Raw genomic sequence first — 120,060 nt, forward strand, 5'->3', positions numbered from 1 at the left:
GACATTCCCTGCCTGCCTACGTTCCTCCAGTGGCTAACATCTGCCGCGGCATGCCTTTTCACAGAGCTACAGTCCATACATAAATGTCTGACACAGGCAGAGACTCTCCATTACCCAGACGTTAAGCCACGGTGAAGCACACTATTGCACCTCCAAACTGTGACACCAGACACCTCATGGGTGATGGAGCAACCTGATCCTGGTGTGCAGGCAGCCAATAAAACCCATCAGTTGCCCTTCCCCAGGCTCCTGGTGCACAGCCTTTACTCATGGCAAGTAGTCCCAGTGCTCCTTTTAACCACAGCCCCCAGGATCCCAGCTGCTTTCCCCCAGACCAGGGTGGACAGAGGAACACCATCTCTGAGCCAAGTGCTCTGGAGTCTTATTCCAGCCTGGAGCACTATCCATCACACAGAGCTGGATGACAGCATGACCCTGGCCCAGGGTCTGTGGCACCTCAGAAAGTGCCGAGTGTAAGGCATTGCCATGAAGGATAGCACAGCTCAGGACTAATCCTGAGTCCATCAGAACAGAGACCTCAGTCAGGATCTGGTCTGTTCTGGGTTGTTTTTTTTCCTTGATTCCTGCTCATTTTTGTCAAATCTTCCTGAAGACAGAACAATATCCATCCAGAAAGGAGAGAGGGCTGGTTTGGTCCCTACCACATTCAACACAAAATTCACCCACCCACAAATAGCTGTCCCCTCTGTACTCAACACATCAACACTGCAAGGGAGAGAGGAACAAACATTCCCTTGTAAGTGGATTTCATTTTGGTATGAGCCATTTCGAGATTATATCCATTTCAATTTGGGCAGGGATCCAAGGTTAACATCTCTGTTCTTGTTAACAGAGCTTTGCTTGCAAAAGCCCATCAGCTCAGTTTTACATCTTATTTGGAAAAGTCAGTGCACTAGGACAAGGGGAGAGGAAAGGCAGATCTTGGTGGGGCTCTGCAACTGCTGTAGCTAAGAGTAGTTTCCCTCAGACTCCTGCACACATATCACTGGTCTCCTCTGTCACTCATGAACACAGACATCTCAGACTATTATTGTACAGCTCTAGAAGGTTCAGCCCCAGGGAAAACTTCAGAGACTTTCCATTGTCTCCATATGGTCAAGGAAGGAAGATCTCTGCCAAGAAGGCACAACATACAGCACGAGGGTGGCACCCTCCATCCAGGATAGCAGCAGCATTCAAAGCCACACATTCCTTCAAAATCCACATTTATGCAAACTGTGGTTTCCCAGTTCCTGGAAGTCACATCCACTTCTTGGTGGATGTGACTCCAGCAGGGTCATGTTGCTAGCCAAGTTCCCGAGGTCCCTCTGGGTCCTCCAGTAGATTGGCCAGCCAAGTCCAGCCTGTGTATGCTTTCCTGCCTTGCAACCCCCCCGGGAAATCACAGACTGTGCCTACATTCTACGATGTGCCAGAGCAGCAACTGCTGAGTCGACCAAGAGACCATCCTGTTGCAGAAGTATTTCCAACCCCAGCATCTCCGGAACAGCAGGCACAAGGTCCATCTGCAAGTTATGAACTATGGTAAAAGCTGGTCTTTAACAGTATGGGTCTCCAGCCACGTTGAGACACCCCAGAAAGCAGGAGAATGGGACCATGCTCTGGGTGACAAGGAACACAGTCTTGGCTGCCATAATTGCCAGCCTGGAAAGGATTTGGCAGCACACCAGCAGCCACCTTGCCGCCAGGAGACTGCCTTTACTGCATAACCCCTGCACCTGAGCAGGAAGACAGCTTCTTCACCCAGGGCAAATGTACTAATGGCTTTCACTGAGGCGTTCTCAGATTAGCTCCCAACAGTCAATACTGCCAGCATGAATTATTAATCAGCGTGTCATTCAGCCTCAGAAGCTGATATATCCACACCACACAGGAAAAAAGCTTTTAGCAACACACCCATGTCAGCAAGCCCAAGGCGAGCTTGCCAGGCGCTTTCTCGCACCTCCCCGCCGAGCTGCTGAGAGGCGGCAGGAGGGGACCTGTGGTGGTCTGCTTGTGGCTGTCTCCAGCAAAGAGCCGTGCTGGCCCCACGCGCCTCCGCTCCCAGAACCAGCTCCGTGCGCGGCTGCATTAGCTCAGCACATCCACCTGTCATGCAAGCCACTCGCTTGGAAAATTATTCTGCTGGAGCATCACTGAGGACACCTTGCCAGTGAAATATCAGACAACATCAGGCAGTGTTTACTTGCTCCAGTGCAGATACTACACATTTATTATTTACACTTTGCAGCATATTTTTAGAGTTATGTCAATAAGACTGAGACTTATCAAGTGATCTGTTTGCAGTCAGTCAAAAACTGCCATGATTCCCAGTTCACCCGAGGAATTTTAGGAGAGGGATTTACCAGTTCCCAAGGGCCTAACCCACAACACAAGAGACTGGGAATCTGAGAGACATTTGTTTGGATTTGCAGGACCTCAAACCGAGTTTGCTTACCTCCTCTGCTTCCTGCATGAGGGTGTTCCAAGGGGAACCAGCCCCAGGGGGAAAGAAGGGCTCCTGAAATGGTGTAATAACAAAGCATAGATGATCTCCCTTGATCCCAAGCACTTGAAGAGATGGTCGGGTTGATTTTTATAGACTGTTCCAACTGTACTAAAAACAAGACAGAAGTGGAAAAAGAATTAGGTCAAGCTGAACATGTTGTCCTACTCCCTGGTTCCATTTGGAGACTGATCAAAATTGAGGCACTGGATACTAGGCTTAACTGAAAAGATCCTGATCATTGCTCATTTGTGGTGAACAAAAGGAAAGATCTCGGTTTTGTATTTCCCAGGTGGCACCTCTTGCACTGCAAGGACTTCGTGCTTCTCCTGAGTACAGGAGTTCCTTCATGTGATGATACCAGCTGCATCCTGCTGAGCCAGAGCCATCCAGGCACCATGGCTGCCCACATCCCTGCCGGAGCTGGAGGTCAGCTCTCCTACACAGCACCCCAGCAGGAGAATGCAGCCCATCCAGCCTGGAAGAACTTGGGAAAGACCAGGCCAGCACAGCCGGTGACTCCCCATGCATGGGGAACATGGATGGGTCAGGAGAGTGTGTGTCACGGCTGTCCATTCTGCAGATGTCAGCTCCTGTCCTAGCCAGTATTTCCTCCCTTCTTTTCTACTGTCTTTTGTCAGAGGCAGGGAAAACAATGAGCAATTTCCAACCCAGTCATGTCATAAACTCATTATTCCCCTTGTTAAGAGCTGCTTAACGGTAAAACTAGCAAATATCCTCCCTGAGACCTGAGCGCATTTTAAATTTCTTCTTTTGAACTGCCTTTTGAAATAAAATTTGTATATCTAGAGCTAGAGGAAACAACTTAAGAGAAGTCCACTGGGTGGTATGCACTCTAGCACTTTCACCAGTAACACAGCCACTATTTCCCTCTTCCGAATCCAGACATGATGGACCATTGAGTGCCAAAGAGCAGTAGTTATCCCAAAGAGTTTAAGACATTGTTCAAGAGCTCAAATGAATAGGCAGGCTCCAGGTGGCAAGGCATGCATCATCTCTAGCAGCAGCTCTCTGATGTAGAAAGATTAGCTAAGGTCCTCTCCCCATTCTCATTTTTGATTACTAGAAGTGCCTTCACAGTTCTGACTGAAAGGCCAAAGCATCCAGCCATACATCTGTACAAAGAGACCAGGTATTTTAGCAGCCATGCCCTGCTGCAAGTCCCACTTCCACAATGGGAAAGGTTTAAGATCTGGTTGCTGAAAAGCCCCTTTTCATCAGGCCTTGGGCAGGTTCTGGTATCCAACCCAGCTCTGCAGTTCGGTGGCAGAGATCTGAATTCTTGGCCCAGTAATGAGTGCCAAGGCAGTTGTTTTATCTTATTCAGTCAACAAGAACATGGAAATCAATTTTTCCCAATCTCAGTTATGGCTAGAAATCCATTCCTTTTAGGCCAGCTACAGGATTAATCTATTGAATGGTTTGCAGGCATTTTGCTGACATACAAACATTTGAAGAATACATTATGCTTCCCCCCTCCCAGTATAGCATTAGTGCTTTTTTTTTTTTTTTTCCTGTAAACATCTTTGTTCGGGAATCCATGAGACAGGATGTGGAAATGCATCTCTGTCTTGCAAACAAGTTTTGCACTGCACTTAAATCACCGGTGCTTGGTGACTTCACAAAGAGCAAAGACACCTAGTGATGCATAAGACATGCCAGCAACACACACAGTGTAATGAACTGCCTTTAGGTAGCCAATACTGAACAAAGCATTAGCAAATATAAATGAAATAAATTATATAAATTCCAACTTCAGTGGAAACCTTGACCTAAAGACTGGCCAGTCTCCTCTGCTGGCTTCACAACATCAGGCCATGCATGTTAAAAGCCACCTCACATCTATTATGATAGTAGTCTAGTGCAATTCTGTCACCAATGAGAAGGGGGTAGTTGACCATAGTTCATACTCTTCTCATAGAAAAAGGAGGATCTCATTATTTGTGGGCCTTACTTTGGTCTCCAGAAAGTTACTTGCCCTCTTCTCAGGAGGACTGCAAGATGCTTCTTCCAGAAAGTTTGTGAGTGTGTTACATTTAATGAGATAGCTGAATTTTAACTTTTTTTCCTGTTTTTACAGGCATGGAAATAGAGGCAATTTTTCCTCTTTCACCAGCATAAGCAGGCCTTCCTGAAAACACTATACTTTCAATACTAGAACCTTTTCAACTCCCAAGGAGTTGTTTCCCACCCAACTCTGGGGATACTTCGGCCTCAGTTCCAGTTATCTGTGCTTACACATCAGAAACAGGATCTAAATTTCCATTTGTCCAATATCACAGCTTTTCCACACTCAGTCTCCAAATGTCAGGATTGTTTGTAAAACTTTCCACAGGTGATATATTTCAGGCCAAAGGCTAAGATTTGTTTTAAAATGTTCTTCACAAAATTTGATCTAGGCAGCAGTATTGAAATGGTTTTGAAAGAACAGAGAACAATAAAGCAATTATATCCCATGCAGCAGGACAGCAAAAAGTGAGTGCATCCATCTCACCACAGCTGTCCTTTCTTCCTCCAGCTACTTGAATCCAACAGACTGTGCAGATCTATTTCCCGCCACTGTGGAGGGCACTACAGGTATTTCTGATTCAGAAAATAGTCTCTACGCTGTAATGTGTTATCCTGGCTGGAAGGGACATATCTAGTTATAAAGATGTGGTAGACCTGTTTGCTTACCTACAAAAAGACTCTACCCTCCAGGGCCACAGGGAGAACACAGAGCTGCTCCGGAGCTGTCCCCACACCTGGACACCCTGCCCGATGCAGACAGCAGGAGACCTCAGCATGTGTACAGGAAAGTTATCCTTTTCTTGCCTCAAAATGCCACGTATGGATGCAACGTAGAAAGGAGAGCAGAACAACGGCACCACTCACGCAGTAGCCATTCCTATTAGCAGCTGATCCCTGCTCCAAAATAGTCAGCTGTGGACACCAACCTCAATACTTATATGGTGCTACATTCACCTGGAGTGTCACATTGTCCACTAGACCTCCTCTTAAGAGCTCTCAGGCTGCCCATGAAATACATCTTCAGGCCTATCCTCATCATGGTGCCCTCCTTCCCCCAACTGATCTTTCCAAATTATTGCCCTTCTGCTTCTGTATCATTCACCTGTTGGGCTGAGGCTACAACAATACACTACACTTCCTTTTCACCTAGGAGCTAATGTCCAGAAGCAGATTTCTCTCACACAACTCCCAGCACTTGCAGCAATGCCCTTCCTCATAAGCCCTCTGGATGGTCTCCAGCTGCCATCAGCAAGACCTAGTCAACAGTTGAGTCCCTCCACACAGCATGGCTGTAGGCTGAAATAGGTTGTTTCTGGCTATCCCTTACAAGTCTGTTGCCTGTACTAGGATATAGTCACCAGTCATAAAGCACGAAGACACCTACGCCATTCTGGGAAGAAAGTCCCCTTGTAGGGAGAGCAACGTGCAACGTGCCCATGCTGTGCACTGTCTGGAGGGGAGCGGGGGATGCTCAAGGACTCCTTTGTACTACCATATAGCATCACTGGAGAGCTTCCATCAGGTTCTCTCATCTTGCCAGGACATCCAAGACAGATCCACAGTAACTGAATAATCAATTAATCCTCCTGTAGAGCTCCATTTACATAATGAAAACGCAGCCTCCCAATATACCACTATTTTTCAGTTGTCTAGACTAATATATCTGTCCTGTAGTTGGAGGGGGGGGAGACCTAACACGGCTTCTATTACGGGTGGCAGAGTTCCAGCTGAAATCACGTGGTGGCAATAAAACTTCTATTGATTTCATGTAAGCATTTAACCCTAGCAGAGCACGTATTCCTCCAACAGCCCACAATGGACTCTGCGTCCAGCAACCCAGACTGAATTACAGTTGCACCTCACATGGAGCCTGGGGAATCTCTTCTCTTTCTCTCTAGCTCTGAAAGAAGTCAGACAAGCAGAAATCAGACAGGCTTCACTGCACATTTTGAAATATGGCAACAAGTTTGGATTTTTCAGTTCAATACCTGCAACTTATCTCAGACCACAGAGGTAGGTCTTGCCCTATAGACCTCAATGAAAAACAAAACAGCTATAATTCTAGATCCAACTCATTTAGCAAGCGAGGGTCTGGGGTTGGGGTCCATCCTCAGAAGTCTTCTCTCAGACTGAAGACTAGGACCAGTGGTGCTGAAACAACCCTCCTACACTCTACATATCACTGGCAAAGCACAGGTCAGTAGACAGCAGAGACTGTGGAGCTGAATTAAAGCCCTTACTCTTCCTTCAACTTTTGCCTCTGTAAATAGGATATGAAGAGCAAACAATCAGTAGCTCACAGCAGGGCCCATTTGCAGGCCCTGGCTCCCAGCCAAACTAGACTGGCTGCAGATGGGCGATCAGCAGAGAAGGCTGAGGTTCAGCCGCAGTGCTTGGTCCCACCACAGACTTCTGTGGATCAACAACTTCTCTCCAAGCCCACAAAGTCAGTGCAAGGCTCCCCATTAATCCCAGCCACTGGAAGGGGGACCAAATGTCCGGCCTGCACCACCAACAGCACAGTTGGGCCACTGAAGATAGAGAGACAAAGCTTTGTCAGACCTTCTCCTGGGCAGGACGGTCTCTGTGTGCAGTATGACAAGCCCTCAACCAGTGTGCAAGGCTCCCATTGCTTCAGTAACAGCACTGTATTTATGCATTTCCATAAGAGCGTGGTTTAAGTGAGCATACTCTGCCCTCCTCTGCTTGCCACAGGTTGTCTCCTCAGCCTGCAGAAGTCTAGGCAAACTCATACATCTTGCCTGAGGGATCACACTGTGCTTTGTTGATGACACAGCCACCTAACACAGACCCAATGGCTTCTGGTCATCCCCATGACCAGGGCACACACACAAATCACCTACTAATTGCAGCAGCCCAACACTGCAGCTGGGAATAGGGACACTGATGCCACACCACAGGGTTCCTCACAACCAGCTGACAGCAATGCTGAGCACAACTTGTCCCCATCTGAACAAGCAACTGTTCTGCCAGCAAGGGCAGCTCCCCCAAGGCATTGTCCTGACCCAGCGCCATTGTCAGAGGAGACAAGGTCTTTGGAGCACACACACAAAGCACCAAGAGCATTTCACACATAAGCCAAGGGCGCGACATGCTGAGAGCCATGAACTGCCACACTTAGGGACGCATGGGTTGGCCACAGGGTCTCTGTGGGCATGGGACAGCCACCATGCCAAGTGAGTGTCAGGGACATGTCCTTATAGTCTCCCATCTCCTCCCACTCAACCAAACACAAGGTCAGGATATTTTGCTTCCTGTGTAAGCAAGTACCAAGATTTGCCTTGACAGTTGTAGGTCACTGGAATCAAAAGGTTTTGGAAAGGGAGACTTCAAAATCCTTGAAAGCTCAGCTCTTGACAGCACACCTCAGTCTCAAGCTGCCATGTTTCCTCTGGCCTTTCCATGTCCCCCACAACATCCTTCTCCCTTTTGTCATGGCACTGAGCTTCCCACCTAATAGCCCTCTCTCCCCATGGGGTGAGGGAAACCAATTGCACCAGCACCAAAATCTCTGGTTCTTCTGACCTTCCAAACAGAGACCAGGTGGTGCTTCCATGAAACAAACTGAAGTGAACCCATCCCTGCTCTGGCCCAAGTGAGCTCTAGGCCCATTTATTCTCTAAAGCTACTTCAAAGGTCCTTTGAAGAGCCCTGGCCTGCTTGACTTTCACCACCCTTCTTACTCCCCAAAATGCAAATTCCAATTTTCGCAATCAAAGGTCCCTCCAGCTCCCCTATGAGCTCCTAGGGAGGATCAAAGTGGAGAGTAAATAAGATTTCCAGGGCTAACTCCTCTAAATTTCTTGCAGAAGGACACCCATGGGTGGCACATCCAGGGACATGTATCAGGGTGTGTGTCTGATGGGTTTTGTGCATTTGTTTTGCCAAGTTCTCCCCAGGCAACAGTTAAGCATAGAGGAGACCACTAGAAGCCATACCACAGTACTAACAGAAGAGCAGGGCCTCCCTGCTTCCAGGGCATCCCAAAGCTTCAATCATGAGGAGACCTCTGGGCTACTGTGATCTTGTTCTCCTTACACAGGAGGACTAAGGCCCAAAGTCTTCCATTTGTCAGGTGTTTCTCTGCATAGTGCTGCCCAAGGATGACAAAGAGCAAGCCATTTAGTCTTGGCAGCCCAGTACATTGCAGGCATAAGTTTTGGCACAGACTCCAAAGCCTGGGATGCTAATATCTTCCTAGATAGCAGTTATGCATCTCTGTGCTTCTTCTGTCAAGGCTTTCCCTGCTTTGCCCCCTCATGTCCTACATCCTCCCTGGGGACTGTGGCAAGCACAAAGACAGCTCCTCTTTTCCACAGCTCCGAACGGCTGCCTCGCACAACAACTTTCTCTGCAGGTCTGGAGCTCTTGAGAACAGCCTACATCTGGTATGACACTGTGTTTGGAGTCATCCCGGCTCCCAAAGGACAGTCTGAGCCAAGCTTATGTTACCAGCACCAGAAGCATGTTCCCCACTTCCTAAACATTGCATCAGAGCACACAGTGTCAGAAGCATTTGAAAATGCATTGAAGCTGCCTCTGCATATGTGTGTCAGAGGACACGCACGCATCCCGTCTGGAAGCTAGAAGAAAGGCCATCTGCCTTTCATCGGGAACTGGTGACGGTCGCAGATTCTCCCCGTCGCTTTGGCTACTGCACGCTGAGCTGTGCCCAGCTCCACAGCGTGCTCCAGAGCCACCTCCTGGCTGAAAGGATAACAGTCCTGGAGAAAAGCAAGAAAAGAAAAAAAACCCTAACAAACCCAAACACCAACCCCCAAATCCCAGTCATTTGATTTATAGCTGCGATGCTACTCCGCATCAGGTTTCAGCATCGCTTTACTCCAGACAGACACTAGCCTGCTCCCATTCCTAACCATGGCCCCAAATCCAGGACAGTGCAGGGATCCTACCTTTGGAGACAGTTCTGCCTGCAGCGCTGCCTGCCTTGCCGCCCTGGCTCCAGTGCAGGCATGTCTGGGGTACATGTGTTCACCCCTGACTTTCATCCAGGTGCCCCAAGTGACAGACAGACAGCTGGACACAGACGCTGCAGTGCGTGCCCAGCACACCATGCAGAGGCAGGGAAGGGTAGCTGGCACCAGGCAAGGTAAAACACCGAGCCAGAAGCTGAACCTTTGTACTCAGACATGCAAAGTCCAGCACTCTCCTTCCCCCACTGCTTCCTCCCTTTGTCTCCCACTTGCACTTGGCTCATGGGTGGCAGAGACCCACCCTACTGCCCCAACCTAAAATATTCTTCTGTTTCAGCCACTTCTGCATCTGTTTACACCAGGGCTCTTCCTTCTCTAAGATCTGTGCCATTCCTTTATCGAGGTCTGCTCAGCTCAAGTCACACTGGGACAGCCAGGACCTGCTCCCTTCCAGGCCAGAAGAAAGGACAGGAGACACATTTATCCCAAAGAAAGGTCCTTGGTTCATCAACACAGAACAGGAAAAATTTCTCTCAGTCCACATGCCCAGACCCTGCTATTTGATTAGGCTTGTTTTCCAGCAAGGCTGTGCAAACATCCAGGCGATTGAGTTGCCTTGAGGAGAGCAAGACAGTTTACAGGGTGAAGTGCCCTTCCTGATCCTACCAAAGGCAGGTGAAGAGTTTACCACCAGGATCCTTCTCTCTGATGACCAGGTAACATCTTTCAGACTTGATGCTACTTTGCACAAAGTGTACATTACCCAACTCTGGAAGCACAAGATGTAGACAGAGGCCAATTAAAGCACAGATTTAACTCTAAGCCAAGGTTATGCACACACAAAAAAACCCCACTGATAAAACATCATATTGAACACTTATAATAGGTTTTTCCCACTGTAAAGGTGCTAATATCAGGTAAAGGAAGGGTTACAGCAATTTATAGTGATCTCTAGCCTGGATTTTTTTCCTCTCAACCTTCTTTCTTCCAAGATGCCCCTGCCACGACCAGCTCATCCTGCCCAATAAACTCAAGCATCCTACGTGATCCCCAACAGGAGACCAGACTGAGGAGGCAACCACAGACCTCAAAAGGTCTGGCGAGAAGAAACAACGTAGAGCTATAACCCCACTTCAGGGAAACCCAAAGGCAGACAGAAATACACCCACCACGTACCCTTCAAACAGGTAGAAATGCGCCAGATGAGCAGCGTAGCCAAGAGTGACACTGGAGTCCTTATGATGTAAAAATCTCTTCCCATGTTGCAGCATGTTGACCTGACAACATGCCATCAGAATTTTAAATTATTTATCTGAAAACCCTTCTCCCTGTCAGCGAGCGTTTGAACCTGAAGCGAAGCCGGCAGCGGAGAAGAGCAGACAGGAGAGGTAATTACCTGCGGTCTCCTCCAAGAGCTGACAGAAAGCAGGCCCCGTGCTGGAGATCCTGGCCTCATTACGGGCTCTCCTGGAGGCTGCAGCTGCTCCTCTCTGTGGTCAGACGTGAGTCACAGCGTTTCAGAGGAGAGAGGAGTGCTCCCATGAGCTCATTAATGGCTGCGTGGTCCATCAGCCATAGCACAACCACAGCCACACTGGTGCTTGAAGCCAACGTTGTGCTCAAACTTCAGAGACCGAGCAAAAACCAGCCACGAAGTTGGTTTGCTCATTGCTGTGGCATTTCTAATATGGGAAGGGGCTTTCTCCTGAGTCAGTGCGTGGTTTAGAGCTAACAAAGTGATGGAGCAAACTCTCACCCCTTCCTCATTAATGGCAGCAAGACAAAAACTGTAAGATTCCACATAGTAGGTGGGGAACAGCTTTAGAAGCTGTGCCAACTTCTGAAGCAGTGGTACTACCCAGGTAAAAAGACACTTTGTTCCAAGAGAGCTGCCACTTCCAAAAATCAGGGTCTCCCTGCAGCCACACATGCTCCTCAGACCTTGCCTACATGGGGCAGGGTCTCCCTGTGCCCTACAGAGCCTCCTCCCATGGGGCAGGACAGCCCCTTGCCATGCAGCTATCAAAGAAAGCAACTTGCAGCAGCACAAAGACAGAAAGGTCCACTCAGTAAGTCAACTTGGCTGGCGTGGCACAGCCCCTACTGTGCCTTGGGACTAATAAAGTGCAGCTTTTAACTGGCAGACAAACCTCTGCCCAAGGACATGTGTATTATATGCCAGCCTCGGGGCAGGATTTGGCCCACAGTGACCTGTTATCACTCCAACTAGAGGAGGAGCAGGTCCCCAGCTCAGTCCCTGGCCAGAGGGTGGCTGCTGCCCTCAGGACAAATGTTGGATCATCTTGCTAGTACTACTAAGTCCTGCAGCTCTGGCATCAGCATGGAACCAGCACTCCTGCTTGTGTCCTGTGCACAGCCCACAGGTCAAAAAAAGGTGTATTGCACCTCTTTCCTTCCCACCACCATGCTCACAGCCCAGGCTTGCCCTTCCCAATTTTGCACTGGATATCTTCAACATGTTTCCAGTGACAACCCTTAATGCATTTCAGGCGTCCAAATTTTAGCAAGGTAAACACGAGTGCACAGCAGTACCCCGTCTGTCTGCAACCAAAGGACTTGCAGCATCAGTGATTTGAGCTCTGTCTCCATCCACCCATCAGCCCTGGCTGGGGTCTCCTCCACATGCTTCTCTAATGGCCTCTCCTGGCAGCAACCTTTGCCGACCTGCTGATCCCAGGGGACAGGAAGGTAATTCCAGCTCCATTCTCCCAAGCTGCTGCTGCTCATCTCCCCAGCCGTGCCTGCACAGAGAGGCTGTGAAACCCCCGTGATGGATTGCTGTCCAAGGGGGGCTGAGCCACTGCGCCTGTTAGACAGAGAAACTGCCAGCTGGACATGAACTACAGACCCAGACAGCAAAAGGTGATCTGTTCCAGCCACACCAGCCCCTTCCTAGCAAGGGCCTGGCCCAGGGAAATAAATGTCCTGAATAGCAAAGGAGCAGGGAGACATGCATAAATGGCCAAGTTCTGCACAGGTGTAAAAAAAGCCTTGTGCCCATTTACTCCAGGGGAAAAGACATGAAACATGTGAAGTCACTGGAACACCAGAACGGAGGTGCAGTGGAGAACTTGCAATACATAAATTTCCCTCAGTGCTACCTGCCCTTCTGGCTGGCGGCCCAGGCTGAGCCCCAGTGGAGCAACCAGCCAGGGGATGGAGCATACCCCTCTTGGTGAAACAATGCTGCAAGGTTGCAGCAAGTCTAGTTCTTCCCACAAAGCCAGGAATGAGCATCTTCACCTCCAAAAGGTCCATTAATAACTAGCAGCTTCCTTTGGGAAAACACAGAGCTCACAAAAACAAAACCTGCGGCATCGGTTGCTGCCTCCCTAGCACAGCAAGCAAACCTCGACCCGCAGTGCTGGCACGGCTGGCCCTTGGATCCGGGGAGCGCAGGGCAAAGCGAGACAGAGGAAAGATGTGTCAGGCTGTTCACAGGAAGAGGACAGGAGAGGAATGTGTATGCATTAAAAGGGTAATGTTGGCATATTATAGGCAGTGAGTTTAATGACACCTAATCATAATGCTACAGAATTTTGGAAGGGACATAAACCCTTGGGCTTCAAATGACCTTTGAAAGACAGAGAAGAATGGGAATAACTCACCCCCACAGCCGCCTGCTCTACAATTTCCTGTACCTTCCACTAAAACACCCAGTGCCGGAGCCATCACGAACACCAGACAGTCAAATGGATCTTGGTGCAACTCATGCCATCCCTTCATGCCTAAGTAACTGAGATGGCAAATGATTTCGTTTCTAACAGGCCTTTTCTCAGTCGAGAGCTGTTTTCTGCCGCCTCCTCAATTCTTTATCTCAGCCATTTTTTCAATACAAGTCAAATCAGTTTGGCAGGTTGGGGTCCAAGCACCAACACACAGGTACATACGCCAAGCCGCACAGTCCCCCCCGCACCCTCCAGCTCTCATCACACTCGAGTCTGCACTACACGTGCTAGCAGATTTCCCACCGAGCCCAAGGGAGCGAGATCAGACTTCAAATGCCTCCAAGAAAGCCTCATATTTCTCTCCACTGCATGTCCCATGAGGATCTGTTAACACAGGCAGTTTCTGCTGCCATCCTGGTCAGGGTTGTGCTCGAGGAGTATTAAAATGGAGCATAAACTCCTGCCTCCTCCTCTGGAAGTACACATCCTCCTAGAGGGATCGGTGGGAAATTTCACACAGGGTTAGTTTTAATGCTTTGAATATTCTGTGAGGTTTGTGTTCAATTTCTCATCATAAAGTTTTAATGGGAACTCTTTGAAATTGCCAGCTTTTCTGCTACATCTTCAGACAGAAACTGTCTGTCTATGCAAAACTTGGTGAGGTGCATCCTGATTATATCTGGGGCACTGTCTACCGTTTTTAGTCTAAAAAAGAAGGCACATCAGATATGCAAGTTTTAGTAACATTTTTAACCACGACACGCCAACATTTGTCCCACACTTGCAAGCCTGATAGCCTAAATCCTTGGTTGTGGGATTATATATATTTGATAAAAGTGATTTTGTAGCTGTCTCCTGCAACGGGAGGCGGGGAACTGAGGACATACAGGGCTCAGCTCAGAGCTGCCACAGGCTAAAACCCACTCCCCCACAGATCACTCAGCCCCCCCTCTCTCTGCCATAAACGCCACTGCAAAACTCTTGGAAACATCAGGGAATAAAAATCTTTGTTGAACAAGCTCCCAAAAGTAAATCCATGTCTTCTCCCAGAGACCTAAGCATTGCCAGCATGAGCAGAACCATGGAGAAAGGATTGCAAAAAGGCGCTGGGTGGCTTTTCTTAACGTATTGTTATTTTTCAGGGCTGGATCTGCACACAAAATCTAGTCCTAAACAGTCAGGGTCTTTAGATAAAAGCAGAGCTAAGAAAGGGATTTTTAAAAAGAAAAAAAAAAAAAGGAAAACAGGGAGGGGGAGAAAAAGAACCAGAAACTTAATTTGGTCAGGGAGAAAAAGTAACCTTGGTTTTTCAACACATCAGCTCAGCACAAGTGTCAAATGTAGAGAACATGCAAAAGAAGTTATTTATGACAGGATGAATTTTGTAAAATAGAAACAGAAGCGATGATTCCTGCTCTGAGATGGGATTTCTGACCCCTTGCACATTATTTCCTGGATTTGGCCCTTCCTCTTGCATATTAAAGGCCAGCACATCTGCTCTACCCATTTGCCCTGCACAGGATACCTTTTCCACCAGCCCATGCCCCAGTCAAGAGCCCTCAGCAGGGATTGCTGAGCTGTAGAGATGTGCCACAAGAAGTCATCTACACGGCCCTTCCTTGGCAGCAGTGACACAGGCTCATGAGGGTGCAGCGCCTTATTCCTACACCTTGCCCCCACTGGCACAGCATCAGCCTCAGCTAGGGAGGGGGATTTTCTAATCTCTACCTGTATCCACTGACCCTGCTCAGTGCTGATCCCCCCCCAGAATTAACCAGCCTGGGCAGCAGATGGGGGTGCATTTCACCGTGCATCCTCAGACCACCCCTGATGCAGGCAGTGGGGGATGCCTTCCCAGAGCAGCGCTGCATTTAAGAGAAGCTGGGTTTCTCTCCGCTTCTTCCATCTCTTTACCAGAAACACTTTATGCAAATCAAATCTCTCTTTCGCTGGCTCCCGCTGTGCTGCAGAGGGTTGGTGGAGGGGAGGAGAGGGGAAGGGGTGGGAAGGAGGGGGGAAGAGGATGGAGCCTTGTTCGCTATCAGCTGCTCAGAAGAGCAGAGCAGAGACAAGATTGATGATGCTCTCTGGATATAAGATCTCCTCCTTGTGAAAGGCTGCTTATGAGGCCTGATAGACTTGTCATCTCTTAATAAACATCGCTGATATGTCGGTGAGGAGAAAGCAGGAGTGAGGGGAGGACACACAGAAAGGCGGCTGACAATTTACTCAGAATGACGCTCTTCTCTCGCCTTGGCCCTCACATGCAATTCAGATGGCCTCTGCCCAGGGAGGAACATCCCCAGCTCAGCCTCACCAGTACCTGCCATCCCAGCAGAGCCCAGGGGCAGGCTGAACCCAGCGTCTGGGCACTTCCAGTGAAACAGCCCCTTTCCCTACAAGCCTGGGGCCACCAGCCCTTTGCACGTACCTGGTCCTAAGCCACAAAGCCAGTAGGATTTTCAAACTTCCAAGGTGGCTAATGGGAGCAGATCCCATTGGGAACAGAGTGCAAGGGAGGCATTTCATGAGCCCCTTGCAGAGTCCAAAGCTGTTTCATTGCTGCTGTTCTCCTTCTATAAATTGCTCTCCAAGTGTAAGTGGCTCTGCTCTTGCCCACACGGCTGTAAATCAGAAGGACTTGCCTGTGATCAGGAAACACATCCCTTGCTTTTGTTTAATCTCTGTAAAGCAGCAAGGAAATTTTTAATGCCTGGAGGGAACATTTGCCCTACCCAGTTCCAACAATGACAATCACAGGTAGCTTGCTTGGATACAAAACACCCACTTATGGTCACCCACATCTAACTACAAGCATGCAGATTTTGTGTGACTACAGCCACATTTTCCTTGCATATGTGGCTCAGTTTGTATTTAATCAAGCTATGCATAGTTAAAAATCCTCCAGAGCATTAGCAGGTGCTTAGTGGTGCTGTGTAAGTGCAGAGCTAAGGAATAAAGTGCTGTAAGCACAGCTAACATAAGTGTTCATAGCTCCCTGTGGGGTTAAGAATGACTGCAAACCAGCTTCTCCACCCCAGGCTTACATATGCAAAGAGAAGTTCCTACAGAGACCACAGAGGGAAGCAGCCTGGCTGGAAGGCAGGTCCTCTCCATGTCATAGATGCTCCCTTGTGAGGCACAGACCAGCCCACAGCTACAGGGACACTTCTCCAGCACTATGGGAGGACATCAGGCTTCCCTGCACACTAGGGCCAGCCCAGGGCACAAGGATGATCAGGCAGCCCTGCTCCCAGCGGCAGCCCAGCTGGGCTGGCTTCTTCTGCTAATGCTTCTGGCCACCTCCAAGGTTTCTTCCTTGCCTACTCCCCTCACACACTGTCCTCCTCGAAACCTGCCCCAGGACACTGATGCTTTACAATACACTTCATCTTACACTATTTCTCTGTAAAATAACACCATGCAGTGATTTTTCCCTGTCTTACACCAATTCCATCATCACTTTACTCTAATACAACTTTATCAGTAAGTCCCAAGACAAACATTGAGTTACAAGGGCTCATTACAGCTGCAACACCAATACTCAGACACTTAGCAAACCAAGTCCTTTCAGGGTTTGGATTAATATTTCTGAGAACTCACCATATTTTCACCATAGTGTCTGTTTGCAGGAACCTAAACCCATACACAACTCTTTCCAAAGAGTTAACACAGAACAGACTTCCAAGGGCTAGATTCACCATCAATAAACACACGTGCTAAATGAGCACAGGAGTGCTTACACACCAAATGACTGCCTGGAAGAAGAAACAAATATTTTTCTCCCTGTTTTGCACACCACCTTTCCACCATATCTCTCAGGAAAGCAATGTCAGGTCTCCCTCCTCCCCGAAACTAGTGACCCATATGGAATATGTTTCTCAAGGCTGGAGCCCGCAGCTCAGAGTAGACCTGGACGGCCTCAATGTGATTAGAAAGGAAAACAACCTGGACTCTGAAAGGTGAAAGTGCAGCCCCGGCATTTCCTGCCCTCAGCAGTCCATAATGAACCAGTGTCCCCAGCATCACCTTCTCAATCAAACAGGCACTTCAACACTTGAAACCCGCCTCCTCTGCCCAAAGGAAATCAGAGGGATTTTTGGCAACCTCCAGTTGCAAGGTTGGCATTCAGGCATTAAACTGAGCTCACGCTCACTAACTGGCACGTCCACGCCTGCCTTCAGTTCCCCAGCTCTGCAGGAACATTAGATCACGTTCAGCTCATCTGACTGCAGGTTCCCCTACTTACAAGATTTTTCTTAGATAATCAACACACCATACCCCACATCTAAGCATATGGTGTGACTCTGTAGCCCATACTTCAGTAGAAAACAGCTTGCTTTGCAGTTAGTCCATGTATACAAATGTCTGAGCCCTCTTACTCACCTGGCACCCCAGGCCAAATACATGAAATAGCAGCAGTTCCCCAGCACTTCCAAACAGATAAAAGTTCAGGTGTCTAATGCAATATTTCTAAATCCTCATGATTTCCTTGTCTTAGAATATTTTAGGAGATTTTTCCAAGCTTCAGCTGCTGGTGTCAAGTGATCACATGAGAATCATAATTGTGCTGAAGTATAATTACAAGTTTCTAACCTCTGTGGCTGTGAAGTCCTTGAAACCAGCAGACAAACAAATGGCAAGTCTCAAAAGGCATTTTCCTTAAATTTCACTCCCCCACATAACCCCCAATGGCCTCCTCACCTTAGGACTTAGAGTCATGACTTGGAGCTCAGCTGGAGTTTCAGATTCATTTACAGATGCTTGCTTCATTGGGATTTTTCATTGCACTGGGAAAATGATTTTTAGATCAAAATCCCTACAAAAAGATCATGCATTTCATAGACTTTTTTTGCCTTTTCCCTACAAAAAAGATAACACTAAAAGTAGTGGATAAGAGGTTTTCACAAACAGAAAGTAAAAAAAAAATAGCTTTGCTGAGGCTATAGACAATAAAGAACCAATTAACCACCTCATCCAAGAAACTGAATTGGTTGTCATTAAGAAAAAAAAGATAGTGCCAATCTAAACTCTGCCATTGTGATTAGAAACTTAAGGTACAGTATATACATTTTGTCCTTCGCACTTAAACTAATGGTTATAATGAGGATATCTAAGTGACTGAGGATATTATTTGGTCAGAGGGTCACCACAGCAAAAGACAGATATAGCATAACTAGAAAACATGAGTGTATTTTCACATCACATTTACAAGTTGTCTTCCAATGCAAATAGAGGCACATAAGAAAAAAAAGACCTTGCTACACCATGTAGAAATTCTTCCCATTAATAGAAATTAAAATAGACAGCAAAAACACAATGAGAAAAAACAGCATTCATGAGTGATGAAGAGATCAAGGAGGAGTATGAAAACCGTATTTTGGGAGTTGGTTTTTTGGGGTTTTTTTTAAGTAAACTGAACATAATCAAGCTAGAAAAAGAAACCACAAAGGGGACGAGGAATTATTCACACTCAGGAACTGTTTGCAATCTTTCACTGCTTAATTCCCTTCCAGTGCCATCCCATCTATGCATCCCCACCGTTTCGTGCACAGAGCAAACACAGAGATTTCCTTCCAGGAGCACTGCTGTGGCTTTCAGCAGGCTGTTTCAGGGAGTGGGAGGCATACAACTGGAAGATCATGGGGCATGAGAGAGAAAGAAAGAAGTTTTAAAAAAAAAAAAAAAAGAATATTTGGAGAAAAAGAGACTTGCGGTCTAAGGACAGCTGGGGGGGAGTGGTGTATTTCTCCAGCACAACCCTACTTGAACAGCAAAACTCTCATCAGAAATACAGGACTGGAGCCCTTTGAAAACTCTGCCTACAGCATGCAGCATCAAAGATTAAAACCCCAGCAGTTCCCATCCATAACTCTCCCCTGTTTGGCAGGGAGCATCACGCAACTGAAAACGTAGAGACAAACGGAAGGTGTCAAGTTAGTAATTTCCTAGCTCTACAGTGAGCAGCATGGAAAATACGTGAACCTGTATTTCATCCTCCAAATCATATTAATACTCAAATCTCAAGCAAGAGATAATACAAGGGTAACTAAAGCTGTCCTAGCCAATATTTTGAAACACGGGGATAGAAATAATGCAAGTAGTGTTTTAGAATATATATTAAAATACCAAGTGGAGGGTGGAACAAAGCTAATGAACTTAAAAGATGACATCTGAACAAGTAGTCCATTACCCGGGAAAAATTCCAGCACGCTCAAAAATCATGTATCATTTGCTTTCACATAAATGTCCATTATCTCTGGTTTTGGGGTTTTTTTATGTAGCAAGACATTATCCTTCCTAAGATCCCCTGACAAAGATTTAATGCTGCCATTTTGTATCCACATCTCCTCCATCATCTTACCAAAAAATCTCTCCCCCCTCCCCTGCTGACACAGTGTAATTCTCCAAAACTGCAGTTTTAACAGAAAGTGAATCTGATTTTGACTCAGACTCCAGATGGGTATAGCTGTAAAGATATTGTCATGTGAAAGATTAGGCGCTAACTTGGACAAAGAACTGTTCATCTGCAAGCTTAATAGCCTCTGAAACAGCAACTGCCACGAAAGAGTTACCAGGTACTGATATTGCTATCCGTAATAACAACAGTATTGCAACAGAAGATGGAAGTGCTGGAAACTCCCAGTGGTATTCAGTGCTCTGCACAGAGAGCTGGTAACACCTGCAAACAGCACGGGACTCTTGCAGGTTGTCCTTGTCCACACATTATAGCTGTGACAGTCAGTGTGCAGGTTCCTGTGGGATATGGAGGGTGAGATGCAGTGGAGAGACCACACAGTGCAGGTGATCTGCCAGCCCTTCAGGCCTGGGGATCTGTTCCGCAGTTATTTACCATTCTTTCACCTGGCAAAGATAATGCATGGAAACCACCCGAGTAGGGTTAATCCCACCCATCCAACCCACTGACCACCCACAATCCATTCAGTGATCTCCTCACAATTCTGTCACCCTTACACAAGTCTTGGCACCTATAGTCTACATGGCCCAAGAAAAATTAGGGGGCATAAGTGAAGAAGAGATGGAAAATCAGCAATTGCAGCACCAGGCCTGGAATGAAATTGCCACTTCCTGCCCCAGAAGTCTCAGAACAGGTCCTGGCTTGGTATCAGGGAAGAATCACATCCCATCCTAGATCCACTCCTATGTGCACACTGAATTGACCTCCTGGCCTCTGCAGCTCCAAGTAATCACACGGGCCATTCTTCCACATAACACTCTGCCTACCCAGACATTACCTCACCATCCAAATTAGTGGAGGCCAGTTACATCCAAGTCTACTGCCCTGAGAGCCTAACTCTGCATTCACCTCAACCAGCATGAGTTTCATCATCATCTTCAAAAAAAGCAGGTATTACTATCACTCAGAAGAGTTGGTGTCAGTGTCAAGCAGTAGAGACCAAGGCCAACATGGCAGACCATGCTATCAGCACAAACACAGTTGGGATCTACTCACTTCCTTCTGAGGTTCTCCATACTCCAAAGGCTGTTACTCCTTGGATGAAGTCATCTTCTCCCAGAGATAGCAGAGACATGTCTCAACAAGGCATACAGACAGACTTGTAGATGAGCCAGCTGTGCCATGCCCGTAGCACACAGCAGATCAGCAGCAGGCATGAGCTATTTCCAACTGTGGGAAGATAAGAAAACGAGACAGGTGGTACGACATGGAAGCCACAACACACATCTGCCCTGGACACAACATAGGCAAGCAGCCAGCCAGTCACCAACTCAGCCACTGGAAACACAAGAGCATTATGTTAATGTTACAAACACTAAGTTTGAAAGCAAGTCCCTCCTCCCACCTAGTGAAGACACAAACCTAAATCCTTGGGAGCCATGGTGGATTGACACAGTGGGTCCACCTGAAGAGATTCTGCTAGAGAAAAGAGAAACACGAGTCAAAATGCCCTCTGATAGCCTCCCAAAAGCTGGAGTCCATCAGTGCAGCTGCATACCCGCATGACAGGAAGGCCGCTGGCTCTTCCGTGCAGAGCTTGCTGGCTGTCCCTGCTGCTGTCACCCAGACAGACACTGTCACTAGATGGCTCGGGACCTCTAAATGGTCTTGGACTATATCTGTGGAAAATTAACAACCCACAGGACTCTAAACACCAAAGGGGCTGGGATGGATAAGCAGAAATAGCCAGGCAGCCAGAACACTGCATGAGGTGTGATGTTTGTCAGATAGGTGCCAGAAGTACCTGACAAAGCTTGTCAGGGTTATCCTATAGCCACAAATCCAGCAGTTCACACAGAAGGCATGCTGAGCCCCACTTTCAGAAATCCCAACCTCCCACCAATAGTTCTCTACTAAAAAAACTGCCTCCTGTTGAAGAAATAATGCAAAGGGACAAACTCCTCTGCTACTTGCAAAGGGTCCTCCAAGGAGAATGAGCATCCTCAGAGATCAAGTAGGGCCTTTGCATGACAAGCAAAACACAGCAAAGCTGTGTGTATCTGCAAGATACAGGGAAGGCTGCACCTACTGCTGGAGAGAGCTCAAGGGAGACGCCTTAACATCCCTTCCACTCGGTCCTAGAAACTCCTGTTGTCTGGTGCTCCTCCTGCTTCCCCAATGCTCCAAAAATGTCACACTGGGAGCTAAGAGACAGGTTTCCAAGGTGCATGAGGCATGCCGTCCATCACTAGAAAGACACATTCCTTAGGTGCACAGTTGAAACACAGATGTGACCCGTGATTCCCACATCGCTATAATTCACCCAGCCTTAACAACATCCCCTTACCCAGCACACTTCCCCCTTTGTTTCACATAAAGTGTCACTGGCCAGCCCGACAGAAAGCAGAGGGAGGGCGATGTTAAGGAGCCTCCTTTTTTTATCTCAGATTAATTAATCTATTCTGCTTGTTCAAGTAGCTGCTTTGCTGAGCTGTGAGGAGCAAGCCATACACAACACATGGCATGCTGGAGTTCAGCAATATCCCCTGGCACAGCCATGCCAGGTAGGGCTGGGGAACCACTAAATTAACATTGGCAACCATTTGCACTATGCAAACACCATGACTCTGGAAAACAGGAAAGCAACATTTTTAGGAAGTGATAGAGTAGGGCAGAGCTGGCATCAGTCTTATAATGAAGACTGTTTTCCCTGTTACCCATCTTGCCTCACGTCAAAGAACCCTGAAAGGATCAGGCTAATTCAGGCTATTTTTTTTCTGATGAATCATGCAAATAGAGCATTACTATTGATTTACACAATTCCAGCATGTACACAAGTGTAGCTGAATGATTTTTACCTAGATATCAGGAGGAAAGTTTAGCTTCCCTAAGTTAACTCTAGGAAACCAGACCATAGATCTGATTTGTGTGCGTCAGGCTCCTGCCTGATGAAATGTAGGCTAAACTTTGTGCAAGAAGGAAGAGTTATAATAGATGATGAATAGATAATGGGGTGTAAGGGCTCTGAAGAGGTCACCTGCACCATCTCCTTGCCCTAAAACAGGAGCCATAAACCATCTTCACACTTCCCCATGCGCACACTTTTATATTTGTGGAGCACCCAGCACAAAAGAGCCCCATGCTGATGGACACTTTGATGATTTAAGTGTTAAATAACAGATAGGTGCTATTTATGTGGAAATTATTCCTGTTGGGACAGAGACACGAAAGCAACATTTTCTCCTGTGCCGCTGCCTGCCTCACCTGCACTCTCGCTGCTCATCCATCTCCCAGGATTGCTTGGAACATTGCACATGTAGGAGCATTTTCAAACAGCTCACATTTTCTTTAAAAAGTCAACCTGTTCAGTAATGGCTCATCCTGCTCCTCCCACCCCCTGCTACGCGCTCCCTTGGGGCCAAGAGGGGAAAAGATTCAGCCTGCACTGGAAAACAGCTTTATGTACATTAAAATATCACCACTTGCAAGTCTGATGCTATTGCAACCTACAAAGCCAGAAATAGCAGCTTTGTCCCAGTGGAATAGAAAAGGACAAATTTCCAGCCTCCCAGAAGGGCTCAAGGTATGCAGGTGCACTTAGTCCTGCAGTAACAGAATATGTAACAGCAAAAATATTACAGGAAGGATGGAACAATATTGTTTCAGGTCATTATATTTTATATAATGCCCCTGTATACCTGTACAATGAAACTCCAGCTCAGTGATTAAAATAAAAGCATTTTACAGACATGAAAGTAATAATCCTACATCTATAATTTTCCAAAGCACTAAAAGAACTTTATGAAGCATTTGGGGATGTCAAGGACCTCTACAGGGTACACAGGTAGGAAACAAAGAAATACTTCTCTGTAACCAGCCATCACCTCAAAATGACAAAGATCAAAAAAATTTTTTACGTAATCTTCTTACCCATGTTAAGCAAAATAAATATTTCCATTTTCAAACAAAAACATTTGTACTGTCCATCAGGCTGCAGGATTCCTGGCTCTGCCACAATCATCCCCTACAACTCAATCAAACCATTCCAGCCTAGGTGTGCAGAGGCTTAGACATTTCCAAAAGGTATGCAAAGAACAGGGGGAACCAGGCAACTACATGTCTTCAAAAGCACTTTGGTGTCTTGTAGAATTAGAAGATGAAGACAGGAGTGCAACCCATCCTCCTGCAGCTGTGTTTAGAGAGGACAGCGAGTTATCAGAGAGCAGACTATCAAGAGGGCTGATGGCAGTGGGAACAAGGACAAGAAATACAAGGATAAGGCTTGCCCCAGCTTTTCCTCCCCACGCTGGAGGAATTGTGTGTGGACAGGGAATATGCACAGCTCCACGTGTAGAGTCCTCCTGCGTTTACAGAATCATAGCCCAAAAAACTAGCGAGCAGGAAAGGGAGGGAGCAGAGCTGCTTAAGGCAGCAAGGTGAGCCATAGCATCCAGGACACAAGCAGCAGTTCGCACTCTCTTCCCTCAGGGGCCATGATGGGGTAAAAGCCAGCAAAATTATTGTCTGTTCCCACTGAGGAGGGATGCTTCAGGAGGTCACTGGTCATCTTCAGCCACCTGGACATACAAATGTTTTGGAGGGCAAGTCAAAGCAAGTCCTCAGTTTACCCCCTTCTCTGTTCTCTTCAGTTTATGTGGGCCCCCAGGAAAGCACTTGCAGACCAGCAGCCGCGCTGTGACAGGAGACAGATCAGGACTGCCAAGTTCTTCATACACCAAGCTTTTGAGATTATTTTGAGATCTACACAGCTATAGGAGCATCAGCCAGGCCCACAGAGTTGTGTCATGTGACTATATCACCTTGTAGGAAGCTTTTACTGTTATTTGCCCCAGGAAAACCCGAGGGGTCAAGGCTCCCCCAACACCACAGCAACTGAGATAAAGCAAAGAGACAGATTTCAGGCAGAAAGAAGCCAAAAGAGCCCCAGGAGTTAAAACCAAGAGTTTCTAACTCCAGATATCATCTGCCTCTTGGTGCCATCACAGCAGCAAATGATTTTGCATTTTGCTGGCAAGATGAGAGTCTTAGAGAAGCCAAGCAGAAAGAAAAGTATCTCACCAAGTAGAAACCACTCTTGGATGGCTTTCAGTGACCTTCCCATTCCTCCCAGAGATACACAGGTGTGTACACACAGATGCACACACCATCACTCTGCCGCAGCTGGGTTTGCTGTTTTGGCAGCCCCCGGAGCTGAGCTGATCGAAAATGCACTGGATGCAAGAGGACCGTGCACAGCGGCACTCCTGCAAAACACGAGCTCAATGCAGTGGCGGCAGCAGCAAGAGCCGAATTCCCATTTAAATAAAATGCCAAAAGGCAGTCAGCGAAAGTGACATTTATGGTGTTACTACAAATGCATTCAGTGGGAAGCTGAGTAGCAGAAGCAGGTTGGGGGGAAAAAAACAAGCTGTAGTGAAAACTGCCATCTGTATATTGTGCCCCATTTTTAATATTCTGTATTCTCATAAAAAGTGTTGTTTCTGTCACTATTCAATCTCCCAAACTCACATGGAACACTGTTAAAAGTCAGCAGTGTGTGAAATGGTATTTTAAAATAAATGAAACCCGCTCGCAAAGCTGCGGAGGAATATTGCAATGCCAGGGTGCTGACAGACAGGCATTGAAAAGTAACAACCGTTATCATCTTAAAGCAAAGCGGATTAAATAAAAACCCACAGCTAGTGGTGCATTACCAAGTCTGATATTGACACAGCTGCCGTGGTGGTTATTTTTCATTGTCTCATCAAGACAAAGCATCATGGGATATCAATCTTCCCTCTGTCAGGCCATGCCTGGTGTAAAGTTTTTCGTTTACATTTTCATTATATCCCTTTTATCTCAGCTGCCAGCAAAAAAAAAAAAAAAATATATGTATTTTATATATATACACACACATACATATACATATATATGTATATCTTTAAGTACGCATGCATGTATATACTTTTGGGAATGCTGAGACTGGTTGACCTTCAGTGCGTTGCCAAGCCACAGCCTCTGGCCACGAGGATCCCCATCCTCCCCAGACAAAGCCAACCCCTACTTGTCCATGTTAGAGGTGGCAGGTGGGTGGGCTGCAAGGACTGGTTTAGGTCCCCTCCAACAGGGGATGGGCTTAGGGGTGAGCTGGTAAAAGTATGGTCCCTTGGCTATAAAGCCAAGAAATGCAATGCACACAGCTGCCAATGCTTTCTAAGCAGGCCCCTTCCTGTAACTGGATTTCACTGGATAGACCAGCCAAGTCTGTTCCACTATCTAGCTCAGCTTGGTACACAGAGAGGAGGAAGAAAACAAAGCAGAAATCGTAATTCTCCATGGAGGGCACTGGCTGTCTCATCAATACTAGTAGCTGTTACATTTCCTCCTTTGTAGCTCTGCAGGTTGATCTCTGCATCCGATCATTCCACACATTTCTGTCCTTGATTCATCTTTAACTTTTCCAGCCTTGCCGGTATTAGCAAAGCACTGCTCCTGTTTTTAGGAGGCTTACAGGCAAGTACTGCTAGGGCAAAAACCTCTTCCCAAGTACGCCGAGAGCCTCACAGTGCTCACTCACAAACACAGCCTCGGTAACTCAGTGCGGGCTTACACCCCCACTAACAACTCTGCTGTTCCGAGGCCTGAGACAGAACCAGCTCTTTGCAGCTGGCCGCAGACTAACCCAGAGCAGCAAGGGCTGCAGCAGAAAGAAAGGGTTCCTTCCTTTATTCTTAAGAGAGCCTCATCTTCCAAACCTGTTGCAAATGTCTGCTATGGCTGCTCTGCAGTGCTTATTATTAAGTGCAGCCTCACTTCCAACATTTCTCGTTCTTTTTATGTCTCAACTGAGGCAGCTCAGCACTGCCCATTACAGCACTTCAGTCCTTTAAGAGCAGGAACTCTGGGAAACGTAGTTCCCAGTGGAAAAATAGGGCTAAAGCAGCCACAGAGGGCAGGCGGTGCTCTGGGAGGGCTACAGAAGGGGCAGTAAAAATAGCGAAGGAAGGGGCTGCAAAGGAGCAAGCGTCTAAGGGACCAGCCACCAAAACTCCCTGCCTCGCTCCTAGCAGCCCCTCTGATGGCTGACAGTGCAGAATCAGTGCTTCCTTCCCTTTCCTCAACTTCCAGGTCAGGTAACTGCCCAAATCCTGGGCAACACTGGACACACGCAGGTTTACATCAGTTGACGTGTGCTCTGTTTATAGCACACCACGCTGAGTAGCAGGAATAAAACATTGATTACACCTTTCCTAAGCCAGGAAAGGGCTCTCTGCAGTGGCCCAGAGTGTTTTCCCCATGCAAGAGGGTATTACCTCCAGTATGCTCATCAGCTTCACTGGCACTTGTCTTGAGGTCAAGCCTTTGCTGCTGCTCTGCAGCCCAGCTGCCCCAGGAGCAGGGCTGACCGATTCCAACACACAGCATTTCATCATCTCCCTGTGCTCCACTCAGACCCTGAGGATATTTACATACATGGGAGGGTAAAACATTCCCTATGGCAAAGCAGGTGCTCCCTAAACACACACAAAAAAATCCCTGCATGAAAAAACACAGTGTGATGTAAACCAACTCACCCTCCCACCTCTTTTCCCTGCCTCAGTTTCCCCAGCACTGTAGGCAATGTCCTTGAGCGCTCCACAAGCCCCCTCCTGCTGCATCTCCCAGGCTGGCCCCACCGCTGTCCCCACTCGCCCACTGTAAATCCAAATCCCCCGGCCAGAAACTTCCATCCCACTGAAGGGTCTCTACAACCTTGGGATGTGTGTCCTTTATCCTGCTGCTAGGGACATTCCCTCTCTGTCCCCCAAAATGTTCCCTTCTTCCAAACAACAGCCCATCTTCCCAAGGTGTTTCCACTTAAAGAGAGGACCATTAGCCCCTGCAAAAGGCAAACAACTGGGAATCCATGGCAGTTCAGTGATGCTCCAGCCCTCACTTCATCCCTCTGAGGTCATCTGCGTTCATGCTCACTTGCATCCAGCCTGAATTCAACCCCTAGGTCCTGCCTCACCAGCCTGCAGCCTCAGATCAACAGCAGTTACACCGTCTCCACAGCGCTCAGCATAGCAAAGGGTTACACCAGCTCTTCCAGCAGCGTTTCCTCTCTCTCCCTCTCTGCAAGCAGCAGCAATTGCCATTCTGCATCCTTAATAGCAGCGTAATCAAAAGTTATGATGCATTTTTCAGTAATCACAAGAAATGATCCCCACTTAGCGTTAAGTAAAGCAAATTTGCCACTGGAAGGATGAAAAAAAAAAAAAGAAGAAAAAGAAGAAGTCAAAAGCATTTCAATTTTCATTTGAAACGAATGAGTCAGAGTCAATTTGGTAAAGCAGTTAACAGCAGCTGTGCTCCCCTTCCTAGCCCCTTAACAGGTACAATTTGCTTTTAACAAACAACCTCACGGAGGTCTCTGGCACTGTGTTAACATAGTGGCATTCAACCCCTCTTGCTGTTGTGTATTTAAATTGGGTAATAGAGTCAGGCAGAGGAGATCCACCATGAATCTTAAGAAGTGCAATTTGACAGCATCTTTTTAAAAAAGTGGGGAGGAGCCTTTATAAAAAATAATAAATTAGTTTGAGAGCAGGTTTTGCCAGGTTATTTCAAAGCAGCATATTAAAAACAACAAAAGTCCTAGAAAGCCCCAGCATGGTAGCAAGACCCCAGCAAGCTTGGAGCCATGAGCAAGCAAGGCCCCTTCACAAAGCTCTGCAAAGCAAGCCAAGACATTTGACAGCCAGAGCACCCTCAGCCTGGGTGCATTCAGGATACTTCACCCCACATCAAAACCAGTAGTGGAAGGCTGTACATCAGGAAAAAACAAAACAAAACACCAAACAGCCTTGCACACTCATGCTAAGGTTGCCCCAACCCTTCAGGGCGTCCCACACCATCCCATAGCTTCAGCAGTCGCTTAGAGGGCTACCCCTGGGCTGGGAGGAAAAGCAAAGATGTGTGATGAGCCTCCAGCCACCACTTCTTATCCCTCCTGACCCTAGAGCATCTCTGTCCTTTCCTCATCCCAAAGGCAGGCCCTTGACAATGCCCTCATCTCACCGGGCTTTTGGTTCAGGCAGTCATCTTCTCTCATTCATTTGTTCTTTGAAGAAATCTCATTTCATTACCTTCCAGGCTCCTCAGCTTTGTGGGGAATTACAGGAGGTCAATGAAAAATTCATGTTCTCAGTCAGTAATTGGCATTTTGTTTCCTTTTTTTAGAGGAAGGAAAGTAAAGAAAAGGATGTGAATGGGGCAGACAGCAGGGTGAGTGGGTATCTTCTGCCGGTTATTAAGATAAAGTGTCTCATATTGCTCCTGTCCAGTGTACTCTCATACTTACTACAAGCAAGCCCTGTAATCCTGCATATTGAAATTTGAAAGCATTCCTGGTACTTTCATTAGAGGGACAAGTAATGAAAGCAGACTGGACATACGCAATTATTACAGTGTAATCCACTGAAGTCAATCCAATCACCCAGCGTTCTGCTTTCTTCTCATTTTTAAGACTTCAAGTAAGTGCTTCCAAAATTCCAGCTGAAGTTATTGTTACAATCAATAGCGCAAGGGCTCTCAACGTAAGACTCAATTAATCTGATGCTAGCAAGTGCTCCCCTATTGATCTCAGGCTGGTCTGAAACACCAGCCAGCAGTGGCACCAACCACTAGCACTTGCAAGGAAGACAAATGCAACATAAGGGGCTGCCAGCAAGCTAAAAGGAGCAGCAGATCTCTTTTTCAAGGATACCCAAGAAAAAGAGAAACCCCTGTCCTGAACGCATGGGAAGTTCTCCAAAAACCAAAGTATGCCGGGCTGTGATCTGCTCCTGTCGGCACATTTGCCATCCATGAGCATGAGACCAGGATTTCACCCACCCAACACGTGAAAAGAATCTCCATTCAGCCACCTTCAAGGTCCTGCCCCGCGGAGCTGTGGACAGGCGATGCTTCTTCCTCTGCCTCTCCCTCCTGCTAGCAGCGAACACGCTGTCAGCCAGGAAACAGATTGCTACATACAGCACGACCAAGGCTTGCGATGATTAGATCTATTAATACAGTGCATCTGATTCACCTCCAAGGCCCTGACGCTCAGTGACAAATAGGGATGGGCTTCCCTGCTTTGCTGAGCCTGGCCCTGTGATAACGACCTCCTTGCCAGTGGCTACCTGGAGCCTGGAGGGGCAGGACCAGCAGAGACCAGGAGAGCAGCATCCCCCATGTGCTGGTGGATGCCCTGGGAAGAGCCCCAGCAAGGATAGAAGACTGACAGTGCAGGGAGATGCCAATCACAGGTGGTGGTCCCTAAGTTTATATCCTGGCAGGTCCTTCTCACTTTGAAAACGTAAAAGGGTCTTTTTTTCCTCTCCTTCCTGCATTCTCCTCCAACCAGGATTGTTCCCCGTACCACCAGAGAGATGGCTTTGGTGGCCCAGTCCCTGCCGCCTGATGCCAAAGGCCCTTGCAAGTCCATGCGTCCCCACTGACTGCCACATGGGATCTGCGTTTCCCCAGTCAGAGGAGGACCTGTTCCTCTGGGCTTCTCACCTTCTCCAGGATCACTTCTCCCCACCCACATCCCCCAGCAAGAACAGCCACCCACTGCAGCACAGCAGGGCAGGTGGGATGGGCAATTCCCTGGGACACAGTCTTCCCTGGAGCTTCTCTGACCCCACGCCTAGGCCCAGGTACCTCCTGAATCACAGAATCATCTAGGTTGGAAAAGACCTTGAAGATCATCCAGTCCAACCACTAACCTAGCATTCATAGTTCTCAACTACACCATATCCCTCAGTGCTATGTCAAGCGCTGGTACCACAGCGTGCCCCACAGCTGTCTTCTCAGAGCAGGGCAAGCATCACCCTATGCTCCTCTACTCAACAGCCTCTTGTACTTCCTAACTATCTCCCTCTAGCTGTCCTTTGTCCATCACCTCACATGTTTAAAACTGGAAAGATCACAGTTTTAGCACCTCCACCACAGATGTGAAGTTTTTCATGACAAAGTGAAACCCTACACATTCCCCATCACAACCTGCTGCGTGACTTTCAGAAATCAGACAGGCCCCACTGCCTCGAGGGCTGATTTACATAGGATGAGGCTTTCATGCCTTAACCTGCTTCCCCCACCAGGCACCTCGCCCTGCAGAGCTTGTGCTCTCCCCCCGCCATGCCCGTGACAGGGAGAGAAAAGCCAGAGAGCTATCGCTCCAGCAGGCCTGACATCATCTGCTTATCAGGCAGGGTGACGTCTCCTCGTCAGCAGCTGCAGCCCAGGGTCTGCCTCTGTGGGGAGGCACGCAGGCAAGTTAAAGGTGGACACTTAGCGCATTTATTACCTGCTTATTAGATACCAGGCTCCTGTTATGATGAATTGGCCGGGTGACGGCTCCCGCCAGCTCCCCATGCTCAGCAAGGCTTTCTAATTCCATTTTGCAAAGGCTGGGCCAAGGCAAAATTGTTTCTGAGAGGAGGGAAGGAGCAGTTGTTTTTCTCCTGCCTCCAAAACAATCTGACCCTTTACCCAGCCTCAGCAGCACCTTTTCTTGATGCGCTCTGTCTTTTCTCCTGACCATGCGAGTGCAAAGGAGATAGCTGGGAACCGGCAGCCCGGGGGGCTGCATGGGTCGGGCATCACTGGTGCTCCCACAAAGGGAAGCATCACATTAGAGGACCATGTCACTTGTTACACCTCCTGCACACACCATCATTGCTGTACCACCGCAGCAACAGGGCTCCTCACTAGCCCTTGCTCAAGGCGAGAGCAAACAGCTGGTTGATCTCCAGAGAAAGAACACCCCAGCATAGGGCAGGATTTGAAGCATAACTTTGCCATCTCTTGAAGGTTTCACAGAGCCCACACAGTAGTTTTCCCCTGCACAAAAGGGCTCACACCTATCTCTGCAGTACAGCACCATATCCACAAGCCTCTCAGCAGAAAAACAGCACGTAGGGACAGGCATCGTGAGGTTAAAAAGTCAGTAGATGGTGCAAAGACTTTTCTGGGAATGGAGACAGGCTTGAAAGACATGCCAGAAAACTGGAACCCATGAAGGAGAAATTTTTGCAATGCAAAATGATCAGGTGATCAGGAAATTCAGCATTGTTTCACAGGACCACTGTTCAGCTCTTCTAAAGGCTGGAGTGAAAGCCACAGCCAAGAGGTTTTGGGTGCCTCTCCCAAAGGCACAGAGTGCTGTCATTCTTTCTGTAATGAATTCTTCCTTATTCCTCAGTTCTGCAGAAACCTGTCCTGTTATCCTTTATCCCTCCCGCAGGCCAGATACAAAACTGCATGAAGGGGCAGAGAGTTCAAAGGATGGTGAAGCTACATTCTCACCAAGTCACTCCCAGACTTTAGTGATTTTCACATTCTTGTGCTTTTCTTCCTCTCCCCCCCCCCCCCCCTCTCATTTTGATCAGTGAAGGCAAGCCTTGGAGACTGAGCTCAGCAGAAATGATCATGCTTTGCTAGAGGTGCTTCATCACCCGTTCACCTCTGTTGGCAGGAAAGACACTCCCATGCTGTCTTTTCACAAGTGGCACCAACTAGGGGAAGGCAGCAATGCCACACTGCAATTGCTCTGAACAACAGAGCAACTCCTTGGTTGAGGAAAACAGGTTGTGAAGGTAGTTTGGAGACCTTTGAGGTGGCCAAGCTGTCTGCCAACCAAGCAGCCAGCTCTCCAGTAGAGACAAATGGTCCTGCAATGCCAGAGAGAACAGCTCGTGGGCTTTCATCTCCCTCTATCTTTACCTGCCAAGATCCTGCTGACTCTCTTCTGTCTGCTCCCCACCACATCCTTGCAAAGGAATAGTCATGCATGGAGACAGACGGGATAAGGAACCTCGGTCACACAGAGCTGAGCAGCAGAGGGGCTTGCTGTGGAGTTACCCCGCTCTGGATGCTGATCCCTCAGCTGGGCAGGAGGTGAACAGCTGCCCCACTTAGGGATGGACTCCACGCTCAAAGTTTTCCTCCTCTTCCGCTGCTGGAGGGCCCTCAGCCCCAGCCTGGGGGAGGGCTGCACATTATACATATCCCCACTGAATTGTTACACATTTCTGCTGTGTTCCTTAGACAGAGGACTTTGCTACCAGCGAGCGGGAGAGAAACTGCCATCTGGGACCGCATGTGCTTTCCAGACAGATGGCTGACTATTCTAGTCGTGTTTTATTTCTAGCAATGGTTCATACAGCAACAGCGCTAGTGTGAAAATGGGATGTGACAAGATGTGTATTGCTTACACCTTCTGTAAAGTTCAGATAAAACCAAGACGTACAGAATGTAAAAATCAATATAATTAGGTAATTAAGAGAAGTGAAAACCCCTGATTTAATGCTGCATTGTGTTCATGTATATTACAGATTGTGTATATATGTGTGATATGGAACATACATATGTATGTTTCCACATTTATGTATGTACACAATGCAAAATGAATGAAAAATAATGAATACATACATTTATCCATTAAAATAAACATAGCTACCTGTTTCAGCAGGTGTTTCAGACACAATTTTTGACAACCACCCACTATTTCACCCTTTAGACCAAAGCTCCGCAGGGCAGAAAGTTCCCTCTGTCGTGCTCGAGCAGGACACACAGAAGGTCCTGGTGCTGCCCATGCTCCTTGGGCATTATATCCTGCATTCTGTAACGCTGAACAACTACCTCTAGAAAGGGTAGCGATAAGAAAAGCAACATCACGCACAAGCTCTTACTTCATAAGCAGGACAAGTGGTTAAGTTAAGATCATTGCACTGCTTTCTGCAAGAGCAAGAATTCAGCCTTGTTGCCCTAAACAGCATAAAGAACCACATCCACAGAGCGCTCAATACGTGTCATTGTATGTAGAAATGGTGAAACTTGGCTATAAAACCCATTTCCAAGTTGCTCTGCAGTTCAGGTTGGAAAGGCAGCCTGCACTGAATGTGTTAAAGGCCCCTGGTCACACATTTGGAGCTAGCTAAAAGTGGGCTTCCCTTGTACATGGAGTCACTGTGCAGCTTAAGACAAGAACTCTCATCTCCCCCACACTACCCACAGGTCTTCAGACTCAAAAGAAAGGAAAAGATTGCAGGAAAAGCATTCAGAACAAAAGTACCTGTTCCCTGAGCCAGTGCAGATGCAACAAGGTTGTGAAGAGGTGGCTACTAGGCTCAGGCATGTCTGAGGCTGCTCCTTCCATCACGTCCTGCTCCCTCAGTCTTGAGAGCAGCAGGGGTCCATCTCATTTTGCACCAGGTGAGACAATGTGGGACCAGAAAGAGGAGGAGCAAATGGGAAGAAAGGAATTACTCGATCCATACCTCAACACACAGAGCCCACCCAGCAAAGTCCTGTGCTCACGGGCTCACAACCCACCTCCTAAGAGGCTCAAGACAAGCAGAGATGTCTTCTGAAATAGCAATGAGGATCTGCTCCTATAATCAAATGTTTGTTATAATGGGCTAATGCAGAGCAGTAGTGGTAAAAGACTCAAATACAGTGTAGCATTAAGGGGCTATCAGGGACAAAATCCCCCTCCCTGCAAGGTTATCATGCAGGCAAGAGAAAGTATGCAACTGTCCTAACATTAAGCTGCAGGACTGTGGCTCAGTAAGCATTGGGTGGCAGCTAACACAGGACACTCATGCACACAAGGCCCAGGGTCCCATGCAGAGATAGAAAATCATACTCGTAGATAAGCTTGGGAATGCAGAACAAGGAAAATTCATCTCAGAAGCAAGAGATGAGCCAAACCATGGTTAAACCATTCACTACAGGCAGGGATCCAAGCCTGGTCAGACAGACAAGTGAGAAACCGCCACTTCTAGACCCCCCATGCCTCTAAGTCTGACTCAGCAAATGATTTTTCACACTTTCAGGCCCCAAAGTAGAGTGCAAAAGACATTAGATAGAAACCAGAGCATGTTTGGGGAGTTTTGGCAATGGCTAACTCTTGTCTTTTTGTCACTTTGCAGCTCCCCAGGTGTCACTCAAACTGGAAATCTTCTATCCAGTTCCCGTTAGGTGTAGATGTGTTTTCACACTTCTGCCTAGCCAGGTACTTTTTGTACTGCTGATGGTTAATTACTTGAGGATGAATCACACTGCTCAGCAGGGAGGTGGGGCAAACAGTGTTATCTGAGCAAGTCATGGAGTAGGGTGGCAGGGAAGAAAACATCTCTGCATCAGACGGGTGGGCACACACGTACTGGATTCGTGAGGAATAAATTCAGAGAGGAATATCAATAAATCTCCCAGCCTGGCCACTGGGGTGGGAATTTTTTCCCTCCTCCCTGCAACAGGGAAATTCTGCTCTTTCCATGGGGGGTGGGAAGTGGCACAGGGCTGCATTGAAATGTAAATTCACTCAAATTATTAAGCACAAGAGAGCAGCTCCTGCCAGCCCTTTGTTCCGCAGTCAGAATGTGTAATCTAGAAGAATAAATATAGTCAGATATCAGCTAAACAAAGAGACCCGGGGCCATGCATATTCAGCGACCCTCTCCCCCAGGACATCCCTTCCCCCTTTATCAGGGAGGCTCTTTCTGCAGTCAACAATTGTAGATCAAAATGCCCTCATTAACCAGGGCTGAGATGAAAACCTCTTGCTGTTTCATACTGAGGGTGGGGTCTTTATTTCTCTCCAGCAGCAGAGATCTCCCAACCCCCCAGGTTTCTCCTCTGCCTCTTTTCCATCCTGGGAGGACAGGGCAGGGGTGCCCCTGAAGCCCACTGGTGCTAAGCTCCTGTCAGACAGACAGGTCAGGCAGCTGCAGCCCAAAGTCCCAGGGTCTCGTAGCTACTGTGACTCCAAGAACTGCCATACATTTTGCCACCACGTCCACCTCTGTGCTAGCAAGGGGAATACCCCTGGGAGAGGGCAGGCAGACTACGGGTCTATGCAGGCTGCCTTAAAGAGGGCAGAAACTACCAAATATACCCCCTCTGCCACTTCATAGAAAGTATTACCTGGACTGAGCCTGACAATCAGTGGAGACTCCCACAGATGCTTAGATAAAAAGACCACCCAGAGCAACTGTTTCATATGTTTCTTCCCACAAGCTACTCATCTCCCACAGCAAGGTGAGCTGAAGCCACTGCAGGGGCTCCAGGTCCAACAGCCTTTGCAGAGCTGCAAGTTCACATGCTGTGATAACCAAGGATGTCTACTACCTCTGCTCTCCAGTCATACGAGAGCAGATGATCACACTGGCAGGAAGCTGTGCTGATAGCTAGGTGGAAAAGATGGGCCCAGCTTCTCAAGGCCATTCCAGCAGCAGTGGAGACCAGAATATCAAGCAGGCAGCTAAGGACTGCTTCTGCCCCAAGCCACAGGGAGAGGTGGTTGGAGGCAAAGCAAGCATCAGGCAAGGAGGGGGTGCTCTCCCCACCCACGGCTGGGGTCATTACCTAAGCACAGCTTCTCTGTCTCAAGTGCTGTCAGTCTCACACCTGTCACTACCACTAAACCTGCTGCAAGATTTAAAGATGAGGTGGAGAAGGAGGAAAAAAAAAAAAATCAATTTGGCTGTTTTTGAGTTATATGAATATAATAAACCCTGAGTGTCCTGCTTTTGGATGCAGTTTGCGCTTCCAATAACTCAGCAACATATTCATTAAACAAAGAGAGGTAAAAGCAGCAAGCCATTAAAAATAAAGCACCAGGAGAGGGAAGGCCATGCAGGTTGTAAATATCTTTGACTCTTTTTCAACCTCCATTTTCTTATCCCTGCTCATTCACTAATTGACCTCAGAATCCTGCTACTCAGAACTGTTTCCATCACTGCACTTTGTCCTTCAATTACAGCTTGCAACAAAGGATCTCAAGACAGTCTATAAATGCAGAATAAACTCATATTGTAGACCTCCAAAGCAGGAGAAAGGGTCCATCTCGCTCATTACCCTAGTGCTGTGATGCAACACTCCCTGCACAGGGCTAGAAAAACCACAGGATCAAAGATCAGGTGTTCCAGGTGAAAAAATACTCCCAGTTTTAATCTGTTTATGCACTGTGCACAGACCCTCTACACATACATAAGAAATGCCTACTTTCTGGTATTTCAGCTTCATTGCATGAAGTCTACCCATAGCTACAGAGACAGCCTTCTTTCTCACCCAGATGGAGGCATTCCAGCCACAGGGGACTGCTCCCAATCCTGACCCGGGCGGGACGTAACTCCGGGTGGCACACACCAGAGCCTCACATGCTGATCTGTACCGAGGACCCACACACATTAGCACTGAGCCATCTGGAAAGGAGGGTGACAGCCCATGGATTTCAGGACTCTGCAAGTCCTGAAAAGGTTAAGCCTATCACGTGTATGCCCTCCAAGCCTAACTCCAGGATCACCAGCTTTCCAATGTGGCTGCCAGCAGGTTGTCTCTGACCCAGCATCTGAAATATGTCTTATCTTGTCCAGTCTGAAGGGCCATCTCTAGTATTGGGTGTTTTAACTCCCAAATTAAGTATTGCCTTCCATCACACGCCACAACAGATATTCAGAAGACAGCACCTGGCTGGCTCATCACCCTGCAAAAATCTCTCTAAAAGCTGAGATAGATCTCATGCTGATATGGAGGGAAGTGGTTACTCAGCAGGAGGCTCAACTCCATCTCTGCAGCATCTGGATCTTCTTTGGAGCTCATCCTCTACATGGTCTTGTTTCATTCACAAGTTTCAAAAGCATCTCTGAGCATCACCCAGTAAGACAAAACAGCAAGTGAGACTTCCCTCACATTTCCTCTGATTAGGAAAAATGCTTGCTGAAGGAGGCAGTTTTAAGTTTGGTAACAGCATAAGTTTTCTTCTGCCCCAAAACAGAAGTGATGAGATTCCTCTATTTCTTGCCTGCAGGCACTCAAAATGCCACATTTCCTCCTTTCCATGGGATTTAAAAGAGCAGCCTTCTCATGTTCTTAATCCCTCCCAAAGCTCACAGCATATGGCAGTTTTGAAGGAAATTGGGTTAAGAGCATAAAGGCTATTAGAGGAGTTTTGTTAAGTACTGGCTCCGCAAGAGAAGCTACATGAGAGGGACAGCCTGGGGATGTTACAGACCTTACTGGGCCTTGGAGAGCAGAAAGCAGGGCCAGGAGCTCCTTATCATCTGCCCCTTTGACAAGTCATCTGCACCCAGTCCCTGCTAATGCTGAGCAGCCGAACAAAGAAGTCAGACAAGTCATCTCCCTGTTTTCTCTGAGAAAAAGGCATGTTCAGTGCAAGGAGGAAGGATGGTGCATCCCTGGAGGTTCTCATCTCCCACGTGGCCCAGGGTTGATGAGGAACTGTTCCTGCAACCTCTGGCCTCAGGCATAGCACAGGACATTAGTCAGCTCCGCCCAGCCCAGCCTGAGGGAGAAAAACCTTAAAAGCAGAGATGTCCAAAAGCCATTCTCACAGGTGTCAAGGAACTGCTCTCAGCCAGCCAACACCCATCCGTGTATCAGACAGGTGACCGACACAATGATTCTTTGGGCTAAACACACAGTTTGAGTAGCCACTTCTGACTATCAGTACGCTAGACAGAAGTGGGACTTGCCACAGCCAGCAGCTTTCACTCAGCAAGCCTGTTTTTAACTAAAATCAGTTAAAGTGCCACCTTTTTTCCCCTAATAGCCACAGCTTTTCTCTCACTGTGATTTCACAGTGGCGCAAGCTCAAGCGGGTATGAATCAGAAAGAGCAGAATCCAGCCTCAGCTACTTATATTTTGCCCCCTAAACAGAGACATACTTGATCAGGAATCTTCTTTTCCATCTACTCATTCACTGGTACTAGGAGATATTTTCAGAACAGCACAGTACTTGAGCAGCTTCACACAGAATTCTTGCACTATATTTTCCAAAATAGCCTAGAAGTTAATCAAATGCTACTTATCCCCAGGAGACCCTCTGATCCATACACAGGTATATGAACTCACCCACAGATTTGACACAAAACCATTAGAGAGGAAAAAAAAATAATCAAGGCCTCTCAGTTTGGCTCATCAGTGAATATTAATTTCTGTTGTCATGCAGTTGACTTGTAAATCAACTGGATCATTAACTCAGACCTTTTGTGCAGTAACATTACAGGATGTTGCAAGTTATTTAGACACTGCAATGTTTCCTACACTCCCACTGCTTTGAATGGAGACTTCTGCTCCCAAGGAAAGAGGAGCACAACTCAAGTCCACCCAAATACAGATAATGCTCAGTGTGACAGCTGCACTCCTGTGACTGTACTGGCCAGCTGCATGGCATTTGCCAAAATAACCACCACATTGTGCTCATCTTCCTAGCCAAATAGTGCCTTCTGCTGGATAGCTTATTCCCCACATGTACTGGAATATCAGGATTAATGAAAGACCCATTTCTGCCAAGACAAAGGTATCCACAATAAGTTTACAGGTCTAGGCAAAAGAGTGAAGTTTTAACTAAGGATTTGTGGCTCTGCTGAGAATAGACTGTAGTAGAACAGATCTATATTGATTTACAACATCAAAAGGCTCAGATCTTGTCTGTTTCATATCTATTAATAATAAGTATTGACTATAATAAACCAGTTGAGAACATACTGCTGGATCTCAGTCTGCTGTGGACACTGAATTAATGGAGTCCTGTGAAGCACAGTTTGTTTGCTTCCCAGGCTGTTGCTGCCATGGATGTCCCATCTTGTCAAGCCCGGGCATTCCTGACCATTCTCCTGAAGAAAGGCAGAAGTGTCCATTGTCTCTGCTGGAAGCTCCCATTCACTTTTTCTCTAGAGAGAAGCAGTGAAGTTAAAAGCCAATGTGTTTTCAAGCAGTAAGGAACACTGACGTAAGATGCTAATTCACCTGTACAACTTACAGCAAATTGTGACCTATGGGATTTTATGGAGATTCATAAAAGGAGCTGAGCATTTTCAGCCTGCTCTCCTTGGCTGGGAATGGACTTGGTGCAGACCTGCTCACAGCCAGGTCAGTATTAGCTTGGTGCTATGGGGGCGCAGCTCTATGCCTCCTGCCAGAGGCCTGCCCAGGAGAGGATGATACCCCCGTAGAGGAGCACCCTTCTGTGTAGTAGCAGTACTTTGACCTCCAGTACAGGCCAAAGGGGCTCAATGGAGCTTCAGAATGGGTTTCCCTGCAGTGCTGCTACTCAGAACAAGTTTTAACCAGGACCTACATGACCACCACTTGCCCACATAAGGCACACCTGACATGCTGCTGTTCTGGCAGAGTGTGGCTGAGATGGACGCACCTGCAGAGCCTGTATGCAGCGAGGTTTGAGCCTCACCAAACCTCCTGCTTATGCACAGTTCAGTTCAACTGTGTAATGAAGGGCCATGGCATACAGCCTCCCATACCCCACTGTTAGAAAATACTATATGGCCCACCTAAACACAAACTCTGAGCATTGCTCCTGTATGTGCTCCCCTCCTATAGCATCCCACTTTCAGGATAGCCACGTTACCCAAAGGTATGTCTGGTTCTGACCAGTCTCATTCCTCCAGACTTGCACCATCACTGTCACACTCCTTTGGCTGCTACTCTGCTGCTCAACACTACACACACTTCTCCTTTCCTAGGCAGCCAGCAGGGCTAAAAAGAGATGCCAGCTATGAACAAGGCTATGCCCGGGACCAGGCAGGAATGAAACAGAGGAGCTGCAAATTATGACTGAGGGGTATTCACAGGACATGTTGGTAGGTGTGTGGGGCAGGAGTGAACAGCAGAGAAACAGCCACACTGTCCTACCTTCTCCTCTAGCTACATCTATTCAGTCCCTCATTTGCAGAAGCCTAGTGGTGTGCTTTTGAGACAACAGTCTTTTTGTGAGGGAAAAGAAGCCCGAGGTATTACAGAGCAGGTCAAGAGCTGGACACAATAGAGAGAAGGTGACTCTGGAGAAGCGAGGAGGTCTCTATTTCCAGTTAAACAGCGACCTCTGGTCTCAGCAGACTGAAACGCACACGGCTCTCATCGGCTCGGTTTAGGGACACCTTAAGACAGATCATTTTGGTTTGTTTTATCTATGGGGAATAAGGACACATCTTTCACATGTGGGCAACCACCGTGACCTTCAAATCCCATCAGATGAAGCCGAGGGCTTCACAGCCCGAGCAGTTGTTAAAGCATCCTAGGATTTACCTTCTCCTCCTTGGTTGATATTTAACCAGATGCCAAGAGAGACAAGGACACCTGGTTTCTAAATGGATTGTTTTCAGCATACCCCAAGAGGGAATATAGATATATATGCACTCACACAAGACTCACACAGAAACTGTTAGACAGAGCGACCTAACCAAGACAAACAAAAAGAATGGTGTAGCTACTAACACACCAACTGGCCCTTGAAGGCTGGGGGAATTAACAAGAGTGGTATGAGAGCTGCAGTACTGTGATGCAGCACTCCAGTACCACATACAGCAAGTCAGTTTGCACTGTCCAGCCTGCAGAACCATTCCCCGACGTACTAAGGCTGAAAGATCCGTGTCAGCTCCGAAATGCAGGGCTCCCTTAGTCCTCTCTCCTCTGCTGGTCTCAACTCACATTCCCACATCACAAGCTATAGGGTGTCTAGGACTCTTCTGATAGCCCACAGAACATCAAGCCAGATCACAACTCTCAGCTACTAGAGTTCCCCACTTACAGCAGCTGAGAGGGGATAATCCCACGGGAAATCCCACCTACGTCACACCAGGGGTCCAGCATCAAGATCCCCTGCAGAGCTGCAGCAACCAGTGATGCAGTTCTCACTCTAGCAACTCACTTGAAGACACATGGTCCTTAGCCTGGCATGCTGCAGAATCCTTTCCCTGCATCCTGCATGGGAATGATCCACAGGAACTGGGATTCAAGAATAATGCGGTTTCTTGCCTCATCCATGAGGATCTGTTTTGGGCTAAACTAAGACAGCAAAGTGAGAATCTCACACCTTGCAAGCTCCAGAAATGTTTTTAAGCTCCCAAAAATATTAATAATAAGCTAAATATCTTACATCAAACAGCTTTTAGGACTGCACGTGACAGCTCCACTCCGCTCTTTCTTTCTCTGTGCACACTCACACAACTGTACTTTTAAGTCATTGTGACCATTCCTAGAAAAAGTAGCAAAGAAAATGAAGGTCAGTTTAAAATATCTGCTGAGCTATAGATTAAAAAAAAAAAAATCAAGCCAACATTAACTGTTTTGAGCAAGACAGAAGATCTGTTAAGCAACTTTAAAATTGCTGCAGCCAAGACAAAAAGCTTGGACAGAAGTTGGCAAAAAACAAGAGAACAGGTCTCTGAAGTTCCTGAGAATTGTATGTGCTCTCCTCAGATATAGTTTAAAAAAGTTTACAAACATTGCCTTACCAATACAAAACAAGTTTATGCAGTGTTTCTAGGAAGTAGTCATATCAACTTTAACAACTATGTTGCAGAAAGTTTGTCTCATACTTTTACAACTTTGTATGTCTTAAATTACTGCTCTGTTTACATTCACAATATTATATCAGTTGTGTTCATAGGACTATACCTCCGTCAACACCCCATTCATACAGAGCTCCAGACAAACATAGGGTCCAGAGACCAAACAAGGGCAGGTGTCCAACACATGAATCTGCAGTTCAACCGAAAATACTTATGCACATACTTCTGCATGTTTATATGTTACTGTCTAAAGATCTTACCTAAACCAAGTCCTTACAGGTGGATACATCAGTAAAAATGAGGATATTAACCCTTCTTTCCTGTTTTATCTAAGAGATGGTTTGTCAGGTTTACCACTGTATTCCTAGATAAAACATTTCTAACTGCAGCCATACAAACAGCATGCAGCACTGCTAAGTACCTCTGTGCTCAGCAAAAACTTCTCGACTGCAGCCTCTGCAATTGCTTCTTGGGTAAAACCTGCACATCATCAGCCCATCAATCCTTCTGCTTGCCTCTGTGCCCAAACACTAGTGACGTGACCCTGGTGGGTGCCTGCCCTCTACAGCAATGGACAGCCACCAAACGGGAACAGCCCAGACTTGGCCTCTGACCGCAGGCCTAGAAGTACAAGGCTCGGTATCACTTTAGTCCTTCAGAGCTCCACAGCCAAGGTAACATGTTGTGTTCCACTAAAACCAAGAGCTTCCTGAGGTAGTCGTGCCCTTGTCTCAACAGCCCTCACAATCTCTAATGGGAACAAGTTTAGGTGCATTAGCATCCATTCAATTTTCAGCACTTAGACTTCATAACTCTTCCCATTTTGTCACTCTTAATATTTATAAGACATCTAGCAAATGATTGATTTTCCTTCGGACCCCTTGTCATTCACAGTTGCTTATCTCCTGCATGTAGGGGGCAATCAACAGATTTATAGCAGCCCATAAAAGTTGTTACCAAAAGTACAGTTTCTTTTTGTGTGTGATAATTTCTAATAACTCTTATGCATGATAGCAATTACTGACAAAAGTCAGCCTCTGTTAATAGAGTTTATCTCAGTTCATCATATATCCTTTGTCAGTGGAAGCATTTTGACAAGCCTGGGGTTAATTAAAACCAAGAAGACAATAAAATACACCTAATCAAACATTACAGGTACAGAAATCAATTAGCAGATTTATGGCACTTTGGAGCCCTCTATAACGTGCAAAATTCAAAGAAACTGTCAGTTCCATCCCCCCAAGACAGTATAATTGAATTTCTAATTGAAACTATTTTTCAATAGGTAACACAATCCACAAAGTTTGATTTGCATTAAAGTGGCATCTGCAGAGGACAGAGAAATCTAAAAAAAAAATAAATCCCATGCTGCTCCCATTATTACCAGCAATAATTATTATTATTTGCATATTTAAAATTTTGCAAAAGCCCTTTAGAATCAGTGGAATAGCCAGTTCTTTGCCAAGACAGCTCTAGACACTAAGATTCCTGTAGAAAGAGTTCATTGAGATCAAAAGGGGAAAAAACAAAATCAAAAAGAAAATTCAGGGTGGGCAGAAAACTGACTGGGCCTGGAGATCAGCAGGACAAAGTCCAACTGATTGTCTGTTACCGGTGGCATCCCTAAGGGATGGATACTGGGACCAATATTGGTTAATGAGGCCATGAAACACCTCCTTGATGAGACAGAGTGGTCTCAGCAGGTGGGCAGACAGCAAAAACAGCCTGGGCAGGCTCCTGCACTGGAAGACAAGGTTGTTTTTCAGAGAGAGTCCAGCGAGTTGACAGGAACCTCACGACATTCAGAAGCAAATACCTTCACTAAGCTGTTTAGTTTTTGACTTTCAGTACAAAGCTTCACACAAGCAATGCAGCTATTGCCAATTTGGACACAATAGCCATACAGATCTTCATAGAAGCGCAGAGTAGGGCAGGTTGGAAGGGACCTTAAGGAGATCATCCAGCTCCAAACTAGATATTGTTAAAGAATAGCAAAAGAGATTTTAAATGGCCACAGTATAAAACGCCTCAGCTTGTTGTTACACAGCGTTTCTCTCTGAAATGCAATGAGACAGAGAGCACATACATGCACAGCTATATAGTCCAATTACATACAGTACTGTTCAGTATATATTACCTATATTTTACATTGCTTCATTTCTTCTGCTGCTCATAAGATATAGCTAGGAGCTATCTCTCAGTAATTTACTGGGAAAGACTAGAAATGAAAAGTCAGAAGAAATGAGGATACAAGGCCAGCAAGAAGCTTTCCAGTACTTGCATCTCTTTCAGTGTAGTGAGCCAGATTATTCTGACTTCTGATTTTAGCACTCACATCTAGAATCTGATAGACACAATAGTATCAGTTACTTAAAATGAAATAGTAACTATTCATTTAATATTTATTTAAAAATTCATTAAATTTTTAGTGGTATATAATGAAACAAAATAACATGACAATTGTTATTCAAATACTGCTCTGATGCTAGCAAGTCCAAACTCCACCTAGCTGGGTCCTGCTTCACGAGAACCTGACCAGAAATAAAAGTAGAAGTTCAATTTTTTTTTTACCAAGAATTTTTTTAAAACATAACCACAACAAGTAAAGAATGAACAGAGAGCAAAATGGGGCTTTCTAGTGATTTTTATCCTATTTTAAGGAAACCACAGACAAATGGACAAGGTCCTCAAATTCACACGGTTTTCCAGAGAGCACAGAACCAGCCACACGCCTCCCTGGGTCCACACACCTCTCTTATACCAGGTTAACCCCCTATTTGTTTACTAATACCTCAGCAGCATCTCATCTGGAAGACAAGCACATACAGAACACGCATGTACAGTAGCTTCACAAAGCACTAAACCTTATTTGAGAGAGAAAAGGCATTCCCAGGCAGCCGTCTTTGTAGGATCCATCAACAGGTGAGGCACAAGGGGCAGGGATCTTCTCCCTGTGAGAATGGCCATCCTGTAATAGAGATCTACTCTACAGAAGGAGAGATTCCCTGTATTACCAGAGACAGCTTTTCATCTGGATATCACTCAGTGTGAAATTAAATCCTGACGCATTTGGGAAATGGTCCATGGAGAGGTGATTAATTCTATTAGAGGATCTGGAGGGAACTCACTCTTATTTCCTTTGTTAAGGAACAGAAAAGGAGTCCAGAATTCAGACTGTAGCAGTTTCTTCCGGAGCTGATCCTTGAAACTGTCACTTTCATTGACAGGATTACTATTATGTGGCTGTGCTTATAAGAAGCACACTTCAAACTCTGCATTTCCTAACATTTTGGAAGTTTGAGAGCTTTGGTCTGGCTGTTCCTTCCCCTCCCATAGTGGGTCCATGGAGCTATACCTGGACATTTCCTGTACCACAGCATTCACCTCCCTTATTTCAGTAGGATAAAACAAAGGACTGTCCTGTTTTAGCAACTTACACTGCCCCTCATTAAAAGCTTTCTAGTGGTCCCAGTATGCCCTTCATAAGAGAACCAATCTGAGATGCCAGTGAAGCACCATCTTGCCATCAACTGTAGGAAAGCAGCTGTTTTCTGTTTTGATTTGGCTTATGTTTGCAGTTGTTCTGTTTGTGGGTTGTTTTTTGATTTCCCTTCCTCAACTTTCATTCCCTTCCCCTATGAGCACATCTTTTTGCTTACTCTGTTCCTTGTACATTTACACACACTGCTTGTTCCAGAAGGACTGGAGGATTTCTGGCACTGAGAAGTGAAACCTTTCCCTTTGTCATCACTAGAAGCAGCTTTCTGTACCAACACCCACTGGAATTTGCTGACAAAAGTAGAATGAAACAAGTAGCAGGGCACAGGAGCTGAGTGAAGATGAGGAAGAGGTATCTACCCACACAGGCTGTAAGGAACACGGGGCAACCACAGGGTAGGAGAAAGCTCAGTTTTGCCGAGTGTAGAATAGAAGCAGGTGGAGTTGGGCAACCAAAGGACACATCCAGTGGGTTCAAGGGTTTTTTTCTGGCAGGCTGATATGTAAGCATTTAAGCTTATGGTTAAGGTTGCCCTGGTATTAGCTTAATTCTCCCTTGCTGCAAGCAAAGTTCTTCTCCCTCTATAAGATTTGTCATTACTCATCCCACAGGTCATGATTTCCCTGTTTTTCCCATTTTTGGCTTCTGAAATGCAGCATGCAAAGCCGGATACATTTTGCCAGCCTAGACTTCACAAAGTAACACAGAGTAGTCCTATCTCTCCTCTGACCCTACAACTTGTACATGACACTCCTATCAGTACTTCCAGGAACAAGATTTCTTTTTAAAGGAGCATCACTTTGACTCACATAGCTGTGACTCCCTATGAACTCAAATCCTTTCCTGCAGTACTGCTTTCCTAGGCAGTTGTTTCTCATTTTTTTAATCAGATGTTTCCTCCCTAAAGGTAGCATAGCTTTTTCTCATGAAATTCATCTTATTGATTTCTAACCATTCCTTCAGTCTTGATCATTTTGAACTCAAAGCCTGCTCTACAGACTGCTTGTAAACTTGCCCCCAATGGCATCCTCCCCGGGCATTGTAAGATATCCTTTCCTGTACAAGCCAATGTATTCATGGAGGAGAACTGTACCACCCAGTGCAGAGAGCTTGCATGACTAGAAGAAAAAAAAAAAGAAAGAAAAAAATTACTCTGACAGTAAGCCAAGGGCAACTGTTCTTTGAGAAAGGTTCTTCCAGTAAGTGTGATCCTACTTTCTAAATTCAGTTTGTACCGCTTTTACAGAGGCGTCCTCAAGGTTAACACCAACAACTGCAGTCAACAGGCACTGCACTGACTACCCCATCACTCACCCACCCAGCGGCTATCCAGCCCGGCAGGAAGATTCCCCTTGGATGATCCACACTCAGGAAACAGGCTCAGAGTGCTTCTTTTCCCATCCAAATCACCATAGCTTGATCCGTCCTATCTCGCAGTTCAGAAGCCTTCAGAATCCCAGTGGCATAGACCTTTCCACACCCAAAGCACCACATACCAACCCAAACAAAACTCTGCTTTTTTTTTATTTCAAAACCATCTGATAGCAGTGTGAGTGCCAACACAGCAAACACTGACCAGCTGACACATCTCTACTGATACAGGGCAGGACAGCTCAGACAGAGCTAACACGTGCTCCGCAATATGTTCACTGCTGTTTTAAAACAGGAGATTACACCAATGCCCCATTCAGAAGATATCAGACTGTGTTGGCACATGGTCACAATGTGTTGTTACATGGTAATTTTCCCCTCAGCCCAAATATCACTAGCTAACGTTCTGGCCAGCCACTGCAAAGTAATCCCAGGCAGAAAGAAAATCCAAAATTCTTTCCCTATTAAGTTTGCGTACAACATAAGACAGATTTCCCCCCCCCCCCCCACTTGAGTTTCAGCTCTTTGCCTGGCTGCAAGAAGACAGGGGTTTAAGAGGAATACACTAAAAAATGCTTGCTTAACACTAGCTGCAAATTCACCTGTCTCCTCAATGCTGATACATTTTCCTTCAAAAGTTTGCATCCTTTGACATCTTTGCAGTCCCTCCATGTTCCTGCTGCTGTTTCTCAGCAATAGATAAGAAAACTTCAAAACCTTGCTCTGCACTGGCAATAATGAGATTCAAAAGAAAAGATTTTTTTCCAATCTTTCTACATAAAAAGGCCTGAATCAGAGCCCAGCAGTGCACAAATATTACTCATGTCATTGACACTAAGAAAAGGGGAGCTGTGAATAAAAAATGTTAAAAATGAACACAAGGAGCATTGTTTGCATATCAGAAAAATTAATCTACATAGAGAAGTGTAAGAGCCTGCAATTCAGAAAGCAAAGAATTAGGACAGCCCAGCTGAGAATAATTTTCTAGCCAGTTAATTTAATTGCATAAATCATTCCTTTGTTAGCAATAAAGAGATATAATTAAAATGAGATTGCTTCTCATTTCTATTCTCTGGAAACTAAAGGAATTGATTTTGGGGAAAGCATTCTTCCAAATACCAGATCGGCAAATTACATTTACCTTTTTAGAAAGGCTAAATTATTTTGCGCTAATATCATGGAGGGTTTAATTAATTATAGATCTGCCATATGATCTTAAAGAAATAATTTACTTAATGCCCACAGAACAGAAGTTTGTAAGTGCGTGTATCCCTCTGATAGATGGTGTGCAGATTTTTACAAACAGGTCAGAAGTTGAACAGGTGGCTGTCAGGAGAAATATGAGGAAATATAATAAGTGTTTAAAGATGAGGATGGTTTAAGAGATATTAAAGTACTGCTATTTGTTGACACATACCTGGTTCTTTGAACCCATCTGAACTGGTTTTCTTCTAAATACTATAATAATGGTTGTTTCCTATCCACAAATCTTGAGGGCTCAATAAGCATTAACAGGTTAATAACAGAACAGTCAGAGCCAAAAAAAAAAAAAGTGAAGCCCACCTATTAAAACAGAATATTGCTTTTGCTGAATACTGCAGGGGCTGGCCACAGTCAGGCCCTTAACAAGGCTGTAACACAATACATCTAAATACAGAAGTCCTGTGTCATACTGTACATCATACTCCATAGGCTCCACTCTCCCCTCAAAACCACAAAGAATCACAGAACCAGGGCGATCACACAGGCTATTGAACTCCCTCTGCTGCATTTACAGCCAGCCAGGCAACAGGTCTCTAGCAGGAGGGACTGAAAATAGCCTACGCTACATGCACACCACAGCACTTCACCCCAAGTCATAAGGCCTGCAGTAAAAACAAAGGCCATAACATGCGACAAAGCATCACCAGCACTCCAGCTTTCAACAACAGAGGAATAGGTAAAAGTCTCCCCAAATCTTCATACACCCTCAGCTCGTATACCGTGCTAGAAAGGGGTAGAACAGCAGCTTGCAAGCTAGTTTCCTAGTTTCGCTCCTTTGAAGCTTAAGAACTCTTCCACCCCAAATGCAGTTATAAAGGGACAGACATAATATACACAGCATCATTTGGGATGCCTGCTTTCTCTTACCACCCTCTCCATGTAACACTAATTACCACGTAGGAGACTTCAGATACAACGGGAGGCTGAGGGGGTATTCTCCACCTTTCACTACCCCACCATCCTGTCTCCCACTGCAGCAGCTCTGCCCTCCACCAGCAGTCCCTGATGCAGAGCTTGCTCTGCACTGCCTGCCAGGGACTATATCAGAGGCAAGAAGGGCGTCGTGGTTTAACCTTAACTAAGGATCACACAGCTGCTTGCTCACTCCCCCACAGTGGGACAGCAAGAGAGTTGGAAGAGTAAAAGTGAGAACAGTCATGGGCTGAGATAAAGACAGTTTAATAGGTAAAGCAAAAGCTGCACACACAAGCAAAGCAAGACAAGGCATCCATTCACCCCTTTCCATGGGCAGGCAGGTGTTCAGCTGTCTCCAGGAAAGCTGGCCTCCACCACATGTAACAGTTACTTGGGAAGACAAACACCATCACTCTGAATGTCCTGCCCTTCCTCCTCCTTCCCCCAGCTGTATATGCTGAACGTGAAGCAGTATGGTGTGGGATATCCCTGGGGTCAGTTGGGGTCAGCTGTCCCAGCTCTGTCCCCTCCCGACTTCTTGTGCACCCCCAGCCTGCTCACTGGTGGGGTGGTGAGAGGCAGAAGAGGCCTTGACTCTGTGTAAGCACTGCTCAGCAATAACAAAAACATCCCTGTGTTATCAACACTGTTTCCAGCACAAATCCAACACACAGACCCATACTAGCTATTATGAAGAAAATTACCCCAGCTAAAACCAGCACAAAAGGGACGGAGCAAAGGGTGTTGTTGCTATGGGCAGAAGGCAGGGAACAGAATCTGTTCCCTCTGTTGTACAGGATGGGGTCTTTCACATCCACTCAGGGCTTCTCTCCACAGCAGAGAACAGACACTCCTTTATACATATTTGAGACCATTAGTAATTTCACGGACTTTTGTTATTCTACCCACTCTCTCAATTGCCCTCTTTAGTAGGTAAGAACTGCCAGCCTTCCACATTCCTCCACAAGAAACTTCCTGGGCCATCGACGATTCCCATCTCCCAAATCTTAGGCTCTTAAGAGGACTGACTGCTAGATACAAATTTAAGTCAGGCTACTTTGATGAACTCTCTAAATAGTCACAGAAAGTTTTCTACAGATCTCAGACAAACACTAAGCCCTATCATTTCCAAGCAGGACACATCCTTATGCAGTAAACCCTGCAGGCTATGGAACATCTCAGCAACGTACCTGCCTGGCAGCTCTGCTCTTGGTACCAGCTTAGCCCATCTTCTCTGGGATCTGCAGGAAACAGAAGCTTCCCAAGATCAGTGCAGCTGATAAGTCATTCCTACACACAGCCCATCATACACACACTGCCTCTGCCTCATAAGCTTTTCCTTTATGTGCTTTGGAACAGGGGGAACCGATCAGGAACAGCCTTATCCCAGGACCATCATTCCCCATGCAGACCACCACTGCATAGTGACAGTACAGCCATCACTAGAGAGGATGCTGTGAAGGACAGCAGGTAAGTTGAGAAAAGAGAGGGCTTTGCATGCAAGAGTTAAATAGCAGATAGATTAGATCTCATCATTTGAGATTTCCAGGAAAAGTATTGTGTTGCTATGGAAACCTCAACATAACCTGGGTTTTCCCTCCTTTTGTTTGTTCATTTTCTACAAACACTGGCCTCTCCCAGTCATCTCCAGTTGGGCTTGCAAAACCAATTTTTTTTTCTAATGTCACTTCTCTTCGCAAATGTATTTTTTGGTACATTGCCTTTTACAATATCACTATCACAACGTCCAAACCCTTCTTTTGCAAGGAGTACTGTATAATTTGCTACCCATTAGGAAACGCAGCTCCTAAACACCTTGTTCTCTTTCTGCTTGGGGAAAAAGGGAGGAAAGCCTCATGGTAATAAAACTAAGCCTTCCTGGGCTTCATTCAGGGAAAGACATCTACAGCCTCCCTTCTCCCAGAGTCAGCAACATCCGCCTCTAGTGATTGTTTTAGTACTTGTAAGGACCTGCCTCACTCTCGGCATTGCAGGTGTTTACTCCCAAATTGCAACAATTCTGTCCACTAACTTTCCATATAGCAAATGAGACCAAACCCAAAAAGCAACCTAAAACCCCTAGAAATGGACTTTCTATTTGCAGTAGGGTCAGAGAGCCACAAAGCGAGGAACATACCAAGAAAAAAAACAAGGTCCTGTGGATTCTTCTGTGTTAGATAGCCCAGGCTCATCAGTGACGATATGTGCACAGCTTGAAGATGCCAGATGAGAATGTAGCAATACTACTACAAATGGGCAAAGAATCACATACAGGCAGTGACACTGGCGACACCCTGGAGGGGCATTTCCTGTAACACTGTCTCTTTTAGATTGTCAGCACTGTAAGGCAAAGACCATCAGGAACTGTTAGACAATAACAGCAAGAGCCAAATCTGTTTCTGGCCCATTGGCACTACAAAACCAAAAGTGACACAAGGTGACAATGAGAGGAACAGACCCAACCCAAGCCTCATCATGTCATGCACACAGACAAAATAAAAACTTGGTCTCTATCTTACAAGACATAAGCTGCACTGATAAGAACTGCTACTAGGTTTTGCCACTCTGGAGTCACCCTACTGATATCAAACAATGGACTGTAGAACAGCAAGAAAGCACCCAAACCCTTTGGGGTTGAAGAAACAGAATTGTATTGCACCAGTGCTGATACTTACCTACCATCTATTTTCTTGCATCCACTGACATCAAGAAAGTCCACCATAATCAATATTCTGCAAACATTTTCATAGAAATGTTAGCACTAAAAGTACCACAAATTAAGAGGGTCCCTTGAATGCTACAGAAAAGACACCAAGTGTGAAAGGCTATGGAGTTTCATCATGTCACATGTAGTTGTCCCCATTTAGAAGGTCTCAAGAACTGTAGTGTTCCCTTTTTAGCTTTGGAAAAACGAAGCATTTCACAGGCAAAGAGAATCTGGATATTCAGCTCAGTTTTTCCTTGTTTTTATTCCCAGGTATCTCTAGCCATTTATTTTACTTTATTATAATAAGAAGGATTACCCTCAATGAGTCTGATGGAAACATCAAGAGACTTTCCAAAAGGAAGGTGTCCTTGCAGATACAAGGCTTTAGCACACAGCATTTATCTGCCAGATTCCATTTGTTTGTTCTGTATCTAACCACCTCTTAATTTACACACACACACACTCTTCACCTCCACATCAAAACACAGCCTCATGTATGAGCCTCTCACACTCACTCCTAATCACCTTCACAAACTGCTAGTCACAGGGAAGTGACTACCAAGTGCAAGCTCTATTACCTCCTTTCTCCAGACTAGCTCTTACTTCAGCAGCATAAAGGGTCATATCCTTAGATGGAAAGATCTGTCCATAAGCTTTGGAGACTTGGTGACAGCTAAAGGTGGCTCCAGTGCCTGAGAAAGCTTTACAAGAGGTAAAAGGGCACTTCAAAGCCGAGTCCCACTACTTGTATAATGCAAGACGATTTCACAGATACTGGCGACCTCAAAACACTCTTCATACCCTCCAGTCAGAAGACAACACCAAGGAAGGACACAGCCACACAAAACTGACCATCAGTTGACTGAAATCTTTATATAAAAAAAAGGTTTTAATTTACAGTTTACCTGGTCCTGGCTAGTCCTAGAATATATGAATGTCAAGCTGCAAAGTTGTTATCCTGAGGCTGCAGATTCAGCAAGTTTCCTTTGGCTTTCTCAGCAAAGCTGCGCAGAAACAAAACATGAATTCACCACCACTACCTGTGCCAACAGCCCCACCGAGTGGCCACACACACCCCTACAGCTCCTCTTCCAGCTCATCCTACAACAAAAGCAGAAACGTCTCACGAAACACTTGAAAAAATACAAAACTTGCTCACCTAACCCAACCGCCCTCAGTTCGCCCAAAGCCTAAGAGGGCTTCCGAGACAGTTCTGAATATCTTCTTTCTGGCAAGACTGTGGAGTAAAGGCAAGACAGGAAAGAAAGGCTTCCTTCCTTCACAAGGAAAGCAGCAGAGTAAGACATGCAAGGTATCACACAGCCTCTTAGTTTTGTTCATGTTCACATACTGTGCCAAGTTGCCATAAGCTGCCCACCCATTTCCCCCTTATCCATTACTACTTTTCTACTTGAAGAGATACCAAAAGGGGCTTCATTCCAAATTTTTGCGGTTTAAGCCACATCTCTGAGACAACACATCCTTGCGGGCAGGAGATACTTACCTTCCTTTTTAATAGTTTATAGCATAGAGACTGTGCAAAGGAAGGATACTCACAAGTAACAGGAAGTTCAAGCTGTCCTGTCCATACATATATTCTGTTCATATGTTTGAGCTTGTAAGAGGAGGTATTTTCATCTGTGTTAATGTACAGCACACTCCCAACAGTACAGCAGTTACATATGACAACTCTGCTGCTAAGCTCCATGCCCTCTCCTCTACTCTACCCACTTCCCCCCATACGCACCTTTTTTTTTTTTAAATTCTAAGCTAAAACTCTTCAGCTCTAAGAAAGGAGGTTTGGGGACACGGTATGGACAAGCTGATGGACAAACCATCTTAAACTTCCTGCTCCTGGAAAGTGACATTCTGAGTGGTAACCTACATTCAATGACCTTCTGGGTGATCTAAGCTACTGCCTGATCTATGCAGGTTCCCTAAAGAAAAGCTCTACTAAGACCCAGACCACACTACATTGGAGCACAAAGCAAGTGTCCGGGCTCTGCTCTATATTAACCTGATTTGGCATCAGTGTTACCTAGTCACTCAAGCATAGAAGTAGAGGTACAGAACCAAGTTTACAGGATATTTATACAAAGATAGAGTCGATGTTAGATCTCCCACATAGGTTAGCATGCTCAGATCAGAGCTACATCCTGCCCTGGTTTCCCAAAGATCACCAGAAGCAGTACACACATGGAAGATGCAAACATATGGCTCAACAAAAGGATTATGAACAAGCGAGATACTAAGCAAGCCCATCTTAAAGAGTAAGAGATCTGACAATTGTTAGCATCAGAGGGAAAGTGGTTACTGCTTAAAAAGACATTCTGGATCATTATACAGCTAAAATAATTTTTGCTATACAGAAGGTATAGGCAGCACATAATATACATATGACTATGAGGAAGCTAAGTTTCCTCTAAAGAAAAAAGGCCTGGCATCTTCAGGTTGACCCTATGAGTAGCCCAAGCAAAAGATAAGCATTTGTAACTAGATCTAGACAACACCTAAACAAAGAAAGAGGTCTTGCCAATATTAGACTAGCTACAGAAATTCAGAACAAGGACTTGCCAGTATGCACTAGATGTTTAGAATACAGATACAGCATAAAGCCACATTAAGACACACATGAATTATTGGACCTTGTATGTTACTGATGCTGCTTCACATCATCAAAATACTTCCATTGTTGATCTACCCAAGAACAGACACTGGAACGACAGCAAGATGAAGTCTAAAGTCAAAAGTGGAAGTACAGCCAGTGGTAAGCATGAAGGCTGATATGGAGGTTTCCCAGACTGAGTGAATAACCAAGATCAACTCACAAGACCACTGGAAAGATTCCTGCTTCCCTTTGAGCTTTTACCTTAAAAATGTAGCAGACACCTCTATCAGAAAAGTATTTTTCAATTCAACAATACACAAACCCGCACATTCCCTAACATACACATTGCTTATAATATTAGTGGGGGGTTTTTTGTTTCAACAAGGTAAGTTTGTAGGGAACAACAAGCTCTTATGGCCAAAGGAGAACAAGGTATCTTATCTCACATAAGATTTGTGCTAGAAGGAAGAAGTGGGGAGAGAAGTATAGTAACAGTAAAATAAGCAGCATCAATACAATAAGAGAGTTAAGGGCTTTGCTGAAGCGGCTACAACAAACTGTTCTTGCCCAGGTGGGCATCCAAAATTACTTCATGTCATATGCACTCAGAGAAGAGGAGACACTATACATATTTTACTAGACTAATACATTCCTATGGAGCACTCTCACCTCAGTAAAAATTACATGTTTGCTTACAGGATTGTTATCTAATAATATTTTTCATATTACTCTTTAAACCTAATATCTAGCTGCAAATATACTGATGTATGCAGTCTCTATTTCTGTACTGCTAAAGATTTCACTCTGAAATAATCCATGTGCTGGGTATCAAACGTAGTCATGAACACCCCTGTCATCGCTAGAGGCTTTTTATGGGATTTGGTTTTTGATTGTTTTAAAAACTTCTCAAAAATGTAATTTGACCCAGATACTACAAGCAGGGTACACACAGCTAGACTAGACACCCGATCAGGGTATGGCTGTCAGCCTTAAAGAACAAAAAGTCCCCACAGTATAACCAACCAACAGTTGCACTAGCAAGCTGGAGGGGCAGCACAAAGGAGGTAAGACTGGAATTCTCAAAGGCAATACCAAAGCTAAACTGAAACACACACATAAGATCAGAGCCCTCCTAGACACCATCTTAGAATGCTTTTCCCCCCCAAGTCCTAAAAAAGCTCTGATTTACTACATAAGCAAATATTGGTGGGAAACTAACAAGAGCTTTCAAGGAATCTGAGATTCATGTACACTCGAGTGAAATACTGAGGGCATCACTTATGCTTGTCTGAGGGAAAAACATACAGAGCTGAGCATAACCTTTTCAAAAGTCTGTAACAAGGCTGCTATTTTCAAGGACCAGCTTCTTTATTACTTACAGAATGTTGTTAGTAGCTAAACACATTTGAAACAAGTGAGACCAGAAAGCCTTGCAGCCCAAGCAGTAAAATGCAAATTTGCTACAAAATTTATGTAGTATATGAAATACTGAAGTACATGGAAAAAAAAAAAATCAAATGAAACATTTAAACAGTGTTATGCCAAGCTGTATAGCAGCTACTGACATTCAGTTATTCTCCCAGGTAGACCACAGGGAAGGCTGTGAAGGTCTCCTTCCACTAAGGAGAAAACAGACAGACTAGACTATCAGCTTCATAAGCATCCATCTACAATTCACTTATTTCACACCGGTGTCTCAAAATAAAGGAGTTCTACAGTTTTGTTTGATTTAGGCCTTGGCAGAGGGCTCTAGGCATATAGACAGAAGTACTAACAAAAAACCCAAATAAGAAAATTTTGGGTAACACTGCCCTCTTGAGGGAAATCGAGCTGTATTGCCTTAGCAAAGCCATCCTCCCTTCACTGCTATTCAGGTCACACTAAAACTCCCCCCACTGCCTTGCCATATGGTTCAAGATGAGTAGAAGTTCTTGAAAAGCAGCAGATGACTCACGCCTAGGAATCAATTATCTCTAGATAAAAATATAGTTTTGGTTATGTGTTATTTATAGGTATTTTAGGTACAGACAGGCCCCTCTGAAGGCACAAGGACCTATTGGAAATATATAAACCTGTCCCTGGAAGTCAGTTGTTTTGTTTCTTCATGAATTATGGCCTTTTATTTTACCCAACAGCTGGTGTTGCAAAACCCCTGAGAGCAGGAACCAGAATCTAGCATTTTCTTTGTCCTGCAAATTCCTAATCACTGGGCTACACAAGCATGATCTCTCTAGCCTAACAATCTTGATCTTTATATGCAGTTTCCTGAACAACAGTAAGATTATCCCACCAAAATCATCTGCTGGCTGGAGTAATGCCTTACAGCATCTATTTGAAGCTTTTGGGAATCTTTCCCAAGAGCTGCTGTACCATCCAGGCTGTAGAGCACAGCCTCCAATCAGTCTTTACAAGAAAGCAGATACTACTCCTATATTTATAGAATTTCAAGTCACATGAGTTTACTTTGAATCTTTACAGCATCACAAGAAAAAAAAAAGAGATAGGACACCCCAAAATTCTCAGAGAATTTAAAAGAAGGAATGCTTGGCTTCCCATATCTTGTCAAGTTGGGATATGGGATAGACTGACATGAGAAGCAGGGATATCTCAAGAAAGCTCAGGGAAAACTACACAAGCCTTTCCATCTGTCTTCAGGAATTTCATAGTGTTGTAAGTCTGGAAATACCTAAATATTATTATCAGTTTTGCACAGACATCAAGTTCATTAGCAAGTACTGCCAATGAGAAGCAACATCTTCCTGCAGTTAGTATCTGTGTCACACTAGAACCCAAGCTATGGCAAAGGCAGCAGAGCGCACCTGCGGATGAAAAACAAAGCTTTAACACACCAAAACATCACTAATTATTCCATGTATGGCCTAGTGCATGAAATCTGTAAATTTTTCTGTGCCTTGTACTTACTTAACATCTTTAGCTCTTGGGAAATAAAAAAAATCATCTACCTTGGCAGTTAGACTTTCATTAGTCTCTACACCAGATGCTGCTGCACAGCATTGCAGGACTCGTCACACACACCTATCACACAGGCTGTATTTGGTGGAAATGGGAAAACTATGAGAAGCTTTGTACTAGGTTAAGATTTGCAGATTAACATGGACTTTCACAGAGATGTCTCACATGCTACAGTGTAAGAAAAAACCTCAAAGCAAAACATCAGAAGGGTCTGATGTCTCAGTAAGAACTTTAGAAGCAATGATCACCTGCTGTTCCTGACTTGCTAGCACCTCTAGCTAATAAGTTGAAGAATTAAACAAAACCAGAAAGATATTATCCATACAGGCTTGAATCTTCCTCCCTTCATTATAAAAAACCTCTAGTAGTACACATTCCTACAAATGTACAAGTAAAAATTTTTAAATTGGAAAGTTATGCCAAGTCAGTTGGGAGAGTGGTGAGGGAAAAGACATAACAGAAATAGGGTTAAATATCCTTATATCAGCTATTTTTAAAATTAATTTTTTGGGAGGAGATAGTTAAAAACACTGTGGCAAACTGAGTGCCATCACAAATTAAGGTACAAAATAGTCATCTATGTAATTTTTAATAGGACTAAGCACCCAAACACAGACTTTCTAATAAACATAGATGAGGGTTCAATACCCCACAGAGCAGAAACAGTGAGTTCAAGCATCTAGAGGTATTATTAACTAAAATGATACTCTTGAGTGTTTACAGTCACTAATATTCGTGATGAGACTAAGTTGGCATTCACCTGGATGCTACTGCTCCATCAGGATTTAAGCTTAATTGAATAATGGCAGTGGAATATCACCTATTAATGACTTATCTTGAACAGTGTGTCAATTCAGACCAGACTAAAGTGCCAGATCTTCCCAGATCAAAGTTTGCAGAACAGCTTCTACAAAAAGCAGGATTCTGTCTAAATATCAAGCAATTCGGTGTTAGCAAGACTTGAGTTATTACCACTAAAATCAGATACTGACTCAAAACAATGCAAAGAGGCTAAAACAAATGTTTTCTTATCCACATCAGCAAGCTCACAACATCGGAATCTGTTTAGAAAGCTAAATGTGTTCTGACATGGTTTTTGAGAAAGCTGGAGTAGTTACCCATCCCATGCAAAGCACAAGCTCTTGAGTTCAGATATAAGGATAAACATAATGGAAAGGCAATACAAGTGAAGACAGGTTTAAGAACTACTTTCAGGAGTCTGAACTCTAAGAAGTCCCTTCTTCAGTTCAGCAATTTTATCTTCTCTTGCAGCTGCATAACTCTTTGCTGTCTTAATTAGAGAGTCATGATGCTTCTCCAACCCAGCCTTCAGATTTAGGTATATTTCCTAGAAAGAGGAGATAAAGTGGGGGGGGGGGGGGGAGGAAAAAAATCCATCAGCAAAGTCAACATATGATTTATAACAATTTAAGTGAATCATCTGGTGGTCTCAAGTGATTTCAAAGGTACCTCATCCCTGGCTTAAGAAGCAGCATTCACAGAACACAAGGAAGTTACAAAACATCAGAAAAGCAAGAGCAGATATAAGCAAAATCCCAGTATTATGACTCCAAGTAACTCAGGTGATCACAATACTAAGATGGTCAAACAACCAGCCCAGTATTCACACTACTACTGCCCCATTCCGTGTTACCCTGTGTCACCAAGGTCTCTGCTACTGTGACTGCTGCCATTGTCCTCCCAGCATGGACAGTACTTTAGTAATGAACAGATAGGATGAGATGGTACAGGCAGACTGTGACCCCCTACTCCCAACCCATCACGATTTCCGCCTCTTTCCAAAGCTGAGCTGGACAGTTATCTTCCTGAAACCCTAAGAAGAAAGTGTTTGTGACATGGCAAGTGATCCTGTATTTGAGGGAGACTGTTGAGAGGATTACAATACTGCCCATCACTACAACACAAACATAAAGCCTCAGAGGCGAGGTCCCTGGGGCCAAACAAAAAAAAAGAAAAAATCCAACTGCATAGAGCTGGAACTACCATGATACAAAACCTGACATCATGGAACTAGCATAGTATCTGCTACAGACACAGGTGGGAAGACAAGTTTCATTTCACCTCCTAAAATACTGGGCAATCACACCATTCCAGTCTTTTCTCTCGGGTCAGCAAAGCCCACTTCTCCTGTGGGCCATTCATACCGCCTGCAGAGACAAGAACGAGCCCTAGCAACCCACTGGAACCACAAGAAGTGCTCTCCCTTTCACTATCCACCCAAACCACCACCTGCACTACTCATTTTTAGGGCAATAAGAGTTCCTTTAGCTACACAGCGCAAGTTAAAAATCAGTTTTGAGAATACCAAACAGGATTCCCTTAGGAAAAAAACCTCACCTTGGCTTTCATTTCTTCTTTTTCAGCATTCTCCTTCAGCTGATGAATTTTGAACCTTGTCTGTTGGATTTCCTTGTGAATTGCTGTCACTTTATCATATACAGCACCCCTCTTCTCCTGAACTCTGTTACAATATCTAAAGGTGGAAGAAAAAAATTAGCACTGAGTCAACTAATTCCAGATTAAAATTTAACCACACCACAAACAAAGCTTACATTTTATGAGCACGAAACTAACACCTTCAAGAAGCAATGCTTTATTACTTGCTTGGAAATCTGTCCAATTCTTAAACTAGAACAACTTAAGTACAAGAAGTGAAATTCAGAGTGGAGTTAGAGGAGCATGTTGAAAATCCTCAGTTGCTGTCAGTCAAGGCAACTCAAGGGACTCCAGCAGAACCAACCCAACAGACAGCTGGACACTGCATCTTCCTGCCTTTGAGTAATGCAGTACAGGAGTCAGGGGAGTCCTGCCTAAAGGCCATCCACTGGGCCAGGTTAAAAGCAATATAGCTGCACTTGATGTTTCAGCATAATTGAAAGTCACACATTTTCCTTAGCCCTAGATCCCCTCCCACCAAGTTAGAGCTCTAATCCCATACATCTACGTATGTTATCTGCAACTTCCAGTCCATCATTTCACTGCATCCCAAACAAAGACCAAATATTTCCCCAGCTTGCAGGTAAATTCAGATAGCTCCAGCCGTGAGCTGCCATGTAATCAGCAAAGGGCTAGCATAGGAACAGGAGATCTACTCTGACTTCAAGTGCAAAAAACACCTGCCAGTTTATACTAAACATTTGTACAATAATTATTTGTAACTGTAGCAACTGCTTTTTCTAAAGAGTGGCTGAAATCACTCATACATAGCAAGAGTCTGCTTACACTTCCTACCTCAAGGGATCAGCAGGACCAGCATTCACCAGCAAGAACTCATTTTCAAACCAAGGTTACCTCCCTTCCCCTCTTGCTTATCAAAACATCTAATTTTATCACTCAAGAAATACCTAACACATTAAAACCAAATAAATTGGCATCAACATCTAACATAAAGGAGCATTAGATTATATTATCTTAATTCTTTATTTGGAAGGAAAAGTAGCTTTTAATTAGTCTCCTTTAGCTAGTACAATACACTAAATGGCAGCAAGATTCCCAGGCTTCCTTTGCTCCTCATTCCACACAACCTTATCAGCATGACTAAATATTAGTTGACTCTCTCAGCTATGCAGAAGCAGCTCTCTTCCATGATAGTTAATCTACCCAGCCAATAATTTTCCATATTCCCTTTCCTATCCATGTGCAAAAAAAAAAAAGTTATATGATAAGCTTTCTCTATAATGGTTCAGCACTTCTAATCTCACAGTGAAGCCACAACCTTACAACACTGCGGTTGGCTGCTGCAGAAGTGACTGCTGTGCTGTAAACACTGCCTTGCAACTTGCCTTTAGCATATGGTAGGAAAGAAGATGGGCTAAGAGGCTTTGATCAAATGACACTTTTCCTTTTGTTTTAGAAGCATCATGTCAGGATAATACTCCTCTGAGATATGAGCCCCATTTCCCCATGGGTCTTGAACATCTTTGATAATGAGCAAAAGTGGCAAGGGAAATTATGAAAAATTCATGAAAGGCAAATGGGGCTTTGTTGAAGCCTGATAAGTTGGAAAATTATCCCAATGTGACATTCTCTTTAAGAAGATAAAAGAATCAAGAATAAGCATTATAAATTAAATTAGCGCTCCAATAAAAGAATTGCTGTCAAGTCACATTGCAATTATTGATTTGAGACCCCAAGTCCCTGCCTGCAGCATTACTGGTCTTCATACAAAGCTATCCCACATTGCTCATTTTCTTCTTACTGCTAAGCTACGTGTTTGTACCAGACGCGAACTTTGGTAGCACATAACAAAGACATAAAGTAGCATCAGGCAGAAATGTCAACTCATCCATACTCAAACACAGTGTGCTTATATTGCTCAACGTCTTCACGCTTCTTTTTTATCCTTATTTCAGCTGTAGACAGCTTCTCATGTTTTGCAGTGACCAGTCTCTTTAAGGACATTTCATCTGTCTTCCCCTTTTTCAGCTCTATCTGAGCACTCTCAAGCTGGTCCTCCAGATTTCTGACCTAGAGTATATAAGAAGTATTAAAATAAATTAAATGGGGGAAAAAAAATAACCAAAAGAGCATACCCTGTTAGTAAACTAAGATCAAAACTAGCTTCTTGCTTTCTGAAGATCTGATTGCTCACTATTTCTCCCAGTTAAATCGCAGTTCCCTAGTCCTTATCTGATTTTAAATACATCCAAATGGACAAGATTCCACCACTTAGAATGATTTTCAGAAGTTACTATGAGTTCTGCTTAGCCAAGGGCAATTTGAAAATATCCTATACAAATACCCCAAAAGACTGCATACCATTTTTCAAATGCTCCTAACTACTGCATTCTCCCAAAACAGAGTAGCAAATAGCAAGGTACTGCATTGTGGCAAATATTTCATCAGGGAAAGGCTGGCTTAGTAATATTAATAAAGTTAAAAGGCACTCAAAACATGATTCTCCCTGAAGTTGTAATTTTTTGCTCTTAGTCTCTGCTCTCTAGGCAGAAAAAATGGATCTCACTTTTCTTCTTCCATCATTTCTTACCAACAACCCCAAGACAGTTCAAACTATTTTAGGTCAGGTTTCTATGGTAACAAAGGCTTTGACTATTAAAAGTGGTCAATAGTACATTAGCTAGGGGCATGCAGCAAAGCAGCAGCTATGTTTTACTGATGTTTTTAAGAATGAGATTTTGAAGTTACCCAGTTTCTTTCTTTTTGGGGAAGAGGAGAGATGGGAACTTTCAAAATAGATTTACTGATGATCACCTATCTTGCTTAGACATTAAATTCTCCCTAACCAGATACAATGTGGATAATACAAACCTCTGATAATACACTGGCCAGTGTCTCCACATTTGCTCCCTGTCTTTCCATCTTCTTTTGATATAACTGCACCTCCAGTTGGCATGATGGCAGAACCTCAACTAGGTCTCTATAACCTTCATATTTCTCAATAACTTCTTGCTTTAAAGAGAAGAGACATTAATAAAACAGCTTTGGAGTTCAGCAGTTATTTTGTGTTGTATTAATGCAATAGACTTTTGTACCCATTCCCTCATCGTTTAACATACACTAGAATTAATATTTAGTAGTTACTGAAGTGAGATCTTCAGTTTGTAAAAACAGCATTTGTTCAGAAAGCACAGGAAAAATGACATGCAAGTGTTTTACAGTGAACTAACTAGCTTGTTACAAGAGCTTTCAGGACAGAAAAAAAGCTGTACAGTGAAGAAATTCTATACTGTTAAAACAAGAGTTACATAAAGCATCATAAAAATGAATGTCTGGAATTACAGCAATCAAGTTTACACCTTTGGAACAAAAATATCTAGGGAGAAAAAGTTATGCAAGCTGCATTGATGTATGCACAAACATGAACTACAAACCTTTAAAAACTGGACATCACAAAAAAAACCCGACAAAAAACTAGGAAGGGAATTCAGTGTTCAGCATAATAGTGGAGACAGCCATCAATTCCAGAAACAGTGAACGGTAACAGAGACACTATGAAGCACATGTTCTAAATCCAAGGACATTCGCAAGCTGCCAAAATACTGTCATCTCTTGAGAGCAAACAGCCAGACAGTATAGATTCAGGAGTTGCGCACTTAGTTTCACAAATAAACAGTTACTCATCGAGGACAAAGCAACAGTGATTGCAATACTGTTTTTCAAAAAAGACACCAACACAAAAAAAAAACACAAAAAAAAAGGCCACACAACCAACTTTCAGTTTTCTCTGAAGTTGTGATTTCATTCCAGAATAACCACTGTTCTGTTGATTTTTGACTGGAAGTCGTTCAAGAAGCCATTCTAGATGATGACAGTTCAGTAAAATGTGTTTTGTTGAAGAAAAACCTCACCTTGGATTTCTTGAGTTTCTTAACAGTCTCTTTCATCAGTTCTTTGTAATTTTTCAGTTCCTCTGGACTCTCCACAATTTTTGATTTCAACTGCTCTTGTTCTTCTTTCAAAGTAGCCATTGTCACTTTAAGCTCATTCTAGTTAACAAGACAAACGCACTTTCAATATTAGTAATCAGGTGAACAAAGAGAAACTGTGAAGCATGGTTTTCCAGGATCTTATGACTAGATAGGTTCTTTTCTCTGTTGTAAGTCATTCTTCAGTAGGAAGTTTGTTTAAAAAATAAATTCCTCTAAACAGCATTAACATTCCCAATCAAAGCAGTTAACATTCCATTTTGCTCCCTGAACGTGCTTACAGGGGTGCAATACTAAGTCACAAGAACAGCATTTAGCTAGTACTCCACAAAAAGCCTGCCGAATAATATATATTAATATCAGCTTTCTCCTTCAGAACCCCTCACCTAGGGCAACCCAGGCAGCCACTGCAGGGTTTCAGATCCAGTTCTATCAACCTGGTAGAAGAGCAACAAGCTTCCTGTGCAACGTCTCAAAAACCTCCTGTTTTGTCCCCACCAGGTTCAGTGGCTGCCTCATTAGCCATTTTACACACTTAAGGTAAGCCCATAGTGTCTGAGAAGTCCCAATTTCTTGCCCTGTAACAGATCAGCTTCCTGAACACGGACAGAGCTTTACATTGCAGATGTGTATTTCAAGTTCACAAAACAAGCTACTCCAGTAAAGCTTCCGTGGGGGAAAAAAATTAAGCCAAAACAGTTTTTAAAAAAATAATAATCACCACCTGAATGTTACCTAGCTCTGAGAATAATTTGCTTTTATAAAAACAGATGATGTATTAGTTGATCCAAGATGCAAGCTACAGCCTACACCTACACAGAGGTTTACTTACCAGTTTTCGGGTATTCTCTGCAATATCCGACTTCTTTTGTGAAATCACTTCTTGCAAAGCTGTCTTAAAAAAGGCAACAAACTTTAAATCAGCATCTCTACAACTACTACCACCTTTACCTTTCTATCATAGATCTGTCTACAAGAGAAATCCCATTTATGGTTTATTTGGACTGCCATAACTAGCAGACAAAATTGCAGTCTATAAGATTTAAAAGACAGGGAAGGAGAACATAGTCACAAAAGCCACTGGGAGCACTAGGGATGCAGCCAGCAGTAGGTAACTAGGAACAGGGATAAGAGACAGACTACCTCTATCCTTACTGACCCTGGCAGCATTATACACACACACTTTCTTCACCAGAGGCACTGTTCTTGAGAAAAAACTACGTTAATACAAGGTCCTCAATAATATAGACGCCAAGCACACACGTAGTTAATAATATTAATAGAGACATGACAATGTAACAAAAAAGTCCTAACTACAGATAATTTTTTTTTCCCCAAAGTAGCTGAAAAGGTTGCCTTAGATCTTAGAGGCAAGTTGCCATTGCTGGAAAGTTACCCCTGCAATCAGTCCTACTCTTTCTGCCAGGCATTCCCTTGGCTGACCCTTCTCAGGCCCCATTTCCTGCCATGGCTCATCTCCAGTTCCAATTCTTCGAATTCAGGTGCAAAACAAAGGGAAACATACACCTCACACTTCTGAACAATAACACAGGTATCTCCCAAGTCACTGCAGGAATGAATTTCAAAAAGAAAGAGCTGAATACACTTTTGTATTCCCTAAGTCTGATTTCAAGTATGTTTCACATTCCTTACAGGAAATGAAGAGCTGGTGCTAGGGGTTAGACAAGACACTGTGTTGCAATGACCTTTGTTTTAAAATCAGAAGAGTCCCCTTTATCCTTTGCAGATGTAGGGAGAGGGGAACAAAATCAACATAAGAAAGAAACACCCATGATCAGAAGTCATAGCAGCATTTCAGAGAAATATATAACAAGATCATACTTGTTTCCGACGATACTCTTGCCTTAGTAGTTGCTCCAGTTCTCGAATGTTATCTGTCAGTTGCTTGACCTCTGCTTGATGTTCAGCTGGAACAGTGCTAAGCAAAAAATAAAGATATTGGACAATTTCAGCATCATTATAGTCAGGTTGGAGTACAGTAGATAAAACAATCACTCTCTCCAAAGAGTTTACAATCAGTAACTTTAGTAATCAGAGCAAGACAGTCTCAAATCAATACATCATATTTTCCTTTGATTTAAGGTTTTTGTAGTTGAAGCATAATCTACAGAGCTATTTTGGCAAGAAGTGGTACAAGCATAACAGAGAACTAAGTTTAAAGATGATGTTAAGCAAAGCACAAAAGAACAACACTTCTACCAGTTTTTGTGGTGATTTTCATTTATGAAATTTGCATACTATTACCTGCCATAGAAACAGCTTGTATTAGTGTACACCTATAGCTAGCTAGAGAGCCTCCTGTCCAGCACGTACCAAGAGCAGCTATCAGAGGAAAAAAAACTCTTTGCCGTGAAAGCTATCTTGGAAACTAGTCATCTCTTCATCCTATTATCCACAAGCAAAAGCGAAACTTAATGGTGCAAAGACACAGGCAGTATGACTAAACGGCCTGAAACAGAGAATGGGGCAAACATGTCAAATAGCTAAGGAAGACAATTTTATCCACCTATTAAGTTAAAGATGGGCTTCCTACAGCTATTGAAGAGATAAAGACCTATCACTAAAAACAAACTATAACAGCAAAAAGTTTCACTGTAGTCCCCAGCATACAAAATACAGTATCCTCTCAAAGCAGCCATACACTCCTGAATTCACATTTTTATTTTCTGCCAGCAACTCTTCTAGCCTATTGCCAATAGAGCTACTTCCGTAACTCTGAACACAGCCCAACAGCAACATCAATACATTTAATGGCTTATTTCCCAGGGAGGCTAGCCAGCCAAGTCAGACAAGGGCCAAAGGAGAAGTCAAGTCAGCTCAAATTAAAAGTTCCTACAGTAGTTATCAAACAACTTTGTCAAGTCATACAGCTCAACTACTCAGTTCCTGTTTAAGCACGCCATATAGAATCATGGAATCATTTAGGCTGGAAAAGACCCTTAAGATAGAGTCCAACCATTAACCTAACACTGCCAAGTCCACTACTAAACCACATCCCTGACCACCACATCTACACAGCTTTTAAATACCTCCAGGGATGGTGACTCAACCACTTGCTTGGGCAGCCTGTTCCAATGCTTGACAACCCTTTTGATGAAGAAATTTTTTCCTAATATCCAATCTAAACCTGCCCTGGTGCGACATGAGGCCACTTCCTCTCGTCCTATTGCTTGTTTGTTACTTGGGAAAAGAGACTGACATGCACCTCTCTGCAACCTTCTCTCAGGTAGTTGTAGAGAGGTCTCCCCTCAGCCTCCTTTTCTCCAGGCTAAAAAAAAAAAAACCAGTTCCCTCAGCCACTCCTCATCAGACTTGTGCTCTAGACCCTTCACCAGCTTTATTGCCCTTCAGACACACTCCAGTCCCTCAATGTCTTTCTTGTAGTGAGGGGCCCAAAGCTGAACCCAGTATTCAAGATGCAGCTTCACCAGTGCCGAGCTGCGTACAGGGGGACGATCACTTTCCTAGTCCTGCTGGCCACTTTAGTTCCGATACAAGCCAGGATGCTGTTGGCCTTTTCGACCACCTGGGCACACTGCCAGCATTCAGCTGGCTGCCCACCAACACCTCCAGGTCATTTTCTGCTGGGCAGCTGTCCAGCCACCCTTCCCCAAGCCTGTAGTGTTGCGTGGAGTTGTTGTGACCCACATGCAGGACTCTGGACTGAGCCTTGTTAAACCTCCTACAACTGGCCTCCAGCCTGTCCAGATCATGGGCGCTGAACAGGAAAGTCAGCCAAGTCAAGTAGTGCATCTCAGGGCTTACTCCTCATACTCACTTCAGTTTCTCCAGCTTCACTGCTGCCTCCCGATTGGCAGCCTCCAGTTGTTGGTGTTTCTCCATAGCCGATTTCTGCAAATTAAATATTCAGAGAAATTTTTTATTTTAGAGGAATGTCGTTTCTCTCTGGGCTTCTATTAGAGCCCCGCTCATCATTTTTTCACATGAAATGCACCATCTCTGAACTACTGAGATATTCAGAAGAGAAGCCACCTGCAATTCTAGCTTCAGCCCACTGACTTATTCCTTTCTCAAAACCACATGAGGTGTCAAACCTTCACTTACCAGGTTAAATTATCAGATAAGTTACTGGAAAAAAACTTCAGATAATAGCCTAAGAAATAACTTTATCACGGTCATACAGAAACCTTTACAATATTGACAAGCTCATCCACTCTTCTAAGCTGACATGTTTCCTTAAGGGCTTTGCAAAGGTTTTTCTTAAACCATTTGCAGTAGCTGTGTATGCTTGTAATATGTAATATAGCCGTACAAGTTTTACATAATATTAAACCGGTACCTTCCTGCATTACTTGGCTACATATAAGATTCCAATGTGTTATTTCAACACGCAGTTAAAAAAACCCACAATCATCATGGCTCCCAGCTCGAGGTTAATATACTTAAGTAGGTATCTGGAGTAACACAGCACCCAATCTTACATAGTTCAGTTGTAACTCCAAGTAGACCTCACGTCGGAATTCTCTGAAGTTGACAAAGTTGAGAATGCCACTCAAGAAGCGAGCTGTCCTCTTTGTTTCTGAAAAAGAAAGTGCAAGCCATCACTATTCTGGTTTCCACGTGTATTGCAATTGCTTAGGAAAAGTTGAGCAAAACATAATTCAGGGGAGACAGAAATTACAAAACAACAGAATCCACACTAGTTCTTCTCCCGCTCACCTGATTTCACAGACTACACAAAAACTAGCACTAAGCTATGAATGTACAGTGTCTTAACAATTCTATGCAATTTAACAAATGAAAATGGCACCTAGGAGAAAAACTACTAACATACAGCCTCCCATTAAAACAGAAGTCAGAGAGAAAGAGTGGCAATCTTCGACTACAACTCACTTACAGTGAGATTCTGTCTTCAATCAGAATAACTGAAGACAGCAGTTGGAACTGCAGGGACCTTCCGGCTCTATTGCAAGCAATCTTTGTTAAAGATGATTACAGAGGCCTTGAATGTCTTAGACAAGACAGAGCCAGAAGTGAAAGAGTTCTTCAGAATAGCCTTTTCTAAGTTGTTTGTGTTGTACCAGAACCACCACTGCTGCATATTGAAAAGGGTGAAGAAAAAAAATTCAATTTCTTCCTACACAGGCATCAGCATAAGAAATTCTATAGCATTCCAGAGTTGCCAGGATAATTTTCATTACCATCTTACACTGTTCTTACACTATTTCAAGTATGTCACAGTCTGCTCTCCAGACCAGCAGCTCAACAGACTCGTAGCATTCAAAACTCCCCTCAGTTATTTAACTGGATTAGCCTACCTAAGGAATAAGGAGGAGAACTGCTCATTAGAACCAGCTTGTCTAAGGGCCACAGCAAGGGTCAGAAGAGTAGCTGGAAGCCAGGGACAGTTCTCCATACTAGATGCCCATCTGCCTGTGCCAAATGAGAAAAAACACCTGGATATCAAGTGACACCCACCACCCCAGGAAACACAAGGATGACAATGCACTTGCTTACTTGGGTTTAAAACATCAGCAATTTGAAAATCAGTAATCCGGCACACTGGAAGTAAGCGCTCCCTGGAAGGAAAACAAAATACAACTTTATCTGCAGTGACCATTACTCAGGTCTTGTGCTATATCCATTTACTACAAAACGGATCTTCTCCTCTCATCCCAGAGCAGATGTTCTGCAAGTGCAAAACAGTAAGTCTCAGGAGAATAACACAGTAGGACTCCACACACTTTACAAATTAAAAATTTGTATTCTTACAGCATCTCAAAGACTTCTATAGACCAAATTCCAGCCTGTAGAACAACTTTTCAGCTTAATTAGGGAACTCCTAGACTTAATTGTTAGTCAGTTCTCCCCTTACAACTGAAATGAAGCTGAAAGTCTAACACCCACCTCATTCCAACAAAGATATCTACACAACAGGTACTTAAGATCCCTCTTCCAGGTGTAATGATGACTCTCTAGCCACTCAAAGTATAGATTTGTGCTCCATCTTGGTAAGGCTGGAGTATTTGGTTAACATATTCACTTTGACAAGATACCTCCCTGCTGAGAATTTTACTCTATTAAACATTGCTGTCCCCTGTTCATCTGCAAATTTCATTTTGCTTGGAGCCAACAGGCAGTGAAACCACCATCAGCAAAAAGGCATAAAGTCCCACTACTTCCAGTAAACTGGACCTTTTCAAGGAATAGCAACTGAACAGATGCAGCATCTTCTACTTACATGTGAATATACAAGTTACAAACAGGTAGAAAGCCTTCAAATATCTGTGGATACATTATGTCAACGTTGACTGGCATCTAAAGAGTAAAGAGAGTCAATGCATAAGTAGAGAATACTTAAAACAAAAATACACAGGTTTGTTTCCACAGCATAAGGTAATTCAAATAGGTTAAACACACTGAGGATGGTCTCCCCATCCACAGGAAACACATTAGAGGTCAAAGAATACCATCAGATTAATCAGCAGACTATTTTAAGTGTCAATTTTGGCTGGTCAAAATATAAAAAGACAACAATAACTAAAGCAGCAACATTACAAATTCTAGAATTCAATCTAAACCCTCTGTTTTAATTTGTTCTAACTGGTGCAGAAAGACAATCTCTGCATTACACACCTAACATGAGAAGCTCTTTCTTTAAACACCCTGAAATTCACACACTCAACTGTTTATGAAGAAGTCAGAAGGAGAAGGTAGTGGTACACTGACACCTTTTTCTGATATTTTAAGCCTCTTAATACAGTATCCCAGATAATGTCATTGCCTGCGAAGAACTGAGTTATCTTCTGCACATATGATCCTCCCTTTCAGTTTACCCAAAAATGGCACAAGACAATACTATTTATTCTGACTTTCAGGAATCAGTTCTTGTTCAACAGAGACAGAAGATAAATCAGGTGTTAATCAACAAGGTATCAGTTAACCTCCGCTGCAGTTCTCCTTACTTTCCTCTCAGTTAATGTTTGATCATCTCCACTTCTCCATTAAAAGCAACATTTACTTTCCTTCCAGGTCAGTCTAACATCTAAGCAGAGACACTCCTCCAGCTACAGCCAAAGGCAGATGCCCAAGACGACAGTACATCTTTTTAAGGCCAGAGATGGTGTCCCTTCATAAACTGGTCCAATCCCTACTTGACATTACAGACATTTCTATCACCCCCAGCATCTCAAAGAACAGAATTCACACCTCAACTGCAGAAGGAAAGGCTCTCCACAGAGGCTTGTCTTACAGCCTACAGTAGTGAGCTCCTCTTCACATCTGCTAGTTCCTATAGTGCAGAAGGAAGTCTCCTCTCCATTAAAAAAAAAAAAAAAAGGGAAACACAGAGACAGCACACCCACAGAACCACTATTCCTACAAGTATCTTGAGCTGAAGCCAACTTCCAGACCAGGAGCAACGATCAAAGAAACTTCTCAGACATAATCAGCAAGGCCTCAGCGACAGCCCACAGATGATGCTCGCAGGTTCATTTACCTCTGGTAAACAACCCATGCTGATGGCTGCGCTGCAGTACTGCGCTCTCATTCCTGCTAAGAGAACACACTGGTTGTCTCCCTGAACACACACACAAATGCCCATGGGTATACAGCATCTAACACACAAGTCTTCTGCAATAGAGGCAGAATTTTCAAGCTCCCATTTATGCAATTAAAACAGACAAAACAGCAATCTTCTCACTATCAAATGGCAAGTAGCTAAGAGTGAGATACTTTGACATTTAAGTGCAATATTTTTCTCCTTTCACATTTAGTTACACCTGCCACCACAGACATACCATGTAGAAATGCTCCAGGCGGATTCCATATACCTTCTGCAGGAGTCTCATGTAAACCATGTGTAAAACCTCAAGCTGCAAGAAGAGAGGACATGAATCAGTATTCCATACGATTGGTTATTTAGGGTTCCCAGACTAGGCCATAAAAGTAGCTCTGCCTTTAACACACGAAGACTAATTTCACTAAGCTACCAAGACAACGTTTTACTTTCCAAGAGTTTGCAGTTCAAGCATTACTATCTCATAATACAATTATAAGAAACAGCAATCAGCTCGGACAACTACAGTCCTACCTACCACAGCTATGCATTTTTTTTTATTACATTGCTGCTCACTGAGCAGTTTTCAAACCAAGTGACACCAAAATCTAAAAAAAGTCACAGAAACTATAATCCCATAGCAAAGAGTACCCTTCATCACATTATTAAAACAGAGGGGCAAGAAACACCTACAAGTCAAACAGTTATTCATTTACAGCACTAATCCATGATCAGTTCAAATCAATATTGCTTCTTAAGAGCAATCATCTATGCCGTCATTCCCTAGTCAAGCAGGGCAGCCTCCTCCTTCAGCAGGCACAGGCACTTACAGAGCAGCACACGGAACCACACTGAGGCATCAGTTCCACTTTAAAGCCACTTGTCTTTTGTTGAGGTCACTGTAAGTCTGCACCAACATTAATGGTCAGATGGATAGAAGAAAAAAGGGGGGGGAACAGGGAGGGGTTGCTTTTTACAAGATTGGTTTAAAATCACTAATTAATCAACTAAGCTGTTGAAACTATGACACTGTGCCAAATACAGGGGCTGTTTTATCCTAGTCCCCACAGAACTGGGAAAAACAAACCATGTAATTTCACGTTTGTCCGTTTATGAACCCTCCCTGGTGAGGCTCTCAAGCTGAAGGGAGGAGAAGCTCTAGGTTTCAGCCCAGTAACTCCTACGAGACTAATCTGCCACACCGGAAAAGCTAACCGCCTCACTTGGAAGGCGTTACTGCACGCCGAAGACCACGCAAGCCGCGGGAGCGATCACCCAAGAAACCCTCTGGTGTTAGGGCCCGCAGAGGCCTCCCCTCACGAAGAGCAGGGAGCGGCCCGAGCGCGACGGGGCTCGGAGCGCCGCTCCCCGCCAGCGCAGGCCGCGGCCGGCCCCGCGCCCCCTCCCGCACACCTTGGGGCTGTTGAACACGTCGCCCTTCACCAGGTTGCGGGCCTCGGCGCCCGTCAGGACGTGGCTGCGGAGGTAACTGATGATGTCATCGGCGCTGTAGCGGGGGAAGGTCATCAGCTCCATCGCGGCACCGAGCACCAGCCGCGCCGCCAACCGCCTCCAGCTCCGCTGCGCCGCGCGCCGCTTGAATCTGGCGGGCGCGTGCCCCGCCCCGCCGCGTCACGCGCACGCCCGCCGAGGGCCTATCGGCGGCCGCGCTGGCGGGAGGGGGGCGGGGCTGGGTGAGGCTTCGTCCCGCGCCGGCCGTTGGCCGTTAGGGGCGGGGCCGTCTGAGGCGCCGGTGGGGAGCAATGGCGGCGGGAGCGGGCAGGGGGCGGCTGGTACAGCCCGGGGGGCGCGGCGCTGTTCCGCCCCCCTCGCTGCCCGCAGCGCCGGCCGCCGGGCTGCCCGCCGCCTCCGGACGGGCGCGGGGCGGCTTCCCGGGGCTGCGGGGGGCCGGCTGACCCTGCTGAGCGCTGCGCGGGCACCCACAGCCAGCGGCCCTCTGTCAGCGGCAGGGCAGGGCCCGCGGCAGAGGGGCGGGCAGGCGGAGGAGCACCGCGGCAAGCCAGCGGCGGGAGCTGAGGCGGCTTGAGAAGATTTGTCCTCAGTGAAAACGCCCCTGGAAGAATCTCCATAGCTGCCTCCTCCTGCCTCCCGAAGGGACACAAAGCCAGTCCAGCATCGCGCAGGGCTCTCTTGTTTAATCAGTACAAGTGACCACCTCTAGCAGTTTGACACCATTTGTGACAAAATTCACACCGTTTGCCCTCGCCCTGCGCAGTTTTGATGCTTTCACCCGACACATGCCTTCCCTGCACCGCCACTCAGCCAAAAGCGGCAGCCGCTCAGCCAGCGAGGTCACGGCACTGTCCCCGAAGCCGGGCAGCTCTTGCAAGCCGTTGACATCACAGAGGTGTCACCTGGCAGCAAGTGCGACATGGAGACCAGCCACCATTCTGCACTTGCCGATGTAGAAACCGGGCTCGGTTTCCAGGCAGGCACTCTGCCAAGGAGTCAGGTGAGTCACGGACACAAAGCGCTTCCCCGCAGCCTTGCAGCCGGACATCTCCTCGGCATGGCTGTGACGGTAACGCAGCTTGCATAGGGCTGCTTGCAGTCCCCAAAGGGGCTGAGCGGTCTGGAAGGTGTTAGACCATGTCTTCTTCGGGTAGATCACGGCCCCTGAGCCTCATGTTTCTTCTGGGGATGGGGATGGCATCGGAGAGGACCAGCTGCCCGAGCAGGTGTAGCTGTCAGTACCTGGAAGTGAACTGCACAGGGCAGCAGTTGCAGGAGTTCCCTGCGGCCATCCCGTTGGACACCAGGCAGCTGATTCTGGCGGCAAACAACGTGTCGTACCTGCCGGCAGTAGAATTGAGCTTCTTGGCTGATTTGGTCTATCTGGACTGCAGGAAGAACCTCTTGGGGGATGACCTGGATTTCACTTTCATTGGTGTGGCCAAGCTTGTCTATCTGGACCTCAGCTTCAACAACCTCACACAGGTCACCTTCACCACTTTCTCACACCTCCTCAGCCTGGTGGTGCTGAAGATCTCAGACAATCCCAACCTTGTGGCCATCGAGAAGGATGCTTTCGCCAATAACACCTGGCTGAGGCACCTGGATGTGAGCCGGACGGGCTTAACGTTCCTGGACACCAGCACTGTCCGGGACCTGCCCAACCTGAGGTTTCTGGGGCTCAGTGACAACCTGTGGCACTGCAACTGTTCCTTTTTGGATTTCATCACCTGGATGACAGAAAGCAACGTGCATTTTTCAGGTGAGGGCTGTGTGAGCAGGACCTCTCTCCTCCCTACTCCTGCAGGTCTATGTGGAATGGAGAGGGCCCTCTGTTCTCTTTCCCAAAACTTCAGCTCACAGGGCTGTGCCACTGCATGTCATCTGTAGGTCCCATCTTCTGGTGTTGCACAAAACACGGATCAGAGCAGCTGGGTTACACACACTCCACCCACAGAGTCACACTTGCTCACATCCTCAGGACAGTCAGGGAGGTGTAGCCTGTAGCTAGGACATTGCTGCTACTCTAAAACACCTGTCTCCAGCCTCAGAAGGTGTCCCTGTGCCTGCGAGTCACAGCACCCCATGGCTGCAGTGCCAAGAGTGAGGAGCCCAACGTGGCTCTGGGGAGATCTGTGCTGGGAAAGCTGCTGCTCTGAATTTCCTGCCTTGTCTCCATCTGCTCTGATCCTTTGGTGCTGCTACAGTATGTCTGTAGTGATCAGTTAACCACCCTCTCTCTGTGAAAATGCTCTCCTGCCTCTGTTCTGACCTGCTCGGGCAGCCTTTCCAGCCCTGAGCTCTCCACCATTCCAGTGCCCCCTTCACCTTGAACCTCCCGCTAGCCTCTTCCTGCACAACGTGCCTGGCCACCAGACCTCATTTGTGCAACTTCTACAGCAGCAACACTGCTCAATGCTGAACACAAAGCCGGGTTGAAAGCCAGTCAGCTCTTCTGCTCTCATCTCCCACTGACGGGGTCTCTGGGAAAAGTCTGGGTGGTGTGGAAGCCAGTGAGAGTTTAGCGGCTGACTTGTGTGGGGCTGTGATCACACCCTGCTCCCCACCAACCCACTTCTGTACATGAAAGGTGTATGCAATGCTCTTCGCCTTAAGAGCCCAGCAGCTGTTGTCCTAGGACAGATAAAAATTACAAATCCTTCAGCCTCCAGCTGTCACAGTGCTCCTCAGCCCTCAGAGCAGGTACTTGACTTATTCTATCATACTTTGACCCAATGCTCAGAAGTCAGCGAAGTTTGCTGTTCCCGTGGGAGCTCTACTTTGGATCCCAGATGAAATTTGATTGACAGAACACAAGCTGCGCTCAGAAAGGCGTCTGTATCCTTATGGCTGGGAAGATCTAAGTGTTGCCACTCTTCCTCCAGCACCCCAGAGCAAATTGGCTCTCTTTTAAGTTTTTTGAAATAAGGAATGTATGTGCAATGCAGGTGAGCGCTGAGTCCCATGGGGCTGTGGCAGCACAGCGCAGCTTGCTTCTGAATAAAAGCCATTTCTTGAAAACAGGGTCTCCAAAACTTCTTTCCTTACATCATCTGGGATCCCCAAATCAGCTGTTTCCTATCATATTGAGAGATTCTACAACTGGGCCGTGGACACCGAGCGTTCATGAGGCAGGGTAATCACTAGTTCCCAGGAAAACACTGGTCCCAAGGGCAGAGCGTTGTTCTGCAGCTGCAGCACAGGAACTCGATTTTTCCAAACTAAAGAGGAGAAACACAGCACAGCCCACACTAACAGAGAAAGCTGGGTTTTCAGTAATGCACAACACAATGGTGAGAGAGCGCTGCAAAAGAGAAGTTGTTTGAGAAAGTCTGTCCAGCAAATAAGAAAGGGCCCAAGGGGAGAAAAGGGAAGGGCAAATGGGAGCTGGTATTAGGACAGACCGAATTACGGATACCTCTGTGTCTTACTAGATGTACTAAGCTGCCTATAGAGAGCTAAGTTTTTTATTTTCCACATACAGCTTACAGGCAGTTATGGAACAGTGTAAAAAAGTACTGTTCTTAGCAGTAAGATTGGAGATAACACACTGAGCCCTGGCACAGGAGAACAAAGCTCACTGCAGGCCATTTGAGACGGTAGGAGTAGGAAAGGTGGTGGCAGCAAAGACTGGCAGTTTGAGTATGGATCCCTGCACTGCGCTCTGGAAAATGGGAAAGCCAAAGAAACCAGGGAGCCCATGGAGGCTGCTCCACTTCCCTGCTCTGTTGGGCTTCGCTGTGTCCTGGCGGGAGGCTGTGGGCGAGTCCACAGGAGGCCGTGTGCCTCCCGGGACTGGCGTGAGGGCTGCGCAAAGCTTTCACGCTGCTGGGAAGTGTACACAGGCTGGACACCTCATGTCACAAACACCTGCCTGCCTTTAGTCAGGGAAAGGCAGCTCCCTCTTCATCGGGACTAGGCGGCCCTAAGCCCAGGGTTGTGACAGGAGCTGACAGCTCCAGTGCAAAGGGATTTTGGGACAAAGCCCTGAAATCTGCTGCAAGCAGATCCCCATCCTGGCCTTAAAAAAGCTGCTGCTGCTTCACAGAATGGCTCTGCACCCGTGTTTTGTGCTCAGCTGGATCTGTGCAGTTTAGGGGCTTATATGAAGTTTCCCAAATCAAGATGGATTTGGGTAGCAGAGAGATAAGAGCTCTCCAGTTATACTCAGAGCAATGAGAGATACCAGCATGAACAACCACTGCAGCTACATCACTCAGTAATATACGATATAATATAATGTAATACAATATAAATCCCCTGTAGCTTGTTCCTCTCCACTGCTGCCTTTCCCTCTGGCCCATCCATCCAGCACATCAAGCAGTGCCCAGCCCGTGTCTGGCACAATAACTGCGTCTGGTCCTGCAGAGGAAGGAGAGGGCCAGGGCTGAGAGCACACTGTGCTTCTACAGACACCAAAAGGGGACAGTGCTTTGAGCACGCTCGGCCTTCGCTAGCTTCAGAGGGAAAAGCCGGCGTCTGTTTTATCGCTGCATATATTACAATACGACAGGGTATAGTCGTTATTTCAGTGGAACTGAATCATTGATGAGTTTCCTCTTCCTCCCTCACAGAGAAGGCGAGGCTGTGTCTAACTGCAAACCACCCGAGCTGTCAAATGCGCACAAGCCTCATTATTCCAGCATAATTTAGGCTGTATCACTTCAGAGGGTGTTCGAGATTAAAAAAAAACAAACACAAGTGCTCTTATATTAAAATAAAAGTGCTCAGTCAGCAGAGATGAACAGTGCAGAGACAGCAGTTTGCCGCAGTGGCATGATCAAATGGGCAATATCTTCCTATGGAGGCGACACTACAGAAATCACTCTGGCAACCTGGCAATTGTGGTTTGGCAGGGGTTTGCCTGTCTGATTTTACCTAAGCCACAGAGGGAGAGGGGTGTCAAGTCTGTAGACGTTTTTCAGGAGTTTATCAAACTCCTCCATCATTTTTCTAGCAGGACTCCTGTTCACTAATGCTTAAGACACAGGCAAGAGAGTCTTACTTCTGCTTTTCCCTCTGCAGATGCTGACAACATCACCTGCTACACCCCAGAAGGCCTGCGTGCCCTGAAAATGCCTGCAGTGGAGGCACAGCTCCACTTCAACTGCCTGACCCAACTGTACAAGCAAGACTACATCTTTCTGTGTCTCATTGGCTTCTGCATATTCTTTGCCGGCACCGTAGCAGCCTGGCTGGCTGGCATCTGTGCTGTCATCTATGAAGTCCACACTTCAAAGCGGGAGGAGGAGGAAGACACAGTCACTTAAGATCAGCCCGACAAATCCTACTGAATGCCCATCGTGGGAACTAAAGGCAGGCCCTTCCTGCCCGATTTCCCACATTATGTCCCAGTCTAGATGCTATTTTTTTGAAGTGAAATAAAACTGCAAGAGAAGAAATTCTCTGTGCTCCAGTTTCACTCAGTGTGCTACCTCCAGTCGGGACTCAGGACCCTGGAAAAATATTCATTTGGGGGGGGGCGCATGAGAGATGCGCAGTGCCAGGCATTTATACTCCCGCTTTACTATGAGACTACAGAAGAGCAGGGTCATAGGGACCAGCTTGAAGAGGTACGATCTGAAACATGGGAAAGGCCCCAGCACTTGGCTGCAGTCAGGGAGCTCACCAAGGCCTTTCTCGCCAGAAAGCCCAGCAGAGCTTATTGGGACCAGCCCAGATAACTTACTGGAGCCCCAGGGAATCCAAGAACTTTCTGCTGTGGAAAGGCAGGTAGGTGAGCAAAGAGATTAAAACCAGGACTTTAGGGGCCTGGGATCCCAGTGAGTCCTGCTTTCTTCCCTGTTACACCTGCAACAGCAAAAGACACCATCTGTCCCCCGGACCCTCTCTACCTCCATTGTTTTACGAACATTTACAGAACTGGAATGTCTAGCTCCAGTTTTGTATCACATATCCCTAAACCAGGATTTTTTTTAAATGTAAAAAATAGTGCTTACACACATTCCAAGTATTCTTGGAAATGGCTTGTGTTTCAATGCCACAGTCCCAAGGTTGCATATACAGGCCAGAATAAAGGGAGATGTAAATAAGATCCTTCATATCACTAACACTGGTAATTGCCAGGAGAAGTATCTGCTTACGTGACCGAGCACAGCGGCTCCACGTGTGAAACACTGGCTTCTTCATCCGATACTAGCAGGGTCTGCTGAAAGAAAAGGGAAAAGCAAGGGAAGGTTTCAGCAAGCATGGTATAAATGACCACGCTGTCTTGGAGCCGTTAAACTGTAGGCTGCGAATCAAAGCTGGAATCTTTGTCTTGGGTATAATCGCTCGGATAAAAAGGTTGAGGGGGACATGGCAGCGCAGCCTGCTGAGGGTACGTGCGTGCTGGGGACACGGGTGCGGCACTGCCACGGCAAATTCAGCCCAAAACACGAGTAGCTGCCCCCCAGGGAGCTCAACCGCGACCTCCCCCCGCCCCGCCCCGCCGGGGCCCCGCCTGCGGGCGGTACCGGGGGCAGAGCCGGCCCCTCTCCCGGCTCCTCTCCCGGCTCCGTCCCGCTGCGTCCTGGGCCGCGCCAGAGGGTGAGTGTGGGCCGGGGGCCGGAGCGAGCGCTGTACATGCGTGTTTGGGGTGGTTATCGGAGAGAGGGTGAAGAACAGGCATCAGTCGCTGTGGCCCTGCGGAGGCCTGACTTCCCCTTTGTCCCTCCGGCTGCGGGCTCCCGGGGAAGGCGCATGCGGGGCGCGGCGGGGCCCTGACCGCACCCCGGCCCGCTCGGGCAGAGCCGGGCCCCGCAACGCTGACGGGGAGCTCAACCTCGGGGCTGAGCCTGGACCGGGCAGGAGGCTCTCCGGGCTAGAGAGCGGGCCTGGGTTTGTACCTGGTAGTCCAGCCAGAACCCACGCGTGGGTCTGCGCAAGGAGACTCAGTTTTGCCGATTCATAATAACTGTTAGTGTTAGGGCAAGCTTGGTAAGAACCCCTGTTCTGGACTAAAACCACCCCCGGAGAGCTCTGCCGCTACAGCTCCCAGGCTGTGCCACGTTATGCTCCACAATTTCTTGGTCGTGTGGCTCTGGCCTGAAACATTGCTGCAAGGAAGATAGAAATTCAGCCTTGTGCACCGCGCCAGCGCCTGTCAGCAAAGTCCTCGCAGCTGCGGACAAAGGTTGCTGAAACAGGGCACCAGAATCCGGAAACAGCCGCAAGGCGTGCAGGCGGAGAGAGGCTGAAAGTCCTGTTGACTTTGGAGGGCTTTATATGGCTCCAGATTATTAGAGCAAAGGCCTGAGGTACAGTTTTATACCAGTAGTGTAAGAGTAGTAGCTTTATAATACACTTGGCTTAATGCTTTGCTGTGCTCTTTGCTGCCGAGATAAAACCTCAGATTATAATTTAGTGCTGTGAAGATAAAATGCCGGGTCCCTGCTGGCAGGCGGGTGTTCTTCATCAACCGTGTAATTTGAAGGGGGAAATGTGACCATCAACCTGCTCTACTGGGTGGGAGGGTGTTATATTTTCAGTGTGACAGACGCTAACCTCTATTACACGTGGGTGCAGCTGACTTTTCTGCATTACTTTAGGTTTTCGGTTTTCTTATTGATAATTGTTTACCAAACTTCATGTGGACAGAGCTCACCTTGCTCCGTCAGTAGTAATCCCTTTGCAAATGAGAAATAAACCCCTCTAGTCCCTGAAGATCTCTCGTGAGGGGTGCTGGCACTGCTGCAGTAGGCAGGCTGTTTGCAGCAGTTCCCTGAGGTGGCCCGTTTTCCCCCACACTGACAGGTTGTGCTGGTGGGGCAGTGCAGGAGACACCAAAACCTCCCTACATCGTGGAGGCACCAGATGGAGATAGGCCCCGGCTGGGGTTTGGTTTGGAAATAGGCCCTCGCTGGGGTTTGGTTTGGAGAGGGAATCGCCTCAGTGCTGGAAAGGGGTCCCTGCTGTCTTCTGCTGTGATGCACGATGCAGCGCCGTCTTGGGTCACGCAGACATCTGAGGTTTGGGATTGTGCAAGAGGACCCGTGCCAGATGGTCGTGGGGAGGGGCCCTTGTGCTCACTTGCAGCCAGGGAGGGTGCTGGGAGTCAGGCAGCTCCCAGCAGCGCAGGCTGATGGCAGGTCCAGCAGATGGGGAGCAGGAAAGAGGGAGACGTGCTGCAGGACAGTGTGGTGGAGGCTGCTGCTCCCGTCCCAGGCCCGTGCGAGGAGGCGCAGAACTGTTAAATGCAAACCGGATGGGCCCTGGTGTCTCCTGGCCCGCAGACTTGCTTGTGGAGGTGTTGTTAAACACCAGGAGCTGCGCGTTGCTGGCGGCTGTTTGCTGACTTGTGACTCCAAGAGGGTTCCTTGAAGCTGTGGCGGTGAGCATCACTCATCTGGCTGGTGCCTCTTTACCGAAAAGGTTCAGTTATTATTGCTTTTGTGGTGGGGTTTATTATTATTTTATGTAAGGATGACCTTAGTGGTACAGACTAACCATTCATGTGGCCCAGCTCCTTTCAGCTCAGGGGATATCTGAGCCAGTTTGTGTTTGTCTGTATTACAATTCCCAACTTGCCTCTTATTCCCAGAACTTGCCCAGTTTCCCCCTGAATTTCCAAAAACTACCTGCATTCACAACACCCCTTGGCAGGGAGTTCCACGGGTCTGTTTCCCACTGCATGAAAAAACGCCTCTCTTGCTTTCTTTCCAATCTGTTCCCTGACTTCATTTGGTGGCCCCTAGTTCTGGTGTTGGAAGTGGCCATGAACAATCAGTTTCTGTCCAGCCCTACAGAGCATCCCTGCAGGCACAGCCCTGTGTCGGTGAGGCTGCGGGGCTCCGCCAGCCACAGCCAGAGCCGCTGGGACCTACCGTGGGCCGTAGTCCTGCTCTGAGCCGGAGGCTGGACTGGGGTCCTCCAGCCACCGCCTCCCACCAACATGTAGGTGATTTTAAGGCTTGCTTGACAGGAACTGAGCAGAGCGCCCTTGGTTTGTGCTGATTGATACCCAGCAGGTGCCAAGAGGTGAAAATTCCCCAACTCAGCATTTCTCTCTCCCTTCAGCCAGTCCCTGTGCTGGGAGGTCTTGGGTCCATGCTCAGCAACTCTTCCATACACACGTATCTGCGAGCTGCTGCTTCTCCAGTCACACCCCAAAATAGTAACGGGCTCTCTTTCTCTGACAGCACCAAGATGGCTGTTCTCTCAAAGGAGTACGGCTACGTCATCCTGACGGGGGCTGCCAGCTTCGTCTTGGTCACGCACCTCGCGGTGAAAGTGGCCAAGGCCCGCAAGAAGTACCATGTGGAGGTGAGTGCTGAGGGAACAGGAAGGTTGGAGCTGGTCTGCGGGGGATGCTGCAGACAAGCTAGGTGACACCTTGCTTATTTTGGGGTGACTTGGTGACATTTCCTGCCCCACCACACGGATGCACAAGGGATGGAGCTGCTGTTCTGGCTCTCCAGACTGGAGCAGATGGCATGACAGAGCTCGGGGTTTGGGACATGAGGTGCTTGGCACAAAGCTGAGACAGTGAAAGCACAAGGCTTTGAGCTTGGAAACGGTGATGAGCAAGAAACCGCACAGCCCTTTTTCCCTGCAAAGGCTGATGCAGTGCTGGGGACAAAGGGGCTGTAGTGGAACAAAAAGAAAAAAGGAGGGTTTCTTAGACTCAGGGGGAACATGTGAGCCCTATCTCTAGGAGACCCAGAGTGACCTTCCCTCAGCATCCATTGAGGAGCCTTTGGGCTGGGCAGGGCGGGGGGCTGGGGGGGCGACATCCTGTTGGTGAGTCAGGGCGATGGCACGCAGAGGCGGCTGTGCCTTGGCTCCGAGCACAAACACTCTTTTCCCCACGTCACTCAGGGACGTGACAGGCAGGGGTGGGCGCAAGGACAGCCCTGGGGGTGTGCTGCAGGCCCTGGGTGCCTCTTGGGGTGACCCCACTCCTGCTGCATGAAGTCAGGATTACAGCAAACGCACCCCCGGCGTGCGGTGCACCCAGCATTGGATTTCAGGCTCAGGGAAGCCTCTGTAGCCCAGCAGCGGCTCTGGCTGGCTGCTCGGCTCTGCGGTGGGGAGACAGGCACTGTCCTCCCACGCTGTTCCTGGGGGACGGGCTGCTGCCAGCTCCCTGGAGGAGACGTGGGGGCACATCCTCGGTAACGCTGCCTTGCTCTCCCTTCCCGAGAGGTGGGATTTAAGGGAGGTCACCCAGTGCCTGGCTATCTTCTGTCCCCAGCTCTGGGGGACAGTCAGGTTGCTCAGGGAGTTCAGGAAGGGGCCTGGGGCAAGCAGCAATTTCAACAAAGCATTTGCAGGGCACGAGGCAGAAGACGGGCTCTAACTTGCCAATTCAAGCCATATATATATATATTTATTTATATTTATATATATAAAGCACCTATCACCATATTGATAAACGTTCTTTGGAACCACTCTGACAGCAGAGGTAAGAACAGGAGTCAGCCTGTTCGTACCTCAGCACTTCTGTTTCCAACCAATTTAAAAAAAAAAAAAAATAAAAGCCACAAGACTTTGCTTGTAAGCACCCAGGCAGCACTGAGCTCCCTGGGAAGAGGTGCTGCAGGGCACGCTCCTTGCTGCTGGCGAACACCAGGCTCCCAAGCCCAGATTGCACTTGCTCATATTTCGCTGCTGGTTTTTTTTTTTTTCTTTTGTCAGTATCCAACCATGTATAGCACTGATCCCGAACATGGGCATATATTCAACTGCATCCAGCGTGCACACCAGAACACGTGAGTAACACATATGAATGCAGGCTTTGAAAACACACAGGGCTGCAAAGCAGGGCCTACAGCTGGAGACTCGCTGCTGCCAAGTGCTTAGGTTCAGGCTCAACGCTTGAGGAGAACACACAACTGTGTAACATTTCAAGGCCGTGCTGGCTCCTTACCATGCCTTAAACCACGAGACAAGATTGTGAAGCAGCCTCCTCTTCCGAGTGCCCAGCTCTTTGCCTCCATGGGTGGATCTTAAGACACTAGAAATCTTGTTTCCAGAAGAGCCTGGCTGGGGGCTTGCGATGTGGTGTGCTGCCCAGGTCTCCCTGCGGAGGGGCCTAAGTCCACCCAGCTGCTGTGGACTGGGTTGCAACATCAGCAGGGTGCTGGGAGGAACAACTGCCCCTGGGTTAGCTGGTGGTAAGTGGTATTTAGCAGTGGCTTTGGGCATAAAACAGAAAGAGTGGGTGGGTGGTGGCCTCAGAGAGAGGCACAGATGGGGGGAAGTCCCTAAAAGTCTGTGCATGCTCAGATTCCTTCTTTCCTCCATCTGTGGCCACAGCATCAAGCATGGAGACTCGTAAGTCAGGCCCAAGAGAGACCTTGGCAGGGGTTGCTTCTGCGTTTCTAGAGCTTCCTCTTTGTAAGCACCTTGAGCACAAACACAACCTCCTCACTTTTATTTTCAGACTGGAAGTTTACCCCGCCTTCCTGTTCTTTCTAGCCACTGGTGGAATCTACCACCCGGTAAGTGACACTACAGTGTGGGTCTGCATGGCTGAACTCTGCTCTTGCTCCCTGACTTGGGGAGGGCAGGGGCAGTAGGCCAAGCTAGCCCCTTGGGAGGCAGCAGGCTGCTTCACTAGCCACATCACACTTCATAACTGTGCCCCTTCTGAAAACAGCTGTAGAAGGTTTTATGCAGGGGAATCACAAGTATTAATAAACTCATTACTGCTGCTTCAGCTTTAGACCCCTTCCCTTCCCCTAAGGGTGCCTGGTCGGACAACCTGAAGCATTTGCAGCCTCCAATCTGCAAGTGGGGAGGGTCCCTCTGACCCTGCTGGTTCTTCCAAGCCCTGCAGGGTCCTGCTGGGCTTACAGCAGTGCTGCTCAGCAGCTGGCTGTGAGGAGGACAGGAACCCTTCCCCCTCTTCATAAAGAGTTTATCTGATGAGAATAGATGGGGAAGATGGTCATCTTCCCACTCGCTTCCACCACCCAAGGAGGTGTGTGCAAAGGATCAAAAGAAGCCTGGATTATTTTTCATTAAAAGATGTAGACGACTCATGAGGAGGCAGGCATGTGGGAGAGGCCAATACCAGTAGCTCGCTTTTTGCCACCAATAGACAAATTGGGTCCTTCTGAGCAGCATAGGCAAACCTGGCAAACTGGAGCCACGTTGCAGCAAGCTCTAACTTCAAAGTGGAATTTTTCATCCTCCAAAATCCTGGCACTGGTCTAGCTCACCAACTGGACAGTGGTGAAATAAGATTCAGCACCTGCTGCCTGCATGACTTAACCATTCCTTGCTTGGGAAGAGTTGTGCTGTAGAAGAGCAAGGCTCTGCAGCAGATCGCATGCTCCCTCCCCATGAAAGTGACTCACCACTCACCCTGCATGTGCATCAGCCACCCGCCTCCCCCAGGCTGACACCCAGTTGCCCCAGCAAGGTCAGGACCCGTGCTGGAGTGGGTGCTCACTTCTCTGAAGCAGGGCTGCTGTTAACAGCTAAGCACATGCAAGTGGCAAGTCTCCAAAACCTTTAATGCTTCTCCTTTATCTCCAGCGGGCTGCCACAGGGCTTGGCATGGCCTGGATCCTGGGGAGAATCCTTTATGCCTACGGCTACTATACGGGAGGTAAGTCTTTACCCTGCAGCACAGGGAGGTGTGTGAAAACTCAAGTCTCGTACAGTGGCCTCAGGGCTCTTTCCTCCAGCTCCCATCAAGGAGGCAGCATAAAGCTTCCACTCAGGGTGTGGAGAGAAGGGTGCAGGGCCAGAGTGGTAACTCTGCAGTACGCTTCTGCTCCGAGGAAGAGAACTAGTCTAATAATAGCACAGACTGAGGGCAGTACATGGCCTGAGCCGGTGCCTGCTGTTTTGCCTTGAGGTTTATCTCTAATTCCTGCTCCGTCTTTAATTTTTGGGATGGGCTCGTCTTTCAGTGATGGGCTGCTGAACTGACAAAACATGTCTTTTTTCCAGATCCAAAAAACCGAAGGAGAGGGACCATTGGTTCAGTTGCACTCATCGGGCTGGTGGGCACAGGTGTGTGTTCAGCCTGCCAGCACCTCGGCTGGCTCTGCCGGGACTAACTGACCAGCACCATGGCTGCCTGGAAAACGAAAGGGATTTTTCTTTTCTTTTAGAACATTTCACTTCCTTTATTTTTTCTTTTCTCCTCATTCAATAAAATAAAGTTGTCAATTCTGTATTTTCATTCTAAAGTTATAGAGGGCTTTCTTAAGAATTTTTGCAGAATGCTAGACAACTCTGGTTTTGTAGGACTACAGAAATCTGTCCCTCAAGCAGCGATGTTCTAGTTTTTATGATTTTAGTGACCAAAAAGCCATCTTGCAACCTGTTTAACCCGTACGGCAGCAGCCCTATTTCTGGACCCCTCAACTCATGTCACTCTGCGATAAGATGTTCCAGAGTTAATGTTTATTTGATTGCTAAAAAGAGATGTAGGCAAACATTTAAAGTTGTTGTTTCATCATATTTAAAAGGAACAGTAGGTCTACAGGAAGGAAGTCAAATAGCTTTCGTTTAAGAGCAGCAGCACTCTATCCTATGCTTGCTACCGCTCTGGTTCTGCTCCATACTCAGTGTGTGGAGATGATTCTCAAGGCCATCCTGGTCCCAGGCAGCATCAGCTAACCATCCCCACAGTATTTTGTCCCACTTTTGAAGTGAGGTACAGATAGAAAAAAACAAAACTTGTGTTTACAAGGGGGCTAGAGGGAATAAACAATCCTACCCTTAAGGCTTTTACGTAGTTGGAGAACAGACAGAGGCTATAGCTACAGGATACTGATCTGTCCAAGGTCTCATATGTGCACTGAGTAGGGTCATACTTGTTAAGAAGCCAAAACTGAAGTTGACTGAGCGTGGAAGGCAATGGGGTTCAAGGCACACAAGCCTCCAGTAACACCCACATAGCTGCACAAGCTGCTGCTGCAAGCTGTAGTGCTGCTTCCTACTCTGAGGTTCCCATCCTCCACCAGACAGGACAGAGCAGGCCCCCAGGCTGAGCCCTGTGTGTACATTCCCCTTTGCAGGAGCAAGATGGCTAAATGCTGCTCCAGCATGATCCCCCCCCAGGCACTTACAATTTTAGAGCACTTTATTGCTGTGTAAAAGATCCATATCTCTAGCTGACAGGCAAGAACTGGCTGATGCTCCCTTGAGCAGGCTCCAGAGCCACTAAAACACAGACTCCACGTCACCCATCTCCACACAGACAGTCTTCAGCTGCGAGTAGTACTCCATGGCTGCCCGCCCATTCTCTCTGCCAAATCCTGCAGGGACAAGCCAGAAGTGAGAACACAGCTCCAGGCAGTCCCAGGTGCCCCTCATACCCCCTGTAACCACCATGTAGTCATACCAGGGAAGGTCAAACAGAGCTCACCTGATGCCTTGTATCCTCCGAAAGGTAGCTCCACAGGGCTGATGTTGTAGTTGTTAATGAAGCACATCCCAGCCTTGAGAGCAGCCACTACTCTGTGAGCCTTCTGGATATCCCTGCAGGAAAAGGGCAATCAGCTGGATGCCTTCCCATTCATCCCCTCCTCCTCTGCCACCTGACATCCCATAGAGAAAGGCCAGCAGGTCGCAGCGATGTTTGGAGCCCAATCTGCCCTGCTCTCTCTGCCTGCTCAAAGGATGCAGCACCTTTTCGCAAGGACACTCAAAACTGCATTTGACTTGAGAGGGCAGGACAAGGACACCGCCAAAGCAGACTACGGCAAGCGGCCAGCAGCCATCTTTGTGCACTTTCAGCAGCGTGGCAGGCTCCTGGTGCACGTCTCCCAGAGATGCAGGAAGGCAGGCAGCAGGCCAAGCGCAGGCTGGAAGGAGTCTGAAGGACAGCTGGGCCCACCTAACCCTTCAGGAAAAACTGGGAGGAGATGTGCAGTCATTTACAAAGTTCCCTCTTGGCAATACCTTGCTTCAACTTTTCTGGGAGAGGATATCCATGCCCAAGCCAGGCACTGCAAGAGGAGCATCAAGATGCTGCAGTATTTTCCTTCTCCTCCCCTCTCTAGACCATTTCCACACCAGCCACGCTACTCAATTATACCTGGTGAAGACACCACCTGCCAGGCCAAATTTGGTGTTGTTGGCTCTCTCCACAACCTCCTCCTCTGTGTCAAATGGCAAAATGGACATGACAGGCCCAAAGATCTCTTCCTTCACACAGGTCATGTCATCCGTGCAGTTCCCTGGAAGCAAGGCAGAGCACACACGCTTCAGGAGGAAGAGCCAGCAGCACAGCCTGGGCATTCAGCAGCCCACACAGCCTTTGGACAGCACTCGGCACCGCACAGCCTGCCCGGCTCAGCTAGCGGAGCAGCAAGTCCCATCCTGCATCTTAAGGCAGCCAAGGCACAAACTGTATGTGCCCTGTCAGACCTTCCAACAGCATAGATTTCTCTGGATGCGGTTCTTGGGTGCCTCAACTCTCCCTAGTACACGCGTATGAGTGCCTGTCCACACTGCGGACATGCACAGAGACTGGTTAGTCTGAACACAGCTTTCTCTAGAAGAGACTCAGTAACACCCACATAGACCACAGTACCGTGAATAGGAAGGATCGTACCTAACACACAGGGTTGCATGTAATAGCCATTCTTCAGCTTGGGGTCATCTGGCACGTACAGGTCCCCACCACACAGCACCTCTGCCCCCTGAAAAAGAGCCAGGCAGAAGGTATGCAGGCATGTCCAGGGGCATCCTGCCCAGCTGCCACAGCTCCGGCTGGCCGATACTCCCGGATGGATTTACAGGCCTACCGGACAAACCGTGCCCATGCCCTCCCCGGAGCCTCTCCAGGACAGGACTGCTGACAGAGCATCACTGACAGATCAGGGTCAAGGGGTGAGACCTATCCTGAAAGTCCAAACAATGCTGGTTTGAGGTGCAACTGCCACAGGAGCCACTGTAGGTTAGAGGGAAGCACCTACAACCAGGAGCAGATCCTCAGCTGGTATCACATTAACTTCCACATCTTCACACGGTGTGAATTGCCTCATTAGCAAATCAATCAGTCCCTTAGCACACCACCTGGCAAGAAACACCTACTTCTATCAAACACACACTTCAGAGATGGGGATTTCTCCTCTCATTCCCCACATCCGTTTCCAAATCCTTGTCTAGCTCTCCTGGCTTTCACTCACAGTTCCCCTTCTCCAGCCCATCCTCAAGCTGGCTACGCCTACTCATATACCTAGCACTGACATTTAAACCATCTCTACACTTTATAATAAAACCTGGAGAAAAAAAATGAAAAAGCCTGGGTAGATGTCACTGCTCTTAGAGAGACTGTTTCCAACAGCCTGTAAATTTGGCCTTTGATCCTTAGTAAGCTCTTTCTTCAACCAACAAAACTGGAACACAAATGAGACAACAGCAAAGTATGCAAGGTGTCAGCACAACTTAGAACCAGCTCAAACATTGTGGATTATCACGTTTTACACGCTGCCATGCTGGGTACCTCATAACCTCTAAAACTTAACAACATCAGGATATGTCACCTTCAATGCTGATTCAGAGATGTGCAGTGGGCCACTTTTAATCCAGTAGCCCAAGACATCTATCAAGTAATTCAGCCACAACAAAAAAACAGCTTAACTGGAAAGACGTGGGGCAGGAAAGCAGCTGCCAGTCTCTTGTGTCTAACAACAGAGAAAGACATTTCAGGGCAGCCACAAGGCAGCATCACAATCTCACCTGCTCCTTCGCCTGCTTGATAAAGCCCTGGACACGATCCAGGTGGGGCCGGTTGATGAGGGCTCCCATCCGTGTGTCTTCCAGAAGCGGGTCTCCAATTTTGATTTTCTGGGTGCGTTTCACCACTTCCTTTGTGAAGACATCCAGGATCTTCCTCTCCACGAACACCCGCGTGCCATTGCAGCACACCTGGGATACAGGACAGGCTGCTCAGAATAAGACACACAGCACTCTACAGTCCTTCCCTGCTTGTGTCCTGCTACAGAGGTGCTCAGAAAGGCCCTTCCACAGCTGCTAAAAGAGCTAACTTGTCCCTGGGGACAAAGAAGACTCCGTTACCCTGCTGCTCATGATTGCACTGAACAGTCCATGCTGGACATAGCAGTACTGATGCCACCAGGTGGCAAAAATGCATCAAGTCACCAGCAGAAGGGAACTCGAGCTGAGTTTTCAGTTCCCAGAGATGGTCCGGGTAAACCAATTTGCCAGCAGGATTACACAAAACCTGCAGCACCTGTGGAGATCTCAAATTTGGAATGGACAGAGCCCCACAGGCCTGTGGCTCAGCGCACCGGACTGAAACCTGCTGCCCCTCTAGAGGACATAAGCACACCTTCTTCCAAGCATTGTGTGCCTGACTGGAGCCCAGGGCACAGGGGCAGCTGCTCTGAGCTGGGTACTGGGTGTCAGAGAGGCTCCACTTCTGGGAAGGACAGGGCATTGGCTAAGGTACCCTCTGCTGGGACACCCTGCACTGGCTTCTGCAAGGGCGTCCCTTCTGATCCCTGGTGACACTGCACAGGGAAACGTGTGGCAAGATGGGAGCTTCAGGGCACCTCTCATCATTCAAGGTGACAGGCTGGCTCAGCTGCCCAATTCTCAAACCACCCCTCCACACTGGGGAGAACCGCTCCTGCCCTGCGGACACAAACCTCGCCCTGCGTGAGGAAGTTGGCCATGAGGGCTCCATTCACAGCGTTCTCCAAAGCACAGTCCGAAAAGATGATAAGGGGGGATTTGCCCCCCAGCTCCAAGGTGACTGGTTTGATCCCTTTAGCTGCCATCCCCATGATCTGGTACAAATAAGGACAGAAGGGACAAGTGACCCACTGGCAAAGAGGAGGCTGGTGGAGGGAGGTAAGAGAGACCCAAAGGGAGAGCTTCTGCAGGGCCCTTCACCCACAACAGAAGCAGCACGAAGGGCAAGCTGGGGACAGAATCAGAGAGTTTGGGGTTTGATTTCTTAAAAATAAAAGCAACAAAACCTGAGAAGTCATTTGCAGGAAGTCTCGTGCTCAGCGTAAGCCCAGAGGACATCTGTAACTGCATCTGTGTCACTGCACCCCACAGGTACACATGTGTAAGGAGAGTTCAAGGGGCACTATTTCCCCTCTTTCAAATCAGAATTTATTTTTAGAAGTCCTTTTACGGACTTCTCATTTTTTAAAGAATAAATTGAGGGCAAGAAATTCACAGAAACTAACCTGCTGCTTAAAAACAGGTTGTATGCTGCTAAACTGAACTATTACGGCCAGAAATGCTCACACATTTTCCCAGTGCTTCTCTGTTTTACATACCCTCCTCCCCACACAGATACCCCACTTTAGCAGCTCAAAGAATTCACTGCAACCGGGGCTAAACAAGTGAAGACGACCAAGGGGCTCTCCCAAAAGGACCCAGTGCCTGAGCCTGTGCCCAACAGGCCAACTGGAGCCCCAGTGTAACCCTGTATGCACAAGCTCCTTGCTCAGACCCAAAAATGCCAACTGGCACCCCATCTTTACAAGCCTCATGCACAAAAACTCAAGAAGGTATCGACATCCACAGCACACCTGGAAGGCTGGCGCTACAGACCCCTTGTGTCCTTGAGTGTGAAGGTGCCTTTACCTTGATGCCGGTTGGCACACTGCCAGTGAAAGAGATTTTGGCCACATCTGGGTGATGACAGAGGAACTGGCCTGTGGCTGCTCCACCCTGCACCACGTTGAAGAGCCCCTTGGGCACACCGGCCTCTGTGAAGATCTCTGCCAACCTCACCACCGTAAGGGGGGTGAAGGGAGAGGGCTTGAAGACCATTGCATTGCCTAGAATCCAGACAGAGGCAAGGTTAACAGCCAAACTGCTTTAGGGAGAAGAACAAAAAAACAAACAAACCCCCCACCCCACACAACGAGTTTGTCTCAACAGATCCCAGAAGATCCTCCTGAGGGAGGAGGAAACAGTTTCAGCTGAACACTGCAACTGGGGAAAGGGAGGAACTGCACCTTCCTGCTGAAAAGGGCTGGGGGAGCTGGGCTGCTGCAGACATTTCCAGAGACCTTCCTCATCTGGGACAAAGCCAAGCGATCAGCCTTTTCCCTGCCCCCTTCACATCTGCTGTGTTCCCACTTCCATTTCCTCTCCCTTCCTGCCAGAGTAACAGCTTGAAGGTCCTGCTGATTCTTCAACACCTCCTTCAAGGAAATCTTAGGCTCTATCCTCTAAATCACTTCCTCCCCGCCCCGCAGGATCATTTGGCTTTAAAGAGAAGGTTGCATGGGCAGAGGGTCTCCATTACCGCAAGCCAAGGCCGGGGCAGCCTTCCAGCAGGCAACCTGGAAAGGGTAATTCCAGGCTCCAATCCCAGCACACACCCCGAGGGGCTCTCTCCGAGTGTATCCAAAGGATCCCCCGGGAAGTTGGATGTGTTCACCTGTGAAGAAAAAAAAGCAGCCAGAAGGTAGAGAAGAGCAAAGTCCCTTCCTGTCTTATCAGAGCCTCAGGGACCAGATCCCACTTTGACTGGGAACAACACAGAGCATGGCAGCATTAGGTAGAGATCTCTGAAAATCCTTCCAAGATTTTCAGAAAAACGACTAGTTATCTCTTGGAGAAATCAACAGCAAAGACAATCTTGTGCCCTGGAAGTTACCAGGGATCACAAGTGGCAGGACAGAGAGCAAAGAGCAAACTCCAGTAACGTTCTCACCAGCTAGAGATCCTGCCAGTCCTGCGTAATACTCCAGGCACTGCCAGGATATGTCAATGTCCACTCTGGCTTCAAAGATGGATTTGCCATTGTTAATGGTTTCCAAGGTGGCAATTTCTTCTCTTTGCTCCTGTGAGAGGCACAGGACAGTGACAGCATGTTAGAGAAGCCTGTAATAGAACTCCACAAGGAGACAGCTACTTCTCAGGCAAGTCCCAAACGAGGCTCTGCCTCTGCCATCAGCAAGCCAGGCTCTGCCATAAGAGGCTGTTGTCTCTAAAAGGTACAGTCCCAATTGCTAATTATCAGTTTCCCAGTGGTGACTGAGCCCAGGGGAATGTCAGAATGTCGGACAGCTGCTGGGGTTCACTGCTAGTCCAGTCTTGCTTAACATCCCTGTTTATCTAAAAGATGAACAAACCTGAACTTAGAAGCCAGATGGCAAACAATGATTAGAATTCACTGAACTAAAATGGGAGTAACTGCAAACAGAAAGTTCAGAATGGATCCAGATGTCTTAGTGGAGGACAGACAAAGCAACGTAGCTGGGAAACATCCCTTAACAGATGATCTCCCAGGCAGAAATATTACCCTGCTGCAGAAGTCTGGCAAAAGCAGAAATCTGGCAGAAAGAAAAGTTTTCTCATCAATATACACACTGGGGAAAGAAGGTCTGGTTTGTTATAGGTTTGAGCCTCCATGGGGATTAACATCGATGTCCAAGAACATCTTATCTCACAATGCAGCTTGTCATAAAGCTAGTTTATTTGTATCCTCTCTCTCCCATGTGTCTTATCTGGCATCTAAGATAAAAACCATCATTCCTACATTTTTTTACTGCTAAAACAAGACACACTCCAATCACGTGACAATAGCGTCCAACAATTCAAAAGTTCAAAAACGTGACAGTTATGCAATCTCAGCTTTGCAATCATGTGCAGTGAAACTTAATCTTTGGACCTGTGAAAAGAAGTACAAGCCCTGCAAGATCTCAACAGATGGCTTCAGTTTTATGTCTTCTAACAGAATTAAGCAGAGAAGGTACACACTGGCCTTGAATACAGTGATAAGACCGAAGCCCTGCCCAAGGCAACCTACTGTCTCTTCTGGTCAAAGGTGGGTGTTAACTCCTGCGTTCCTCCTGGAGCGCTGAAGTCCTGCTGGAAGCCCCCAACAGCCACATTAGCCCACAAGAAAGCTCAGAGACAAAACCACCCCTCTCCAAATGAGGAGGCGAGCTCCCACAACATACCCGAATAATTCTGGCAGCCTCCAGCAGCACCCTGCTCCGCTCCATGCCAGACATCTGACTCCATATTTTAAAGGCAGCCTTTGCACTCTGCACAGCCAGATCGACCTCCTTCTCCCCAGAGGAGAGCAGCTTGGTTATCACTCGACCTGGGCACATTTTAAATAAGACAGAAACGTCAGAAAAGGGGCACAGAAGAATATGGTTTATCTTGCATCAAAACCCAAAGACTTCAGTCCAGCCACCTATACCAGGCTACAGAACTCCATGCTATAGTTCCCAATGGTTTGTAATCAGCTAGAGAAGAGGTGCTGCAATTCAGCTGGTCTGAATTAAAAGACCTGCCATCCTCCACAGTCATGTTCTAGTTACTAATTAGCTCCATTTGTTATAAAATTCCTCCATTTCCTACTGGAGTTTGTTATACTTCTGCCACCAGCTTCAGGACTCTGTTACACAGAATCATCTAGGTTGGAAGGGACCCTGAAGATCATCTAGTCCAACCATTAACCTAGCACTGACAGATCCCAACTACACCATATCCCTAACCCTGGCTTCAGCAATCAAGGATAACAAGAAATGTTTCTATAAGTATGTCAGTAGCAAAAGAAAGATCAGGGAGAGTATCCATCCCCTGCTAGATGCAGGAGGAAACATGGTAACAAGTGACGAGGAGAAGGCTGAGGTGCTTAATGCCTTCTTTGCCTCAGTCTTTAATAACAAGACTAGTTGTACTGAGGGAATCCAGCCTCCTCAGCCAGAGGACAGAGACTGGGAGAACGATCCCCCCGCAATCCAGGAGACAGTCAGTGACCTGCATCACATTCCTTGAAGTGATTCTGCTGAAATCCAGGTATCTCCAATTAAAAAAATAATAATTAGGTTTAGAAATGTTTAAATCATGTCCTTTACCAAGATCAGGCACTGCTCAATTTTTTGTCTGCCTGAGAGCCAGAGCTGATTTCTGCCAAAAACTCTCGATGACAGGCTTGTGCTGCAGGAGGCAAAACGCAGCCGCTAAAACACTTGAGGACGCCTGCACAGGCGGCATCAAACACCATCTGCTCGGTGAGGCCGATGTGGGCGGCTGGGAGAAGCCGAAGGCACCCGGCCCTTGCAGGCAAATACCAAGGAGGCAGCTCCCGGGCACCGGCCCTGCGCCTCCGCGCAGGCCTAACCCCCCACCCCGAGCAGGCAGCAGGGCGGTACCTGTGGCCGGCTCGTACACATCCTCGGCCTGACCTCCGTCGGCGGGTTGAACTCGGGCACCTGCCCGGTAGTTGAGGGGCTGGTGGATGGTGACGGTACCGGTAACGCTGCTCATGGCGAGGCTGGGCCGGAGGGCGCAGAGCTGGGGCAGGAGGTTCAGCAACCGGGACCGCGCCAGCATCCGCTGGGCCGGCGGGAGGGGGTGAGGGGAAGCGGTGGACTAGGGAAACCCCACAGGAGAGGAGATCCTTCCCCGAGGGGCGACGCGACGCGATACACCCGTAGGGCCCCGCTTTTACCTCAGGGCCGCGGGCCCCGCCCCACCCCGGCGGGCACGCATGCGCGTGCCCGCCGGGGTGGGGCGGGGCCCGCGGCTCTGTCCAGCGCTCGGCCTCCCCCTAGCGGCTCGGAGGTCGCAGCCCCCCCCCCCCCCCCCCCCCGCCCCTTAAAACTTTTAAAGGTTTCGGTAAATTGTTAATATTCGCGAAGAATAAGTGGATACGTACAAGCGAAAGGCGGAGCTGCAGCAAAGCAAACGCCCACGGGCATATTTTACCATGGGTGTATTTCACAGAGCTTCTGAAGACTTCCTCGAACAGCTGCGGGCAGGGACAGGACACGAGATCACGCTGCAATTTGTGTAAAGGACAAAACGAAGCAGAAACGAACAGGTCTACGGCTGCGTGTGAGATGATCAATGGAGCAAAGGATGAGCAGCAACACATGTGAATTACCACTCGCTGCATCACCAGCTGGCAGTAGTTAAACCCCCTCAAAGATGTGACTGCAGTTGCAATTTATCTTAAGAGAAACATGCAGCTTTTTTTTGTTTTTTTTTTTTTTGTTAAAGTTATCCATGAAACAGAACCAAGAACATCCTTTTTCCCTCCAAAACAGAGTCTTCCTGTGGTTGTAAAGTTGTTTGACATTCAGACCTTTCAGTGGTAGAGGTTAGGAAAGCTCTTCTCCTGTTTGTTACAATGATTAACCACTACTGTATCAAACAAACGACAGCAGAACGCAACCAGCATACAGCAACAGATCAATAATTTTCAGGTAATGTTTAGATGTGCAAACGCTTCCCTCCCCAGACGACAAAGCCTGGTGTGATGCAACGTGTGCAGATTTGCTGAGGGTGCAGTTTCCGACAGCAGCAGGGCAGGTTACTGTACCGCACCTAACGCGTCCGAAGCCATGGAGGCGTAGTTTGTCGCTACGCTGGATGAGACGTGGCTGCCTTAGTGCCATCCTGTTGGATCCAGCAACCACATGCTGCTGAATAAACTATTTCAACAAGGCTGAGCCATGCAGGTAACAGGCTGGGGTGTTTCTGGCTCTGCTTGGGCGTGAAGCCCTTGAACTAAGAGAGGCTACACAAGGGAAAGGGGAATCACACAACGGGGGGCTGCTCCCTGGGGAAGTTTGTAGCTACACCAGACATAAGGGTAAGTAGAGAAATGCAGCTTTAGAGCCAGACAGCATCAGTATACAGTGGATGCTTTCTGTTACCTGCCAAATACTCATTTTCTGAGAGGTAGAGCATTGCATACAGGTTCCCCATTCATGATTTATCTTTAAATAATCCTATAAAAGTGCCCCATACTTATTATTAAGAATTAATCCAATATTTAGTATTTAATAAGGTATTGCACATGTTCCACACTGCCATAAGGTGTTTCAGATTTGTCCCCTTGCCATACATCTAGTCAAAAACTCCCAGTAAGAGGTACTGCGTGATAAACCTCTGGTCACAGAAGCAAGAGATCAACCGCCCCTAGGGGCACTGCCTGCTTCAGGAAAACTGGCAGCCTAACTTGAGAGTGGCAGGAGGACTTATTGAGCCCTTTTAAACAAGGTGAGCAGGTTCCAGCCAACAAGACTGATCCAGATAGTTATTTGGTGAAGCAGAAGACAGTCTAGAGAGCTCCCCGGCCTAAGAAGGAAGCCTTTTAAGATGCATACTGATCATCAGTCTGTTTAGCAGTAAACTAAGGAGCATGAACAAAAGTGCTGCTGTCATAACTACTCAGGCAATAAAGGGTTCAGTAGCAGTGGATGGTACTGATGCAATTTAACAATTTGCTCAAGTTTAAAGGCCAGGTTTGTTTCTGTAATTGAGCAGATTCTGCCTAAGCAAGCAACTTTTACAGAAGCTGTATAATGCCACAAAAATCTCTGTGGGGCTGTACTCTGCCAGGAAGACGGAGGCTGACAGTACATCCAGAAACACGTGTCACCTCCAAGGGCAGCCTGGCACAGGGGCAGGTTCCGGTGCCTGCAGTCACCCGAGCCAGTGAAAAAAACCTCACCTTCCAGGCAGCAAGTTTTGCAAAGGGAGAACTAAGCACACCTACTTGCCCAGCTCCCTACCTCACGGGACTATGGCCAGTATGGCTAAGACAAGAGAGTCACTTCACAGCATGACCGCTCTGAACGTTCCAAATTGTCTGCTTTGCAGATCTCACTCTTGCTATCCAAGTTGATTCCTACGTTGTAAATTACATCAACTGCACTATATCAACATATTTTTACATGTCTTACAGCACAATTAAGAGACGCCTAAATAAACACATGCCCATGCCATTTATTTCTCAGAAACACCAGAAACAAAAGGTCAAGTTATCTTCTGAGAACTTTCTTGGTTTGATGAGCAAACAACTGCTGGTAGAATACTCCAAATGGAAAATGTTTCCAAGACTGTGGCCAATACTGCATAGGCTGTTCTTGGACATGTGAAGCCTGGTGCAGAATCCCAGCTTGTTACCTCCCAAAGGCAGTCTTGTGCACTGGTCAGACCTTCCGTGAAGGCTGTCACTGTGCTTTAGGAGAACTTCCCTGCCTGAGGTGGCGGGCCAAGGAAGCCCCCTGCTTGCTTGGTGGCAGCCCGGGAAGGAGCAAGACCGAGCATCTTCTGGATGTTCTGCAAAAAAAGAACAGAAGAGCAGGATAGTGTCAGACCAGTAACAAAGGAGACAGAGGAAGAAATCCCAACCCTGCTTACATGTAAAACCTTCCTACTAGTTTCAACAGATTCAGGTTCTCACCCACACAGCCTTACCAATCCAGCTACTATGTATTGGACCTCTAGCCCTATGCATTCAAAAAAGCTTAGCACAGAGCCAGACAACCATCCGCAACAGCTACAATGAGAGCGGGGCCACTCTCCCCCACCTCAGCAAAAGTCTTCTGATCATTAAATCCACATTTTGGTTGAGAGTTCTTTTCCACTGCCAGCTACAACACCACACAGTCAGCTGGCAGGTACCTCATTAATGTCTTTGCACACAGGTTGGTTTAAAATCAACCTACAATTTAACTGCAGTGCAACACAGGAGCAGGTTCCTAACATCTGCTCAGAGGCAGAACCAAAGCAGCCCTCGGTTTTCACAAGTTCCAGAAATCACTGTTGATGGCAGCCATCAGAGCCTGAGGGTCTGCAAGCTGGCGAGGAAGGCTCTCTCCTAATGCAGACGGAATTTGGGTCAGCAACATGGCAACCAGAGCGTGTGCCAAGTTCAAGTCAGGAGCTTAGGCACAGAATTAACATGAATGCTAGTGATGCAGACAGAACAATGGTTCGGTGGAGACATGCAGTATAACAGGACATATGTAGCAAAACCCAAAAACTGACTATCGGGATGACCTCATCTGCATCTGAGCAGGGTGTTTCAGTGGAAAACAACAAACAAGGAAAGAATTAAGTAGCAGAGCCAGGCATTAGCTAAAAACTCAGAGCAGAATATTTAAATATTATGTTTTTCTTGGTTTTTGTGAAATTCCTTTTAAATATTGCAACAGCACAAACTACAAAGAGCTAGCAGTTCTTTCAGTTTCATCCTTCACTGTAAATAACTACAGCTCAAGATGCTGCTCATGTAGTGCTGACAAAACAGGGACATCTGATGCAAAAGAAAGAAGAAACAACTGTGTCCTCCTCATGTCACCAGCTGAGTCCTGGCTATAAAGACAACAAAAGGAGGAAGGAGGATTCTCTTCAAACGTGAGTGACCTCTCCAAAATAACTGTCAGGATAGGTCAGATAGCAATGTCACAGTTCTTGAATGTTTTGATCATGGAAGGAGAACACAAAAAAAAAAAAAAATAAAAGGCAGACCAAGCTTCGTAATTCCACAGTAGCTAAATTTAAAAAAAAAAAAAAAAATCGGGAGTCATTCCAGGTGGAGACTATGCAAAGGAAGGTTTCAGCCCACACACAAGCATGAAAGTAGAGGGGAACACTTGACAAGGAATTGCATCAGGTTTAGTCCATGGCCTACATAAATCAGCCACTGGTTGATATTCAGCAACTGAATATGTAAGAGAGCATTTCACTGTGGGAGAGTCCTTCGTGTGGTTCCTCTTCTCAGAGCGTCCTTAATCAAGAGATGGACAGAAAGGAGAAAACAAAAGTAGCAAAGGGACAGATTCAGCAACACCAGAGGGTGCTGCAGAGTCAGCAGCAGGCAGGACCAGGATCCTACCAGCTTTATTACTGGCTCACCCGTGGAGCAGAGTAGATCCTAGCAGAGCATCCATGGAAGCAAAGACATGTGCACTGCCTCCTCCCTGTTCCTTTAAGTATCAAGAGAGATGACCTGCGGTGCTAAAGTTTACTCCATCTGCTTGAATAGTTCCAAGGGGAAGAGAGATGACAACTTGTCTGTATGTGGATTCAAGACTACAGTCACTCTCCAGCATTATCCTTCCACAGTAGTCCCCACCTTGCCGTGGAAGGCAGCTTAGCCTCCTGCACTTAGCTGCAAAACAAGTTTTGCTGGACAACAATCCTGAAGTCTACACAGCTGGAAACACCAGGGCTGGGGCAAGGTCCAGCAGAAACCTGTCCTGTCTGCTGTGGGCCACGTTGCACAAGGAAGTCAGCAGAGTCTACTTGCAACACAAACAAGACCATCACCTCCAGGAGCAGGGAGGGAAGACTGTAAGACTTAAAGATACAAATTCCTCATCTGAGCTCTTCTGAAGTTTCTTCAAATGACTGCAGGAAGGACAAGAGCTGCTTCTGCTTTTGTCTTTGAGGCACTTTTTGGGTTTGAAGACAAGACAGCAAGTGGCTCCCTGCCCCAAGACCAGGCCATGTGGGAAAGTGGACTCCTGGCAGTAGGGATAATTGCTGGCTCCCATTCCCACTGGGAACACATTTCAGAGAGAAGCAGCCTAATCTACAGTTCAGGCGTGTGTGAAAAGGAAGCGAAGACCAGCAAACGCCTGAGGAAGAGTGGCGTATTCCTCTTCACAAACAGCACAGGTGAAGGCTGGGAGCTCAGAAACAGGAGCAGGGACGGAGGATGTAACCCTGACATTATGCCTCCCGCCCAGCCCAGCAGCGGACTTTCCCAGCTGAGACCCAACTGCTCAAGGACCCCTGGAAGGCCTCTCCCAGCAACCCTCCTCTCTCCAAACAGGAAGGCAGGAGGAACTAGGGGACAGGATTTACGTGCCAGGGAGAGCTGGGAACAGCGCAAAGGAAGTTACTCACTGTGAGTTGACTATTTTGGGAGATGCTGGCCAGGTCACAGGCAGCAAGCTTCCCAGTCAGTGTTTGAAGAGTTTATCACCCCCACATGCCTGAGGACCACGTGAAGAGACTGCCTGATGCTGCTACTGCCCATCCCACTAATGTCAGTTTAATCACTGTCCAGTTTGTCTCCCCACTCTCACGTACTCCCCTGCATTTTCCTCCAGGTCACTTTTTTCACACACACAAGAGTTCCTCTACTTCTGAGCTCCACAGGGATGTCTCTTCCCTGTCTTTGATCCCTTCACAGGCAGCTCCAGGATTTAAGGGAAGGCTGAGGGATGTATGGCCTCCTTTGTTCACAACCTGTTCCCTGACTTTTAGTACATCTCCACTCCTCCTCCTGTGTCAGCAGCATCAAGCCAGACACTAGCTCCCACAGCACTTCTTCCCCCTTGGGCTAACAGCTGTTTTGAAGCTGACCTGTCGAGATTTCCCCTTTTGCACACAGTGAAACACAAAGGATCACAAAGTTTTCACCTCCAAGGTCATGGAAAGCACTAAAAGCAAGTCTTTGGCACCATTTTAAGCCCTTAATTACTTTCTTCCCCTTTCCCCTAGCCTGTCACAGCCCTTCAAAGTTCTTCCCAATGCTGTTATCACCTACATTTTTACAAATAGTAATAAAGCCAAGAGCAGGATGCCAGCAATCACAGCTTCAGTTCCTAGCTTCTGCACAAACTAATGGGGCTGGTCTCTGCCCTTCCCTTCAGGTAGCAAGGACGAAAGAAACTGAGCTGCCTAACAGCTGGAGAATGGCAGGTATAGTTAACTACGATCACGTAGATAAGGCAGCACTATGAAGACTGCAGTCTAATACTTCAGAGCAAAACCACTCTTCTCCAAAACTGTAAAGTAACACCTGTCCTCCACAGGGCCATCAGCGTGAACTCTCAAGCACAGAGGCAATTTTTTTCCAGAATTTCTTCTGAAAGCCCAACCTACTGCAAACAGTTCAGCATTTCTGCCCAGAACCACACTGGACCACCACTCAGTTCATGCTGTCTACTGATTTCACAATAGGAAATATCAGAAAATGCCCAGGACTAGAACTAACCACAGGAATTATATTTTTCAACCAAAAAAATCCATGGGGGATTTTTCATCAAGGGAGTTCCCCAATCAACCCAATGGGTACAGAAAAATCTTGCTGATGGTGCTATTTAGTTTCATATAATAATGTGCAACATTGGAAATAAGGGACGTCCCATCTAACAGGTGAATAACAGAGAGCAGCACCAGACAAGATTGCCTGAAGGAACAGCATCAGACCATAGTATCCCAGGGAATTCAGGAAGATGATCCTAAGAGCTAAAAAGGTCTCATTTATTTCACAGCAGCAAACACTGCACCAGCTACTGGGAAGTGAAACAAGATTTGTCTTGTAGCAAACAGAATGAGGAAGTCCCTGGCCTTTGGTACTCTGAAGCTGGCCCTGCTTGGAGTGAGGAGGTGGGCCAGACAACCTCCAGGTGACCCTTTCAACATAAATTGTTCTACAATTCATTATCTGCTTTCACATAGGACCAGACACAGATCCATTTCAACACAGTGACCCAATACAGAGAGCTATGGAGAATTCAATTCACTAGCATGCACTTTGTGACTAAAGGAACGCTCTATTATTAAGCTGCTCCATCAAGCTCATCCAAACTTCTGACAGCAGCTGGCATAATACGCCACTTCCCTTTGCTTATCTGCTTTAAGTCTTTCTAAGTCCTTTGGTACCCCCTGAGGAAAAGCAGCAAGTCAGTCAAGGAGAAAAGCAGCAAGAATTCAGGAAGTGAATCAAAGAAAAACGAAATATAAATACAGAAAAGCAGACAATTTGCAGCTAGTTGCACCAGCATTCATCCAGTCCCCAGAGTTTATTAACTTATCCCCAGCACTCTCTGGGGGAAATTTGGCAAACAAAGTAGGCTTCTGGTTGCACTGAGAAGGCCCACTTGTCCTCACCAGCCATTCTGCCACTTAAGCAGCTAGCAAACCTTCCTGAACAGGCACTTCCCTTATCTTCACTGATGCTTCTCTTTCCAAAGGATGGGACTAACTAGCTTTCCTGGGGAGCTACGTGTAGCCTACTCTTGGCTTATACCAGACTCCCTTTCTGTGTCACATCCCTAACACTGGGAGAGACTCCACACCAAAGGTAAAGTTCTTAAGACTCTGAAAAAAAATCAGGCAGTCGGCAAAAACAGGAAGGACAAACCCAAAAGAACAGGTTTAACTCTTTCCTCACTATTTTAGCAAATTTATGGACTGATTGAACCTTTATAGAACCTCAAGCCACAAAGCAAGTTCCCCCTGAAGGTGGTACAATTCTCTTTTCTCATAGCACTGTAAAAGTCACGATTACTAAGAAGCAGTACTTAGATTGGTTTCTAATGGAGACAATCTCTTGACATGGCAATCCACAAAGTTAGCGGACACACGCACAAGGAAAGAACCCATTTCTGCCAACTCTGTCCTAGTGCCCTGCTGCAAGTCTCCAGTCAAGTCTTCCCCACCAGTCAAGGATAGTGGCTGTTTTTTTAAGATCCCATCCTAGAATTGCTTTGAAAATTAAGCACAGGAATGGAAACACAGAAATCATAAACAGATCGAAGATTATGCACGCAAAACCGGACGGCAGTAATAGACTCCCCTTCATGGATGGAGATGTGCTTTCCCTGCTCCAGGCATGCCAGACACACCGCAATGTCCTTACCTGTCTGATAGACATCGTGCAGAGAATGTAGAGGAAGATGAAGGAGCAGTCGGTGTAATCTTCACCCAGAAGGTTGCGGTGGGAGAGACCTTGGATGTACGAGAGGGGGATAAATGGAAGCTTTGCCACCACTCGGCCATCAAATCTAGAAAAAGAAAGCACTGAATCACAATGGGGGACAGTAAAAGGGTCTCTGACTATAGAAAGAACAACTGAGCATCTTCAACAGACCACCACAGCAGATAAGACCACGTGAAAAGCTAAAAAGCCACGCTGCCTTCTCCAGCCCACCTCTACATACACTACACCAAAAAGGCTAAATACACCTCTCTCCCAAAGCCCTCCACACCCAATCATCCACAGAGCAAGGAGACTGCCCTCAGTAACAGTTTTGCCACAGTCAAAGAGTTTCATAGTGATTTAAGTGATCAGCTGGAGAAGCTGTTGGTTCATAAAATCTTGGTTGGTGTTTTGCAGTTTACTGGTGCATTTTATTTAAAAGTCAAATTTAGCAGATCACCTCCCAGAACACAGTCAGCACTTAAATAAAGGATGGATGACTATCACCCTGCTCTACTGCAGTTACTGCAAGAAAATGGGCTCTTTGCTTTTAAGCAAAAGGGCATTTTTTTAATTGGAGCATAAACCGAAGATACCTCTTCCTTTCCTTTAGCAGCTATACTTCTCAGCACAAGAAGGATGCATAAGAGAGCCACCGACAAAGCTTTTTAATACCAACAGTCTTCTCTACATTAGCTCTGAAGATGAAGGCAGTGCAGAGCCACGATGATACCACGTTTTCCAAGCAGGCTGTCCTGCTCCTGGAACTCCTCCAGGTCCACATTCCAGGGCATCAGGCAGAGTGTGAATTCTGGCCAGTTTGCAAAAATTTCTCCCAACCCAGACAGTCGACCCAATCTTTTGAAGTAAGAGTGTATGATGCCTCATCAGCATGTGTATATTTGGATGTTATTTTCTCTGCATGCACTGATTTTCTAACAGGTGTTTCTTGTTTCAAGAGATCCTAAATGAGCGTTCTTTCCTGTGGAGATGCGTTCACACAGCTACAGCTCAAACACACGCCAACTTTGTTTACATCTCACAGGCAGTTTGGCAAAAGAGCTAGGAACGGATGTTTATCTCCCTGTAACATCCCCCAGTGGCTTAAAATTCTGCGTTATTCCTGCTGTGAGAATGACAAGTACTTCAGCAGTAGCACCCTGAGGTACCTGCTTTTAATTCCAACAGCTTTTCACAGCTATCATGAAGGGGTACTGAAATGCAAAAACTCTTAGAGCAAGACTGAGAACTGATTGTATTAAAAAGTTTCTGACAAGAGAAAATTGAGACACGCAGAAGCTGATTTCTCTCCCAGGAGAAATCCCATCTGCTTAGAGGCCACCACCGCTACAGATCTCACTGCCCTAGCACACCTTTTAAGGCACAACAGTCATTCAGCTGCTCATCTTCAACACAGCATTCTGCTCTTCAGGTTTAAACCAGCTTTCTTGACACTTACATATCCTTCCAGCATGGTCCACCCTGCTGCCCCATTAGTACTGACACTCTAGTAAGAGAGAGAGCCAGTGTACTGGTTTTAGGTGGGATAGGGTTCATTTTCTTCATAGTAGCGAGTATGGGGCTGTGTGTTGGATTTGTCTGGAAACAGTGTTGATAACACAGGGATGTTTTTGTTATTGCTGAGCAGTGCTTACACAGAGTCAAGGCCTCTTCTGCCTCTCACCACCCCACCTGCGAGCAGGCTGGGGGTGCACAAGAAGTCGGGAGGGGACAGAGCTGGGACAGCTGACCCCAACTGACCCCACGGATATCCCACACCATACGGTGTCATGCTCAGCGTATACAGCTGGGGGAAGGAGGAGGAAGGGGGGGGACACGTTCGGAATGACAGCGTTTGTCTTCCCAAGTCACTGTTACGCATGATGGAACCTGGCTTTTCTGGACTTGGCTGAGCATCTGCCTGCCCATGGGAAGGGGTGGATGAATTCCTTGTTTTGCTTTGCTTGTGTGAGTGGCTTTTGCTTTACCTATTAAACTGTCTTGATCTCAACTCACGAGTTTTCTCACTTTTAGTCTTATGATTCTCTCCCCCATCCCACTGGAGGGGAGTGAGCAAGTGGCTGAGTTGCCTGCTGGGGTTAAATCACAACAGCCAGTCATCACAATAATTTCCATTTTGGCTAAGCTGGTGCATGGCAAAGGTGAGGTACCCAGCCACAGAGCAGCAGCCTCTGCATAGTACTTGTCCAAAGGGCAACTCATCATGCTACTTCCATGCAGTTCCCCGCTCTTTTTATCTCCCCAGAGCAATGAACTCATTCAAGAACAGGAAAAGCAAGCAAGTGAGGCTACAGCCATTGCAGGTGTCAGCCACCCTTTTCCTCCTTTTCATACCACACCCACAGTGCCTCCATGGATGGATGACCTGGCAGTATCAGCTTCCCAGACAGAGCCTAAGAGCCTCCTGAATTCAGAACTGAATTATTCTCCTCCCGAGACAAGCAGCTGTTCTTTATGCTATGTCAAGAGAATGACAGTGCCTAAGTGAGAACCAGCTCCATCAAACCATTCTATCAGCTTCAAACAACACAGGTACAACCCACAAAAGCTACCATTCAGATATAAATGCACTAGCTACCTTGTACTGAGACCAGGAGCAAAAATTTAACTATCTAGCCCCAAAGGCCAGACAGCCAAATCTTTAGATTTTAATTCAATAGGCTCAGCTATTAGCAAGAAAATTATTTCACTTCAAACTATTACTGAGCTGTCTGGCTGCTCCTGCTGTTCACGTTCAGGATCCCTCTAAAAGAAAGATATGTCCAAAAGCTTCATGTCAATTCTGTGTCTAGTAGCATGGTCTCTGTGGGCAGGAATCCTCTAAAGAGGAACAAGACAAGTAACCTTGGTGGCCTTAAAGGAGAAGAAACCAATTAACTAATTTTTTTTTAGGTTAATATCTATGGAAGGAGGAGCCACACAGGATTTAACCAAAATCAATTCCTTCCTGAAGCTCTCGATGAACTTACAGTCCTGTCTATAAGTTCATCAAGAACTTACAGTCATAGCATACTCTGAACTGACTCTTCCCACTCTAGGAAAGTAGGGAGATTTTTTTTAGTTTGTTTTTCAGTTTGTCTCAGAGGCAGAGGTGGTGGTGTTTGTACTGCACCCAAACCGCTAGGCAAGCACTTGAAGGACTCTGGTGCAGCACTAAAAATGCCTGACAGACGCTGTGTTGCTGGGCACATGACTCACAATGCACTTCCATCCCTGCTCAGGGCTGCAGTGAAATGAGACATCAATGACTAAAGACTGTATCCAAATTTTAAAGTCCTGTAGTGCTGTGCCCCTCTGCTCAGTTTCACAGCATTCCAGAGAATGCTAGATGCTGAAGTCTGACTAAGCTGAATAAATAAAGAGTCCACACACTGGCACTTCTGTTATTATGTTACCCCCTGTTTGCAATTTATCCATCCACAGATCTTCAGTAAAATAACAACTGACTGTATCCTGGGGACTGCCAGCAGAGAGGCCAAAGGTTTTGGTGCCCCAGAACATAAATTCCTGTTTGTAGGACAAGTACGTTGCCCAGATATTAAGCAGCCTCCTGAAGGTTATTCTAACCATACTCGTATCATCTTCAGCTTTAACAGCCAATGGGAAGTTCACACTTCAAGACTGAATCAAGTTATTAAAAAGTCAAGTCTTGGATATCTGAAACAAAGCTTCTATAACCATGCAAACCAGTTAGGGCTTTTTCTGTCTTTGGGGTTTTTTTTATTTTTTTATTTGTTTGTTGTTTGTTTTTTTTTTTTTTTAAAAAACTAGACCTATCCCAGGTCATTTTTAAAGCAAAAGAAGATTAGAGCCCATGCCTGGACCTGTTAATATCTTGACTCTGATCACCTTAAGTAGGGCAACAACAAACTGCAATTATAGCTCATTTCTAAGGGCAAGGGAGCTGACCCAGTTTTGCCTGCGAGAGCATTCTTTGGTCACACTACTACAGCAAAGCCAAATAAGCTCAAGACTGTAGCTGCTTGCCTGACATCTACCAAACCTGCCCTGATCAAGATGTTCCCAAGCAGAAAGGATGTTAGAGTTATAACCAGATTAAATGCAATTTGTACAGTTTGATTGCATTCAGCGCGCAGTGTTCCCTCTTGAGCAGAATATGCCTGTGGTGACCAAACAACTGCATCTTCATATGAAATATCAATCCCTTTTACGCAAATTAATTATGGTTCTTGGAGGGACTCTTGTCACTGTGTGTTGGGTTTGTGTGTGTATGGCAGGGGGTTTTGCTAGCCCCCTCCCCAGCTACCAAAACCCCCTGCCACACACACAAACCCAAACACACAGTAACAATTCAAGTGATAGAGGGAAGGTGGAGAATATATTCACCATGAAAATTTAAGAAAGATCCATAAAGGTGATACTTACATGGAGTTAAACATTCCCATCAAGGCAGTGAAGCAGAAGCCAATGGCAAACATGGATTTCATCCGAACCTGCAAGCAGAAAGGTCAGAGATAATCAAAATAGGCCTACACTGAGGGATCATGGGCTCACACCCTTAAGAACAAGCTTTGTACAGCATCACTGAAATACAGAAGGAAAAAGATGACCCAGAAGGCCAGAGAGATTGTAGAAGCGAGCAGAGAACTCCCAAAGAGAAGTCTGGTCAACAGTTGGGTACAAAGGCAGTCACAGAGTGGACCACTGATGTGAAGAGATGCTTCAAGGGAAAAAAAAGTGCTTAAGAACTGTCCTGTTACCTTCCACAGGTTGGTTTTCTCCCTTAAGCAGGAATCAACCAATTTTTTCTTCCTTAAGCAGAAACCAACCAGTCATCAGGGGACCATTATGAAGACAGAACTTTCAAGAGGAAGTCAGACAAATTAATTCTACTTTGAAAACATCATGGAGGCTTATAAAGATGAAAATAGCTAAGGCTGGGCATGAGATGAGGCAGTAAATGCTGGAGAACTCTGTGGCTCATACTAAAATCTCTAATTAGAGATAATCCAGAAGGACCTGTCAGGAGGAAAAGCTGCTATGTCTGCCAATTGATCAAAGTCTTTCTGTCGGAAAGCTGACCAAAATCTTTAGCAATCAGGAACTGGCTTTAATTTTCTTACCATTGACAAGTCCCTGTTGTTATTCTTCAGTTTCTCTTCTTGTCTCTCTGGAAAGACAAAAACAACAACAGTTATAATCACTTATACCAACCTAGAAACCAGTGTTTTCATTTCCAGGAAGACTTAACCTTCTTGGCTCTCCAAACAAATAACACTCCCAAAACCAACTCCAGTTCTCTATGCCAGACAGTATAGAGTGAAAAACTGTACATAGCCAACTGCTCCTCCATCAGAGCCACATGCAGCAAAGCAGGCACAAAAGAGGAGGAGGCTAGAATCACACATTCAGCACTTTTGAAAGAAATGCACAGAATGTCAAATTTGCTAACTCAACCAACTAACACAGCAGCATGAGCAATGTTGCCAGAAAACAAAGACAGTGCCTCCATATCACACTTCGGAGAGACAGCAGTATCAATTTGCCGCACACCAGGCTCACCATTATAAATACATTATATAAGGATTTCATTTTGGAGGTGTCTGAAGGGACTCTGAAACTGTACACATTGCTGCACCTCACCAAGGCTAACATCCTGCTGGTTTTAGTAATGAATTTTGGACCCTTGCCACATCTAAAAGATTCTCCACAGAGGAAAGATGTTCTCTACCTCAGTTTCAGTAATACATGTATTACTATGCTTTGCAGAGAATACTTTAAAATACTACTTTGGAAATTTAGTCTGTCCTTAAGTCATCACAAAATTAAAAGATGACCAGTTTTCTGGGAAGGCATTTTCCATGCCCCTCACTGGAGGGCTGCTCTGGCCTCAAGCATTATCCACCACCTGCCACCTTTCTTGTCCCACGTCCCCATCATCCCTTGTCCACTGTGCTCCTCTCAGACTGAGGATCCAGAGGGGCAGCTAGAACTTGGAAGCAACACCTAGCTCAAGTAAGGATGTGGATGGTGAAGAAGTATCCAAAGAACAGCGTGAGTAAAGAGAGAGTGGGGATGCAGAAGGGCTGCCCAGCGTGCGAGTTGACCGGTGGATCCCTGCTGAAGTTTCAGTAGAAGAGGCCCACGGCACAGAATCTCAACAGCTATCTTTTAAGACCCTGCTAAATACAGGGACTCACAAGTATTATGAAAAGCAATAGCAACACCCCTATCCAATTTCTTAGAATACTCACTGCTATTTTCAATTGCTCCTAGCTACAAACCATCCCCTCTGGCAGGAACTTTCCAGACACCTGCTTCCTGACCCAGGTGGAGAGCTTTGTTCTGGGACATTTCAGCAACCACAGGCCAGCTCTTTAGGAATCACATTTGGCACAAATACTTGTTTTTTCCCTCTGCTACATAACTGACAATCTATTTTGATGGGCTAAAGGTTACATAGGGATAAAGAACACAGCCCTGATCCCTCAATACACCTGAGCTGGTTCTCACCCATTTCTACAAATTCAAACCAAATAGGCTCTGGGTATCACACCACCTTACACAAATGGTCTGTTCCTGCCCAAGTCATACGTAAGCAGCATTTAGGTACTTTGCTATACTGCTGGGTAGAGGCACAGAGAAAGAGGACTGGGTCAACAAGCAGCACCCTAGTGTCTAAAATCATCTTATTCTGCCCATTGGAACACAAACCACAAGGATACAGGGATACAGCACTAATAATATTTGGAAGCATTGTTGTGTTTTGTTTGTTTTGCAGTCTACCCAGCCCTCACATGGACTCCTGGGAGTGTCACTGTCTTTTCTTCTAGGGGCACATGGACACAGAAAGCAGTAGCAAAGTTTAAGCTAACAAACACACTTCTTAAGCTGAAATGATTAAAGGCTGCACCATGATCTTAAAGGTGTCCTGTTCCAGCAGTGTGAAAGGTGATTTAAACACAGTGTGACTGAAGTTGGTTCACTTTACACTTAAAAATACGAAGTTTGATAAGTAAGAAACACCAAATTAAGCCTTCTAAACTTTCACCCTACCTGCTTCTGCATGATTCATCCCTTGTGTAACCAAGTAATAGCATACACACACCTCCTGTCTTATTCTGTGCACAGAACAGATGGTAACTGAGGCAGGTCTGTACCACGCCTGTGACTTATCTGTAAAGCCTCAGCTCTTTATTTATTTATTTATAACTAGAATGGTAGAATTTAAAGAACCTCCAGCACAACTAAATTTGCTGTTACAACAATGCTACATCTTGCAGAATGATCTGACATCCAGTAAGTTACAGGGATCAGAGATTTCAAAAGCAGTTAACGCTCTTGAGTCATTTTATGAATGTCCAGCTTGACATTTAGGGCCTGATTTTTCAGAAACACTAAGAATTCAGCTTCGCCTGAAAACAAATGAGACACTGAAGTTATGCGGCACTTGGGGGGAAAAAAAAAAAAAAAAAAGTCAGTCTCGGTATCTTAGGCTTGACCAGCAAGTATGACAGCAAACAAAATCAGTGGTCATTTCCTAAGTTCTGTTCTTAGTCCCTTTGTGCTTTGTTTTTCATTTGCAAAACAAGATTATTTCAGTATATAAAAAAATTGGTGGAGCATCTGAATTCCTCAGATTCTACTGTTTATTAGTTTAGTCCAAGCACAAGTAAAATATTCTCTGCTAGGAACATAGCTTGGATGGTGCCATGCGAAAATGTCATTGCCCCACATTCAGAAGTGACCATATATAACAAGAGCATGTAACATTAACAAATTGCCTTACCCACCAAGTAGTATTCAGACTATGCAGGGATTATTCACGATTAAGAACTGAAAATGCACAAGAGGAAGAATTTTGGCTCCTGTCCCTTCAGGAGTCTAACGATAACAGGTTTTATACCTAGGAAGAACTGTTTGAAGATATGTTTATAATTATTCCCAAGCTTTGTACAGATCAAATGACTAATCCAGCTACCTGGTGTTACAGAGGAATGAGGAAACCAACTCCCAGGAGCTCTCAGAAGTGTTCCTGCCACGATTTCTGTAATAATTTAACTGAACTTTGCTGCACATTTTACTTTAGAGTCCTGCAGATAACAGAACTTTCTAAAGTACATGTCCATTAAAGATCTACCACGTTGTTCTTGCATAGTTCAGTACTTAGAGTTACCGTTACTCAGAAAGACTTAAGCTCATTGACAATGAAGAATGGAAAAATAAATCACTACCTAAAATTGAGCAAAATTAATTTATCAAACTTGAAATAAATCTAAGTGCAGTTACAGTTAACAGGCAAACACCTTCAGCTTGGAAGTGTTCAAATGAGAAAAAAAGGAAGATCCAAAAGAATCACAATCATACAGTCAAATAGCTATTGCAAGCTGACAGTGCACTGCAGCAAAGAGCTTTGACAACAGAAGTTAGTAACAGTCATGGATAAAGGCTCAAATTGAAAAGGAAGGCAACTAGTTCAGCAAGAAGTGCTGCTCCTCTCAGTGACACTGCCCTTCTCTGCATTTGACTAAAACCATCAGGAGGCTAGATGTCTCCTGTCTTGGAAGGGTAAGGCAAAAGTGTTCCTATTCCAGTCATCAGGCCAAGAATCAGCTCTAGTACCCCTTTAAATAAAGAGTTTTGAAAGGAAGGAAAGGATAATCACTTCCATAAGTTTCTCAGTTTTTCCCCCATTCTTGGGGCACCATATTCCTTTCCCAGTCTTACCTATTTTCTTTTTCTGCTGTCGGCCTGCGGATTCAGTTATCGTTTCCTTCTTCTTTTCCACTGCCAAGTGAAAAGAAAGAAATTCCATCATATCTGCAGAGGGATACTACCACTCCTTTTCCACACACCAGACAAAACCTTTTATTCCTTCAGAGAACAGAGGCACAAAAGGAAGGTAGGTATGACTAAGAAAATAATTCAGAATCAACAAGTTATAAACCACTAAGACTGACTCCACCAAATACTTAAAAATAATTTTAAAAAAATTCAAAATCCTGGATATCAGAATATTTAAAGGGTTAATTTTAAACTCTGTCAAGAGCCCATTACATTGTTAACTGAGCAGTCTGGGGACAGTTTTGGCGCAAATGACCCTTGCTGATTTGTCATTAGTACTAGACAGTACTTTTGATTCAGCAAGTGTAATGAAAAGAGCTTTGTGGCAAGCTCTGCTCCCGATTATCTGCAGTGGGAAGCAGAATACAGGAAAGCCTGTGTTCTCGTACATCCCTTCTTCACAGGCAGGCATTCTCAGGGGAAATGCTGTCCAAGCAGTCGGCCACAGCCTGCCCATTCTTCAATTCATTAGTACTGAAGCATTTTCAATATTTTAAAAGTAGGAGCCTAAGCTCCAAGTTACTAAGACTCCAAATCAGACACTCACCAAGCATCTGCAAACAACTATCACCACAGCAAAAAGGCGAACATAAAGCCAGCATAGTGAACCTACAACACAGTAAATGGGCTGCTCATCTGCAAATGCTCTTCTGCTGACAGCAAGAAGAGCTTTTTCAGAAGTAAGAGACATTTTAATTTAAGACCTGTAACAAGACTACTACAAGAAGCGAGGATGATAAAGCGTGGCTATGGTCTAACAACAGATAGCAGCCCTTTTTTACTCTGAACTCTATGTATCTGTACCATATCTATCTACCAAGGAATAGGCTTGGCTCCTTGTTAGCTCACTGAACCAGCCTAGAGACCTGAGCATTAGGACTTATCCCACACAAAGTACTAGCTCAGCACAGATCTTCTAGCCTTGATTTCAAAGCACAGGTGAAATAAAGTCAGCCAGACTTCCACGCAACACAAGGATTTGTAGCGCTGCCTTCTGAAATGCCCATGATGTGTGTGTCAGTCACAACTGCTAAGAAAACTACACTAGTACAGACAAGATACCTAAACATCACTTCTTCCGTGGTAAGTTTTTTTTTTTCCAAAGAACAAGCATATCTCTGATGGGCAGGCTAGCACAAGGGGAAAAAACAGGGAAGTCTGCTCAGAGGGAATGCTGGAGAGAGGTGCCAGATGACACAACACACCCAACACTCACAGAATGCTCTCTCCATAACCTTTCTTATGCCAAATCCAGCTGGGGAATCCTGATCAGTCTATCCCAACCCTAGTTCACATAACCCCACGTCCCCCAACTCTAAACTCAACTGGAGAACGCTTTGTTTTCAGGCCCACCTATTGCTCCCAGCCCTAACAAGAGGGCTCCTCCAGGTCCCAGAGGAACTCTACACCCCTAATTCCCTTATGGTTCGAACAGAACAAATAACTGTCAAGCAGTCTTGCAAACATATGTTACAACACAACAGCAATTCTAGAGACAGCCTTCAGCCTTGCAAATTTACCACTGCGTTTACCTGGGAACACTTACTATAATGTCTGCAGCAGTCTCAGACAAAGCTGCCAGAGGACAGGAAGAGATGAAACTAAGGACTGTGAGTAACAATGTCTGCTCTAGCACACTACTTGGTCCATTTGTTTTTGCAAATCCTAAGGATTGCTAGGACTCTCATGGGAGAGCTTAAAGATCTCAAATGTGTTTTTTCCTGTTTCAGATGTGTTAGATAACAGTTGAAAGGTGTGGCTCAAGTGGTCTACTTTGCAAGTTGTCTGTAAGCCATCAGGTCAGCCAGCTGTCCTTAGCACAGGAGGAAAGAGAAAACCAAACAAAAACAGAAATCAAAGCTGAATTTTCAGCAATTCCTTATTCTGTTTTACTTTTTCTTTTTTTGTTAGGGATGAGGAATCAAACAAGGAAGTTAGAAACTAATTGAGATGCATGAACCTCACATCTTTCCCTTCACAGATTATAGCCTAGCTATCGGCAGAGCTATAAAAACAAACAGCATTAAATTCTTACAGCAATCATTAAGCCCCAGAGATTAAACCCTGCTAACTGCTTTTGGAGTTCCACAGCACAAACACACTACAGACACCGACTCTAAATTTTCAGCTGGGTTTCAACTACTTCTCCAACTTGCTCTTCTGGGGCTAATTCCACCCTACACATTTTTGTCAGCCAAGTGGGATTAAAGTGAGGCAGGCAGAGATGCAATCCCCACCTCATACTGCTGTGATGACCAAAGCCCCTAATTTAGGAGCTGTGACACAAGCATGACTACACTTCAACTCTTCAGTTTATTTTGCCCAGGGGAAGGCTGGAATAAGCTAGACTGGAAAGAGCATGCTTGGGTAATATTGTTCTCCCACATACTGAGAGAACTGACATAACTGTGACATATTTTTAAGGTAAAACCAGCTCAGGTTTGGACCCAGTTGTTGTGTGCTGTGCTGTCTCTTACTGCTGCAACTTGTGTAAGGCGAATACAATTGAGTTCGAAAGGTCAGCTGAATTTCTCCTCTGCTCCTCGGCTTCTGATACAGACAGGTCCACTGAAGCACTCCATGCTCAGACCCTCCTGTTTACCATTCCTCTTAATATCCGATGCATATCTTCTGCTTGCTCACCCTCTGCTCCCTTCTCCCTTCCTCCTTCGTCCTTTGTTCAACCCCTCCCAGGCCTCTCAGATCTCCTCTCTATGGAAGTAACTTGGGACTTTTTTTTTTTTTTCTATTCAACTCTATTTGTTTCTAGCTTACACTAGTATAATTTATTTTTATACCAGCTGATAGCTCAGACCTTTCTATCATGACTTTGTCTTTAGTCACCCCCCACCCTTAATCATCACTCTTACTCTTTATGTATTCTGCTTTCCTCTCATGGCATTCATTACTCAACCCTAGTTCTTTCTTATTACAGATCTCAAATTCTCCACTGCCCTTGAAAAGCAGAAACTCTGAACTTATTTCAGGCATCTAAAGGAATCTATGTATACAGACAATGGCTACTCATATTCAGAAAGAGAAAGATGCCAGTACCGATTTCTTACTCCCTCCTGTCCTCCATTAAGAGGAGGGGCAATTTAGACAACACAACAGGTCTTTGCACTAGCCTTCCCTCCAGCAGAAGACAAGAATTAAGGACAGAAATAAGTCCTCTTAGTACAGATTTGTGTAACTTGTAAAATTAGGCTCCTACGAAATCCAGGAAGAAAGTTCTCTCCCTTAGCAGAAAACGCTGCAGGAATGTCTCAGAGCACAGACTATTCAATTTGGCATCTGCTAAAGCAGGATGTAACAGGAGCAGCAAGACACATTCACTAATGTCTGAAAAGTACTTACATTTCTTGCTCTGTTTTTCCACTTCAGCCTTTAATCTCTTGTATTTGTCTGTTCGGTATACCAGGACCCAAGTTATACCTGAAATAAATACTCAGCAAGTAATTAGGTATGTAAAGACCTCTTGCAATAATAGGGATACAAGTTAGTAAATACATACACAAAAAATACATGTCCTGTCTACAAAACCACATTATAACATGTTAAAGGTACCACAAATCACCAAAAAGCTATGCCATCACTTTCCTTCAAATCCTCTTCTCAAGTTCCATGTAGCAATGGTGCCTATAAAAGTCTTTAGAAGTTACCAGCTATCTTACTGAGCACTGCTGTTTTGTAGGGCTCATTCTGTACCTTCATGCTCATATTTACCAGCTGCTGCTCCCCTTAAAACCAGGACCTGATTAAGGCAGTAAATCACGACAAAATCTTTGGCATTTTCATAGCACCTAATTAAGGCCTAAGGAATAATTCCCATTCCTACCAGGACCTGCCCGTTAACAGTATCATATCTTGAAAAGGCAAATAGAAGAGACCTCAAGAGATTCTCAAGTCTAAATCCTTGCACTCAAACATGACCAAAACAAGTTGTGCCACAAGTGCAGAACCAGTGGTTTGTGAACAACTGCTTTTTTTTTTTTAGCTTTGGTTTGACAACAGGGCTGTGCTGCTGAGTCCCAGGGATCACCAGCTGCCAAGAAGTGAATGCCGTAGACGCTTCTGAGGTCAACACAGTTTTGTGCTGTGAAAGGCAACTGCATCTAACCCCAAATGCAACACAATAGGGTTCCTAAAAAGCAAGTATCATATTCTACCTGGGACTCTCCCTGCTCTTGAATGCCCAAAGACAGCATCTTGCAGCTCTGGGATGAAGGAGATTTGGGGATATAGGTCAGTGCCAGGGAGAGGGAGCAGCCTGACCTTTGACTACCCCAAAAGGTATCTGTCCAACCAATCCTTAAAAAGCTGCGCCTATTTCATTACCCTACCATTTAAAAAGGCTTTTCAAGCAGCTCAAGTCACCACCATTGTAAGTTCAGGCAATTTCTTCACATCCTTTCTACAATAGCTATAGAAAAACACCAGTATCCTCCTTTAGGCAGACTGAGAACTTTTAGCCCATCCTCCCATAGCCTTTCTCCCTTTAGAGGAAGCAATTCACACTGCTTTGTATCATAGGTCAGTTATGTTCAAGAGTTGTTCACCGCTGTCCTCTAGGGTGCCTATGCCGGCCTCCAAGCACCAGGCCTCAGGGGGCCCTGTGTAACCGAACCTCGTTTCACACCCTCACTGTCCTGCTCTTCCTCCGACACCTGCTCCCCCTCCCGTTCCGCCCACCCTTCCCAGTGACCCCAATCCCTCCCAGCGCTCCGGGCCTACGCGACGCAAGCCAGGAGTGGCCTCCGGCTCCTACCGAGCCCTCCCCATGCCTCCCGCGGACAGCACCACCGGGCCAGGACTGGCCCCAAGACCTCCCCGCTCCGCCACAGCCCAGCCGGGACAGGCCCCACTGGCCCCGCTGAGATGGGGGGACGCGCCCACAACCCGGCCCGGCACTCACCCTCGGCCAGCAGCGCGGTGCACACGGAGATGAAGACGATGAGGAGGGTGTCGGCGAACATGGTGCTCATGGTGGTAGCAACACCACCCCCCGCCCCCCCCCCCCCCGCCGTGTCCCGGTAACGCCGCCGCGCTGCCGGAAATAGACCCCGCCACCCGGAAGCTACCGGGGGCCACGTCGCCTAGCAACGGCCGGAAGCGAGCGCCCGAGCTTCCGGGAGCCGACGCCGGCCAATCGCCGCGGCGCTGGGGGAGAAGCCGCGGGAAAAGCGAGGGGCGGGGAAAGCGCGAGGAGATGCCGCTCTGATTGGGTGATGCAGCTGTCAATGCTGGCGGCGGGGCCCGCCCCTCCCGCTGGCCTCGGGGGGCGCGGCCTGCTGCCGCGGCGCAGCCTAGCATGGCGGTGGGGTTCCTCGGGCACGGCGCTCTCTGGGGAGCGGGGCTGGGGTCAGACGCCTTCCCAGCGGTCGGGGGGGCTGTCCTCCTGCCCCAGCACCCCTCGAGTCCCGCACACCTGTGTCTCGTGGTGCCCAGGCCTGTGCAAGGCCCACGGTGAGGTCCCTGCCGCCACCACCGCCCTTGCCGCGTCTCGCCGGGCCGTGGTGCCCCACACGGCTCCCTCTGAGCCGCTCCGAGGCCGTTTCCAGGGGAAGACGCACGAGGCGTTTGCTTTGGTTGTACATACCCTTCTCAGTCATGAAGGGGTTGGCTTGGAGCAACTTCCTGGTTTCTGAAATTGTGCCCTGGGTTATTTTGGCATGAATACCCTCAGCGCACAGCAGCAGGAGGCATTTTCTGGGATTCAATATTTACAAATATTGTTGCCCGCCCTTGACCAGGATTCGTTGCTGCACGCTCCTAGCACGACCAGCAGCGGAGTACTGAGTTCAGTGATTCAGAGGGCTGGAAGCAGGGAAGTAAATCGTACGTTGCTGTGCCTGTGTAAAATATTTGCGGGTGGGATGAGGATAAGAACACTAACGAGGACAGTGAAACAATGGCAAGGATTTAGCAGAGAGACTAATTGACTTTTATTGAGGCTCTGGTGGTTACACCTGGAGCAACAGAACTAGACCAAATCCACAAGTTGTAATGGGGTACGGAGACCTAGAAAGCAGAAATAAAGAAAAGGAAACAGGGCAGGCAGGGAAGGGCAGGTTTGTGCCTGTCCTTGCGCAACGAGGAGTTTGCTGACAGTGAAGAGCGATGCCCTATGGGATTACATGCACAGAGCTGAGTGAAAAATAAGGTGAAAAGCCCTACCATCGCCCTTAAATTAAACACTCCATTCAGACAGTGACAAAACCGTAGTTCAGAGAAGGCAGTGCAAGTAGTAAGTGAGGGTGTGAGATTAGACAGCAAACAAATCCTCTGGAGCCTGGTGATATTTGCATACCAGGAAACACGAAAGCCACGTGTGCAGGTGGTGAAGCAATGACTCAGGCATCACTGAAAGTTGCAGCTAAGCACCCTCTGTGCCTTGAGGAAAGTCCCAGTGCCGTCTCCAGGCACCGGGAGCTTTCTGCAAGATTCGGGGGGGAACTGAGAGTAGAACCCGGCCGTGAGCAACAAGGAGTCCAGTGGGAGTGAGAGCCATCAAGGAGACAGGGATGAAATTAAGGATGGATACTTCAGTTTAGGGTGAGGAGCAGGAAGATGTTAATGGCTGATGGTGTGGCAGGACCCATGATAATATTTTGTGCCCTGCTGTGTGCCACCTCGTGCTGTGCTGTATGCCATCCTCCACCATCTCTCCCTCTCTTTAGAGCTTCCTGGCTTTCCTGGCTGTGAGATGTATCTGTATCAATCAAGGCAATGTTTAGAAATACTTTCTCTTATACCGCTATGGGAAATGATTCACACAAGATCAGTTATCAACACTGAACATGGTCTTTCACAGAATACCTATGTGGCAGAAGCCAGGCCAGCAGGAGATGGTCAATGACATGAACCTCTTTCCTCTCTAGTGTTCGTGCTTTGAACTGGAGGTAGAGGTGACACGGGCTCTTTGTAATTTCATCCTGTCATTTTGAATCACACCAGGATCCTTATCAGCAGGTTTTTTTGAGACAACAGAAGGCATATTACTCTCAATGGCATTTCCTTTTTAAAACAGCATTCTGTGCTTTGATCAACATGTAAAGGACAGATGAAGAGTTGGGTGCAATTTGATTCTATCTAACAAGCCTGGGATATGAGAAAAAGGAAAGCATTTGCGTAATACATAGCTCTGGACGTGTGAGTTAGAGGTCAGTGCAGTCTACAAACATTCTAGATACAGCAGAGATAATATTTATGGAGGTAACCTCAAAACCAGATTAGAGAGAGACATGTCCAAACAGATTTCATAGACTGAAGTCTCCAGACTTAAACTGAAAATTAAATTGCTTTGCACAGTATGTTAGTGACTGGCAGCTAGGAAGACGGGTGTGTAAAATTCTCAGATAAGTTTTGAAGTAAGATGAAACTAACTGGGACTTGGATTTGATTCACTTCCAGTTTACAGCCCTGGCCTGATTTTGAAAGAGCCGTTAATGTCATCTTTGCAAGTTCTCCTTGTGTTCTGTATATATAAATAAGCCTTGAATATCCTTAGCTCGTACCCCTTGAGGGCCCATCAAGAGGCATCCACTTATCCTTCCCTCTACAAGTGTGTCTGCTCCTGCCACGTGTCAAGGGTCTGGCTTAGAAGAGGAATAGGAGATGAAGTGCCACGATGGGCATCTTGCAGAGATGCTCACCTCTGAGGGGGATGGACAGCACAGTCTGAAACAGCTTCAGCACAGCAGAGGTTTTGATCTGTCCCCAAGCATGGCAGCAGAGACGCTGGCAGCAGTGAGCATAGGCATGAGGAGAACCAAATAACCCCCGGAGGTCACTACGTCCTGAGGGGGTTTTGCCGTTCAGACACGGGTGTGTTGGTTGGGGGATAAGGAAGAAGAGCTGTGAATAGTCCCTGGGGCCCGGCGGTGTGTGCAGGAGCCGTGCCCACGCTCAGCGCTTGGAAACTGGCATGAGGCCGTGCGAATTCACTGGAATTCATCCCCGCGGGAAGTTCTCGCCCGCATACAGCACTTCCTTCCCGGCAGCGGCCGTGCACGGTGCCATCTCCCGTGCCACAAGCCGCAATCCGTGGGGGCATGGTTGGAGGGGAATGGGGAGTGGTGGGCAGAGAGGGGCCACACCTTCCCAGGAGATCCTCTCTCACATCCTGCGTG

The 120,060-nt window shown here is 46.4% G+C and overlaps 5 protein-coding genes across 5 annotated transcripts; 2 read left to right on the plus strand and 3 right to left on the minus strand.

Moving 5' to 3' along the window:
- Window positions 1-57,874: 57,874 nt before the first annotated feature.
- On the minus strand, window positions 57,875-72,799 carry NUF2 (NUF2 component of NDC80 kinetochore complex). Its single transcript, XM_074831680.1, has 13 exons — window positions 72,661-72,799; window positions 71,489-71,563; window positions 69,931-70,007; window positions 69,207-69,268; window positions 68,171-68,268; window positions 67,507-67,580; window positions 65,550-65,646; window positions 64,540-64,602; window positions 63,630-63,767; window positions 62,590-62,730; window positions 61,613-61,788; window positions 59,659-59,794; window positions 57,875-58,648 (listed from the first exon to the last, which is right to left on the minus strand). The coding sequence occupies exons 1-13, from the start codon at window positions 72,781-72,783 to the stop codon at window positions 58,499-58,501; spliced, it is 1,410 nt and encodes a 469-aa protein (XP_074687781.1). The 5' UTR covers window positions 72,784-72,799; the 3' UTR covers window positions 57,875-58,498.
- Window positions 72,800-73,620: 821 nt separating this feature from the next.
- LRRC52 (leucine rich repeat containing 52) lies at window positions 73,621-77,990 on the plus strand. The gene is made up of 2 exons (XM_074833152.1): window positions 73,621-74,482; window positions 77,746-77,990. The coding sequence occupies exons 1-2, from the start codon at window positions 73,858-73,860 to the stop codon at window positions 77,988-77,990; spliced, it is 870 nt and encodes a 289-aa protein (XP_074689253.1). The 5' UTR covers window positions 73,621-73,857.
- Window positions 77,991-79,189: 1,199 nt separating this feature from the next.
- Window positions 79,190-85,861, plus strand: MGST3 (microsomal glutathione S-transferase 3). Its single transcript, XM_074832909.1, has 6 exons — window positions 79,190-79,269; window positions 81,861-81,984; window positions 83,359-83,432; window positions 84,107-84,164; window positions 85,207-85,279; window positions 85,627-85,861. Exons 2-6 carry the CDS (start codon window positions 81,868-81,870, stop codon window positions 85,734-85,736), a joined length of 432 nt encoding a protein of 143 aa, XP_074689010.1. The 5' UTR covers window positions 79,190-79,269; window positions 81,861-81,867; the 3' UTR covers window positions 85,737-85,861.
- Window positions 85,862-86,070: 209 nt separating this feature from the next.
- ALDH9A1 (aldehyde dehydrogenase 9 family member A1) lies at window positions 86,071-95,124 on the minus strand. The gene is made up of 11 exons (XM_074832908.1): window positions 94,800-95,124; window positions 93,594-93,739; window positions 92,342-92,471; window positions 91,931-92,065; window positions 91,261-91,457; window positions 90,306-90,446; window positions 89,374-89,562; window positions 88,244-88,331; window positions 87,725-87,866; window positions 87,053-87,165; window positions 86,071-86,942 (listed from the first exon to the last, which is right to left on the minus strand). The coding sequence occupies exons 1-11, from the start codon at window positions 94,978-94,980 to the stop codon at window positions 86,848-86,850; spliced, it is 1,557 nt and encodes a 518-aa protein (XP_074689009.1). The 5' UTR covers window positions 94,981-95,124; the 3' UTR covers window positions 86,071-86,847.
- A 2,239-nt stretch (window positions 95,125-97,363) lies between these two features.
- Window positions 97,364-116,993, minus strand: TMCO1 (transmembrane and coiled-coil domains 1). The gene is made up of 7 exons (XM_074832910.1): window positions 116,844-116,993; window positions 115,286-115,363; window positions 111,812-111,871; window positions 108,208-108,254; window positions 107,510-107,577; window positions 103,043-103,187; window positions 97,364-97,719 (listed from the first exon to the last, which is right to left on the minus strand). The coding sequence occupies exons 1-7, from the start codon at window positions 116,911-116,913 to the stop codon at window positions 97,621-97,623; spliced, it is 567 nt and encodes a 188-aa protein (XP_074689011.1). The 5' UTR covers window positions 116,914-116,993; the 3' UTR covers window positions 97,364-97,620.
- Window positions 116,994-120,060: the final 3,067 nt, after the last annotated feature.

Source organism: Strix aluco, chromosome 8, assembly GCF_031877795.1.
Source record: "Strix aluco isolate bStrAlu1 chromosome 8, bStrAlu1.hap1, whole genome shotgun sequence".
Lineage (NCBI taxonomy): Eukaryota > Metazoa > Chordata > Aves > Strigiformes > Strigidae > Strix > Strix aluco.

Coding starts and splice junctions, on each gene's coding strand:
- NUF2 (XM_074831680.1), bottom strand. CDS start 72,783: ATGGAGCTGATGACCTTCCCCCGCTACAGCGCCGATGACATCATCAGT. Junction 63,768..64,539: donor CAGAGAATACCCGAAAACTG/GTAAGTAAACCT, acceptor CTTGTTAACTAG/AATGAGCTTAAAGTGACAAT. Junction 61,789..62,589: donor TGGCCAGTGTATTATCAGAG/GTTTGTATTATC, acceptor TATATACTCTAG/GTCAGAAATCTGGAGGACCA.
- LRRC52 (XM_074833152.1), top strand. CDS start 73,858: ATGTCTTCTTCGGGTAGATCACGGCCCCTGAGCCTCATGTTTCTTCTG. Junction 74,483..77,745: donor AAGCAACGTGCATTTTTCAG/GTGAGGGCTGTG, acceptor TTCCCTCTGCAG/ATGCTGACAACATCACCTGC.
- MGST3 (XM_074832909.1), top strand. CDS start 81,868: ATGGCTGTTCTCTCAAAGGAGTACGGCTACGTCATCCTGACGGGGGCT. Junction 84,165..85,206: donor CTGGTGGAATCTACCACCCG/GTAAGTGACACT, acceptor CTTTATCTCCAG/CGGGCTGCCACAGGGCTTGG. Junction 85,280..85,626: donor CTACGGCTACTATACGGGAG/GTAAGTCTTTAC, acceptor TCTTTTTTCCAG/ATCCAAAAAACCGAAGGAGA.
- ALDH9A1 (XM_074832908.1), bottom strand. CDS start 94,980: ATGCTGGCGCGGTCCCGGTTGCTGAACCTCCTGCCCCAGCTCTGCGCC. Junction 93,740..94,799: donor TGTGTACGAGCCGGCCACAG/GTACCGCCCTGC, acceptor AAATGTGCCCAG/GTCGAGTGATAACCAAGCTG. Junction 89,563..90,305: donor ACTTCCTCACGCAGGGCGAG/GTTTGTGTCCGC, acceptor CCTGTATCCCAG/GTGTGCTGCAATGGCACGCG.
- TMCO1 (XM_074832910.1), bottom strand. CDS start 116,913: ATGAGCACCATGTTCGCCGACACCCTCCTCATCGTCTTCATCTCCGTG. Junction 111,872..115,285: donor GGAAAAACAGAGCAAGAAAT/GTAAGTACTTTT, acceptor TTCACTTGGCAG/TGGAAAAGAAGAAGGAAACG. Junction 107,578..108,207: donor ACAACAGGGACTTGTCAATG/GTAAGAAAATTA, acceptor TTCTGCTTGCAG/GTTCGGATGAAATCCATGTT.